The 113,160-nt window shown below is 39.5% G+C and overlaps 2 protein-coding genes, 1 long non-coding RNA gene and 1 pseudogene across 4 annotated transcripts; all 4 read left to right on the plus strand.

The window, feature by feature from the left end:
• The first annotated feature begins 2,008 nt into the window (after window positions 1–2,008).
• Window positions 2,009–8,203, plus strand: LOC121958968 (neurogenic differentiation factor 2 pseudogene; annotated as a pseudogene). Its single transcript, XR_015775048.1, has 3 exons — window positions 2,009–2,125; window positions 4,335–4,710; window positions 6,835–8,203. The product of XR_015775048.1 is annotated as a neurogenic differentiation factor 2 pseudogene (transcript).
• Window positions 8,204–35,875: 27,672 nt separating this feature from the next.
• med1 (mediator complex subunit 1) lies at window positions 35,876–49,037 on the plus strand. Its single transcript, XM_042507850.2, has 16 exons — window positions 35,876–36,055; window positions 38,066–38,172; window positions 39,109–39,187; window positions 39,521–39,575; window positions 40,328–40,460; window positions 40,641–40,669; window positions 40,796–40,867; window positions 41,029–41,103; window positions 41,315–41,478; window positions 41,571–41,682; window positions 41,906–42,030; window positions 42,124–42,251; window positions 42,710–42,911; window positions 43,014–43,109; window positions 43,271–43,376; window positions 44,492–49,037. Exons 1-16 carry the CDS (start codon window positions 35,935–35,937, stop codon window positions 48,372–48,374), a joined length of 5,487 nt encoding a protein of 1,828 aa, XP_042363784.1. The 5' UTR covers window positions 35,876–35,934; the 3' UTR covers window positions 48,375–49,037.
• Window positions 49,038–51,327: 2,290 nt separating this feature from the next.
• LOC148186322 (uncharacterized) lies at window positions 51,328–55,421 on the plus strand. Its single transcript, XR_015774930.1, has 3 exons — window positions 51,328–51,358; window positions 54,492–54,625; window positions 55,049–55,421. It is a non-coding gene; the product is annotated as an uncharacterized LOC148186322 (long non-coding RNA).
• A 12,796-nt stretch (window positions 55,422–68,217) lies between these two features.
• Window positions 68,218–108,271, plus strand: LOC121959261 (SH3 and cysteine-rich domain-containing protein 2-like). The gene is made up of 11 exons (XM_042508493.2): window positions 68,218–68,639; window positions 85,768–86,134; window positions 88,312–88,406; window positions 97,758–97,842; window positions 98,033–98,145; window positions 98,254–98,317; window positions 99,963–100,018; window positions 100,177–100,265; window positions 102,235–102,286; window positions 104,464–104,601; window positions 104,834–108,271. The coding sequence occupies exons 1-11, from the start codon at window positions 68,550–68,552 to the stop codon at window positions 104,930–104,932; spliced, it is 1,248 nt and encodes a 415-aa protein (XP_042364427.2). The 5' UTR covers window positions 68,218–68,549; the 3' UTR covers window positions 104,933–108,271.
• The last annotated feature ends 4,889 nt before the right edge of the window (window positions 108,272–113,160 follow it).

The raw sequence follows: 113,160 nt of genomic DNA on the forward strand, positions 1-113,160 counted from the left end.
GCAGTCAGTAAGCGTAGCCTGTGTGCATGTGTTGGTGATTGTGAGTGCTTAAGTTCAGGAGAGGCAGTTGAGGTAAGAGTGCACAAATTCATATGCAAATGTATAACAAACAAAGAGAGAGGAAGAGATGACGGTTGCTGCATGTAGGTAGGTTACCAGTGATGTACTGCTCTGATATAGGTTATCAAATTATATCTGCTTTTTAATTAATGTCAGTGTAATAGCAGATAAATATGATGGAGGTTCCTGACCATGTGTACACACAAATGACTGCTTCATAGTGTTGTACATTTATTTTGGAGGAGGATAGAGAGAGGAGTAAGTGGTGCAAGGGTGAAGAAAGGTAAGGAAGGGAAACAGAATGACAGGCAAGGAAGCACAAATTGTTTATTGTCTTTGTGGCTTGGTAAATACTTCCGTTTAGCTGTTATGCAGTCAGGTTGGAGAGGCAGCACACCATCCAGTAACCGGTGGGTCCCGTGTTTTGAGCCGCCCACAGGTTCACCCTGTACTGAAGTGAACTTGAAAAAGGCTCTGGATGTCTGCCAACTCCCGGGAGAGCTGCTGCTGACAGCAAACTCAGACCTGCTGTGGGAGGTCTTCAAATGAAAAGTAAAACTTCCACCTCAGAAAAAGGAAAACTTCCTGTCTGTGGCTCAGTTCACTTTAAGTTCAACTGTTGTCCTTGAAAAAAACAAATTCATAAGCATTTGGTACACTGTGTCTCAAATGAACCAAGGTATGATGTGAAGGGTGAATGAAAAAAAGAGGTTTACATATATTTAAACACACAATGTACCATGTTACAATCGATCACTCAAACAGCATTAGAATGTTAAGATCTGCAGAGAAATAATCTATAGGATTACAGTATTATCGCATCAATAGATAAAATTTAATCCATCAGTGTCACTATCAGTCATGTGGTGAGCAGTGTTCTCTGCCATGGTGTCTTTTTTCATTTCACCACTGGGAGGTGCCAACCGACTTACAACAGGCCCCTACGACTTCTGTAAACAGTGGTGGAAAAAGTATTGAGATATTTTACTTAAAGGGGAGCTGAAACCATTTTGGAAAGTCAAAACAATAAAACATGTTATTGTCATTGTCTAAGACAGTCCAATTATGTATAAACATGAATAACTCTCCACTAAATCCAAAAACCAGAGGGCTAAAACTCAAATTTATAATGTCAGAAACAGGGTTGTTGCACCACATTCTGGGCCCCATTAACATGTAGTCTCTGTGGGCCCCCCACCTCCCAATCTCTTAACTTTTTTTCCCTCCCACAAAGTTAGTTTGCTTTCATCCCCTTTCATTCTTTCTTTTCCTTTGTGGAACTGAAATTTCACTTAGGGAGGAACATGATTGTCTAGATTGGTGCTCCAGCAGCATAAGCAGTCACTCACTCACTTTAGCTATGTTTAGAGACAAATCGCGTTGGGTGGACTTGACTATTTTGCAAATTTTAAGGAGTTAGGGGGGGCTCAGGAAGCTTCCATTACTTATATGTAAAAAGTTCAAATTGGTTTATTCAGCCAATTATGATTAGTTATGGCATTAATTAGCTTGAAACAAAAAATTGCAACCAAAACCAAACTTTTCTTCCTAGGCTTTTCGAGAGCCCCCCTCCCATTGTGGCCCTGGGAAATCAGTCCTCTATAATAAAGAAATAAGTTCTAGACAACACTAACAGCAACCAGGTGAATGTTCTGAGTACATTTTCTGTTTCAGTAGTACAATATAGTGACACTGTTTTGGGTATAAAAAAGGGTCTATAAAATCAAGCTCCAATTCATTTTTTGGGGCAGTTCCAGACTTAAAACCTGATGACTGAGTTTCTTAAACCTTTCTTCTTGCCCTGCGTGTTTAAGATCTCTCCCTGCTGCGACACAGCTGAATCAAATGATCAGCTTGTCATCAAGCAGCTTCAGGAGTTCATAACAAGCATTTGAATCAGCTGTGTTGGAGTAGAGAACGAGTTGAAAAACATGCAAGTGGTAATCAGCTGTGTTGGAGTAGAGAACGAGTTGAAAAACATGCAAGTGGTATGAGGAGAGGTTTGGAAAATACTGCCCTGTAACATTACTAGTTTGAGACTTACTTCCCTGGTTTCTGGCTTTGAGTGAGTAACTCATGTTCACTAATATTGATTAAACTTCTCCTAGGTCATGGACATGACACAATGGAATTTTTCATTTAAGAGGTGCTCCCTTTTAAGTAAAAAGAGTATTAACAGAGAAATACTCTGCTACAAGTAGAAGTCCTTCATGCATGTGTCAAGTCATGGAGAACAGGACTGGTCTCACATGAAGACAACAGATGAGCTGCAGCAGGACAAATTTTAAAAGTTTAAGTGAAAAAAAATCAGGCATGTGAAAACAGGCAGACAGAGAAAGAGGCAACAGAACTCAAAACCAAAGATGAAGAGACGAAGAACAAAGGGACTTCACAGAAGTGAGAAAACACTAATTAGGGAAGTGGGAACAGGTGTGTTGACTTCAGGACTAGTTAGGGCAGGTGAAACTAATCAGGACGGGCAGACAAACAAAACACAAGGGCACAAAGTGAAGTGGTCTGAAATGAGAGATCTTAGTAACAAAATAACACACTAAACACGACTGAAGAAGTAATCAAACAAAGTAAAAAAAACAACATGGCATCAAGAGGAGATCAGGGTAGACAGAATGGCCCTTTTCAGAGTTATTACAATTAATATTGCATTAATATTTACATTGCTTTAATGTTGCATCTTAAAAAAAGTGTGTTAATTTCACATACTGTATGCACTGCTGGGCAGCTTAATCCATGCTGCTCACTCCTGCATATCGACTTCAGCAAACTTAATGACATCACTCTTAATCATTTTTCCCCCCATAGATGCACTAACCATTAATTACCACAAGGTGTCACCCACACTTAGTTTAACAATGCACACAAACTGAAGGTCCCTGCTTCTGTGTGAGCTCAACCCTACAATTCACTGATGATGTATAGAGCACATTATTATATCAAGGATACTTTTGAAACCCAATACTGAACCCTTATGACATATGGTAATGACACATGTAAATTTCACACTTGATTTTCACCTCAAATGTCATTTTAACATCAACATGTTCCTCTTTAAATGAAACCACTCAAATCCAATCTGAGTAAAACAATACAATAATCCAAACTGTCATCTAGGTTCTGATTTTGAAACATAGTTTTTGTCATTCATGCCAGTGTTAATAATACAGAATAATTAGTGTTATTGTCACTTTGCTGTGGGAGAAACTACATCATGGTTTGTAACATACAATATGATAAAGAAAACCTCAAAATGACTAAACAAAATCATCATAATTAGGTTTAATCATTATGTCACTGGGAAACTTGTGTTCAATTTTGACATAATATATGAAATTAAATTCTAACTTTTTTTGCTATTATTGTCTTCATAATTTTACTTAGAAAAGAACACATGCATCTCTGGAAATGTGTTTCATTGCAGTGTGGGAAAAAAAGATTAAAGAGGAATATTTATCCAATCAGAAGGTTTTTTTCCCCTAATAAAGTGAATTAGTCAAATGCAATGACTAACACAGGGGGACCATATTGGGTTGTGACCCTGATTGTAGACAACCATGAGCAGAAATACATTGAACTTTGGTTCAATGTACATTTTGGTGAACATTTTGGTTGTTTTACTGCAAATCCTAGGGAGCCAAAAAAAAAACATACTGCACCAACATTATGGTGATGATAAGCCTACCCCTTTCTGTATTCTTTTTTTTTTCATTCTTAGTTTCTCCCTCTCTCTCTTGTCCTGCCCCATCTTCTGGCCCCTCTGCGCAATCTGTGCCTCTGCCACCTTTGGCACCAGCCCGCCCACCGGCACCTGTGCCAAGCCTGGCAACCCAAACCAAGACGCTCTGCTTGGCTCAGTTCAATTGACTCGTTTAGGCAATTGCACCCTGACTCTGATCTTTATGGCGGGTCCCTTATTTATCGCAGGCCTTTGTGAGTGAAGGCAGTTTTCTGTCTTATGTTGTCTATTAGGTGTAATTTTTCTAATTGTGTTATTAAAATATACAATATCCCCATAGAGCTCATGTGGATTATTTGTCGTCATCCAACAAAATCATTAGTAATCTTTTAACAATCCAAAATTATTTGAATGATATCATTCTAAAATTGGTCATAATAGGACTGCTATAATTATTTCTTGTTTTTCTAAACCATATATATGAGATTAACCCCTTTTTCCCCCCAAATTGAGGCTAACAGAAGCTGTTTGAATCCAGTGCGTTTTTTGTGCCATTCACTCCTTATTCCATTTTCTCTTTCAGCTCTGTGACAGATGGCGAGTCCCTCTCCCCCAGGGGAAGCCAGTCTCTGTGAATGCGGCCGCATGTCAATCACCGGCTCTCATGTGATGGCTCTTGCCAATGACGTGCCAGCCATATGGGCCTGGCATCAGAGCTGGTATGTAACCCACCCAGTCCTGCCTCTGAGGTGCCACACGGATCCCTCCACGCGTTTGGGCTGGGGATAGCAGCAGCAGCAGACAGACAGAGCAGGAGAGAGGAGAGAGAGGTGTGAGAGCAAGAACACAGCGCGTCGCCTGCACAAGCATCCGTGCAGGGCGTGTGGATGTGATGCCCACCCGGAGAGAGATGGTGTAAACAAACCCGCTTTGCCCCGTCACTGAGCTCCAGCACGGAGGTAGGTTGCACGTTTCTAATCAAATATGAAGCCATCAGATCAAGATTTTGATTTTGTCTTTGTGTGTTAATGTCTTGTGAGGGATGAAGAGCGTTTATCTATAATATTTTCTCGCGTCTTTTTCTCGCATGCGACGTGATCAAGAGGCTTTTAATCTCTTCTTCGGGCTCTTTATCGCCGCTCTTATCGAAGATATTGATCTTTATTTTTGATAGATTATGTTTAAAATATAGAAATCAGCAAATCCATATTGATTCCGTAGCTATAGGCCGTTCTTGCACTTTTTTATTCATAATTTGCGCTGATTACGTTAGAAAATGCGCACCAGAGTGTGTTTTATTATATTTCATTATCAAAGAATAAAAGAAACCTTACGGTGTGTGTGTGTGTGTGTGTGTGTGTGTGTGTGTGTGTGTGTGTGTGTGTGTGTGTGTGTTCCCGCACGACGCGCGTCAGAGCACTGTGGGGGTAGAATTCTCCACAGAGATACACAGGCTAATTGACAAGGTATTGGTTGGCATTAATTACATTGTGCTTACAAGATTAAGGGGGGGAAATAAGCGTCCTTGGACTCCACGCGCACAGCTGAGCTCAGAATCCGTGAAGATTTCGGGAAATTGCAGCTTTTTATTAAACTTTGCTTTAATAAATAACTTGCCTAGGGTAATTTATTGGTCAGTGTGATATCATGAATATGCATCTATGAAGTGAGCTTTTAAAAGAATTATGATGATCAAATATCACATTTAAACCTCGTCTTTTGACATATTAAATGCAGCCTTGATTAAAATGACAGCTGCTTTTTTGATTATGGGGGGAAAACGCATCAATTAAATAAAAAGATAAACAGTCCAGATTATTATCTTAAGATCTCCCCATCGCCTTTTATCATGCATAGGCGGTCTAAAGTTCAGCAAAGCAAAATATTTTTTCTGGGGCCTGCATGGTCTCAAATAATGCCCAAATTGCGCTTCGTGAACCTGCATTCTCTACTCCTGTTTCAACATCGATGTTATTATTACTCTTCCTGAAATATCTGCTATGATTCATACAGAATTATGTTTATTTTTTCAACCTCATAAATCTTATCTTGTGCATTCTTTTGCATGAAGTCATTTTGTATAAAACCTGTTAATTCAGATACATAAAAATGCTGTCTGTGATCTGGTGTGGCCCGGCTGTGCTGGAATCCCTCCAGGTTGGTAATTTATAGGACGGAGGAGGGACCCGCACCCTAAATGCGTCCCTGAGGTCCCAGCTGGAGCAGGCCAGCGCCGCTCCCTGTGCCGGGCTGCTGGAGGGCTCACACCGAGGCAGCATGGAGGCCGAGGGTTGGCCCACGCTGTTGCTTAATGCCACTAAAATAATCGATTATACATATAAAATATTAAAGGCTATTCCATCTTTCTAGAGTCTTTATTATAAATAAAACGGTGGGGAAAAGATCGAAGGCCCCATTTTCTCAGAGGATATTAAATAGAATTATGTCAAAATTAACATGAAAACTGCAATTACAAAGCACAGACCGTTTCTTTTGTGTATGAACATTTACGGATACTTGCAGTGTATTTTACCTTGGGTAGTGGATGTATGATGGTACTGTGGGACAGTGGGTAAAGTGGGACTGTTAACATTTATCGTTTTTATCTTTATCTTTTATCCTGTAAATACTTCAATTACTAAAAATCGACACCGTGTCCATCATGAGAAAGTATGTGATTTAAAAAAAAAAGTTGTGTGGCTATAACATCACTTCCAGACACCATATCAAACAAACTTACATTGAAAGCAAAATGACATGGCATTCTGAGATAAATGATAAGGTTATTAAAAATGTATTTTTTGTGTTTCTTTCTTTCTTTTTTCTTCTTTTTTCATTATATTAGACATTTTAAGCTGTTTAGAATATCATTCTATGAACGACATTTAAATTAGAATAAAAAGGAGCAGAAGGTAAATTATCAGGAAGTGACCCACTTCACCAGTATTCACTCACTTCAGTGAACGGCCTTGTGTGAGCTCACTGAAAAAAGGTTCTCTTGTTTTGACAGCACACCTATGGGTGCATCATTATCAACAGGGTGCAAAACAGTCCAGATTTAGTGTCCACTGTGTCCCTTGCAGGTTGCTTGCCACGATGTTGAGCCGCCTGTTCAGTGAGGTCCTGCCGGACGTCCAGAGGCTCGCGGCTGACTGGGTGGAGGACACCGAGAACGACGACTGCAAGGACAAGGTCGAAGAGCACGAGCCCTGTCACCTCGGAGAGGACGACCTGGACGAGCCGCTGGAAGGCAGCAGTCGAGCTGAGTCCGAGATGGCCGGCGATGACGATGAGGATGATGAGGCCGAGGAAGAGGAATGCGACGACGAGAACAGCGGTGACAAACCCAAGAAGCGCGGCCCAAAGAAGCGCAAGATGACGGCGGCGCGCGTGGAGCGCTCCAAGGTGCGTCGGATGAAAGCGAACGCGCGAGAGCGCACGCGTATGCACGACTTGAATTCCGCGCTGGACAATCTGCGCAAAGTGGTGCCGTGCTACTCCAAAACGCAAAAACTCTCCAAGATAGAGACTCTGAGGCTGGCCAAGAATTATATACTAGCCCTTGGGGAGATTTTACGCAACGGGAAACGGCCAGATGTGGTGACCTACGTGCAGATGTTGTGTAAAGGCCTGTCCCAGCCCACTACAAACCTGGTGGCAGGCTGTCTGCAGCTCAACACCAGGAACTTCCTAACTGAACCGTGCTCAGATGGAGCCCGCTTCCACATGCCCAACTCTCCTTTCTCCGTCCACCCCTACTCCTACCGCTGCTCTCGCATCTCCAGCCCGCACTACCAGCCCGGTAGCGGCGCGCTTAACCTGCGGGGCCACTCCTACGGTTCTGGATATGAAGCTGTGTACCAGCCTGGCGGGACGTCTCCAGACTATAGCAGCCCGGACTACGAGGCCGCGCACAGCCCGCCCGTCTGCCTGAATGGCGGGCTGTCCGGGAGACAGCAGGAGACCTCAGAGACAGACAGGAACTATCATTACTCTATGCATTACTCTGGACTGACAACGTCTCGGGCCAGCCACAGCATACCTTTTGGGCCCTCGGGAGCGCGCAGTGGCGGTGCGCACTCGGAAAACATTCCACCTTTCCACGACGTGCACTTGCACCACGACAGAGCGCCACCGTATGAGGATCTCAATGCTTTTTTCCACAACTGAGTCCCTTACAATCACTGACCTTATAATGACAATCCTAACGTGTAATATTGTTTGGGAAACGAGAGAAGCTTCTGGAAGGATGAGAGATGGAAGCGGCGCAAAGAGTCCTCTGATTACCTTCTGTATTCTACTGATGTCATCCCTATACTGTTGTACATCCTATCAAAGTGTGTCCAGTAATATCCTGTATGCAGAATGAGTGCAATTGACATAAAAGATGTATAGGCCTAAACATGTTATGACACAAACAACAGAAATAAAAAAAAATGTTTTATAACTGTCTGACATGATCAAACAGCTCTTCTTCTGAACATCATGAGTGTGTGGACATGGAGGCCTGAGGCGGTGGCTCTGGCGTTTTTATTCAATAAATCTTAGTTGAAAAATAAATAAAAATAAAATATATATATATAGGCTAGGCTGAAAAAAACATACACCCAAAAATTTGTCTGAAATATTGTAATCAATGATTTTATTTTTTCAAATTATTGTGTTGTTATTTTGAATCAATAGGCTTTTAAAAATATTTTGAGGTTTTTTTTCTTATAAAACAGACACTAAAATCACTTTTTAAATGGTTTAGCTGTCAATATTATGCAGGCTTTAGTAATGATATGACTATGAATGAATGAATCTATGAATATATATAACAAAATATGCTTGGCTTGATATTATGACAAGATACAAGATCTTTTAATTCAATCTTAAATACCAAATAATGCACAAATGTAAAATTCTGAGATTCACCTCAATTTTAGCTTTACAAATTAAGAATTAATTGGCTTAGTTTAAATATATGGAAACAAAATTTTGTGCATGATCATGGATAACAGGTGGAGGCACATTGCACACAACACTATATGATTTTGAAAACTGATTTTGGGTGTGATTAGGTGTCTTGGCTTGTAGTGTTTAAAATATATGAGGAACGACGCAAAACATGAGATATTGCATATTGTCCAATTAACATCCATTCAAAACTGAAGTTATATTTGACAATAGACTGTTATCAAATAATCCAAGTAAACACTTGATTTTGAGCGGCTAAGATACAAAATCATGTAAAAGGAATTGACAGAATTAGCGGAGTGGCACATAAAAAAGTGGTAGTAATGCTCTCTTATCAAAGAATCTGACTATTTTTAGGCCACTTTATGTTTTATTCTAACACTTTAACTTGGAAATTCATGCAGCGCTGAACTTTGATGTGGCCTTAATTAGACGAACGATTCATAAGGATTTATCCTGCCTCATGCAAAAGATATGTTTCCTTTAATATCACCTGAAATTATTGAATTAGTGGGACTGAAATGCTGTGCATATCATTCAGATGGATTTGCAAAAGTGTTGGTAATGCACAACAAGCAACTATGAAAATAAATACATATGTATTATAACAAACTATGTTCATGTATAATATTTCCAGACCTGTTCAATGGCCTGCCGCAAGGTAATAGAGACAGTATGACTATTTTCCTTATTTTAACAGAAAGCATTTAATTTAACCCACTGATACATTTGACAAAAACACTGAATGTAGCAGCTGATCAGCACATCATGTGGTTTTCACTTGCAGTCAGTTCTCTTAGAGACTGCTGGTTAAAAGCAATGAAACATTTTTCATTTTGTTTTCTTAACTTTCAGCCGTACATTCAGCAGTGTGATAAAGACTTAGAATGAGAGCAAAAGGCCTCAGCTACACAGAGCAAGAGGGAAAATATACAGACACATCACACACCGCACACACAAAGTGCATTTTTAGATGTAAATGCTCAGCAGTGACCGTGGATGCGGGCTTACACATCAGCATGATTTGATCCAAACAAAGCACCTGCCAGACAATCCAGGTGAGTGAAAATAAAACAATCATCTTGTCAACAAGTCACATATTAATTCATAAAAATAAATAAGTGAATGCTTAATAAACCCCGTATTTTCTCTCATGACATTTCTTCTTATATTTAAAAATAAAGGCCTGTAAGCAAAAACTATTTCCCTGGCAGTTTGGAAAATATGAAATACAAGTTGTTCAAAATTGCAATGGATGTTCATTTTACACAACCCATATTTAAATTGAATATTTGACACTTTGAGTTTATAGAGGCTAGGTCACATCACTGGTGATTTCTCAGATCAATAGTGGGAGCAGGCTCCATCTTTGGACCGTTGCCCTGGGTCCCATATGTTGCTGCGGACGTCCAGGGGAAATCAGCAGCGGGCACTGCAGGGTGGAAACTGTACCATCCAGCACCGACCCCGGCAAAAAGGAACAGAGGAGATGTAAGCAGATTCTGCATGGCATGGAGTCACACTGCAAAAAAATCTCTTTTTATTACAGCCATAACATTTTTTTTTTTAAAAAAACATTCTTAATTTGATTTCATGGTTGCCTAAAAGGCCCATCTGACTCACCACATCAGTGAGAGAGTTGGGCAGGTGCAAAATCAGGTGAATCAATGGCCCGTTGGTTTGAAATGAAGAAGCCCAGCGATGGCATCATGGACACACACACTCATACACACCTCGCACCGTGGATTATACACACAGTCCAAATGGTTACTACCAACACCAATAATAAACAAACAGAGAAATAAACAAATTTGAAAGCCTGATGTAAGAATTGGAAAGGCTGCAAATCTGATGATAAACAAGGACAGAAAGATGCTGTTTTAATATATCAAGAGATTATATATTTTGTCACCTTACATTTTTTTCAAATATGTTTTTTTTTTATCATGAACAATAAATCCTTCAACAGTTTTTTTAAAGGTGAGTATAATAAAAAAAGGTAAAATAGGAGTCTTCCCTTTAAAAAGTTGTATTGTGAATATACTATTATCCAATTTAACAAACAATAATAATTTAGGGACAGTTAAAGATGTCTTTATACTACAAACTACGTATAGGATTTCCATTTTTTTAAAGGTGACGTACCATTTTGGTTATTGGGGGCATAGATAGGTGTAGGTTTTGTTTTAACCTTAAAAGAGACAAATGCAGAAATAATAAATTTTGAGCACTTAATTTGTTGCTTTCCAGTGAATTTTAAGCACCAATCTGTGCATTTTCTGCATTATGGTGTAAATAGCTTAAATCTTGTCAAAGTAAAAGTCCTCTGCTACTTTCATGTTTTTATTGGGTCAGACAAATGCACAATTTCTAAATACTGAGAGGGACATGTCCCCTTCATGTCCACTGAAACCAAGACCTATGTATAAAACAGTATGTAAACACTTTTGTTTACTACGATTTAAGTATTAAAAATTAACTGAGGTTTGCATTTCTTTCACAGATGGATTTTTTTTTAACTTTCTTTAAAATGACATCATAGTTTGATTAATAAATGCAAACGAAAAATCCACTTGTATGAGTGTTTGAGTGCAGTCATTTGAAAATTTAGACCTTGTGGTGTATTGTATAGGGTAAGAGTAGGTCCCCATACCATTTTTTCCATGCTGGAAGTGCTCTTTTTTTCTCCCAGCATCCCTCTGCTTCATGATTAGTCCACATCCCAGTCCCGTGTGAAGGACAGACCTCAGAGGACAAGGTGAGAGACACATTTCTGATTTGACTTTGCGCCCTAAACCTCTCAGTTCAATTTTTTTTTTTTTTTTTTAAGTGAGGAGGGGCGGCGGCTGGCAAAGGATTTGATGGCGGAGCGCGGTGCCAACTCGCTAAATGTCTGAGCACCAGTAAAGCCAGAGACCAGTAAAGCCCACCATCACCAACCCCGGTGCCAGCTGCGCCACGTGGCAGCCAGGCGGCCCCTGCCAAAGTGGCCCTTGTGGGAGGGACCCAGTATTTCTTTCCTAATTCACTCAGCATCTGTTCATTATTCTCCGCTGTTAAAGGAGGCAGAGTGTCCACGCGCGGCCTTGGACAAAAAGAGGACCTTTTTTCCCGCGGTCACGCACTTTTGCACGAGACTGCAGAGAAACTAATCGGATATTTCTACCGTGTTAAAGGGGGATTTTTATTGACTTCTGCTGCAGACTTTTAAAATAACCCGTTAAACTCACCTGTGGGTCCAGTCTCATTTGGAAAATTTAATTTTACCCCAAACCTAATTAAGAAATTAAATTAAAACATTATTATCTTCGCCTTTGTTATTATTCCCATTATTACCTCAGGAATAAGACGAAGCGAATATGAATGTTGCAGTGATTTAACCCAAGTTAAACCTGCCTGGATAAACGAGATATTTTATTAATTCCTTATTATGTTTACTCATATTTTTTTGCTCACCTCCCACTTGTGCGGAGATCATCGTAATGTAATGGTCATTGTGAAGATCTATGGCCAATTGGGCTTAACTGACGTAACTAAAGTCCATAAAATCAATTAATTGGGATCCTGTTCAAGCGTAATTGTCCGAATGAGTGTTTATAAAATACCCCGCAATTAGTGTAATTGAATAATCCCGCACAGAGCTCCGTTTCACTGCTTTAAAAACGACCAACTGATCCGATGAAATCGAAGAAAACACTGAAAACACAACACGAAATAGGCCCAGGCCCACTGCACACAAATCTCCATCTGGAGAGTTTTACTCCCATTTATCAGATTAGGTTAACATTTATCGGATTCATTATTCGGGATTAATCTGGGGAAAAAAATAGCCTATTTCACGGCACTAATCAGTGTCATAATCATAACGTAGAGGGGGTTTGTTGCGCGGGAGAGGAGAGTGACAGAGGTGGGAACCGGAAATAAACCCTGAAAATAGCAATTTGGATATTAAAGGATGATGACATTGTCCCATCAGTGTGTGTGTGTGTGTGTGTGTGTGTGTAGGTTTTGTTTCAACATGTGCGTGTGTGGGGGGTGGGGGTGGGGGGGTCTTTGGGCAGAACATTTTGAGTATCAAACACTTAATTTCCTGCATTCTGGTGAATTTTTATGCACCAGTTTATGTCTTTTAATCTATCAAAAATAAAAGCCCTCTGCTACTTTTATGTTGTTATTGAAGGAGATAAATGCGTGTTCTAAACACTGAGGTGCATGTGTTGCCTGTACTTCCCCGAAATCTACACATTTGTGTGTGTGTGTGTGTGTGTGTGTGACAGGAGAAAGCACTATGATGTATATGCAACATGTTTTATGTGTCACACACGCCCCCTTATTTCCACCAGTTGAAGAGAGGGCAACCAAAAACAAAAGCCACCATTTAGACAAGCTTGTCTAGGTGCATGCAAGGCTAAATTTGGGAGTCACCTCCACCGCAATGGGCATCGGGTGCCACTGCATCATGCTCACCCACCCTGCATGCACCCTCCCATCATCACCGTCACCCTGCCAGCCTGAGCACCACGCCCCGGCTCAGTGAGAAGAGATGAAGCTGGCATAGGGCGAAATTCCACTGCATGTGAACAATGGTAGTGTGTGTGTGTGTGTGTGTGTGTGTGTGTGTGTGTAAGATTATACACTCCCTCACTGCCCATCTCTGTGGCTCTTTGTGTTACAAGGGGATAAAAAGCACGCAGAAGGTGTAAAAGTATTAGACCTCACTGTGGGTTTTTTTGGACACACACACACTCAAACACAATGAAACCACTTGCAGACTCGCTGTCGAGTATAAAAGCACACATAAGCCCATGAGTGAGGATTTGTCATGTTTGATGTGTGTGTTTGCCCCACGTGTGTGTGTGCAGTGTACAGTCTGTGTTGTGCATGGTAGGGTATAGAGGTTGTTGTCACTCTGCACAGATGGTGGGAGTGTTTTTTATTTATTTTTTGTGTGTGTGTGGGGGGGTGAGTGTGAGGAAATGAGGAGGTGGGGAGGGGGGCAGAGGAAAAGGGGAAGGAGAGGCGAGGCAAGGAGGAGGGTTGCGTCTCTGATGCTGCCATGCCACGGTCACGCGGGCAGCAGTAATTGGCCTCCATATTGAGGGGTTTTGCGGTGCTGCGGGGTGGGCAAACTCCCAGCTGGACCTGTCAGATGGTATTCAATCCAGCTCATTGCCCTCGCTCCTCTGCTCCTTTCTCCTCTCTTTCCCTCTGTCTCCTCTTCTTCTCTGGCATGTTTGCCCCCCCTTTACCCCCCTCATCCTTAAAATCTCTGCTTCATCCCACACAAAAAACTTATTCCCTCTTTTCTTTCACCACTTATTTCTCTTCTCACACAGCACTTTTTTTTTTTACAATCCCAGCATATCACTTTTTTTCCTCACCTTTCTCTTCTCTTTACTTTCTTCTCGCCAATTTTTCTCACTCATGGCACATGGTCACTTTCTATCTAACACGTTCAACTTCTTAAAGTACATCACACCCTCGCCTGGCTCCGCCATCGCCGGTCACCCACATGCATACACATACACTTTCTCCACATAAACTCACCCGTACAATTGCTTCTCCCGAGACACACAGAACAGCTCCCACCCCTGCAATTGTGTCTCTCTGTGTGTCTGCCATCTTAAGTTTTGACTGAAGTCACACCGCAGACCAAAAACGGTTGTCTTTTTTTTAAAAATGCATAGTGTAGTGGAGACTTCTTTCCAGATGTGGATGGAGGTCAAGTTAGAGGTCAGGAAAAACAGTTAGATTTGTTGTCTTTTTTGTGCATGTTTAGGTAGTTTTAACATGTTATAACAGTGACTGATGCAAAGTGCTAAAAAGAGGGGTTGCATTTGTGAGCACGTATGGCTTTATGATGCTGTTATCATGCTTTTCTGATGAAACGGTGTGAAACAGTCGTCATATACTGTATTTGTTATGTACAGTAGGTTTCCAGGCTCACTGCCAACTGTGGTGTTATTGGGACATATGGATGGTAGTATGTATGGATGGGCTTATTCTCAAAGGTGAAGCACAGAGGTGATAGCTGTAAGGTTAGAGAGGCAGTTCGGTCTGTAGATTTAAATCTGCTCCCAGCTCAGTCAATCTGGAAGAGTGAACAAGTAAAATTTGGCATCTAACACCCCCATATTTGACCTCAGTTGCTCCTGCTCACTGTGCATAATAGAATGATAGATAAGATAAGATAAGATAAGATAAGATAAGATAAGGATACGATACGATACGATACGATACGATACGATACGATACGATACGATACGATATGATACGATACGATATGATACGATACGATATAATACGATACGATACAATGCAATACGATACAATAAGACAATTTATCCAGAAGGAAATTGGTGTGCAGTAGTTGTAATACAAAGTTGGAGCGCAGATACAAAGAGTGCATTACACAAGGACTAAAATAACAAATCAGAAAATAGAAATGTATGGCAAATATCAAATAAAAGATATTAAAAATATAAAAACTAAGTGATAGTAAGGTGCAAATAAGATGTGATCCAATATATATGATATTTACAATGGCAAAAATAGGTAGAATAAAGTATGATTGCTTATAAATACTTTTGTACAGCATGATTATTCAGAGTTAAATATCCACAATTTTAACAATGCAAGTGACAAAATTATTACTGGATGTGATTGGGCGATATGGAAAACATAACATATTACAATATGTTTAACCAAAAGCCCTGTTATTGATATTGCAAGGATATTGTTGGGTTGACTATTAGTGCTTTCACAAAATATTTACATTATGAGATTTTTGATAAATAATAATAAGTAATGTGAATATATGACAAAGTGGGTAAAATCAAATAACAAAACAGCTCAAACAGTCCGATCATAATTTTACTTTAATGTAGCCTTTAATACAAAAAAAAGTAACCCTTACAATATTCAAAATATAACACAATATTTAGACTCATGTCGTGAAATTAATATGGTATTGATTTATTTGCCAGCTATACTGGGTGTGCACTTAAAATATCCAGAAAGGCTTCAATTAATTTATACAGCGTAGGACTTTTCTCAAATTAATGTTTGCTGGTAATGATAAAAGTCACGATCAATAGAGATGATCATAGAGAGAGAGAGAAAGTGGGCCCTTATGAGTAATTGCTACTTCAGAAATATGCCTGCTTTCAAGTACATTTTTTTTAGTTTTATTAGAATGTGGGTCAATTAAAAAATGGTGCCATTTACAACATATCTCCTCAGAAAGGCAAACCCATCTCTGTCATGATTTCTTTGTTTTTTTTGTAAAATATAATGAATAGTAAAATTACGTGCTTCTTCTCCATAAACTATAAACAAACTATAAAACTACTTAATTAAATGAAGAATTTATTGCTTTTTTGATAAATTGTTAGATATGCAATTATGTTTGCTGAGTAATATGTATGTTGATGTTAAACCAGTGTCATGTCTCTATGTGTTCATGTGAGGAGATGAAGTGCGCGATAGTGGTGGGGCCATCGTCACTACCTTATACCACTGCTCAGGCATGTACTGTGAACACAGGAAGACAGGTATCAGCCAGGTGTGAGGATTTCGTTTAAAGTTCAGTGAAATAGACCCATGCTGGTCACTTTCCATATGTTTCCATAATGTCCTGCTCACACACAACAGATGTACCCACTGCAATGGAAACAACAATGAATGGAAGTAATAGTGAGTAAAAGTAAAAGAAGAGAAAAAATGAAAGGGGAAAAAGGTCAGTAAAACCTTTCAATTATTTGAATTGCCACAAAGTCAGTCTTTTTTTAAAATAACTATCTAAATATAAATGAAAATCTGTATAATAAAGGCAAACATAACAAATATAATAACTGACAGTTTTTCTGCAGCTATATAATGTGTCTCGTCCTTCCCGTGGAGATCCTGCCATCGTCTCTTTCTGCTAGTGTCTGCTGCTTTGAGGAATCAGCAGTGTGGGGTTGTAATGGACTAATGAACAGCTGTCACTGAATTTAAACACTCTCTCACACATCCAGAGACGACCACGGTGTCCCTCACACATGCAGATGCTCACAACACACACACACATATGCACAAATGCACATACACAGATGCATCTCTTTAGTCATTGGCCTTGACTTAACAGCCACCCACAGGCTTCGACTTTGTGTGGGTCTGACCTCTAAATGTGCATTTGACCATGTGTGTATTTTGTGCATGTGTGACATTTGTATAGTCACTGCTCAAAAAGTGTTGAATAATAACAATTTAAAAAAGCATTTAAAAAATAATAATAATAATAATAATCAGATTATAAATCTGCTCCAATGTTACTGTATATACGAGACTTATATTGTCCATTTGGGAAATGAGGGAAATTACATCATGTGCACTGATTTCAAATGCAATAACACAATCAAAAACAAAGGTCTCCCACAATGTCTTCACAAATGTACATGTTTTTGCGGTAAATTTACATGGGAAGCGAACACATGGCTTCCACATGAAAGTCTGGGATTTGTTGCATCCATCCGCTGCCCCTCCTGGCCTATAGGGACCTTCATGCTCCTCATGTTTTCACCAGCAGCATTCAAACCTGAGACCATCCAGCAGCGTATCATTTGGATGAAACAGACTCCATCCGGCTAGTTCTTAACTGGCGCAGCCCATCCACATATTATGCTACCATGGCAGGTGCCTGCTGGTGGTGTATTATAACCACTAATGGTTCTGTCCAGCCATGTTCTCAGCTGATGCTGTCCAGAGGCGTATACAGCCACAAAAAGTTGCTTTTAGCTTTGGGATCTTACGCCAAAATTACTGCAACAGCTGTGGTATTTGTTGACTTTGGAACGAGAACATGCAGTTCACACTGTCATGAGCACGAGCCTTCGGCCTTGATTAGATGCACTCTTCCTTCTGCGCAATGATATAGTTGGTGGGTGTATTGAAGTAGAAAGAAAATAGTTCCTCTGTTAAACTGCTCACAACAAGGTCAGATAATCATCTTGAGTAGCATTGCTGTTGAATTTTTCAAATGTTTTTTTATTTTTATTTTTTTATTTTGGCGTTTTGAACACAAAAAGCCGAGTGCCATCTAGTTTCATTATATTGGTGAGAAGGCAGACATCTCTACAGCTGATATCTCCAACACTTGCAAACTCACATCAAAACAATTAAGATTGACAACAACACTGCACGTAAGGGGGTAAATATGTATTTTTGATTTTGGGTTGAACTGACACGATTTTACAATACATTAACTCAAAGTCACAACTTGTTTATATAATGTTCTGCTCCATTTTCTTAGAAACAGATATACAAGAAATGTGTTGTATGTTAAGCCTTAGTTGGCAACAAATTATAAATTTCTCTCATTTTGATTACATAATCCTGCGTACAGATATAGGGCATTCTGAGGTGATGGCAGTTAATAATCACTCTTTTCCTGGTAATTATGAGTTTGCCAAAGCTTGATAATTTGAGCTGTGCTGTATTATGTAAAGTAGCAACAGACTAACAACGGGCAATCATGTTCTGATAATTAGCTGGTATTAACATAACTCTTTCATGCTGTTTATCAGAAGTCAAATATATGTCACTGCCTTTCCCATGGGTTAGTGCCCACTTTCTCCTCTCCTTCCTGTTCCTTTTACATCTCTCTTTCTCTGCTTCTCTCTCTTTCCCTCTTTTTGTCTTGCCAATCCATCTCACTTGACCTCTCTCTGGATCCTGAGAGGAAGTAAACAAAATGGAGTATGTGTCCCGGTGGCAGCCTTGAGGCGAAGTATTGACATAGCAGCCCACGCCTGCTTTCTCAGATTAAAAGAGATTATGAGAAGAGGAATGAAGAGAAGAGCTCTCACTTCCCATCAGCACATGAGGAAAGGAGAGGAAGGGAGGAGCATTATTCATTGAATTGAAGAGAGACTTGAGGGTCATATAGAGACATATTGGTATTGAACACATGCTCATGCATATGCATAGATGAATGCATCGATGTGTATGTGGACATAAATAGTAGCACAGGACTCAGCCGCGAGTGTTGTTTCTATTTCTAATGATCCTATAAAAAAACATGTTCACCTATGCTGCATTTTAGTGGTGCTGTACGATAAATTGAAATAAGTGTCACATGTCATAAGTCAACATTTTCTCACTAACGTAACTCAAATATAGCAGTTTGGTCAATGGCCCCACACTTCAAACTATGATGCTCTACATGGCCTTCTAGCATCAGTTTTGCATGTGTCAGTTTCTGCTGGTTTCATGCATTCAGTGTTTTTTCAAAATAAACCTCAGTGTTCACATGAGCTACTTGGTTAGGTTTAGGAAAAGGTTGTGGCTTCTGTGAATGAAAGTGTTACGTAAGTTAAGTACGTTATGTAAGTCAGCTTACATATGTAAGTTAAAATAAGTCAGCACTGACTTAGGATTTACACAAGAAACAAACAGCAGCCTCCTGGGTGAAAGTCCTGTGTTTGTTTTCCGTCCTTCCTGACCTCCTCCTTATGCAGACTTTGACGCTCTTTATTCTGCATTACCTGTCTTCCTCCTTTGCTCTTGTCTCACATACTACCATTATGTAGAGGGTCATAGTTTGACACTTAAGGCCACTGACTAAGCTGCCATATTTGCAACACGTTCTCATCCTAAGTCATCACACGTTGCTGCTTTCAGTGGACTTCCATGCCTACAAATTAAGGTTTAGGCATACTTCTGCATCTGCTTTTTATTTTTCAGGATGCAGCTACCGTGATATCACTACCATAATGTCAACAAATGTACATGGTGGGAAGGTATGACACGTGTTTTTTTTTTAGACAACACATGCACATGGTACCCAATGCCAGAACGTCAACAAACGCACATGCTGGCACAGATGGTGAGGATTAGGGGAAGGAGGAACATGGTAAGGTGTAGAAAACAACATCACATTCAGATGGGAAGCAAGTGACAGACTCCTGTATGGAAGTCCAGGGTTTGTTGGACCCAATCCCCTCCCAACCTATAGGCATGCTTTCGCTCTTAAATTAGGTCATCACCAGCAGCGTTTCAACTTGACGCCGTTCTGGAGTGTATCATGTGCACGTGACAGGTTCTGTCACAGACTCCATTCAGCCACATTCACACCTGATGCAGCACGTGTCATCCAGCCATCCGGCGGCAAAAAATAACAACGTGACTGGTTCTTTCTAGCCATGTTATCAACTGATGCCGTCCAGGGGTGAATCATGCGAATGCAAAATGTGCCTTTTGGCATCGAGATCGTACACCAAAAGCACTGTCAAAGCAGCTGTATTTGACAAGTTTGGAGTGAGAACAGGCTTGTATTTGACAAATTAGGAAAGGGAACAGGTTGCTTAAGTAAATGAATTGACCTTAACTCAAAAAGCTATTCAAAAACACCATTCACCACCACTAAAGGCGTAAACCTTTGGAAAAGGGTTACAAATATGTACTTAAAAATTACTGTTGTTTTTAGCAACATTACATAAACCAGAGTAAACCGTGTATTTTAGTGGACTATTTTTAGCTGCAGATTGGTACATCTTTGGTGCTTTAGTGAGTATTAATAGCAGAAGAAAAGCAACACCATCAGTCAGTGCCTTTTTTTATGGAAGCAAAGATGGAAAATAGGTGACGTGACTGAAAAGCAAGGGTGAATAGGAAGGACATTTGGGTGAATGAATAGGTCAAAACAGATCCTCACAGATGGCTCTACAATGACAAACGGCCAGCCATCGGCTTGATGTGTTAGGGCCACGCAGCATTGAAATGGGAGTGATAATAACTGATATCACTCATTTAATGGGCTGATAACAGTCAGAACATTTGACTTGTTATGCCAGCAGGTATAACATGGTGCATACATGGTGTATGTAGGACTGAATTAAACTACAATGGACATTTTATTTGTTATGAAGAAACATGTCGTAAAGCACAATGTTGTGGTGCATGTGTGCATTTTCAGTAGATTTTGGACAATGCCTCTCAATGCCAAGGAGGAAAAATTCATATCAAGCATTGGATACATAGACAGAAATTCATTGCTGGATTTGGCATTTCCATGGAATTTGTTGACCATGAGAAAAACAGAAAACATCAACCAGACTTATCTTTTAACATATCTTGTGATTAAGATAGAGAAGCACAGCAGCTGCCCCAGCAGCAGCCACATTTCAGCAGTGACACGGTTTGAAAAATGGAAACCAGTCAGCAAATGGGCAGCCATCACAGTCAAACATCAGAGCGAATGAGGAAGTGCATCAGCATCCACCAGGATGAATAAATCAACACTTTCCCCTGAATTAATCTCTCTCAAGTTGAAATTTTATTACAGATGAGCTTGGACATCTCCATGGAAACAGGAATTCCACCGCCATTCCCAAGTGGATTCACAACCATCGTGTACAGACTGACAGTGTGACACGCTGCACACACAGTACACCTGTGCAGACATACAAAAGGTACACACACATATATTCCCATCTTAATAAAACTGGACATTTAGTCATCTGTCTGTGCTGGAAAATTAAATGTCAGATTCTTTTTTCTTCTGTTCTACATAAATAACAGTTAAAGGACTGACAGCTCAAGTTTTGCAGTGTGCTTCTTCAGGTACACACACTTCTAGACACACAAACACAAAGAAACAGTCCACTTTGAGTCTGCTGTTTTCTTGGTCTTTCCAGTTGGCGGCGGCCAGACGCGGCAGAGTTGGCACAGCCAGAGTCGAAGTGCCAGGGGGAATGGAGCGCCACATGGCACGTTCATGGCAGGGCCAGCTGGGGGGGAGGGAGACAGTGAGGGTTTGTGTGTGTGTGTGTGTGTGTGTGTGTGTGTGTGTGTTTATGAATGTGTGTGTGTTGGATAGGGTGGTGGTGGAGGGGTGCTTTTGCATCTTAAATTCCACAACATCTGTTCAATAGGCAGCACCATATATACCACTGAAGCTGGTGTGTTTACAGGCAGCCACTGTAAATGGGGGTTGGTGTATGTGCTAATGTGCATGTGTGTGAGCATGTGTGCCGTCTGTGCATGCATAGGTGTTGTAGAAGAGAAGAGACAAGCGCGGGGTGGGGGGGGTTAGTTTACCACAACAACTGGGTTATGAGTAATTTCAGCATCATCCTGATACAGTCTTGATGCCTTATGAATTAGCTGTGTACTGGTGCATGGGGAGTCATCACTCTGATGTTGGAAGTCCATAGATAGACACTGAGTGGGCACCAAGCACCGGGGTAAAGGCTTCTCACCTCACTCAATGAGAAACTTAAGTCTGAAAATGGCTCTTCCTTCACACATGGAGACACAGGCGCGCTCGTGCAAACACACACGCTCGTGCAGCTAGTCCCCCTCCTCGTCATCCCTGCTGGCACTTTGGGGAAAAGTACCCCCTCCCACCCCCATTTATCTGCCCCCACTCCACCTCCCCCCACCCGTGGCAGCCGACGTCCCTCGCAGCGTGGCGTACCATCTGTTGCCCCCCCCCCCACCGCCCCACACCATTCCCCCAAACCTCCTCCGCCTTCCTGCGCCATCCTTCCATCCTACACCTCTCTAGACCAGCTCCACCAAACAGGAGCATTTTAAGTCTCACTTTTAATATAATTATGCATACATATATAGCATTTCAATATGCCATGTACACTATTCCATCTGTACAGGAAATTACAGTAAAAATGAAGCATGAGTGCACAATTCAGCGAACATGACGCTTCATGCAACCTCATGCAAACCTCTCTAGGCCAGCTCCACCAAACAGGGAGATTTTAAGCCTCACTTTTAATGTAATTATGAAAACATATATCGCAATTCAATGCACTACATTTCGCAAAATTCCAAGAGATTACAGTAAAAAATAGGTACACCATTTAACAACATACACGAAAAATGACACTACTTGCAAAGTACAGATGAAGTTGTACAGCAGGAGAGGACACATAGGGTCTGCTGATTGCTCTCATGAATGTTTAATCTGCAAGGCTCGAAAAAGGGATGAAGTCTGTAAAACCTCCTCCAACACCTCCAGGCTAAAAGTGAAGCCATGCCAAAAGCCTAATTAAATGTTTTTTAAACCTTCCCCCTTGGAGAGGACACAGAGTAGTTTCACCCCAAAGTGTGTCTGTGCCACTGAGAGGTTGGTTAATATGGACTGTGTGTATGAAGCCAGCTTCAGAAAGGCAGTTTGTGGTATTTGGTTATGTTAATGCATCATGAAAACTCTCTTAGTAATATGCTCTTTATCAACAAATTTCTGTTTTTTAAACAGAAACAAAATGAGTATTTTTATTTCTTTTTCTTTGCTGGATGCAAAACTCATTATTATTTATAACACAATTGTTTATGGGTTCTTTTGTGATTGCTTTTTTGCAAACAGATGATCTGCACACTGTATTAAAAGCTCCTAGTAATTTTTAATTGTGCAACACTTCATTCTAACTGAGATCTTCATCAGGCATTTTCAATTATCAACAGAAAGCAGAACACGCAATATAAAGACACAAGCACATTCATCTCTCAGGTGATTGTGATCTGCTTGATTGAGAGTCAGTTCACTCTCAGGTTGAAACAATCAGATTGGGCCAATCAGAGCAGAGCATCAGAAATGTAGTAAACACAATATGTCTATCTGCAGTTTCCATGTCGTGTCATGTTGGTGTAGGTTTATGAAGTTAAATGATACACTTTCACTATATTTTTACTGTAATTTTCTGTAATTTTGCAAAATGTTATATATTGAAGTCTTAGATATGCATAGTTCCATTAGATGTGAGTAATTTTTAAACCAGGAGCAAAATAAAGTGAGTATTTCTGTTTATTTGTCTTTGCTGGATGCAAAAGTAATTATTATTCATAACACAATTGTTTATGGCTTTGTTTTTGCTTGCTTTTTTAAAAAGGATTGCAGTAAACATAATATGTTAAATGCATGGACTCAAGCTTAGCTTTTTTTTTTAATGATTTATTTCATGATGATTTCCTAATACCCTTATAAATCCACATAAAATGTCAAATTGAGGACAAACTTTTCCATTCACTGCAGTAGAACTTCATTAAATCCATGTGTTGAGTAGGTTTATGCAGTTAAATGGTACACTTACACTTTGTTTTTACTGTAATTTCATTTAATTTCGCAAAATATAGTACATTGAAGTATTATATATGATGCAGAATTCCATTAAAAGCAAGTATTTTTTTTTTAACCAGGAGCAAAAATAAGTGCGTCTTTCCATTTCTTTTTGAAATGCTGAATGCAAAACGTATCATTATCCAGAACATTATGGGTTCTTTGGTGGTTACCTTTTTTAAAGGAACATAATAAACACAATATATTGAATGCATACATTTAAGCTTAACTTTTAATGATTTCTTACATAATAATATCCCTCTAAAGCCACATAAAATGTCAAATTGAGGACAAACTTGCCTGTTTTTTTAGCAGCTAATTCACCACAGTAGAACTTCTCAAAATCCATGCCTGAATATCGAGTGCAACAACTTGGTTGTGATTTCCACAGAGTCATAGACTGAACAATATGCCAAAAACACTGAAGTCTGCGGAAAGACGCTGGCAATCAGGCACGGGGTCATTCCAGTTGATTCAACTGATTAAAGCAACAAATTAAAATTTATACGCCACATTTGCCAAATTAAAAAAGTGGAGTGACTCCTGACCTTTGTGAACAGTGTTCCCTGTCTTTGACACATGGTTTGAAAAGAGCTGGAAATGTGGACTGGGAGAGCTGAGTTTCAAATGTGCATGTTTGGGCGTCAAATTTAGACTGACATATTGAATTGGCACTGAGCTGATATTGGCCTGGCATCAGATATTGCCTATCTACCTGCATTATATTGCAGACTCCTCTGTCTTCACAGTTTAACAATAATGACAATTTGTGCAAATCAATTGTATATCTGAAGTCCTTATTTGTGTTTTTATTATTGAACATACAGTTCCCACTGCCAAGCTACATCTCATTGGTTTTCCATGTTGTAAATGATTTTTGTTTTTTAAAATCATTCCAACAACAATACAAATCCTGGGAAACACTGAATCCTCGCCAGGTTTTTGGCATTAAATGATCAAATCGAAAATACAGCTAATGCTGGCATGAAATATTGGCTACTGGCAAGTTGAGTCTAAAAATAACGGTATTAGTCTTCAAAAACTCAAATCTGATGAGCCCCTTGTGTGTGTGGGTGGGGGGACGAGTGTGGACAGCAGAATGTATCTAAACAGAGGAAGATGGATAGACAGCGAAAGGGCCACTGCTGTTTGTCCATTCATCTCAGGTGTATGTGGAAGAGCTCAACAATGACAGCTCATCCATCAGCCACAGGGGTACTACTGAGCCTCCTGGAACAGAACCAAAAACCATCTTTATCCATCATGCATCACTTCTCCTCTTCTCTTCAGTCTCATGTTTTTGTCTACATGTTTTGTAGAATATTTAATCTCTTTGGGTAGCAGTGGTTTTGCTTGTGTGTGATGGGGAGGCAAAAAGTGAGAGCCCAAGGGAACAAAAAAGACAAAAGTGAAGGGTCAAGGAGTGAAACAGAGAGGAGAATGACAATAAGAGCGTGTGAAGAACGTGTGTGTGTATGTGTGTGTGTGTGTGTGTGAGGAAGGAAGGGAGCGAGAGCAAGGTAAGCAGCGACACAGCAGCTGTCGACCTAATTCCTTCTTAACGCAGTGCTTGTGCTCTGATTAAGAAAGCGATCTGGCCTTTAATTTCCTCCCGACACCGGCTAATGCTCTGTATCTCAATCGCCTTTCTTGGCCCTTCCTCTCAAGGCTGCTACACAACAGCCTGCATCAGCCTGCGTTTAGCCAATCAGCATGGTCTATGAAGTGTAGGAGACACATCACAAAATGAGAACTTTGCAAAAAATCTAAAATGATCATCCACGTAATTTTGTATTCTGCATGACATAACCTAATTTGAAGTCAAAGCTGAGATCTGAAATAGGCAAAATATTGCAATGCCATGACAAATTTAATCCTTGGTAACAAAAAGAGTGTTAAAAAGTGTGTTTGTGATATCATCTTAACCATCAAATGAAGGAAGGACACCTAATCTGATCTATGTGCAAACACAATCAGTGGGTGTCCTAAAGTGTGTGAGTAGACTCTTTCACTTTGGCATTAATAAAACTAAGCAAAACCTAAGACAGACCTTTGAATTTCAAAGTCATCACACAGATATCAGTGTCAGACCATTAGCTGGTACCCTCTTGCACCAATCCAGTTACACAGTCACATTAAATCATGGTGTGGGTGGAGAAAGATACAAAGTAATTTTAGACCAGACTCTTCCAGGCAGGACCTTTAGTTTATCAAATGCTTGCAAAAAGTAGTTGTTGTAGAGAGATGTTCTTATTGCATTTTTTCCCCTCCCAATACTGATGACGTCAACTTGCATGGTGGCCCACATCGAGGATTGAGCCCATACCATCACCATTAAAATTTAACAGCTGTTTGCTACTAATCTTGTATGGATACAAAAGGACTGGTCTCATCGTTGTAAGGCATGGCTTGATAAGAGTGCTGGTAGTGAAACTGGCAACAATATAGTGCTAACCTTTTAAACTAAAGGCTTGCATACTGTACACATTGCCTTTTTACCCATGGGAATTTCAAAATATATCCAGATTCTTGACATTTTGTTTTTGGCTAACACTATTTACCAGAAATCAATTATTTTTTCTGCTCTAAAACAGTTGTTGCCAGTTTCTGCACAGTGCAGCTTGCTGTGAGGGCTACTGCTTTAGAGCAATAAAGAACAATTGATTTCTGGGAAAACTGGTGTTTTAGCCACTTTCAAAAGTACCTTAAAGTTTATCCATAAATCCGGTCAGTGCATAGACTCACATACTTGCCGATCACCAGTCCAGAGGTATTGGAGGTATTTCTGATACTGGCATGACACAGATGTTGTTGTGTCTTTTGAAAGAGCGTGCATGCTGTACATGATTCTTCAAAAGATAATGCATGTCAGTATCAAAAATTTCCCAAACAAAAACAAGGTTAAAGGCACATTTGGGAAAATTTGTAAATTCATTACATGGGTTATGTGGTCACCAAAACTGCACAAATACGACAAAAAGTAACCACATATTTTGAAATGTATCTGCAAAGGGTGAAATGCACCCCACCTGCATTTACAAGCAAATAGCATCTCAGTGCTCCTTTATTATTTTGGATGTATTTAAATTAGGTAATATGTTCACATTTGGGGCAAAGTTGGCCCCTTTTTATGCAAATGAGACTTGCGGCAAAAGGGATCCAATTCACAAAAATCTGTGTTAACAGAAACACGCATTAACAGTAAAACTATTAGTGTATTCAGATAGCTGGTGTTAAACGAAGTGCAAACCATGGCTTCCTCTTTTACACTCTGAAGGTGTGTGTTTAAAAATAACAACAGCACTGACAGTATATTGAAGCCTAAATACAGTTTCTGTCTTTCACGTTTAAATTCCTTGCTTGAAGTTTTAAGGAATGCATCTTGTCAGAATCTGTAGCACGGTCTGAAAAATTCAATATTCTTATTCCTCTCTGCTATTGTTCTGCCTACTTTGTTCTTGGCATTCTTGGTTCTCAGCTGCCAAAATTTATAAGTGTTTGTACGCTGTAATATCATTAGCACAATATGTTTTGTGAACTGGAACTTAAGACGGGACTGATAACAACTGCAGTTCATGGTGCTATCTGCACAATACATTATTTGTGAATTTGCCCTATTGTGTATAACCAGCTCTTTTAACACTCCAAGAAATGCCGACATGTGACATTGAATTTAAACAGACTCGAGATGCCACAACTGAAGAGGAAACGCTTACCACACATAAAAAGTCGTTCAGCTCAGTTAGCCAAAATCCAAAGAGGTGTTAAACTTGTGTTTCTCACCACTGGAACTGAAGAGCATTGTTTGAAATGAAAGAAAATCTATGCAGCACACACACAGTCAAACAGAAAAATGTCTACATCTTAATGACGACTTTCATGAAATGCAAATTTGGGGCTAGAAACATACATGACACAGTGCAATTAGTGAAAAATGATAGGAAGGATTACTTGATCAGACTGTATCAATGCTACTCCCTAAAGAGCAAAGTGTAGTTGAGAGAGCTAAGGAGAGTTGAGGGGAAGGTTACTAATACATAGAAGGAGGAATAAAACAAGAAAAGGGACACACTCATGCAATACAACATTGTATTGCTTCATCACAGACAAGGAGGTTTTACTCTTTTCAGACACTTGAAGAAACTTGTAGTCCCTCAGGCCAATTGATGCAACAGATCACTTTCTCAATTTATGTTCTAGCACAGTTTTGCATCCTTATATGCATACTGAGGACAGAAAGTTCTCAGAGCATTACATGCCTCCAAGGAAGCAACAGATCATGACTTGGCCCGCAAAGATAAAATTGAAAGCCATGTCCAAGTCCACACAGGGCTGCCCATAAGGGGAAAGAAGGGGACAGCTTTCTGGGGCCTAGCCACTAGCAGGGGGGGCATGGGAACCAGCAATAATCATTTTCATCCTAAATATTATCAATATTAACCAAATCTTATTTTGCAGTGTGGTTTGTACATTGTTGTGGTAGGCCTGTGTCTTCAGGCATGGATGTATAATTGAACAGACCTGCCAACAACAGGCCCAGGGGCCCAAAATGTCAGGTTGGCTTCACCTGCAAAATGTCAATCAAACTACCATTTACAGACCAAAAGAGACTCAAAAACACCACAATGGGATGCAAAAACCACCTCAAAGAGACACAAAATGACCAAAAAAGACACAAAATCACAAAAAAGAGGCAGAACCAACAGAGAAACTGTTCGCCTTGCTCCCAAGTGGTGGGGCCTTTTGCATATATGTAGCTAGGAGCCTATTGTCTCATAATCCACCCGTGTCTTGAGGTATATGTTTCTTGTTGTAAGAGAGGGTTTCACATAAGTTGATATCAGATTAATTTCTCCTTTGTGTGGTGACATGAAATCAGCTGCTTGTCAGTCCTCCATCTATTTGAACACCTCTTTTCATGACAACATTGTGAGACAGGACACCTAAGTACACAAAGCAGCACCCCAAAAGTGACAGGCAAATTGCAATACACCAGAAAAAAATGAGAAGACAATGAAAATAAGACAATTTTGAGAGCAAAACCAAAAATCAATTGTAGAAAAGTCATTTGAATGTTTAATTCATTAAGCAATATTCTGAACAAGTGTAATGTATTATGCAATGAAAGGGGTAAAAACTGTTGTGATTATGGAGCAATAAAGGGAATAATGTGCACTCTCACTTAGCCAAGGAATTATTTTGTTTTGCTTATCCCTCTCAGACCCACCATAGACCAATTTTTGTCTCTGTCTGGGAGGGATAGGGCATCTTTAAGGGGAAATAACAGGTCATTACTGTATGCCACGTAGAATTGGTTTACATCATCTGAAAGCTGGGGACCTGAGGATTAATGTGAGCTCAGATTAATGCAGCTCAGCACTGTGTGTCAAGATTTTGTAGTCACAAATCTGTAAAAAAAAAAAAAAAAAAAACTTTGTGTGTTGGTGCCTATTCAAAGTTTGAAAGTTTGAGTGTACGTGGGCTTAGAACATTATGATGGAAGTATTTGATGGACAATCCCATGCCTTATTATGACTCATCGGTTGTTTCAGAAATTTTTGGTTTGATACCATCTGTAACACAGATTTGGTGCTATATTTAATCATGTTTTACCACTGAAGAACTGGTAAAAATAGGCAAAAATACCTCCAAAATACCACATTAAAACAAAAGGTGTATTTTATTGAGAGTAAAACTGGAACAGAGCGGTATTGACAGCTTACATGGTTATTGAATTTGACATTTTCCTTTGTTTTCCCTCAAAGTGGCAGAATAAACATTCAGCTTATACGCTGTAGACCAAGGATTTAAGAGACAAATATAAGAGTGGCAATAAAGCCACGGCAAACATGAGGTGTGTGTATGTTCAGCACACACATGCGCGCAGCATTCGGACAGCCATGTGGAGTGTATGCGTGAGAGGTGGCGTTGCTAGGAGCACCAGGTTGTGTGCAGACAGTGGTAACAGAGTAGAGACGGCAGCAGCAGCCTGGCAGTGGAGAAGAAAGGAGTGGAGCAATGCCAAGAAGATTCCCCCTGAGAGATGGTAGGAAGGGGAGAAAGAGACAGACAGACAGAGAGAGAGAGAAACACGGAGAGGGCACGCTGATAATCATCCACTGAGTGGTAGAGAACAATTTACCAGGACAAACATCTGATGGGTGATAGCCCTGTTCTCTGACTTGGATATAACTCTAAAACAGTCATTAAAAAGCCCCCAAAAAAGCCCACTTATTATGGCATGGATGTGAGGAAAACAGCAGGAGGGGGAAGATGGCTTACAAGGTTGACTGGAGGGACGAGAAAGAGAAAGAGAGAGATGGAGTCAATCTGTTGGGGCTCATGTTTGCCGTCCCTCCTCATGTCACCCATCCGTCACATAAACTGTTTGCCTATTTCCAACCATCCCCACGTCACTTCCTCACCTCCACGTGTCACCCTGCTGTGCCTCTCCCTTGTTTTCTATTTGTTGTCTTCTTTTTTCCAATTCCTCTCTTCCTCCCGTGCTCTTCCTTTCCTTATTTTGTCTTTAAATGGGGAGTCGTGTGAACAGGCTATGCAAATGAGATGGTTATTACCCCACTGCTCATCAAGCCGCGCAGAGGAGACATTAATAGGCTGATGAATATGCATGTGAATTTGTTAATTAAGTTAATTATTCTGCTGAAAATGCATTCGTCTTCCAAGGACATCTTCCCCAGGATTTCAACCTGCTCCACTCATTAGTCATGCGATATTTCATACACAGAGTGAGAAAGAGAGAGGGAGGCAGACAGTGGGAGGGAGGACGAAGGGGAGAGGAGACAATGCTGTTTTTGGAAAGTGGGTGCCATGAACAGTTGGGGTTGTAAAAGTATGGGGTAAAAATAATGTATCTTAATGTCATCAGTGCTCACAATGGGATGTGCAGTAACTACCCATAATAGCAAACTACATCCCAGTTTCCGGATATGGCACATTATTCCCAAAGAGTTTATACTTTTCCGAGTTTTCAGCATCTTTTTTTGTGGTTGCTTCTACCTCACTGGTTACTTCTCCCTAATTGCTTATTAAAACCCTCTTAAATGAACTTTTTGTGCCAACTTTCCAACACATTAATTAATTGTTGTAGCCAATTAAGTGCCGTTGTGCAAATGAGCCTCATCACAAATGGTCCTATAGGGCCGACCCCTCCTTTCTCTCTCCCTCTCCCTCTGTCTCTTGCACTTCCCTCCCTCTACCACCCTCCCAGCTAGTCTTCCCAGCTGCCCTTGCACTTCAAGGCACTCAGTGCCAAAGAAGCAGAAACTGTGTCCTGATAATGCTTCACTGTTTTCTGGACCGTTTCCAGCCTCAGGGCTCACTGATCTCAAAACTTGTATGATAGGTGAAAAGCAAAAAGGCTCAGTGTATTCTTTTTGTTTGGCACATTCACACAGAGATTCAGCTCAATAAAAAAACTGCATGTAAACCAACCAGCAAACCATATCTGTTATTTACATTGTCTGGTTGATTTGTCTGCTAGCCATGAATCATCGTCGAGGCATGTATGCATCAAATAGCCTGTTTTTGTTTATTCACATCAGGTAAAATGTGAGTTCACCTAGAGAGATGGTGAAAAAGGAGGGTAGTCGACTTCAAAGCGCTCAATAAGGTTGCCAAGCTGTTCACACGTCTCCATCCCCTGTGTTAAAACTGGAAACATGCAGAGGAAATCAAATACATGTGTTTATAGAGATGTTACACTTCCATCTCCTTCAACACCATACAATTTGACAATATAGGGAAGTTAGGAACAAAGGATGATCTGTTTTGTTTGTCGTATACATTTATGCACGGTATGTAGGCGTATATATATTCAGCATCACATCGTGTTCACATCTCGCTATATGTATGGATGTATTTATATATAAATTCACTGTTTTACATTTTACAACCAAGTGTCTTGTGTTGTGGAATTATTACTTCATCATTTTCATACAGCCTAAATTCATAAAGAAAAATAATTTTTAGAATGTATAACGTGAGAAAACCCTATATGCAAAGGCATAACGTAACAGTCAGCGTAATCATAGCATTCAAACAGCATATGGTGCAAAATATAATGGACAGATCGGCCTCATTTTGTTGAACTCTTTCCAAAGCTAGAGAGCACTAAGAATATCTAGGTAAAATAGTTGGAAAGATACCATTTTTGGTTAGTTTTATAATTCCTAAACTGCTTTCTTTTACGAGATGCTGTTGCATTTTTGAAATGATATTACAAGGCCTTAGCTATGGAGTCAACTTTGGGGTCTAGGCCCCATGCCACACAAAAATTTGAAAAGTCTTCTCCCACTATATATTATTTATCCAAAGTTAGACTTTACGAATACGCAATAAATAAAAGCTACTACTGTCCACATAATTACACATGCAGCGCAATATAAAGGACTGAAACTTTACTCAGACTTCACATGCTAATTTACAAATATTACATAACAAAGATATTAAAGGGGAAATGTGCCCATTTTCAAAATTCATACACGTTATTCCTTTGGTCTACGACAGTCCAAATATATAAGTAAAGATTAACAATGCCCTCCCAAATCCAAAAACTGGAGTGTGTAAAACTCAAATTTGTGATTTCATAGAGTATAAAGTCTGGAGCTGCTCCATAGACAGTTAATTAGTAAAAAGTTTTAAAATGTCATGACAGCCACCAGGGAAATGTTCTGAGTTTATGGGTTCATTTTCTGTTTCAAAACACAACAATAGATTAAAATTAATTTGCATAAAAAAAGAAAACAAACATTTTGTGGCTTCTATGATTCACTGTCTGTGGAGCAGCCTAATTACATCACGCGTTTGAGACTTATTTCTCTGGTTTCTTGCTTTAAGAGAGTAGCTCATGTTTGCAAATATTGATCGAACTTTCCTAGACCATTGAAACAACATATTGGGGTTTTTAAAGTAGGTGGTTTTCCCCTTTAACATTAGCTGAATACACCTGTGAGCTGTGTTTTGCTGTAGGGTACACTTGGAAAAACCACTCAGAACTGCAGGACACCATAAAACTAGAATAGAAGTGCAAGAAATAAATAAAAGTAGAAGTATAATTTGTTGAGTTTATTTATGACCATGATATGATTTGTTAATGATTATTTCAGACTGTGGTGTGTGGTTGCCTGCTATAGAATAGCTTTTTTTTTGTTTGTTTGTTTATATATTATTATCAATATATTGGGAGGGATATTTGAATACCGGAGGGATTGTGTCCCTCACAAAGTACTGTATAATATGAATAGAAAAGATAGAAAAGATATTTGTATTGCCCACTCACATAGAAATTTGTCTTTGGCTTCACATACACATAAAACTTCACAGACATTCACACACTTAAAAAACTTCCTTTTCCATGGGATTAGAATATATGAAATAAAATAATAAATAAGAAATAAGAGTGCCAATGATTGGGATGAAAGCGCTAACAGCTGACGCATATTTCAAATGTCATCATGAGAAAACCACAAATATCTAATAAAGTAATTTGTTTGGTAGAATGACAGCCTTGCAATTAGGATTACACAATTAATAGAAATACTATCTAAATCACAATGTGGCCAAGTTCAATATCTGCAAATTGCAAAGCTGTATTTTTTTAATAAAGGTAAAAATGTGTCACAGCATACCATAGTAATTGCACTGTGGTGAGATGCCCCGACCAACAAGTCATATTCCAGATGTAAGAAAACATGTTTGGTTGGTTGGTGCAGACCCCAGCAAAAATCACACCATCATTATCATCATTTTTATTTATTTATTTTCTGATGAAAATGAAATGCAACAGTTACCAATCCCTCTAAAATTGAGTGCGGTCACATGGACATGACGAACCTGTTTCTGAGGCTCATCCTGGTTATGATCATATACAGGATTTGATGTTCACATGAGCACAAAGAAATTGGGTTATTCATACTCCACATATACATCACAGTTTCTTTCATGGTACTCCAGTTAGCATATTTCTCATGAACGGAATATAATGTTTACATGCTCAAACATATAAACAGGATACTCCAAAAACGCAGTTATAATTGAGTTATTTATCTGATTGTTACTCATATTCCAATATCAGGATGTTAACAACATGAAGTGACACCTCTTTCAGAATAGGGGCTGAACTTTCTTTTCTTCTCTCCCCATGTCTGGCTCTGCCCACTCTACTGCCATTCGGACGTGGCACTGATACACCCACCAGGAGGATTAGGGAAGGTTTTGCAACTGTGCCAGCCTCGCTCCCTGTGCCACCCCTTCCCTCGGCACAGAAGGGGGTCCCGCTTGGCATGGCAAGGTGAACTAGCCTCTGATTGATGGGCATGGTTTCAGCCCGCTACTGTGCTCCCCAAGGCCCGTGCCTCCCTTTCCTTTCTCCTACTGCTGTCTTGGCAGCGGTGCCCACCTCCTCTTCCATGCCAGGCAGCCAGCTAAAGCTCCTGGTGGGCACATCAATTACATAGCGGCACCTCCCCTCTTTTCTCATGTCTATCTGTGGGTCTGTCTACTGTCTCAGACGATGCCAATCTGGTCCCTCTCCATCTCTGCTGCTGTCTATAGCTATCTCCTGTGTGTGTGTGTGTGTGTGTGTGTGTGTGTGGTTTTACACTCACAAATTTATCTTTGCATATGCACAAATGCACATGTATTCATGCACACACTCCTGCTCCCTCTCTCAGGCAGGTCATAATGGTTGGTGGGAAATCCTCCCCAGAGAGCACTCATTGCCACAGGCTCAGCTGTACAATAGGCTCAGGTGTGTGCATGTATGTGCATGTGTGTGTTTGCCTGTGCATGGCTGCTTCTTGCTGTTTAAAATTTCTTTATCTACTGCTTCATTATCTCTCGTGACTGCCGTGTAAAACGAGGGTAGGTCTATCAATAGTACAAATTGTGGAGAAAAAAAACAATCATCATGTTAAGAATCTGCATTCTTCTGTTTCTGGAAGTGATTAGCATGAATATTTCAACCTTCCTTTGGATTTTGGCGGCTAGTTGCTCTTGGCAAATCATGAATCATTTACTCACGGCGATCGTACGCCATCTGGAGTCTTCATCAGATCATTGTGTTTTATTTTAAGCAGTCAAGTCAAGGGATTTGATTCGGTTTTGATGGAATAAAGGCAAAGGCGTGCCTCTATTTAAATTGTATTGATAAATAATCAGAAATAGTTGTAGAAAGACAGCGACTTTGTAAATAATACTTTATTTTTCTACTTGCGGTGCCCGGCTAAATTTACGACAGAGATTTCGAGAATATTGTCATAATGATGGAGAATAATGTCACAATTTCAAGAAAGAAAATCGTAATATTATGAGGGGAGGGTCGTAAATTCAGTCAGCAGAGTAAAGTCGTAATATTGCGTCATTAAACTCGGATTTATAAGAGAGAAGTAAGTTATAATATTATGAGATTAAACTCGTAATATTATGAGAAAAATGACAAGTGATGTATGAATGCTCAAGACTATGAGATAAAATGTTGAAAATATTGAGAAATAAAGTGGAAGTGATAGAAGGGAGATCTTTCCATAATACCCAACTATCCGGTCATAATCTGACTTTTTTTCCTCGTAAATTTACGAGTTTACAAACTAAGCAGCTTTAGTATAATGGAATATATTATGAAGTAATTTTTTCAAAAGTGTAAAGTTAAGCACCAAAAAGTACAAGTATAGCCTACTTCAAATAACTTTGTTATACTTAAATTACATCTCTAAAATAATAATGTATACCAGAATATTTTCCCTGGGAAATCTCGTAATATTACACCTTCATTATCCCAAATTTACGAGTTTTCTTCCTCGTTGTAATATTACTACTTTTTCTCGTATTTACTACTTTATTCTCGAAATCGAACTGTTTTTCTTAAACATGGCCCTAATCCTCCGTGGTATAAATTAGTTGCTAAATAAGAAAATGAGTAATTCTAGAGCTAAAGACAAATACATGTGATCTGAACTAAAGTGAAAACAAACCATCAAAAAGAAAAGCGTTTTTCCCTCACCCGTTTACGAGTGAGATACGGTACGGAAGCCCGGATGGAGAATCTGAGAAACCGAAGCGGGGAAACTGAAACAGGTAGCAGGGCACAATGGCGGCGGGGCCTGGTGTTTCTCTGCAGAGCGGCAGCCCTGCGAGAGAACTTTCTCTCTCTGTTCAGCAAGGAGGGAGTCAGACTCATGGAGATCGGGTCAAATTAGAAGAGGTCACAGGTAAGAACGAGCTATAAGTTTGTTTATCTCCCCGATTTTGTTATTACAATCTCTCTTGCTGGCTAAGGCGAGTCAGGCTAACGACGGCTAACAGCTAATTTACCCTACTCTGTAACGGAAACCTTGTATTTTTGTGTATGTTTTAGACATATGAATTTGGTGAATTTACATATCATTGGTTAACTCAAACATTGGAAAAGCTACACTCGTGAAACACAAGTCAGTTGCTCTGGATATTGCATGTTTGGCAAAGTAACAGCTAGCTTTTCGTAAGTAGCAACGTTAGCTACTTGCTAATATCAACTTAGTGAAAGACTGTCGTTATGGACTACACAAAGGTTTCTGACAGGACACAAGTTTGCCTGGTTTTGACGAGTAAAATTAGCTTTGAGCAAAGAACGAAAGTCGGTTAATCAGCGCAATATGAAGAAAAATACCGTAGCAGTATAGCGTAGTAGTAGCCCATTATGACAGATCATAATAACACACGAGCGTCTGTTTAGTTGACACCGTTTGGCTTTTTACGTGGGTAGAAGTAAGTCTTGATGTTATGATAGTTTTTCGGGATGTCATGTGACTTGATTGATTAACGTCTTTATGTTTAGTTTTTTCGGGTTGTACTCCTGGTATGAAGTAGATTACCAAATATACCACAAATAATCACAGTTCACAGAAACATAATCTTAACATTAATGTGAGTTGATCTATTTGTGCTTAACTCAGACAAACGTTAGCCCTTTGTTTTGGTTTTGCTGTCATGCAAAGTAAACGTGAAGTAAATTGTCATGATTATTGCTGATCATAGTTACTCTTAAGTACTTACTTTAAAATATGACGTTTGGATTCACTGAACAGGGATTCACGCCAGCTAAAACTGATGCTGAAATACAACAGCCCTGCATTAAGTCCTACCTTCATGAAGGTCAATGTTCATATTTATTTAAACTGTTTTTTTAGATAGGTGGTGACTGAACTTGATGATCATTGTGAAGGATGTAGTTTGTGGTGTACCTAATATGTAAGCAACTGAATGTAGTTTTTACAGTTAAATGTACTAACCAAAACAGAACGTATTTATACATATATTATGTGCATATTTTACAAGATTGCTAGTTACTTGCTGTAGGGGGTCTGGGCAATATATCGATATCATATTGTAATGTTGTAAGTCTGCATTACAGTTAAGTCATGTTATTTTCTTTTTACTTGGCTTCATTCTCCCAGTCATTAGACTTAGACTTAGACACGTTTATTTATCCCACTTGTGGAAAATTAACTTGTCACAGCAGCCGTGTGTACAGAAAAAATATATAAAAATATCAATATATACAAAATATAAAATATACAAGAGTGCAAAAATAGGCATGTATCAAAGAAGAAGAAAAAATGTACAGGTTTTAAATACAAAAGTCAAAGATATACCAGAAAAAAAAATCAAAGATATACAGATTAAACAAGATGCATGTAAGAATGTGGTAGAATGAGGGAGCATTGTTGTTGTATTGTAATAAATAGTAATAAGGATAAGGATAATTAGGCAAAAAAGTGACATGTGCAAGATGCAACTGGCAGAAACTTTTGATTGTAGTGAGTCCAGGTTATTGTTGGCTCAGGCTGGTGTTGTATAGCCTGATGGCCGATGGAAGGAAGCACCTGCGGTAGCGTTCCTTCCTGATTATATCACATTACTGATGATTGTTATTTATCAGGTATATCCTTGTATAAATATGTTGTAAATGCTAGAATAGTAAACTTTACAATATTGATACTGAGGTATTTACAGCCCTACGTTGTATACGTCTTTATTTCTGTTTTTCATGATACAGTTTGAAAAGCAAAGTGAAATGAACATGCAGGGGAACCTACATTTAGCCATCATAGATCATCCCCAATGTATTTTTTTTTAAAAGAACTGAGAAGGGATCATAGTGGTGACGCTGTGAATATCTTAAAAATTTAGGAAAATCGATGTGTATAATGTGTTATCATGTATATTGCATCTCTTTTCAGAGGCAGAGAAGCAGAGTCGGATGGCTGCTCTTCTGGAGAAGCTTCACGCCAAACACAATGCTTCACGACCATGGCAGGAGACCTGCAAGGTTGTGCGTCAGGCCATGGTGAGACAGATACATATCTCTCTGCGAGAAAATAAACTGTTGGCATTCACGAGGCACCTCTGTAAACATGTGACAGGTTTCAATATTGAACATTGCCTGAGGGTCTGTATGCCCCTCAGATGGTCAAACCTGAACTGAAGAGGTAAAGCTTAACATACAGCTAGCAGCAGGAAAAACTGTCAGCAGGTTTGCAAGAACAAGCTGCTAAAGATAGCTTTCTTTCATTGTGAAAAGGAAACGGTTAATACTTGATGATAAGAAGTCACCTCCACACAGTCTGACTCAACCATTAGATAGTAAGAGTCATTTTTTCTCACGTCAGAGTTCAGTCAGATTTAACTCTGTACAAAGTGAAGGGAACACGGTCTATTCATGGCAGTTTATGAATTCAGTTTCCCCCCTTTTTTAAAGTTAAATAGGACAGACTCAAGCAGTTTTTACTGGCATCACACAGCAGGTACTTTAGGTAGATTGCCAACTGAAAGTAAAAGGTTATGTCATTTCTGATGGAGGAAACCTTTTTGTTTGTACCAGAAATAATGAATCCTTTCTGTTTCCATTTAGCTGAACTATCACAATCAAATAAGTATTTATTAAAGACCTTGAAAAATGCCATGAACACACATATTATATCCATAATAAGTCTTTCAAAAGTGTATTTGAAAACTCTCATCGGTGCCCACAAGAGGTACTCAATACCAACCTGCTTACATGAATAGCAATTAATCACGTAACTGCAAAAACTTTTTTATTCTTCTTAACTTAAATAACTCATCCGCTGAGCCTGTGAAACTGCATTAATGACATTTAAATCCCTGACCTTTAGTGCTGACTAAGCCAGTGAAAAACTCGAACATTAACAATCTTGTTGACAAAGCACTTATCTTTTCTCTGCTATTATTTGATTCCTCTGTTTTTCTTCACACTGCGTCCCAGGAGAAACGCGGTGTGATGAATGCTGCAGGTCACCAGCTCCTGCTCACCTGCTTGGAGACCCTGCAGAGAGCGCTGAAAGGTGAGGCCGTCAACTGACAGGACAGGAACACACGAGAGAGCAGGGCGACATATTTCATCAGAATGTGTTACTTTCCATCATTAGACAGGGAAGCATGACTGTATTTAGACTGACATTAAGTGTTGAACACTCTTGTCAAACCAATAATGTAAATGTATTTTCTTAAAGCTAAATGATATTCCTTTAATGCGACATGCTTCACTTGATCATTGCTTTAATTGTTATGCATGCAGGCATGTTATGTCTATAGACACTAGGAACATTAGGCAAGAATTTTATGACAGTTTCATTATGTCTTTAAAAATTCTCATTCTCCTCTGCTTTGTTTTTCAGTCTCATCTCTGCCCTCCATGACAGATCGCCTAGAGTCCATTGCTCGGCAAAACATGTAAGTTCTTTCCCTTTTGTTAATGTTTTTCATCCTCTCCCTTTGTCTATCCTATGAAACTATCGCCCTTTTTAGAGAGATGTCACGTAGGGTTGCTACGAAATCCCGTCTGTGTTTTTATACAGAACCAAACAATGGCAGCATCACGCTGCTCCAATGTGTGATTTTAGACAAAATGCTGGCATTCAGAAAGCGAAAGAGCCATGACAGGCATGACATGTAATACAACCTCATCAGCCTCTCGTCAGACCTTTAACAGACACGTCAGTGGTGCTTTTCTTAACAATAACAACTGTATAACATGCAACAACAGTCATTTACCTTCCCTGCTATCTGTTATCTGTTATCTGCTATCTGCTATACCTGTTGCAGCCCTACCCTGTTTGTAGATATTTTCAGCTCCTGTTATTTGAGTTAGCTGCTAACTTCTGCTAGCAGTTTTTTAAATCTCCTGGCGGTGGGTAGCACACATAACATGTCTTTAAAATCAGAGAGAGGTTGATGAAGGATGAGTGTCGTTCCAGTTGTTTTTTTTCTGAATTCAGCTAAAAATGGGAAAAAAATACCATACTGAGGTTCCAGAATGGCTGCGCGAGCTACTCATAAAACATTGCAAGTTGTTGTTATTTGTACTGTTTTCCTTTTAATTACCCATTTTGTGGACTCAGTCAACAAGGATAATTACCTGTTTGTTCAATATAATTAAACCTGCTCGATCTCTGTCACTTTCTGTTTTTGTCTTGTGTGCACAGGCTTGGTTCTCATCTCAGCCCATCAGGCACGGAGTGTTACATCACATCGGACATGTTTTATGTGGAGGTGCAGCTGGACACCACTGGCCAGCTAGTGGACGTCAAGGTGGCTCATCAGGGAGAAAACCCCACGGTCAGTTTACTGTAACGTCCATATGGCACTATGAATCTGAGTCGAGCTTAGTGTTAGTGAATCATAAATTTTTACTTGTGTATTTCAATTGAATGATCTTAATTCCATTCAAGCACCTTGGTAAATATGCTGTCCTCAAATGTGTAGTATATTATTCTTTTCTTGTTGTGTCGTTCACAGAGTTGTCCTGAGCTGATTCAACATCTAAGGTGAGCATAAACACATTGAACGTAGGGTTTTGAGCTTCTGTTTGCGCATTAATGCGGGCACCTGTGAGAAATACTTGTATTTGCTTGAAAGCTGTCTAAACAACCTCCTCCCCTGCTCCTCATCAGAGAGAAGAACTTTGAAGAGTTTTCCAAACATCTGAAGGGGCTGGTCGAGCTATACAAGCTCCCTGGGGACAAGTAAGTAGACTTGTAGGCTTTAAGGATTTCTGGTTGAAGCCAAACTAAACCCTGATTAAAGACTATTGTTTTAAAATATACAGATGTGACATGTCTTTATGATTAGCATGTTCTTGCATCAGTCCTATCTTAAATTAAATTACCTCATATCTGTGTTCCAGTAAGCTGAAAACCAAGATGTATATTGCGCTGCAGTCTTTGGAGCTTGATCTCACCAAGATGATGCACATGTTTAGGTAAGTTCACACACATTGATCATTCAGAATAGCTCAGGGGAGGAAGTTTTCAAAATTTTGAACAGCACAGTTGCTGATTTTGGAGGATGTACTATTAACAAAGTGTAACCAATTTAATGAATCAGTTCACCTACTAAAATATACGCCTGGTGTAAAAAGCCTTATTCTCTTTCTGTAATGTGATATCTCTGGATTGATGTGTGTTTTCTAGGTTAGCTACTAATGCAACTCCAGTGGAGACTATTCTTCATGGCAGTGTGGGTTTGCTGACAGCCAGAAGTGGCGGCCACCTTGTGTCTCTTCAGTGTTATGTGTCTCCTTATGACATATTTGAGGAGGGACCGGGCTCGCAGCTCAACTTACCAGACGGCAATGGTAAGTGTACATGCGACACTAGCCATTTGATCTGCTAAAGGAACTTTTGTGACCTCTGTCAACTGACATTGACTTTTGGATATTTTTTTCAGTTCCACGCTCTCTTGGTGTCGGTGTCTCTGTGACAATTGAGGGAACCTCCGCTGTCTACAAGCTCCCGATTGCTCCACTCATCACTGGATCCCACCCAGTGGACAACAAGGGGTAAGTGTGCCTCCCTTTATTAGGGAACTGATAAAATCCTGTAGTGAGCAACCTTAAATCTGTGTAAGAACTGTTGTCATGCAGATTTTTAAAAAATTATTTAACATGCTTAAATGCACCACTCTTTGACAGAACGAGGAAACTGTTTTTTTTAGTGTCTCAGTACGTAACTAGTAGAGAACAGAAAGAGGCAGCTGATTAATTTATTTTTGGCATATTTCAGGACACCGTCCTTTTCCACTGTGACCAACTCCAACTGTGTGGACCTGCCAGCTTGTTTCTTCCTCAAGATGAACCGCCCCATGCCTTTCTCACTGTCCTTTATTCAGAGGCTGGGAAATGCTACTTGTGTGTATTTTTAAGTCATAAGTATACACCTAAAGGACAATACTCGTTTTGTTTGATATTTTGGAGTTTAATCTCTCACCCTTTCTTTCACAGCGATCCCAGTGTTTGAGAGTTCTCCCAGCCTCTCACCTCTCTACCAGTTAATTGTCCAGAGCCAGCTCCAGCTCCTGGAGGAGGGCAGCTCCACGCCAACGCCCTCACACAACATGCACTTCTACTCTGTGAGCAGACACACACAATAATGCAACACACACCATTAATATGATCTCAGTTTTTTTACATACATCCACATTGTCTTTGTGTGTAATTATGGTCACCTATTGGATTTTAAGCCTGCCCTATAGTTTTTTTTTTACATAACTGCATTATTATAGAGCTAATCCTACACTTCTTATTACTATCACATGAAGTCTTTGTATACTGCCCTTCGTTCTGACTTTTTATTAAACGTTCTGATCAACAACATCTCTACCTCCCCCCGCCATCTGGAAAATATAAGTCTTGTGAATTGTAATTGTAATTGTACTCTGATGCTCATGAATGACAGCTACGTTTGTGCTTCGTAGAAAAATATTAAAAATAAATATACTCACACCTGATACACCAAATTTTACAATGTTAATCCACACAAATTACAGCTCATTAAAATAATAATAATGCTGTGTTCATGCTTTCACAGGTGTTGCCAGACCAGCAGCACTGTTACTTCCTGAATGGCGATGCCCCGGTGCAAGACGGTCGTTCTCTTCAAGGCGCACTGGTTACCAAGATTCCCTTCCGCCATCCAGCACAAGTGCCCCTCCTGTTGGATATCATCCGGCACCAGGCTGCGTATAACAACTTGATTGGGAGCTGTGTGAGACAAACTTCCATCAAAGAAGGTAAGTGTCTTCCCTCTGATTAACTGTTTTTGGTCAATCAGCATGTCTGATGCATTAAATTACATTTGAAAAGTGTTACATATTTGTTCTGTGTTCCCTCAGATGCTGCAGGCCTGCTGCAGTTTGAAGTATGTCCTCTTACTGACTCGAGTTTCAGCGTCTCCTTCCAGCATCCGGTCAATGAATCATTAGTCTGTGGTGAGCACTCACCTTTACAAAATCTCAGAAATCCAGTAAATTTTGATATTATGTCAACAGTATCTTCATATGATAGTGATACTAAAATTGTGGAATATGTTGCAAGATCAGTCTTTTGTTTATCTTAGTACTCTGTCTAACCTCCAACCTCCTTCTTCTAGTGGTCATGGAGGTGATTGACTCCAGACAGGTATCCTGCAAGCTATATAAAGGACTGTCCGATGCTCTGATCTGCACTGATGAATTCATCACCAAAGTGGTCCAGAGGTGAGTTTGTTAATTCCTCCTGAATGTTGATAGTGGTATGTGTTTTTTTAATGATAATGTTATTATTTTCCACAATATCAATATGAACCCTGTCGACAAACAATAGACTCAGCCATATAATACAAGACAACACAATACAACATTGTCCAGTAGAGTCTGGCTCCCCCTCCCCATCCTATATATAACTGTCTTAGGAGACTTAAGATTTTAGTCCCATCATCAGTCCATCAGTGATCACAATTTAATGTCCCAGAGGGGTTTCGTTCTAGAGGACATTGTCCTGTCATTAGTGTATTATAAGTTTCAGCAGGAGGATCTTCCAGGAAAGGCGTTTACGAATCTATGCAATCCTGGACATATTCTTTGAGGGTTTTTTCATGTTGAAAAACATTTGAACTGCTCAATACAACATTGTGACTGTAGGAGGTGTGTCTTTAATCCATTTCAGTAGAACTCATTTTCTCACCAAAAATAGCAATTTATCAAGCAGTGGAAGTGACATGCTGTCAGTGTGTAGGCTCAGCTAGACGAGGCCTGGTTCTTTCTTAATAATAATTTTGAATAATTTAGAAAAATATTACTCACTTTTTTGGCTATAAAGTTCCAAAACTGCAAGATTTTTTTGCATTGGCAGAAAAGATAGAAATAATTTCCTTGTTTTTTCTGACATTTACCCATAGATGTAATAGATTAGATTACATTTTATTTCAGATTCTTTGGGTTTTGTGTAACCTATGAAGAATTTTATATTGATGTTCTCTCAGTTTATTGGAAGTGAAAATTGTGCTAACACAAGTTACTGCTTCTTTCCAGTCATCTTCCATATATGCAATAACCAATGCCGTTTCCCATTTGGACTGAACATTGTCCATACATAGTGAATAGTAAATGTGTAAAAGGCAGAAATTAAATGATTCAGGCTTTTTTGATTCAGTAAAAATGATTCTATAGCATTGTATTTATGTACATCAGATGATGGGAAAGTTTGTGTATTAATTAATAATTAAAGAAATGCCCTTTCAGTAAATTAAACATTTATTGTAATTGATAAGATGTTATGAGATTTCTACCGTGTGTTTTTTTTTTCCTGCTAATTGTTTCCTTCCTCCCCGTAGATGTATGTCCATCCCTGTAACCATGAGGGCCATTCGGAGGAAAGCAGAGACCATCCAGGCAGACACTCCAGCCCTCTCACTAATTGCACAGACAGTGGAGATCATGGTGAAAAATAACCTGCCACCCTCCGGTAGTCCTACCTACAACATGGCAGCAGGTGATGGAACTAACCCCATGGGGCTGCCTGGGCTTACAGGGGGCAACACACCTACTGGAGGAGGACCCCCAGGAGGACCTAATTTTGCAGGTCCAATTACTTCTCTGTTCGGGGTTTCCCGAACAGAAAGGCAAGCCCAAGGAGGAGAGTGTCTAACCCCAGGAGGGGTGGCCGGCCAGCAACAGTTGCAGCAACAACAACAGCCAGGTCAAGGCCATTCAGACGACTATAACAAAGTCACCCAGAATCCCATACTGACCAGTCTACTACAGATAACTGGAAGTGTGGGATCTAGTCCTAGCTCCCAGAATGCACCACCACCCCACCAAACTCCACCCCCGACATCCTCACCAGCCAGCAACACCAAGAACCATCCTATGTTGATGAACTTGTTGAAAGACAACCCCACACAAGATTTTGCCTCGCTGTACGGTTCAAGTCCATTAGAGAGGCAGAATTCTTCATCTGGCTCCCCACGAACAGAGAGCATGGGTGGAACTTGCCCTGGAGGTAGCACAAAAGGAAAGAAGAAGCGCCCCAGGGGGACAGAAAAGGGTGGTGTTATGCCTGGAACTGCTGCAGGTGGTGGCGGTTTAGGCATGAAATCACAACAGGGATCTTCCATATCGCAACACCATCCGCACCATCAAGTCTCGCATGAGGATGATTTCCACCGTGAGCTCCTCTCTATGGATGTGGACGCGTCTCAGAATTCTATCTTTGATGTTAACCTGACTGGTGATGGCCTAGACACACCCCATAGCATCACTCCTGCACCTAGCCAATGTGGAACACCGCCCTCTGGCCCCAACATGCCTTACTCACAGTCTCATGTCCAGTCTCAACAACAGCAACCACCAGGTGCAGTGCCGCCCCGTATGGTCCGCCTCTCCAGCTCTGACAGCATCGGACCTGATATCACAGAAATCTTGTCTGATTTGCCCGAGCAGACAGGCAAAGGCAGCAGTGGGAGCCATGGGCAGCACACCTTGGGCAGTGGTGGGGAGGATGGAGGCCCCCTGGGGACGCCCATTCGTGACTCCTCCAGCTCAGGTCAGGGCAGCGCAGTGTTTGACTCAGCAGACATTTTCAACACCAACAGCAATGAGAATCCTTTCACTGATGCTGCTGACCTGATTGCTGAGGCAACTGCAACTGCCACCACGCCCACCAGCGATTCTTCCTCCACCAACTTCTTCCCCGACGCTGCTGACTTTAACCCTGACCTCCTGACCTCAGGCCATGGCTTCTCCCAGAACTACTTTGATGATAGTTCTCCAAGTGCAGATGGAGACATGGACCTGGTGAAGGGTTTTGGGGGAAGTAGCCAGCAAAATACCCCGTCAGGAACACCTCAAAATCCCACTCCACATGGGCAGAGCACCCCAGAGCCCTCATTGAAGGACCCTTTTGATATGGGGATGGTTTTTGGAGGCAATAGCGGTGGTGGTAAACCTCTTCTGGGTCAAGCTCCTGATTTAGGAGACACACATGGTGGAGGGTCCCAGAGCCCCCTCATAATGGGCCTCGCAGCGGCATGTGCTGAGTTTAAAACTGAACCCAAAGTTAAACAGCAACAGGGACTCATTCGACCAAAGGATGAAAATGGTGGGAGCGGAGGGAGCAGTTCTGGGATGGGGAGCAGTTCAACAGAGGGCAAACAGGTCAAACGTAGCAGGACCCCATCCAGTGAAGGAAAGTCTAAAGAGAAGCCCCCCAAACGCAAAAAGCTGGACCCTGATGGTAAGTCCCCATCTCACAGCTCAGGGGGACGGCCATACACACCTCCTAGTGGCGGCTCAGGCTCTGGGGGAAGCATAAGTGGAGGAGGCTCCAAGTCTCCTGGTAGTTCAGGGCGCTCGCAAACTCCTCCCGGTGGTGCCAATCCTTCAGCTCTCAAAATCACTATTCAGATCCCGAAAGGGACCATAACTGGGGGGAAGACGTCATCCCATAGTGGGTACACCTCCAGCAGCTCTGCCACAAGCAGCACAAGTGGAGCAGGAGGTACCAGTAGCAGCAAAAGCCATCACTCTCACTCATCATCTTCTGGGAAGATCAAGTCCAAAGAAGGCTCCACTACGCAAGGCAACAGCTCCAAGCCAGGGAGTGCAGGAATAGGGAGTGGAGGTGGGCCATCTCAGTCAAAAGGCTCTTCCCAAGGAATGGGTGTTGGCAAACCAGGATCCTCCCCAATCACCAAACACGGGCTGTCAGGGCCTGGAGGTAGTGGTAGTGGAATGGGGAGTGGTAATAAAATGAAGACTCAGGGGGGCAAGCCTTCTGGGTCGCTTATGAATCCCAACATAAAGCCCAACATCTCCCCTTCTCACTCCCGCTCCAGTAGCTCTGGAGACAAACTGTCCTCCCCTATGAAAATGCAGCAGTCCCAGGTTCCAGGAACACCTCCGTCTTCCAAGGCGAAATCGCCAATGGGCTCAGGAGGCAGCAGCTCTGGAGGGTCTAAGTCTTCTTCTGGTGGAGGCATGAGCTCCCAGAAGCCAATGGGTGGGAGCTCCTCTGGTTCAGCGTCTTCCTCCTCATCCTCCAGCTCCTCCTCATCCTCTGGTTCCATGACCTTCTCCGGAGGCTCCCAGTCTCAGTATGGAGGCGGTGGAGGTGGAAGTGGAGGCGGAGGAGGTTCAGGAGGTGGTAGTGGAGGCAGTGGTGGAGGGGGCGGAGGTGGAGGAAGTGGGGGCGGAGGAGGAAGTGGTGGAGGGGCTGGTCAGAACAATGCAAACAACCCCAACGCCAAAGGGAAGTCCCCAAGTCGGAACAAGAAACCCTCTCTTACTGCAGTCATAGACAAACTGAAGAGTGTAGGTGGAGGAGGAGTGGGCGAAGATGGTTGTGAGGTAGGGCCACCAGGGGCAGGGAGTGGTTCAGGATCTGCTCCTGGTAGTGGCGGTCCTGGAAATGTTCCCAGCAGTGGACCTTCAAGCATGGGTTCTTCCAAGCATGCCCCTAGTGGGGATTACAAGCGGGAAAAGTCTGATAAAGAGGCAAAAGCAAAGGTGTCTGTTTCAGGGGGAAACAGTGGGGATAAAAAACTGATGGACTCAAAATCAGGTGGGGGTAGTGCTACCGGACTGGCTAAAATAATCATTAGCAAACCTGATGGTGGGTCTCCAAGCATCAAGGCCAAGGTGACCCTTCAGAAAGCAGGGGAAGGATCTGGTGACTCTATGCGTCCCCAAATTTCTAGCCTTAAAGCTTCCCCCCTCTTCAGTGGCTCCACCCCCAAACATGACCGCTCCTCCCCGAGCCACAGCCGCTCGCCAGGATACACACCGCTCAACCACGATAGCGAGAGCGAGTCAGGCAGCAGCTCAGTGGCCGAGAAGTCCCACCAGAACAGCCCCAGCTCGGACGACGACCAGGCCATTCGCCCACTCCCTCCCCAGGACTACATGAGCTCCATCCCTCTCAGCTCAGGGGAGAAGCACAAAAAACACAAGAAGGAGAAGAAGAAGCAGAAAGAGAAGGAGCGAGAAAGGGACAGAGACCGAGAACGGGACAGGGACAAAGAGAAAAAGAAGTCATCTATGTCCATGGGGCCGTCCTCGCATCCAATAAAAGCAGACAGTTGGTCCCGGTCTCCCATCTCGGCCTCTGATTCATCTTTGTCCATGCTGGGTTCAGAGCGTCCATCCCGACCCAGTCCAATGTATATGAGAAATGAAGAAGATGACCTCATGGACTCCGCCCTCACTGGCAACCTTTAATCTTATCTTTCATGTTTTTAACTCATGCCTTTTAACATACAAATTTAACTTTTATTTATTTAACTCAAGCCACAAATTGGAACTGGATATAAGAATACCGTGGCTCTCCGAGTGGTCACTGTCCTGTTGAAACTGTATTTTAAAATCATGTTTTACTATTTCAGTATCAGTGTACAATATCTGGATACTGAGATGCCAGATATGGAAGTGTTTGCAACACTGTCATGCAAATCCACACCCAAAATATCACTTTCTTAAGATTAAGGAAATGGCTTTAAACAGTATATTTTCATAGAAATGTACATCTCTTTCCAGTTATGTCAGAAGGTTCTTTTCACATGTAATACACTTGCCGCTGTTCATGTTATTGTTGTTAAAAACTTGCCAGATTGCCACTAAATAAGAATGTCTGTTAAAAAAACAGTATTGTAAAGCAAGAAGGGTACAGTGCTCAGTTGCCTTGTTTTTCAGATACAACTGGGGATTTTTAGATTTTGATATATTTTGAACAGTTGATGTGTAAATTAGTATTGGAAAGGAAAAAAAAAGAAACTGCAGCTGATGGTGGTGATGATAATGATGGAGTAAGAGAGATGCCGGTAATTTCTTAACTGTAGAAGTTTTGGGAGTTTGAAATAAACATTTCACTTCTGGAAAAAAAAATCACTGTCACATTTTTTTATGTCCCTTGCAGTGCATTTCTTGTAATCTGTTTATTAATCTTTATTAACCATTTAAAATTATTTTTAATCATTTAACTTCTTTAACCCCTCACAACCTTGATTGTTAGTTTAATTGTGCTGTGTTGAGATGCCTTTCACAAGTTGTTTAACCCTTGAGACTTGAGCGTATGGGGTTTGGTTTTTGTTTGTTTTTTGGTTTTTTTTGTTTTTTTTTAAATGAAAATGGCAAAGAGCAACTTGGCAAGAAATATCCCAAAAACTGCAAGAAATTAGTAAAAGGTGCCAAGAAAATGACCCACAATTTAGTTTAAAAAACGAGGACAATTTAAAACTTCTGGGGAAAAATGTCCAAAAAAACAACATTTATAATTATTTTAATAGTACAGAAAAAAAATGTCTTTCTATCTATTCGTATATATGAATGGATAGTATTTATTTATTTTGGGGGGGTAATTTTTTTTTTAAGTATGTTTTTTTTTGTTGTTGTTTGTTTGTTTGTTTTTTTGCTCATTTACAGTTAATTTTTCTTGTTACTTTTTGTAAAAAACTAATTTTCTGCAAATTTTTGGGCCATGTCTTGCTAAGCTGCTCATTGCTTTCCACCCATGTTTTTGAACGTAGTCAAACCCATGTGGTGGTTTTAAAGTGTAACATGGGAAGAGATCTCACGTACTGTATGTATATTTATATATATATATATATATATATATATATATATATGTATATGTATGTATATATTTCTGGAGTTAACGGCTCAACCACAAAGCTACACTAGATGGCAGCAGTGTAACAGGCTGCTTAATCATGGTGCACTGAATCACATGGTGCTTTGTAATGAGTTACACACTCCCAGAGGTAATGCATAGGTTAAATGAAATTTCACGCCTTTGTTCACAGGAATTAGACAGGAAGATTTGTGAAATGCTGATGCAACTGGAGGGACAGAACAAAAGCAAACAGCCAAAGATGCACAAAACAAATCAGTCTGGATGGTCAAAAGGAATGTCGTCATCAAGTAAAATACAAAAAGTATTATTGAACAGTCTCGATGCATCAACAATAGGACATCATAAGACCAATACACTACAGAAACCTGGAAAATCCAGTATTGTTGATCTGGCAGGTTTATAATTACTGGTTTTGGTTGTAATGGTTGTTCCTTTTCAATACATATAAGCATGGAAGTGGAGGAAAAACGCCAGCATGCAGTTCAATCGTTGATCAATAGAATATGTTGCTTCATAGGCCAGAAAAAAAGAATGACATTTCAACCTTTGTCCTTTGTGTCCCGAGTGACACCATACGAAACCATACCAGACTCCAAGGCTCCCAGTCAGCTGGTCCTCTGACCCATCGCCTCGCTTTTCTCCAGCTTTGCTGACTGGGCTGTTTTTTTCCCCTGCTAAACTGCTTACCTGGCACAAATGAATGGTGTCTCTTTATATTAAAAATAATATTTATTATGGAGTCTTCTGAGAAACGTGACACTCAGCTCAAGTGGCACAAGTGCATCATGAAGCACTTTAATAGGAAGCAGCTTGCTTGGGGGCAGCTGCTTAGCACAGTAGTTGGTTGGATTCCCGATCCTGTCAGAGTCCCGAAGCGCCCAGCTGAAGGGCCCCCAAGGGAGCTCCTCTAACCCTTTGTACTGTATATGTACAAACTCGCCCTAAAGATGGATGCTGGAAAGTGTCATATTCAGCTAAATACTCAACAACATCACTGCAGGAGGTTGCTTGAATGTCACTGCCATTGTGGTTTAATCTGTCCTTGAAAGATTACATCACACGTCTTCCTGCTTTTGAGCTGCAGCTCAGTTAAGTGACTCAGCTTTTACAAAAAAATACTTATATCCTGTCCTTTGTGATTGGTATGAATTCAACTCTTCAGTTTCCATCACACTGACTTTCTTTCCTCATTGTTTTGGGTCTGTGGGTGTGTCTTTGTGTTCATGCTACTGGTTTGTGCTAATTAACCCCTTTCACTATGTGCTCCAATAACAGTTGAGCTAAAACCACAATGTCCCTCTTTCCTCATATACTCAAATATGCTTTGAGCTAGGTGTGTCTATGTTGAAAAACAAACCAAATTTTGAAGATGGTTAAAATTTAATAATTTTTTTTGCATCTTGTCCAGTATTCATGGATACATTACAGTGTGTTTTTAGCAGGTAAACACCAGGACGCAGGCACAGTTTGGCCAGTCAGGGCGACAGCACCTGAACTGTTAAAAGGCTCATGGAGCACAGGTGTGTCAGCTTCACTCCTGATCTGTGAGCACTCCTGTGCACAAGCTTCCCCGGTGAGCCAAACAGACTTAGTGTTTTAACTAGATATTTTATTGTTCAGGTAATGTAGGGGTGCAAAAGCATGCTGGGGTGCTGGATTTTAAATGAAATATTTAATTTGTTGTATTTTTTATTTCAAAATCACCGAATTATAAAATGTGGGTCTGCCAACAATTTGTGGTTTCCCTTTTTGTAAAGGGTCCTAAAAGTCCAGAGGTAGTGGCAAAGTACTTTAAATATCATTAACCCCTTAAGGACATTATAACTGCACAATAGACATTTATGAATAAATTCACTAAAAACTTGGCAGAACCTGTATTGACTATTTGTTTTTTTCTACCATACATTTTAAACAGATTTTGTTAATAGATTAATTATGATTTGTATTTATTTATACACATTTATTTTTTTATATTTATTTTGTTTGTTAATTTGTTTATTTTATTAAGTTCATCTTAATTTCATATTTTTATTATATTACATTGACTTATTTTTCTTTCTTTTTTTTTTTTAACCATGAATTCTATACAGATTCTTTTAATAGATTTGTTTTTATTTGAGCACGGAAGAACTTATCTGTTAGATTATATTATCTCTGTAAGTAGTTGGTTTCTGAACGGTGTAAGCACTGCAAAGACATGGTGCAACTTTGGTGCATTTAAATGATTGCATGAAGTAACATGGAAGCTCATATAGTAAATGAAATGTTTCAATTTTTAACCCTTGTGTTATTTTAACTTTCTGTGTATTCTATTTGTCCAAAGGGTCAAAAACGACCCACCTTCACTAAACCTGTATAATACAGCAACTTGATTAAATTCTAAATCCCAAATCTATTTTGCATGAAGAAACAACTTTATGAAAATCCAGAATTTCCCTCTTCATAGTTCAGAAAGACTGTTTTTTTTATTACAACATGCCTGTCACAATTGTTTAATTTTCTAAAGCAGAGGTTTATTATTATTACTGCAGGGGTGTAAACATATTTTTTAGCAAGCTCTATCACTTGTGTAGCCTAAGAAGGCAGAAGAACTGTGCAAAATGTAGTTTTGAATGCATTTTATTATAGGGAAACAATAACAGTCATTAGCAATATATTATATTATATTGTCCAATGAGGACAGTATGCAAGCTTGTGTGCATGGACTTTGCAGATGTATTTCTGCGTGTGTGTATGTGTTTGTGTGTGTGTTTTGTGGTATGAAAATGTGCTTTTATAACTGCTGGGTCAAAAATGACCCCTAAGACAAGATTGTACCCTGCTGGTGTACAGCTTTCATTGAAATATGAAAAAAAGCAATGTTTCACTTTTTCTCATGTTGGGGTCATTCAAGGAAAAGTCATCAAATTTCAAGTTGAAAAAAGATCATTTAGGGAATTATCTATGCTGTTAAACATAATTGGCGGGTAATTTTCGCCCCCTAATATGACATAAGGGTTAAGGTAATAGGACTTTCTCACTTAAGACATGTCTCTATAGGAAAGCACAGGTGGAAATGAGATAAATGATGGCTGAGTTCCATTTAGCTGCTTCAGTTTCAGTGTCCTGTTCTGTTGGCTCACTGTCACACTGTCATGGCTTAATGGGACACTTAAACAGAGTGGATCCATCGTTAATTTTATCAGCAGCCTCTGTGCTTTTCCCACTATGAACTGTCAACATGTCTGCTGTGAAACACACCGACATTCTTTCGTCGTGTTTTTTTTTTTAACCTCCGCTTTCAGATGCTACCAAGCACTTCATCACAATCAATGTACTCACTTCTGCCAGGCCTTTCCAACCAATTTGCCAAATGCCAGGAAAATAAAAGAAAGCCTGAGACTGCAAGCTCCTCTCCTCGTTTCTCCCTTCTGTAGCTCCTTGACTCTATTCCCTGTCAACCTTTTCAAACTGCTGAGCCACACATTTCTTCAGCACGGCTAATTTCTCCATTGTCGACCCTGCCACTCAAACTTTCTGCCTGGCTTTACGCTCAATCTTCCTGCTTGGAATATATCCATATTCCTTTTTTTTCCCCTCTCATCCTTTCATCCTGTGCGTACTCTTACATTGTTTCTCAAACGAAAACCTGAGGCCAACCGCAGGTCTCTGTGATGTTACGGAGCAGTTTAAGAAATGGATGACACACATATTGCTTTTACCTTTTAAACCTAATTTCCTCTATTTTAAGTCAAATTAATTTCATGGATAGCCACTTTCTTACAGCTGTTAAAGACGGAAACAGTTTCAAAGTCCTGAACATTTTAAAAATTTCTCAACTGTTGTTGTTTATTTTATTGTTTATTTCAGCTTCAACATAGGCCCATTCTTAGCCATGCTAGCAACATGACTGCGAATTGCTATGTCAGTCCATCCTCCACTTTGGTCCAAACTAAAATATCACGACAACTACTAAATGAATTGCCATGAAACTTTGTACAGACATTTGTGGTTCTCAGAAGATAAACCCTTAAGACTTCGGTGACCTCCTGACCTTTCCCCCAGTGCTGCCAGCAGGTTGAACATTTTTGCTTCAGGATGAAATATCTTGAGAACTATTGAGTGGATTCCCCTGGAATTTGTTACAGATACTCAGTGTCCCTCCAGAAGAAATTTCATTGAGATGTCTGTAAATCACAGGAAGTGTCATGGTATGACCAGGGCCCCACGTCTAACGCTGTATCCAGTTTGCTTTATCCAGCCATGGAGTTAAATGCTAAATAGTAAATGTTGGCATGCTAACTAATAACAGCCGGTGAATTTAGGAGAGATCATGGTGGACAGAAAAAAGTTGAGTTTTCAGCCTGGATTTGAAAATATCAACAGAGCTTGCTTCCTTTTATGGGCATCAAGAGATTATTTCAGAAAAGGCGGCCTTTAACCTTTAAAAGTTCTTATTAAACCCTTAACACCTGGATGCGCTGCATTCAGACACCTTTAACATTGCAAAAAATATATTATTTTATTGAAAATATATTCAGTGGGGGTGGGATTATTATATATTATTTAATAAAGTAGGGAAACATTCAAAATCAAATTTATCTCTTTACCTCTTTCTAAGCACAATTTTCTACTGTTTTTTTTCTTATTTTCAGGTAATTTCCTTGTAACTTTTTGCTAATTTGTGGTAATTTTTTTTCCTCATTGCCTCCTTCCCATGTGCTCAGGTTTCAAAGGGTGGATTGGATTGGAAAAATTGTGAAGTAACCAGCATCAATAGAAATGTAAAGGGCATGAAGGATTATATGGGGAGATACGGCTGGAGATACATGAGGGAGCCATTCCATTTAAAGCCCTATAGGTAAGGAGGATTTTAAATCAGCTCTTGTGTGAAGTGGTAGCCAATGCAGAGACATCACTACTGGTGTTATGATCCATCTTCTTAGATCTTGTTAGAATCTGGTCGCTGCGATCTGAACCAATTGGAGACCTTTTGTTGCTGATATAGGTAGGCCAGACAAAAGAGCACCACACTCTTGTGAAAAAAGAATTTGGCAGCAGAGATAATATGCTAGAAAAATTTCATGAGCAGCTGATCCTCTTTGGTCACATCTTGTAGTAGTCAAAGGTTCAATATCAATTGAAATCCCATCATTAATGAAAAATATCAACTTGTTTTCATCCAGATATTCCTCTCTGCTCATTTGCTCCACTTTATTCAATAGTTTCTCCTCTCGTGTGTCCTCTTATTTGCCCTCTTCTCCGTCTTTTTCTGCTTTTTCAGATGTCTCTCTCTACGTTGGCAGCTCCAGTTTTTTCCACAAGTCACTTTAAAAGTCCCATGTTGTAAAGAGTCAGATTTCCATGTCTTATTTATTATAAAGCAGGTCTAGGTGTTATATGAATAGAGGGATGACATTTTTCTTTCTCAAGAAGTTAGCTTTGCCTCGTCAAAAAGCCTATGGGATTTTTCTATTGGATTTTGGATCATTGCATAGCTATTTGGGAAACAAACATTTATGATACTGATTTTGTTCAGCAAAATAATCTTCACAGATGGGCTTTTGAAGCCTTAATTTAATTGCAACTGTTAGGCTTTAAACGAACGTAACTATGGTACAAGCCTGTAAATGTTTGGTGCTGCTCGATGTGATGATGTTCTGTAGTCTCATTAAGCCACATAAAACCTTCAAAATCTGTGAGTGGGGTATTTATTAACGTATTTTAAATATCTTATACTTGTGTTAACAACAGACAGGCCTCTAACCAAAAACCTCTTCAAAAACCCAGTGACTTTGAGACGAGGTAAGTCATTTCCAGGTTTAGGACTTATTGCTGGGGTTCTCTATACTATAAAAGAATCAAAACACTCAATCCAGAGAAACACACACAGCTCATATTCAGAAACTGTGTCTTTTAATGAGCCATCAGGACCCCCTTGAAGTTGTGTTATCACATCTATAATATACAAAAGTAGGAGGTGCCATTACAGTTCAGTTACAGTTCCATCCAGATATGGAAGAAACACTGACCAATCAGAGCGGACTGGGCTTTTTCTGAAGGGGCACTTAAAGAGACAGGCGCTAAAACAGAGTGTTTCAGATGAGGGTGAATACAGGTATGTTCAGACCAACAGTATGAGAAAAATGTGGGGTTTTTTTTTACATGAAAGCGTGTAAAAATGTTCTAGTTAAAACCCAAAATATAATTATGAACCTAGAAATTAGCATGACATGGGAACTTTAAACTCTTTTTTTTCTGTCCTCGTGTGTTGAAGAATTAAAAGTTGGCAATAATAAGATCTAGCCATGCTCATATGTTTCAGTAGATAGAGTGTGGTAAAATCTTTTTCACTAATTGTGGTGCACAGATTTACTACATTTCAGAGATACAAAGATGCAGACAGTAAGCTGAGTTCAGTAAATTGCCATCTCCCCCTTCAGCACATAAGGAAAGGCTGCAGCTCATGACTGTCGATGAGCCGTATAGCATGGAAATAACCTCCCAGCTTATCCTGTAGATAAGCAAGCAGGGGGAGGCAGTCATTTGCCAGTTAGTTAAGCTTTATAGCAGCACACAGTTAGCTTTGGGAGGCAAAGGAGGGAGAGAAGGGAGGTGAAAAGAAGAGGAAGTAAGAATAAAAGCAAAGGAAGGCAGGAGGAGAAGAGAGAGTAGATGTATTTCAAGCCCGAGAGAGCTACATCCTTAACTAAGGATATTATTATGACGAGAAACTCCAGCTATATACACTCTCTGGAATAAGGCAGCAGCTTACAGCATGAAGCCAGTGCAACATTTCATCTTTGCTGTCTGAGCACATTGAGTCTTAAATTTAATATCAACTACTGAACAATGATAGAAATTCAGTGGTGACAGTGTGTCGCTAATTTGTATTTCTGTGCGTGTGTTCATGTAGATCACCATCAAGCACAGAATAATAACCGTTCTGACAAGTAAAAGCCACCACAGCTGAATGGACTGAAATTTAATTTAACACACAAGTTCTTGCTACTGAATCATGAAAATTGTGGATTAATTTGTTGATGTTGAATTTATTCCTCAGAGGGAAATAATTGCTTTTGTAAGTGCATGGGTATTTTCATTTTTATATTAGAGTATTAAAATCATTCTTGTTTGAACTGAGAAAAAAAAATCACGTTATTTCTTCACGTGCTTTGTGGGAACTGTTCATGGTTTTGTGGCTTTGCAGATCTTGTTTAAAATGCTGCGCTGAGGCAACTTTCCCTAACTGTATCAAGCTTTAGAGTTATGCTGAGGCAAACTGAAGTAAGTGGCTGTAAAACTGTATTGCTTGCGAAACATCAGCAAAACTGAAGGAAGTGAAGGTACACCTCAGTTCATGGCTGTGGCTTGTCAACACAAAGCATTTCACTGTACTTTCCCACTGCGAACTTTTGCAAGACTTATTTAAAAAAATGAAAAATGTACCCCCAACATGTGGTGTGAACACTGTGATGCGTGGTTGCTAATGTTATGGCATTGCTAATGTAAAATGTTGTCAATTTTTAAAGTTTTTTTCCTACTTTTCTGGCGCATAAGTCTTCAGCACCATGGAGAGCTCCACAATGTTCACTGTAAGCTAGGATCAAAATATAGGGGGGAGCGGGGATAGTTGTAACACTATCAACTTCTCAAACCAGGAACAAGCTACAAATAACCTGATTCACTCTGCACATGCTCAGTTTAGTCCTTATTCCTTAAGTTAGAAATTATCACCCTGTGGAAAACATAGCCAAATTTATGAGGAAAACAAAACTATTTTGAGGTAAGATATTTTTAAACTTAAATTCATCAAACTTAAATCCTGTTTATTATGGGTCTTTGTAGATATCTTTCATGAAAGTTGTTAGAGCTAATGTTTTAGCTGTTAGCTGAACTAGCTTCATGTCCAAAGTAAGTATAGGCAATACCAAACTTTATAAAAACTGGATATTTTATTATGGACAATTATACAAATGCAATACGATAAAATATTAAATTAAATTATATGCTATAAGATACAATATGATGTGAAACAATACAATACGATACAGATCATTTCTTAAATGGGTATGTGATTATTTATTAACTGGTAATTTACATATCTTTTTTATTCGCTATCTACTATTTTTTATTTCCTATAAATACTTTTTTTAAAGGCATTGATACCAAATGAGAAACTTGAATGTGAATACTGAAGTATCAATTTTGCATTAACTCCTGCCCCTAGTCCAAAGTAAAATTTCAAATCACAAGATAGATATCCCCTCAGCTGTAGAAATATGGTGTTCCTCTTTACCACATGCACCATCTAAACCAGAAGTAATTGTGGGCAGTAATTTAAACTAACTGGGTATTGTATCTGTGCTAGAGTGAGTCATTTGGCCTGTGTCCTTCACTCGTTTCTCCTGTCAGTGGCTGTTTTTCTGTACAGTTATATGTCTGTAAGGCTATCTGTAGCACTCATTAAAAGGAAATGGAAATCTATTGTCCCTATAATCCCCGTGGGGCCGTGGCGTGAGTCAGCAAATGGCAGAGCCAACCTCTTTTGGCATGTCCAACATAAACCCCAATGTCATTCTGGCCACCCGCCCATCCTCTCTGCACCCCTCTCTCTCTTTCTCCCTCACACAGAATCACTGCTGCTGATAATCTATCTTTTTCCGATGTCTCTCTTTGGAAAAATATCACAGTATTACTCCTGTAGACACTTACAGAGATGTACTGTGAGTGTGCTGCTCCACTGTGGGTTTACAGAGACTTTATTGTTTTTTTATGGCATGAAGTCTCTAAAGAGTCTATTGTTGTACTTCTAAGAGAATTTAAGTTCTGCTGTCACAAATGTTTAGTATCTTAAAATGTAGCATTATAATGCTAAAATTGATTTAAAAGACATATCAATGCGCCTCAATCTTTCTTGCATTAGAGTCACATTCTCTGTGAGATGCAAATGTGACAAAACTATTGTTTTAGCCTTTATTTGCTGATTTTTATCTAGCTTTGTATTATAACAATGTGTGTATGTGTAAATGAATGGTGGTAAACTTCCCTCCATCGTATTAGCACCCAGATCTCACAGCTCAAATTTTTGCTTCTTTTAAGGCTGTTGCTTTAACTACACATTCAGCTTCCATATTGTCGTATGCGTGCCACGTGAATTTGAGTTTCCACACACACACACACACACACACGCACACACGCAAACACACACACAGGGCAAGAGTAGTAGGTTTGGTTAGGGTAAAAATGTCAAGACCCTCTTTCTAACTATAAAGCTACCTACGACTATTATAAAGATTATAACTATAGGCCCAATAGGCCCATTGTTTTTTAAACAATCGTAAGACTTTTCTGTTTGCACTCACTTCAGTCTCTCAGTAGATATTTTAATTTCACAACCTTGACCCTAAAATAAGGTCCTGGTCTTCAGCCATTAAAGTAGTAAAGACCAGACAAAACATCCTGCCAGAAGGACTGAATTTCAAACTGGTTCTCACAAGGACAGAAAGCAGCAGTGCATGTGCTCATTGGCATGCAGTAGTCTTAGTTTTACCTCAAAGCATTTACCAAAATGATGACAAGCAGCCACACGCATCGTCAGACACCAATAGTCTGTGAAAAGACACCACTTGGCACAGCAGATCTGCCTCTGGAGCTAAATATAGCTATCACATTTGCTGAGTAAATTATTTTGACTTCAGCTCTACAAGTGAATCTGGCTTTCTGTCTCATATGTGTCAAAGTCTGCACAATCTTTATCTGTGGTGAAAAAAATGTAGCAGAGTAACACAAAATGAAAACACTCAAGAACAAGAACTGCAGAATTTCACTGAAAGGTCCACGATGTAGGATTTAGGGACGTCTATTGGCAGAAATTAAATAATATTTATAGCTACGTTTTCATTAGTTCATAATCACCTGAAAATAAAATTCTTGTTTTCATTACCTCAGAACAAGCCATTTTTATCTAAATATGAAGTGGGTCCTCTTTTGTCATACTGTTCTACAGTAGCCCAGAAATGACAAACCAAATGCTGGCTCTAGATAGGGCTAATCATGTTTTTTTGTCAATTACACTCCTACACGTTTGGCACACAGGAGACGTTTCACCCTCAGATAGCAGGTGGCTGAGTGTCATCTGCTAGAACAGCCACTGAGAGCAATCTGGGGTTCAGTATCGTGCCCATGGATGATTCAACATGTGGATTGGAAGACCTGGGTCAAACCACCTGATCCCACCCGTTCTCATTCCAAAGTTGTCAAATACTGTCGCTTTAACAGTGCCATTGGCATACGATCCTGACATCAAGCCACCTTTCGCATATGCATGATACGCCCCTGGAAGGCATCAGCTGAGAACACAACCTTTTGGCTTTTTAATGCATAATAGTGAATATGCACTGACCAGGTTAATAGGAACAGTGGAAGAAATCAGAGAAATTTTGCCGATATTCAACGTGGTTGAATATCGGCAAAGTTTCCCTTTTTTTCATTTCTTTCTGTCTCAATTGCCAGGCGATGTGATGGTTAACTTTTACACTGTGATCTATACTTATGGCTTTAGCCTTTATCATAATCTTTCTAAACCTATTTTAGTAGTTAAGTGAGGCTGATGTCCTCGATATGTCCTACAAACACATACTGTAGACCCTTCTGTCTGCATCTCTTTGAAATCACTTTATCATTACCCTCCAAATTAGATAATATTTTGTCAGGGAGTGCAGTCAGTTACAGTGTGAGCTCCATGCTACCTCTGACAGCTTGACGGATCAGCAAAGGGTCAATTGACTTTTCATTGCTTCCATGGTGCTAAGAGGTCATGGTCATTTCCCATATTCCTGTGAGACCACGTTGAACTATCCAGAGTTAGTGTAGCACTAAACTGATGAGGTTAAAGACCCAGATAAACTCTTTATTCAGTGATTGCATTCCAATAAATTTCTTTTCACCCTCTGTTATATGTGCTAGAGGCTCTCAGTACCCACATTTTCCTGTTATAATACTGAGTTGGCCCTAACAACTGATTTTCAAGATCTTGGAGCTTTTGAGCTGCAAAATCAGCCATGTCACTGCGGACAGTCGCCACGTGTTATCTTGTGGTGTGCAGCAGGTTTTAGGATGCAAATCCTTTGCCTCCTGACTGAGCCTCAGAGCTGTCAGAGCCATTGCGATTTGAACTTTTTGACTGGAGTCTTGACTAATCTGTATGCGATCCTCTAGTTTTAGCTGGTTTGTAATGGAAATGCGAACAAAGCCATTTATTTAAGGTGCGCAGTGTGGTGTATATGTACTTGGAGAGCTGTCATCCTCTGAAAGAAAACGTTGATATAATGTTCCTTTTTTTTGTCTTTGCACAATGTGATGTGATAGAAAATAATGTTGGACTCAGTAGGTTTCAAGGGCAACACAAATCTAGAGATTAGTGAGAATCTGAATATGCAGGGAAAAAAGGAGAAAAACTGCTTATCCATGTCTCATGGCGACAAAAAACCTTCAAGTCACTCAGCCTTGCTTGAAGCTGTGAGCCCACTAGGTGAAAAAAACCCATGTTATTTTAAAGATTATTTTCTATAAAAATGAGAAAGCTTAATTTAAAGTCTTTGATGTAATGAACATGCACAGATCCCAGCTGTATCTGGGTCAAACGTTAACCTACTAATTCCTGATAGGAGACAAATCTCTTTCATGATGTAACAAGCAAACGTTTGCTCATGTGCGAAGCTGCCTTGTTTTTTATTTATCACTTTGAAGAGTTTTTCACGGTGAGCCCGCTCCTCGTGGAATACATGGCCCACTTTTCTCTGTGTAGATCTGTTTGTGTGGTGGATCAATGTTGCTTTTTTAAAAAAAAACTTTAGACATCCATGTGTTTCTCTATTTTCATGACAAGACAGACATTTTACACAGTGTCAGACTCCAATAACGACCTGAAAACTGAGTCCCCATTGTACAGCTTATGTCAGACTCTTTCCACCAGGTAAGCTGTGAATTATGAAATATATAAAGGTGTGAGATATTACAAAAATAACTGCACAAACAAGGCCTTCAGGTTGTCAGGAAAATAAGATGTGAGGAGAGTTTGGTACAAGAGAGTCATGAGTGAAGAAAAATGATAGAAATCCTGATGTCTATTGAATTATCACATTTGAGAGCCAAAAAATGGGTGTAGGTTCTGGCGAATATGTGCATGTGCACAGTTATTATGTCCACACTTTTGCTAGCTGCTCTGTAGTATGCTTGCTACTGATGTTAGCAGTTGTGTCAGTACAGCTGGAGATATTGCTCAGAGAGAGAGATCAGCGAAATTCAACTGGTCATGTAACACCAACTCAACATAAAATGGTTAAGTTACTGAGAATTAGCTCACTGTCTCAAAACAATCATCACGTCCTGCATTGATAGCGTAGTCATTGTTGGAGATACATCAGGATGATGTTAGCATTTATGCTAAAGAAGATATGTGGTCAATTGCATCCTCAAACCACTTTAGCATGTGGTTTAAGTGATTGAGTCAGAAATGCGTCTTGGTGGCTGTTTAGACCTGTATTTAGCGCTATCCATTAGTGATCAGCTCACTCGAGACGCTCATGATGCCAGATCTAAAAAGGGTTAAAATGACTGCAAAAAGATGCAAAGCAACTGCATAGAAACACAAAAGGACACAACATTACCTTAAACTTGCGCAAAATGATTAAAAAGACACAAAATTCCTTTTTTAAAAAAACTACAAATAGATGCATAATGACAACAAAAAGACTATGTAAGGAAAGGTGGTGGGGCCTTTTGCATATCTGTGCCCGCAGCCCCACTGTCTCATAATATGCCCATGAGGAAAGATATAACTTGGTGCCAAAAGAACGTAGTGAAATGATTGTGAATTAATCTGTTTTTTAATCAGCTGTAATCCTCAAATTAAAGGATTTTTTATTATAAGATTTTTTTTTTTTTTAATACAGTAGAAAGTAACATCAGATATTCCTACAGACAGCATGTTATGTATTATTTATAAAGCAGAACAGGCATCACAAGACCACAAGGAACAGCACATGTCTCTGCAGTAAAACCTACAAAATGCTGTGAACACACAAGAAAAGGTGTTAGTGTTTCTTTTGAACAACAGCTGCTGGCATCTGTGAGATAAATCAAAAGATTCAGTCTCATATGTGTTTGTTTTCTGAGGCAAGAGTAAACAGCGGTGGCAGGTGAAGCAATCACAACCCAGACTTTAACCTCATTATGAGAAAATAAAATGATTATAACTTAATAACAACAACAAATGAAATTGTCTGACCTTAACCTGATTACACCCAAATGATTCTGACCTGATTATAGTGAGAAAACATATTACGTGCTGCCTCGCACACTAAATAACATGCATCATTACGTGCTCAGTGAGCAGTCAAAATGAAAATAATGTGGTTAACCAATCTCTGAATACAAGACATACTTTCCCTTATGTGGTGAAGTATTTATAATGTGCATAAACTATATATGGGACACATTAATTAAGAGACATTTTCTATCAGGAGAGACTTTGCATTGCTGTCTTATGTCAGGTTAGCAATGCAAGTAAAAGTATAGAGTATTATAATGTAGATTCCCACATATGTAGCCTATCTCACAAGGCGTGTTAACATGTTATTTATGACATCCTTTACAGACACGCCCACTTTATGCCAATCCCATACAGATATGTGCAAAAAAACATGCACATTTTTGCATTCAGTATAAATGTGTTATTTTCGCCTATTCTAAAAATAGCATATTTGAATATTTCTGCATTCTGGGGTCCCTCAACAGCCTTGGAGTTGCATAAATGGGGTATGACTGGAAAGCTCAATGTTATTCATGTGTGATGATGTTAGCTCCTATAGAAGCTGTTCCATTGTGGTGAGACTATTTTTTAAAAACTTGATCTCATTACATAAAATGACCTATTGTGACCTCTAGGATAATCAAAACCTAATGAAACATTACAGCCACCAAACCAGAGATTTTGGGCATTCAGAGGATGGACGGCTGTCCTGATAATGTCTTTTGTGGGAAATATAATCTCAGCCTTAATAAGGTCAGAAACTTTTTTTGACCTCTGCAACACACTAAAAAGGTGGTATACCTGGCTGCAATCAAATTTCCCATAGGGAACAATAAATTAAACCTGAACTCCAATTGCAATAAAAAAATGTATTTGTTTCTCAAAAAGACATTTTTTGTGATCAATTACTTACCATAGATATCTGATGTATCTAATATGATACAAAATGATTTCCATATATGCAAAATATTTGAGCTAATTTCCTCACTTTTGCAGTCAGGGTGCATTGAGTGAGGAAAGTGAGGAGGATTATGATTTATTTCAGTAATTCAATCCTTTATGTTAAAAAAACACCTGTCCATCTTTCCATTCATCCTTTATATCCTCTAATACAGTGGTTCCCAACTTGTAGATCGCAGTCCAAAAGTTGGTCGCAGGTCCTTTCTGAATGGACCATAAGTGACTCATCAATATGTCAAGTTTATTAAAACACACACTTTATTTTAAGAGTACAGGGAATCCACTTGAAGTAACGTTTCTGTATATTTTTGCAATATGTTTTATTTCTGGACCGGTTGGGAACCACTGCTCTAATAAATAGTTTGACTTGTTCTATGAGCCAAAGTTTCCACAATTACTGTACTTTTTTCAGTCTCAGTATATGAAAATAAGCACATTCTGAATTACCATTATTTATTCACTATTATAACCTTTATTCCCATGGTTATTACCTTTACTTTTACCATTAAATTGCATTCTCTTTTACTTCTAAGATGTTGTTTCTCCTTCTGAGACCAATAACATATTTAGCTTGATAAGGTCAGCAGCTGACTAATGCATTTATTACATCTTAATGTGACTCAGATGAATTCAAAGATGTAATTTTGTTTAATAAATCTATTGGGCACCATGCAGGAAAGATCCTTGAGCCCTGGGTTAGATGTGTGCATACTGCATTAACTTTCCTGCTCTTCCCTTTGAAATTAGGGATAAGATGATGGAGAGATAACATTTGCATTAACAAGGTCATTTCCCAGTATAATGCTCTAATTATGCCCAACATGTCCTTCTCAGTGGAGTGCATATAATGAAGAAGAATTAAGCATTTGGATTGTGCTGCAGCATGAGAGCAACCAAAGTAACATGAGGGATGTTTAATTTTTTATAATAGTTTAATGATTATCATAACAGTGAAACATACAGTATCATCAGTTTATATGCAGTCAGATCATAGATTTCAGCATCACCAGTGCTTCCTCTGTTATTACTGTGGAGAAGTATTTGTACTGAATTGCGGCCAAGCAGCACCGCATGGGAACCTGTCAGATTCCAGATAAACCACGAACCAAGCAGAGCCACACCAAAGCCTCCCAAAGTAAAATCTCTGGCCACCCGGCGCTGAGAAACAGCTGACGTCAGCTGTCTCAGCAGACCGCCTGCTGTGATATGGCTCCTTTTCCACTGGAAATAGATGAGAAACAAAGTTGGCATAGATGACGACTGATAACGGGCGAATGAGAGGAAGCGTGTAGACTTACGGATTTTAAAAATGACAGAGGAGAAGAGGCTAGATAGAGTAGCAAGAGAGTGGCTGTTGATAAAGAGGAGGCATTGACAGTATGTGCTAATTTGAGTGCATGGGGAGACTAAACAGAGTCATATCAGGTCATGTGCCATCCAGAAATGGGACCCTAATCCCCCTCGCTTGCTCCTTGCAGCTCAACTTTACACACATACAGTACAAATACACACACTCTCACAGAAATGCATGATCCTGCACTGCAGATGGTATGCAGTGAATGATGCAACATAGATTTTAGGCGTGTAAATGCAGTAAGACAGCTGATTTTTGTTCAAGTTTGTGAGTCATGCCCTTCAAACAGAGTGGTGTCAAATGTACAGGATGTCTTTGCTTGAGCGTGTGTGCGTCTGTGTGTGTATAAGAGACAGAGAGTGAGTGAGTGAGTGGATGGTGGGTAGCGTATCGTAACTAGAGCGAAAAAAAAGTTCCCCCGAGCAGTTAATAAAAGATGATGCTGCAAAATGGATACCAGCTTGAGCTCCGACATGACATGAGAGAAAAGGATATGACTGTTTTTCCTCTTTTTATCCGTCTTCCATGTGTTTTGTTTTGAAAGATTGATGTTGTTCTTGATGTTTTTCAGCTGGCCAACAGTTATGAAACTTGCATGCATAATACACAAATAGCCACTGGGCATCAAGATCCAACAAAAAATTTAAAAACCCACAGATAATCACTCAAACCTTGTGTGGTAGCTGCCTGACTGGGGAGATTTACATAAGATGAACACAAATCAGATCTAGGACATGCAAAGAAAAACTGTATAATTTGTAGTTCTTCAAAGCCCTATAATATAGTGTATAATACAGTATCTATATGTATTTTTATATATACAGTAAGGTCACACCCTGATCCTAGCTTAGTCTCTGGCACACACACATACAATTACACTGAGAGGCCCTTGAGAAGTCCTTATCAGCTCTATTGTGCATTTATGATATAATAATATGCTCTTTCATTTACATAATTACCTGCTGCATCACACAATATTGTTTCACTGATGGGGAATAGCAGGAGCTTGTCAACCTGTTCAAGGCCAGCCATGATTGTTTCAGACAACTGCCACTAAAAAAAAAAAAAAAAACTGGGACATGGTGTACAGACCTGAGCTGCGTCTGAAAGAATATTTGCTCAACAGAAGAAAATTGATGATGTGCATGCATTTTTACTTGTGTCAATGCAATTATGATATGCTGATTGTAGATATAAAATACAGATGCTCAGGGATGAACTTTTTTTTGAATATCCCTTGCCATCGGCTGAATTATAATGGGCGTTCCCTTATCCACGTTTCTGGCTTTTTTTTTTTTAAATCATGCCACAGCTGTCCTGTTAAAGTCACACATATGCTCGCTCGAGAAGCAGAAAATGAAAATAGAAATCTTTGTTCTAAGTTGTTTCTATATTTAGCCCAAAGTGGTGAAATTCACATACTGCACACAGGCTGTTAATACAACAACTCTAACTGAGTGATTAAGAATAAACATGAATAGTCCCTCTCACACACAGAGGCAGGCAGGCAGAGAGGAGCTGTCCTTGGTGCTGAATCAGCCGCCCGTGCTTGGCTGCTGGTGCTCTGTGTAAACTGTTGTGTCTGTCTGGTCGACTGTGGCTCTCAAGGATTGTGTTACACACCAACATTGTTAGCTTCTGATTTTTTACAGTGTGCTTTTAGCTACTTTTAGGTTAATTTCAGCATCAGAATGGAAGCTAAAATTAGTAGCAGGAGCTATTTGTTCTGAACATTTGATTTACTAATGGATGGATAATGGGCCTACCAGGCAGATGCCCGGGGCCCAAAGTGTCAGGGGTCCCACTGGCCTTCACTTGCAAAGTGTAACTCAAATTAACACAAACTGACCTGGAAGATACTCAAAATGATCACAAAGAAATACAGTAGAACTATAACAAGACACAAAATAACTACAAAAAGGGACAAAACAAACACAGAGACTTTAAAAAAGGCAAAAAGAAACCCAAAACAACAACAAAGAGACAAAACAAAACAAAACAAAAAAAAACAAACCCAAAAGGACACAATATGACCAGAAAGACTCATTATTACCTGAAAGTGACAGATACACAAAATTACCCCCCATTTAATCCACCCCTGCATTTACTGCCCTGTGCTAGATAGAGATCATATTTTTTGAGTGTTTTTTTTTTTTTTTTTTTTAGAATTAGGCTACTATTACAGATTTATGTAGGTAAACAGGTACAGGAACAGCATGTTCCCTTGAGGGATTATGAGTTGTTTTTTTCCCCATTAGAGCAAGAGAAGATTGTGTCAAGACAGTGCATGTATTTTAAATGTAGACTAAAAATCTTTTTAGTCTGGCTTTTATGTTGTGTCTTACTATCAACATTTTCTGGTTTTTACATATTCTATTTTTGAAGATCCATTTTTTTTGCACATTTCATATGTTGTTCTTATTTTTGTTTCTTCAGTCAAACCGTAAAGCACTTCGAATTGCTTTTGATTTGTGCTGTATAATAAAATTTGATTGATTGATTTGATGTATTTGTAAAGTTCATCCTGGGCATTAGTGGCCTTTTGATTTCAAGCTGGTATGATTTAATGCAAGATGTGAAGCTGAATTGTGTTATTTTACAGGCTACTATGAATTAAAGATGTAAACAACAGCGTTTTCAAAGCTGCACTACACAAGCTAGATGTTATAGAAATCAATCTTCAATCTTGTACCGCCCACTTCTCACCTCTCAGCCAATCAGAGCGCGTTCCACCGGCTCTGGGGCGTAGTTTGAGACGTCTGGACCAATCAGAGCGAGCCGGACACTCGTCACGGCGAAATCAAAGTTGTTGTAAAAGCGCGTGTGTGCACCGGTGGACGAGAGAGGCTCGAGGCAGCGGAGGGAAGTGGACAGATATAACTGCAGCGGATACTGGATATTTTTTCCCACCGAATAAATCACTGTTGGTGTTTTCTACACCAATTCAGAGCGTTAAACTGAAAATACTGAGCAGTTTACCGACGGAGTACAGTTTTACACCGACAAAAGATGACTTGACAGTTAAAACCAGGTCTACCTCTTCGGACTGTAGCGATGTTTAAACCTCTGCGTGCATAGTTTCCTACCATTTCCCTGCCAGCGTGGACTTATCAGTTTGTTTCGGGTTTGCTGTGAAAGGAGGATTTCTGAGACGACATGACGGAAATCAGCGAAAAGGAGAATGAGCCACAAAACCGGGACCTTCACCGACCACAGGCTACCGTACCCAGCCAGCCTGAATCAAAGGTAACAACACACCTGTGTAATTAATGTGTATTCCTCCACTTTGAAACATTAGAAAAACGAATAATTGGTGGTTGAAAGTAAAGCTGGGGTGTTTTCTTTTAAAAACATTGGAGAGAAGTCAACAAGCAACTTAACAAGACGTGGCTCAAAAGTCATATATATATATATATATATATATATATATATATATATATATATATATATATATATATTGCAATTTGTGAGACAGTTTTTGCCAAGTTGGTCATTACCTTTACTCCCATGTTTCTCAGAAAGAGATCAAACCAATTTTCAAGGGTCAAAACGCTTTGTGAAAGGCTCCTGAATGCATCACAAGAAAACTGATGTCAGGTTTTAAAGGGTTAACTGTATGGTCCGACTTAAAATTCAGATTGTTTGCATGTAAATGTTCACTTAAGTTGTTTTGTGTATTACGAGGCTAATTCCGAAGCGGCTGCAGGTGTTACATAATAACTGTAAGCCGCTTTAATGCTTGTAACTGACCTCAGAGTTAGCAGAGGCCAGAGATTACACGAAAGTGTGCGTGCAGTTTGTGTGTGTACTTTTGTGTGTACAGGCTTACGAATGCACGACATTCATTAGGAAAATAAGAGCATCTTTTCTTTAACTGCAGTGATGAAAAGAACATCTATTATTGAAGAAAATGAGTTGCAGGTAGAGGCAAGAAAGATGCTTTGGGACTACGTTCTTTGGCCCAATTTAAAGGAAGCCATTCATAATATTGTGTATATCATGCAATGGACGTTTAGAGGTGCAGTATCTAAGCAGAGGAATTAGGAGCCTGTGCCTTTGGGTGCCTTGCATCCCCTCTATTGGAGCACCAAAGGGACCCTTACAAGACACAGGATGGCAAACATGGAAGAGGCATGGACTGGTTAACCTGCTTTGTGGCTACTGGTCCCCTGCTAACGTCACATTCCTCCCCTTCCCTGTGTAGTGTACATTTTTTATGCTTTCTCCTGCCCCCCAGATCACATTTGTTGCAGGGGGGATTTAGGTAAACACACTAATTAAGGAGTTTGCAACACATAAACATCTTGAGTTCATCACGCAATCATTTTCTCAGATCACAAGACATGAAACTGTGGTCTCTAATGGATTGTCAGAGATGGGAAAAACAGCATCTGAAATATCTGGCATAATTCAGGAATATTGTAAAGTCTTTGGTAAATATTGTTAATTGTTTCTGTCCTCTTAGATTTTGATTTGATAGTGTTGCTCTCAGAATTGTTCTTTCTCTTTCTGTTTGCAACTTTTTATTAGGAATGGGTATCACCAGAGGCCCCACAATACAATATTATGACAATACTTTGTACTGCAATAACATATTGTGATCTAATATGATTTATTACCTTTTTTCAACTGCAAATTTTTACTACAGCCAAAAGAATCCAGTGGACTGAAAAGACAGTTTATTTAACTATAAGCTACTACAAGCTTGTTTTTGTATATACAGTATTAACAATTTATTTAAGAAAAATATAGATACTTTGCATGCATGTATGGGCACAGTATTGCTGTACAAAATGTTGCAATACTATGCTTTATCCATGCATGACACACCTTAAAGGGATGCTTTTAACCAGCTTTGTGTCATAACAATGTGGGTGCATGTGTATTGTGTTTATTGTCCAGTGAGGCGCAGTGCATTCTCGTAGTTGTAGGTTTTCTACCTCTTGAGCAAAAGCAAATGCTAAAGCCCTTTCTCTGTGTTTTCTCTAGTTGTGTAGCACCAATTTCAAAGTATTTGTGTCTTACTACTGCATAGACAACGAAGTTTTATGAAAAGCAGTGAAATACTTCTTTAAGGCATTTTTCATGTTACAAGTGGTGAATTTTCCCCAAACATGTTTTCACTTGAATTAGCACAAACGATTGAAGAGAAATTCAGAGAAGTACAATAACCTCTGTTCAATTTTAAAATATTTCTTAAAAGGAGACGGACTTGTTCTTGCTATTTGATCTTTCTTGACAAAAATTGGAGCTGACTTCAAACCGAGAAAGTAAATCCTCACTTTGTGACTTGACCTAAATCTCCTGCATCCCATTTATTTTTTAACATTTTGCAAACAAGGTTCAAGAGCACCCTTAATTGCAGCAGCAATCACAACAACAAATCCCATTAAGGCTGGCTTTTGTTGGTCATCACTACAGGGACCAGGAACAAGCCTGGCAGTAAGGGCCCTCTTGTTGTTTCTATTTGACTACAGACAAACACAATGGATGGTGGGCGTTGAGGTGCTGCGTGGATTTACGAGCCAATCAGCCAGCAGATGTTTGCTGTGTCTTGCTGGGGGCTTGGTCATAATTCACACAAATGGTCGTCCAGACAAAAAACAGAACAGGGAGAAAGCAATCCTCTGAGCTGCGTCAGCCGTGTAGCTTCTGTGTTTGCCAAGCCCCTGCTGGCAGCCGTGCCCGCTCCACATCCCGAAGAAGAAGAATGAATAGGAAGGAAAGATTAAATGTACGTTACAACTGCGGGGTCTCTTTTAGAGTAGTCTGCTCAGGGGTATCTCTGGAGTTTCACATGCTTCTTTCTGTCACTGTCTATCTTCTCACTTCTGCATATTGCTGTATTCATTTCATGACAATTCCCACCCTTTGCTTTCCCTCTTCTGCCTCCATGTCTATCTCTTTCTCAGTTCCCCTTACCGCCTCTCTCTGCAGTCTTTCTCATCTCCTCATCAGCTCTCTCTCCTTCATCTCTCACTCTCCACTCCCTCTCTGTCTCCCAACCGTCCCTCGTCTCTGAGTATTTATTACAATGATAAGTGGGCCTACCAGCTTTCTAGAGTGCTTCTAATAGATGCTGTGACAGAGAATGAATAGTTATTCCACCTCCTACACCTACGGGCAAGGTGATGACTCCAAAACTATTATTATTCCTTTCTAATCACTTGGAGTGCACGCCATTCAAGTGTCTCACATTTAGTGAGGAACGGTAAAGTGGATGACGAGGAAAGTTAGGAGTGAAGAAAGACTAGCACAGGTTAAAGAAATGGTTGTACAATTTGAAATTTACACATATTCACTTTCTTTCCAAGAGTTAGATGAGAGGATTGAAGATTGTTTGAACATTGTACAGTACATAGAATCTTAAAACTGGTCCCTTTCAATCATCACTTATGAGGCACTAGAAGTGTGTGGCGATATATTTATCTGCAGAGACTCTGCCCTCTGTCTGTATATTCTTATTATATTTTGCTATGTAAGCATGTTTATGGACTGTAACCTTTAAGGAATGGTGTATAACCCCAAGCCAATAACAATGCACAGGTGCATTTTTTTTTAAAGGTAGTGAGCAGGTAGTAGCACACACCCAAGAAAAAGCTATAAATATGAGGGACACAGTGCAGAAAAATCACAAATATTGTGAGATGAAATGTCCTGTGGATGAAGCTTGTTTAAAAAAGAGAGTGAATCTGGGGTTGACTTTCAGTTTTGCTGGCGCGCACTGAAAGAGATGATGGGGATAAAGAGAGAAGCAGAGTTTGTGGCTTTTCTGTTGGACAGGTAGGTGACAGTGGCTAGCCTACTTAGCTTGCTAAATTATACACTTTTCCATTACAACAATTTAAAAGGGGATTGGCAAACTTCCCTTGAGCGTTTTTGTGAGTCCATGAACACACAGACTTTTGTTTCTGCCTCAGCAGCAGGTTGAGCTTGAGTCACGAGTTAGGTAACTGATCTATCGATCTGGTCAGAGCTGATCAAATCGATGAGAGGAGCAGCTGTCGCAGAGTGAGTAAAAGCAAACTTTTACACCCAGTGCAATGAACTGAAGTTTTACTTTCCCAGGGCCTGTGTTCTGCTGCTTTGTCTGTGCTGAGTACACTCTGTGCTCCGAGAGTGCAGTGCAGTGCATAACTGAACAGTATATAAATATTCCACTAGTGCTCCTAATGAACAGTCCAGCTTCAAAAATATAATATCAGTTTGTGACGGCATGTTTTGGTCATGGTTGCCCACCACAATGAATGTGTGTGAAACCCCGATGAAAACGCCACAATGATTTAAACAATCAGCTCCGACTGACCACTCAATGAGTATGTGTGTGTGTATGTGTGTGTAGCAATAGCAACCCACTGTCCAGCACACTGTGAGGAGAGAGAGTGACTTCATGTCAAAAGCCACGGGGACGTAAATGAGACAGACTTGGGCTGGGCAGGGATGGAGAGCTGTTGTCAGAGAGTACCACAGCAGGTGAATACAATGTCTAAGTAACAATCTGTAAGTGACTTCTAGGGCTGGGCGATATGGCCAAAAAATAAGTTTTGCTTTTATTTTAGCAATAAAAATGAAAGGGAGATGCAGTTTACCTTTTATTTGGGGTTAAAGTGCAAGCTGCAAACTTGTCTTTAAAAGTGGACCATAGTTTCAGGGGAGTGGGAGCTGTTTGTGTAGTATTTGGACTAAAGGTCGCAGTAATTTCACAAAACATATTTATATGAATTTAATTATATCATATCTTTAGTCTTTAATCAGTTTGCATCAGCTTTGCACTGGGTCGCTTTCCTGTCATACTGGACACAATGTGGAAAATGATTCCACTTATGTCGGCTGCTTGTTACTGGGTGTCTGCATGTCTCTGTTTGAGATGTTGAAATAAATCGGTCGTGCTGCTGCATTTAGTTGCAACAGCCACAAAACAAACTTTGCAGCAGACTGTTTGTTCGAGATTGGACGCCGAAAATCTGAACCAATTCCAACAACTGACGAGACTGAGCCTTTTTTTGGAACGTACTCTTTACTGTCATTCACGCTCACTGTCGTGTTGTCACGTATGTGTGTATCTCTAGGGGGTAAGCACGGGAGGAGGTCACAGCCCACTGTAACTATGGAAGCCCAAAGGGAGCAGCGGAGAAGAAAGATTTTGCATTTTAAAAAATTGTCCTTAACCAGAAATTTGAGTAATAGATAAAACTGATTTATTGCCCAGCCCTACTGACTTCGCCAGCTGACTTTGCTGAAAGCTGATTGACATTCCTTGCTTTCTTAAATCAACCACTGGTGGCTTGACAAGCTGAAGTGCACGTGACACCATCAGCTGTCCTGATTTGAGCTGAGACAGGCCAGGTCACACCACTACAACTTTCCCTGTGACGTTAAAAAACGGTTTCATGTTGTCGCCAATATTTGGTCTGCACTGGGTTTTGCAGGTTTTATGCTGAGCAAAGCTACCAAGCTGCAGGCTGTGGCTTAATATTTACCGTACAGACGTAATAGTGATATTGATCTTATCGTCTGCCTCTCAGCCTGCAAGAATATTTTTCCAAATGTCAAACTATTCCTTTATACATTACAGTGTTTAGTAGTGAAGAAAATGAGGGCTGTGCTCAGAATCAGCCGCTACATAAATTTTAATATTCACCAAAGACCGTGGGTGTAAATGCTGATAATGCAAGGTGGTGCTGTGCCCCGGTCCGCAGGGCCTTCACACAGCCCATCGCGTTCTCAGCCAACACAAAGACATTTTTATGAGGTGAAATGATGGCAAAGGTTTCTCTCTGACTTTGCCCTTCACACTCACTTTCTCAGAGCTCTCCTCTTCCTGCCGTTCTTCTCACTTATTTCCTTATCAGCCCTTTTTCTCTGCTCGCAACCTCTAATTAATTTCCTCCCATTTAGAGTATGCATTTCCTTTCTCTGTTCTATTGACTGTAGCGCTTTTAAATGAAACCCAAAACCTTGTCTCTTTCCTTCAGCACTTCACCTCCCTTCATCTTTCTCTCTTCATGTCTCCCATTCCTCCTTCCTTTCTTATATTGTTTTCTCTCGCCATAGCTCTGCGTGTCGGGCTGGTGATGGTTGCCTGAGTGCTTGAGAGGATAAAGGTAATTTAAGAGTAGGACAGTCAGCCAGAGGTCCTTCCAGGAATGAGAAAAAAGAAAGAGCAGAAAAGTGAAGTGTGAGTGTGAGGAGGAAAGCAAGAACAAGGAGATAAGAAACGGCAAAAAAGAAGAGAATGCCAAATAAAGAGCAGAGAAGAAGAGGCAAGTGACAGTGAACAGACTCGTCTCTTCATTTGTCTCAGCATTATGCAGTATTTGGGTGGCTCGTCCGGTCAGTTAACCCTTTAAAATATGAGTAAAATGGCTTGATTTCTTTCAAAAACAGAAAAAGAAGTTACAAGTTAAGAGTTTCAATAAATTTACCTGAAGTATGACAAGAAGAAAGGTACAAAATAAACAAAGAAAAAAATAACAAAACTAATGAAAATTTAAATATATAGATAAAATAGTTACTGTTATTATTGTTGCTGTTGTTTTTATATAATTATAGTTTCCTGGATATTTTCCTCTTTAAATCATTATTAACATCAATAATTAATCCCTCTCTTTTTAAAACTAATTTTTTGGTCATTTTCCTCATATCTTTTTCTAGTATCTTGCAATTTGTGAGACGTCTTTTGCCAAGATGCTTATTGCCTTTTTACCCATGTTTTTCAAAAGAAACATATACCAATTTGCTCAAGTTTTAAACATTTAAATGTATGTGAAAGGGCACTAAATGCCGCAAAAGAAAACCGATGTTCCAATTTTTAAAGGGTTAAAGCAAATTACAGTGTAGATTCTTAGTTGATTATGAATGAAAATTACCTTTCAGAAGTGTGCAAACATGAAAACAATCAGATTTATTTTTATAGTTGATGAAATTACTCATTAAACACAAATGTGTAGGTGCAAATTGGAAACTGATCCTGTTTTTTGTAATTAGTTTTGACAGTGGTGACATTTAATTTCCTCGGTTAACTTCTGCGTTCCTGCGTCAGAAGTTAACTAAACAGCTTTAATGAGCTTTTCTGATGTGAACCAGCAGGCGTCTGTGCCATTCACGTGATTTTTCTGTGCATAGATGACATTTGTGAACAAAGCATGTTGCCTGCCTCCTTGTGTGTGTTTCTTCCGTATCGCTGTTAGCAGGAGGACGCATCAGTCACTTGTGACAGCCTATGATATGTTTGTGTTTCTCCTGCCAGAATGATTGACTTGTACCGCTGACCTTTGAGACAAACTATAGTCTGCCCCGAAAACAGATGAAGGGTTACAGAGAATCTAGGGAGACAGGTAGAGACAGATATTCAAGACAGAAAACACACAGAATATGACATCAGTACGGTCTTATCCATGAAGATGCAAACCAACTTTTCCAGTGTTGACCCAGCACTGTGTTGATTAACGGTGAAGTCATCGAATTACTGTCCTTGATTGAGTTCTCAAATGCTGCTGATCCAGCAGAGTCCCATGTGCAGTGTCAGGATAAGAGCGGAGTCAGTTGGGAATAAGTATGGACTTTATTTAGTCCTTTGTTTAGTATTGACCTTAGGTTGCTGCTTTAGAGACGGTCGACTTATGAGGTTATTTTGTCTCCTAAAGGCAAAGCTGTTTGATGTAATGGAGTGGAAAAAATAAAGTTTTATATTGATAGCTTTGATCTTCAGCTCTGAATGGCCGACTCACCTTGACATTTTTTTTTGTAAAAGTACATGTTTAACTGCATTGAATATTTAATGCATCAACAAAGGAACATTCATAAAGAGTTTTTGCGTTGCTTAGCAACTATGATATGATGTTATTATCAGCTATTCAAGTACATACTGCTGGGAAGTTTCTGGCATTGAAATCATTTAAGGTTACAAAAATAAAGAAACTGGACTTTCTCTCCATTTTGGTTTATCAACTCAATAATTCATCCCTGATTTTTTTCATTTACATTTGTCCCTCACATGTATGAACTGAAGACGTACCGAAAAGATGATAAAGGAGGCTATGCCTTTAATACAAGTATAATGACTTTGTCCTGCATCCTGTTCATCTCATAGTTTCTTTCTAATCTTTTATTTGAATTCACCCTCAAAGGTTTATGAAGAAAGGCTGCACCTGTCATTTATTTTTTCTTGATTTTCTAATCTAATTAATTGATTATTCAAAAGATTTTTTTTTTATTTCTCAATTAACATAGCAATGAATCTATCCAAAAATATTAGAAATTGTCTCATTAATATTTGAATAATTTCATTCCATCATCTTCTCTATTATCTTCTTAAAAACTATGATAATAGCAGGATATTTTTAATGAGTATAATTTCCACATCGCAATGTTACGGACTGTGTCTTCAGCTGTTTTGTTAGTGTTGCTACTTTTGTCACAATTAGATCTGTTATTGTTCAGAGACAGTAGTTCAGATATGAAGACTATTTGTGAAGCACTGAGACTTCCAGAGGTCAGGGAAGTAAGCAGGAGTTGTCAGCTTAGACGCTGTGAAGCCTGTCTGTCATGTCAGCTCTATGACAGAGAGCCACGGGAGGCAGCCCACCTCTAATTGGCTGGGAGCCAAAGGAGGGATGTGTTGTCATCCCTGGGAGGAAGACGGGACAGTTAGTCTTGGATGTGGAAAGCTAAGTGAGTGGCTGATGCAGAGTTAGGAGTGTTAGGCTTCTGTTTTGTGTTGCCGTTGGTACGGCCTACAGGAACCTGTGTTCAGGGCGAAATAAAGAGGCAGCAAGAAAACTTACTAACTTCCCACTGCCTGCTCATTGATGGACGTAACATTATTATTATAGACCCTATTTTTCAGATGCCTGATCAGAAAAAATACTGGATCCCAAACTCAAAAGCATTGTTTGACACATTGTAGTGATACATCAGTTTAACCACTGTAACACAGCAGCCCTTTCCCTAAAGCGGAGAATCAGTGTAGTTTCTTCAGTACTTGACTGATAACTTTAAATGCCTATAATATGAATTTCTTTATTCCCTTTTTTTAAGCGAATGTGTTTTTTGTATCAGTGTGTCAAGGAAATAACTGAAATGATTCAGACTATAACAGGACTCTTGCTCGCTCTGTATCTCCACCAGTATCTCCTCCTTTTCCTCAATCCAAGAGAACCAAGACTTGCTCATGTTCTCGACTCCCTCGAGCCCCCCCCACATGACGTCTACCCGGTTTTTAGCTTCTTGTTTGGTATTGAAGAAAGCATAGCCATTCTTCATTATTTGCATGAGCCAAGATTAAAAACATATGATAATGTTAAACATGTTTTTGATTTTGTTGGAATGACAAAACATAAAAAAGACTGACTTAAAACAGCTCGAACTGCTCGAACCAATCTTAAAACCAAACAGATCACTGAGGCTAAACTCTCGTGACTTTGCTTTGTATCAAGCCAACATCAAATGCCTTAGAGTACTGACTCATTTAGATGTACAATAATGGAGGGAAAAAACAGGATAGTCACTTGTCTTACTGCATAGTAGTTGATATAAGGCTGACAGGGTGGCTGAAATTAAAAACTGACATCTTTTAGTAATCAGTGCTTGAATTCCCAAGGAGTTCATTTACAAGATCACCATTTAATCTGTGTGTGCTGAATAGCCTGAGTTTGTAATCAGAGGGTAGCCAAATTGCTATAAACACGCCATTGAGTGTTGTTCTTTCACCACTGTGTGAAAATCAAAGAGCCATTGTGGCAGTCACCTAATGCTAACTGCAAAAGCTCCTTGTGCAGTTAAGCCTTTTAAACGGCTGGATTTGGAAATGCAAGCTTCTTTTGCTGCACACTCGGGCAGGCAGCTTGTGAGATGGCGAAGTCTTCGCTCGCAAGAACCTCATGGATCACTAAGAAACAGCCCTTCAAACAACAGCCAGATTTTTGGGAGCCACACACAGAGCTGTGAATGTGACAATGAGAGGCGGAGAGGAGAATAATTTCTCTTGATTTACACCTTTTTCTTTCACCTGGGTTATTTATATACAGTGTAATAGCTCATAGAGACACCTCTGGTTCTTAGCTTGTCCTTTAGTCTCTGAATTTGTAATTGCCTCAATCAATAATCTCTTGAGTAAAGTTTTGACATGACAGTAATGTGGTAAGTACTACAGTGGAAATCAAGGGAGCCATATGTCTGATCAGATGAGCCTCCCAAGTGGCTTAAAACTGTTTAGGCCATTACTTCTGAATGTGATTTTACTAACAGCTTCACCTTGCATAAGTGCTTTTTGGATGGTGTCAGTTTCCCCCAAACTCCCTCAGTTCTGCAGCGTTGTTGGAAGTTTTCATTTTGTTCCATGACCAGCAATGCAGCTTGTGCAGTGAGGCGTTAAAACTTTCCACTCGCACTAAAGGTCGTTTCAGTAGGTGCAGCTGGAGCAATGCCTAATGAGGTCTCCTTTAATTTAAAGCTCGGGTCACTGCAAGAAGAACACCAAACTCAATCAGGCTCCTGTGTGTCCACTGATGCTTTTTAATATCATGAGCAGCTAGAGATGTCCAGTGAAAAACACTGCAGTGCAGTGTCAGAAACGGGTGCATTACATTATCATCTAAACTGCTCAGTAAGTAACACAACTAACAAGCATTAAGAAACTTGCGGGAGTAGATTTATAATGATACAATATTATATTGATTATTTGTACAATGTTATGATACGCTTCTGTTGCAAAGTCTGCCATGATACAATTTCGATTTGATTCAATAGTCTGCAAATGATATGATATGAGTAAATATCTGAATTGTATTTACTTTCTGGACGGAAAAGGTAACACAGGCATGCTGCATATTGTTTAAAATAAGACGACAGTATGTATTAGTGTTCTTCGCTTTGCATCAGTGATATTGGATCATTGGTCATTGAATTTATTTATCAATCCAGATTGCTGTATCATTACACCCCTCAGAAATAACATACAAAACACTGTACATATTACATTGATATTGTAGGAATTAGAGTAATGAATCTGGATCATACAGTATATTTGATCCATTCATTTGTCATCACTCGTGTTATAATAGGCTGATTCTGCTTTCAGCAATAAAACAGTAGAGTCTAACTGTAACAGTGTAATTACACTGCTGTGTAATGGTTATGCAGAAGGATACAAAGGCATACTGCTCATAGATGTCACTGGTGTTAGACCAAGGGTAAAATAAGCATTTCTTAACCAAACCAGGCTTGTAATGTAATAATGCTTCGGACTGAAAGCATTTTTATGAATTTCATGTATCTGCACCAAGAATTGATTCCTGACAAGATGACACCATCAGATAAGATGTGCCAAATGTTTGGCCGCTGAAAATACTGGCAGACGTGTAGTGACAAGACAGTTATTGTTTTATTATTATTAATTATTATTATTATTATCAGTAGAAGTAGTAGTAGTAGTAGTAGTCATCCCATAAAGAAAACTGTCATTTTTGTCCAACAATACATTATAGATGGTTTGATGTCATGAATACTGGCACCAGCAGTATATTTCAGTTTCTGACGTCACGACTTCATGTAAATGACTTGCCTTGTCGTAAACATGAGCTCCCAAGTTCCACTGAAATGAAGCAACTATGACCTCTGCCATTCTGTCGTATCTGTGACCAAGCAAATGTCAACATTCATCTTTTATATACTCTACAAACTGCTCTTATTTGTGCATTGTCTGTAGGTACCCTTTTTTTTTTGGTCAAAGCTGTTTTGTCATTGTTGGTCTGTTATGTTTTAATTTTGGTTTTTTTTAGATGTTTATGGCTCATCAAGCTAGCCAATTTGCTAGTTGTCTGAGGCTTATGCGTGTTAATTTGTTGTTGGACTGACTTGTGCCTGGTTCAGACTACACAATATCAACTCGATTATGGCCTACCGTGGTTGTTGTAGGCTGTTTGCTTGGCTCAGGAGCATCAGTGGAATATTAAGTGTGTCATGGTAGACAACAACCAACATCCTGTCTTGTTCCTCTGCACCTCCGTCCTAATGACATAGTGTGTGTAGTCAAAGACGGTGAGCTTTGTCTGGTCATGGACCAACATGAAGTCTGTTATGTCTCTGCTAAATCACGGTAAGATTTTATGACTGTAGGCGCTAATCCTCTTTTCTGAAACAGTGAACACTGTAACAGACAAAAATACATGCAGTCTGAACCAGTATGTTTACTGTTTTGTTTCTATTGGTGTAAACTCTCCAAGACTTGATGTCTTTTATTTGAAAAGTTAATTTTTTTTTCTCTCTTTTCTGAAATTAGATCCCTGTCATCTAATTTGTTATTTGTAGGTACTGTTTCACAAGCGCTTCCATTAAAAAACTCTATCAATCTTTTATTGAAAGAGTTTTTAGATCACTGCATAGCCATGCCCCTACATACATAGCACAAGCAGGAGACCATGTTTACAGATTGATCCAAAGATGGAGGACATTGTGTTCAGGTTACGGTCTAATCCTCTTTCCTTAAGATTGCAGTCAAGAGGTTAAGAGTGTTTGTAGACACAACCACAGACAAAACCTTATTACTGAAGCACTATACTTACAGATGTGTCCGAAATATTAGCTTATTCTTCTTTTCTCTGATGTTTTTCACCTGTGTTGTAAAAAGAAAAGGAGGTGTGGAAAAGCCTGGAGGTTGGGACTGTGTCGTGGTGGCGACAGGATGACTTTTTCGCCTTTTTCTGGCATCTTGTGTGAACACCCCCCCCCCTTAATCATTAATTTATCCAGGCATTCCTCACAACAGCCTATTTATAGAAACCTTCACCAAACATCTCTGTGCTCATTTTCAAACGGCCAAAGAACAAGGCTGAGACGCCTGCTCTGTCTCCACTGTACCATTTGTCTGTCAGAGGGGTGATAGAGAAAGGCGCTGGTGCATTGGGCTTTCAGAGACAAGGGGGGAGGGGATGATGGCAGTGTTATATTCTGCCTCTGTTCTTTCTTTCACCTATTTTTTCCCAAACTCTCTTTGACTGCCCTCATACATTTTTTTATTCTTTGCTTCATCTTCTTCCTCAAACACCAGTCTGCTCTAGTACACCACACTTGCACTGTGATGAGCTAATTGCCGTCAGTAGTTCAGAGTGTGATGGGTCTCCAGTTCTGTGATCCATAAATAGACTTTTCAAAACCTTACAGAGAGACACAAGAGTGCCATGGAGAAATATAGAGATTTGCATTCATTAGAGCCCTGCCTTTGATTTCTGTTCTGTTTTCAGCAGAGGATGTTATAGGAAAACACACCGGCAGCTATACTAACACACATTATAACATAAAGGCAAACATATATAATTAGAGTAAGCATAAAGGATAGGAGATAATCAAGATAAGGATGCATGTGGTGCCCTGCAGCTCCCAAATTTCAAAAGCTCAGGCAGCTGCAGTAATATTTTAATTGCGTGTCATTTTACTTATATCTGATTTATTATCAGTGCATGGTATAACTGGATTTAGGTGCTAGATGGTTAGATGGTTTAGTGCTGCTGAGAACAATCGTGGCTGAATGTGTTAAAGACCTCAGGTTAAACCCGGTTTTAGAATCAGAATAACTCTAAGAGGCGTTGTAGGCTACTAACCATACTGAAATTTGCTTATACAAGCTTAACAGGATGCGTTGACAATTTCCAAACAGATTCAGGTTTTCCCATAAATGACTTTATTTGTGCAACACGGCTGTAGCATCCTATTTGTGGTGCATCCCCACAACATCAGTATCTGGCACCAAATATAGATTTTCTAGTTTTGCCGCATTTCTCTTTTTCTCTCTCTGTCTCTCTGTTCTCGTTTGCGCTGCAGAGCGTCCTATGTGCACAGATGGAGCAGCACAGCGCCAAGCGCAGTGAACATGAAACTTAAGCAATCGTTAATTCACATAGTTTTAGTGTTGTATATCGTTTAACCAACCTACTTTAGATAAAATGGGCTGCATTCACATGCAGATCATGCAAAGTGTGGTCCTGCACTAGCTCCAACCAGTGTAACCACAGCAGAAGAAGGTTTGCTTTCCTTCGCCTCTGCAGCTGCTCATGTAATCCATCAGTCATATCTGGTCAGCGCTGATCAATCCAAACACTAACTGATCAATTGTTAGCTGCATTTAGCTGCTGAACCAGAGTCTGCTGGCACAGTCTCTCGTTCTTAGGCTTGGGTTGTGTATGCCTGTCCGATAAATCCTGGCCACTGAATAGTGAAAAACAGTTTACAGGTCATAACATTTATCATTTGTTTTGGAAGAAGTAACAAATTTTGCTGTACCCCTACTTTAATTGGAAGCAAGGGGCTAACCAAAACCTTAAAAAACATCCCCAGACACAGCACACAAATGGCCAATGATGTCCTCATATTTCTGGATTATTGTACTTCAGCTTGGCCTAACGCCGAACTGTGAAAGTGCCCAGTTGTTGGCAAGCTGCAAGAACTACATTGCATCTTTATACATTTTGGTTATAAAACACCTATTTCTTTGACTGTGCTTTAGTTTAACCTTTATGGGACAGGATAGATGGGATAGTGTAAATACTGAATCCACTGAATAAAGGATCCACTGATGAACTGTGTAAAATCACACATTAATGTTATTTAACAGTTTAACAGTTATTTATTGCTTTCATCAGTGCAGGTCTGTTGACGATGTAGATTTTAATGGAAGTTAAACTGAGTGTATACTGAAGCAATGGTTCATGTCGATATGAAAGTCCAATTTTCGTGATTACTCAACCCTGAAAAACTACTTAAAACTACATTTGGCATTAAGGTAGCTTTCATTCTTATATCTTGTTTATTTCTTTGTTTCTTTAATCTTCATAAAAGCTTGGGGAGTTCAATTAAGTTATTGATTATCAGTCATGTGTTGCCTAGTTTGTGCCTAAGGAAACTGTTCTTATCCCCGTGGAACTGGAGCAAAGAAAGGGCTTTACCTCAGGGAAGATTAACAAAGTCAGACAAGTTAAAAATCTAATACTGAGGAACATCCATTACAGAATAGGCCACCAGTCGAGCCAAGAAAAGGCCATTAAGGAAAACATGGACTCAGCTCCCTGCAGAAAACATTTACGAGAGGCACTTGCTAATGGGTCAACAGAGAAGACTCTTTCATCACTCAAACTAATTGGCATCTTTGAATCTGTGGCTTAAGGAAGAAAAAGAGGAACCGGCTCAATGTTATTGATGAGATTTGCTGTGAAGAAGTGTGATGGGCCATGTGGTGGCTTCAAAAGGTACAATAGGTGTGATGAGGACACTACCTTCACACCTTTTTTCATTTTTGTAGAGGCAAAATGTTGGACTTTATGCTACATCACTACAAACAAGAGTATTTGTATTTGTAGTATTTTGCAGTTTCTGAATAAATTGCAGATGTGAATGCTCAATGTTAAAGAGCTGGTGCTTCAATGCAGTTTTAGCTCTCAAAGTTGAATAATATCACTAATGTTGGCTTAAATGGGTAAAAAGAAGGTAAATTTGTAGGAATAATTGGAAAACTAGGTTTTGGCTTAATTAGTATTAATTTGTATTGTGAAATCTTTCAGACTTTATTGGCTGATGCTTAACTGACTTGCTGTCATTAATTGTTGACTAACACCAATAGTTAATAAAAACTGAGTAATATTTTAAGGTTGTTGAATAGTTGATGTTACATTGAACAACTGGCTTAAATTGAGTATGTTAATGCCACAACATAAACAAATATCAGAATTGAATAAACTCTGAAGAACTTTGAAGTTGGAGGCAGGACTCTGGTTATCGACCCACATGCAGCTAATGAGCTTTCTGTAAATTGAGGAGGTGCTCTTCAGTCTCAGGGACCTATTACATCCTTGCCCTCATTCTCCAGGCCATTCTCTTGATGTATGAGTTCATGCAGTTATTATTTTCATATATTGGATCCCATCACTCCTAAGTCCAGCATAATTGTTTGTCATTCTCAGTTCCTCTTTGTTGTAGCCAAAAGCACTCTGGGAAGTGGACGCCGGCAGAGTCAAAGATGAACACAGTGTTTGCTGGGCATCACTGCATCAAATGCAAAGGTGCAGGCCACTCAATAAAACTAATCAAACGTGAATTTTAAGGGGTATTGACGCGCTTTGATTCACGAGGGATGGCAAATTTGTGAACTAAGGAAAAAGGGGGGGAGAAAAGCTGAAGATAGGAGATCAGAAGCCAGCCTGGCAGGGCAAGGGCAGTCAGAGGGTACAGCTAACAGTCTGTTTGGTTAACAGACTGATTTCTCAAACATTGCACATCACCTCGAGCTGGAGACTTCTTTTTTTGTTATTTCATAGGCCACTTCTGTTGGTCCTGCTTTAAAATTTCACCCATTGTTGTATACTTGTATAATGCCACAATTAAACAGGGTGTCTACATGCCCTTAAAAAGTCTTTAAAATGTATAAATATAAGGCTTTAAAGTCAAAGGTTCTGTGTGTAGAATTTAGGGGGATATAATGGCAGAAATTGAATATACTACAATAAGTATGTTTTCTTTAGTGCATAAGTCCCTGAAAATAAGAATTGTTGTGTTTTTCATTAGCTTAGAATGAGCCATTTATATCTATATAAGGAGCAGGTCCTTATCTACAAAGTCCGCCATGTTGAACCACATTCATTTTTAATGTGCAACTGCCTTATTCAGTGTGTTTACTTGTTTTAATAATTCGTTTTGAAGAGGAAGAGACCTTTGGGGACAATTCGGCTCTTAGTAACAACCCTTTTGAATAATGAACATGAACACATTTAGTACATAGAGGTTGCAGCTTGTTGTAATCTGCAATCCTCACTGCAAGATGCCGCCAGATTTTATACACTGCTCCTTCAAATAATCCTAAATTTGAACTCAAGGTCTCAATTGACACAAATACATACTCTTCTATGTAAAAGTCCACATTTCTGATGTTGCAAATCTCAAACAACTGAACCTGTTAACTAACTACAGCTTGTCCATAAATCAGCCTTAAATTTTGTTTGACTATATCTTGAACAGATGTTAATCATTGAATAAGTGTCTGATGCATGTAGAAACCCTGTTAAAGCCCTTGACCAAGTATTTTCCTATAACATTAAATTGTTATAATTAGATAGGCAACACCCACATTAAAGGTGGAAGACTGTGGGTAAGGCTTAATCACATTTAATTGACAGTGGTCTGGAAAAATAGCCAAACAATAGTGTTTTGGGGCCTTTAAGACTTTTGTGTGCTTATTGTGGTTTGTGCTCACTTCCCCAGATGGTGGATGTGTTTTGGTGTTTTCAGTTAACATTCAGTCCTCTGAAACAGAAACACATTTCTCTTAAACTGGTTGTAATTTTACATTCTTTAAGGTCTTTTTTTCCCCCTGTTTTTGTTTGTCTTTCAGTTACAGCGGTTGAAGCGCTCTCTGTCCTTCAAATCAGTCATGCGCAGCAAAAGTATGGACAACTTTTTTCAACGCAATAACGGCGAGTCCCGCACTCCCTCAGCCCTCATCACCTCACCTCCACCCCCGCTCTCTCGTTCCCCCATCCCCGAGTCCCCCCTGGGCTACGAGCGCTCTCCGTCCCACTCCCCATCTACCAGTCCGAACCCCTCATTGTCCTCACACTCACCTTCCGTCAGTCCCTCGCTGTCCGTGACCTCTAAATCCCAGCCAAAGTCTCAGGCCCAGCCGGTCAAGACCCACTGTTTCCAGGAGCACGTCTTCCGTCGGCCTACCAGCTGCCAGCGATGCAAACACATGATCCAAGGTAGGTCAGTTGCGGCAGCTACTTTAAAAGCATTTTTGTTGCTTTCATCACTACCTCGTGGTGCACAACATACATTAATAGATAAATAAATAACCAGATGATAAATGATTTCAAAAGAGTTTAGACATTCTACTGTACCTAGCTGAATCAAGGTGCTCCTCATTAATGTGAAAAGATATTAGTTAAAAAAAAAGACTTTAAAAAAAAAAAGACTTGGTGTAACATCAGATTACAAGGGAGCGGCAGATATTTAAAATAATGAAACAAATTTTGTCAGTGGTTTTCCAAGAACCAAAAATCAATACTCAGGATCATCCTCAAATCTTACTGTGGATCATTTAGAATGGCCCTATTTCTTCTGCAGCAGCAAAATGTCCCAATTAAAATTATTGACAAGCTCTGTGGTCCAATCTTGTTTTCATGCCTCCTCTGGGAGTTATATTTCCTTTTCTTACAACTGGTTTGCTGACGTTTCTCAGGCATACCTTTCATGTAAGTCCGCTGTATTACCTGAATACTCAGTTATTAAATGTTAAAATTGGGATGGCTAGAAAAGCAGAATTCACATTTATTAGTATGTGCAGCTAAGCGTGGGCCAGTCCAGAGCCGAACTGAAGACTTTAGTAATCAGCTTTTATAATCAGAAAATGAACATGTCAGCTCACAGCTTAGAGATATTTATAAGCATTAAGTGTATACGTCCCAGTTTAGCGTACACATCAGCAGGTTTAAGTCCTCTGGCTGTCTGCAGATTGTGATGTTTGTTTACAGGCCGGGGACACATTTGTGAACCCTAAACACTTCAAAACTGTTCAGCCATTTGACCAGTGTGAGGAACACATTGATAAGTCACAATTCAGGGCCAGGATTTACAGTACTTTCATTGTTGTGGCCCCTTGCGGTTTACATGAAACTTCTTGTCGAAATGATCACCATTGTGGACTTTTTATACAGAAAATGAATCTCTAGATGACAATGTGTTAATTGTGTGTGAAGTGTGTCTGCCTGTCATTTGCTTCATTAGCTAATGCACAACTTATTATGCTCTAGGAAGGTGCTGCACAAATACATTTAACATGCTCTACCTCGCCTTGGGAGGCCAGTCGACTGTAAACATTTTGCAAACAGATCACAAGGCATGCAAGTGTCACAGCTATATTTAGACAGTGTAGTTAATACTCGCGATCTCACATGTGAGGCACCCAAGTTTTTGCTCAAAGAAACAATAGTAATTAAAATTCAGAATTCAGTTACAAAGCATCTCTAAAGAGTCATTTTAATTGTTTGAAGTGCCAAAAAGGAAAACTGACACAAAGCTACAGAATGTGGCTTTTGAATACCATTAATGAAAAACTGTCAAAAATGCAACCTTTGCGGGGCGGCCTCCAGCTCACCTGGTAGAGCATGTGCCCCATAGAGGCTGAGGCCTTGCCAGCAGTCTCAGTTCGATTTCGACTTGTGGCTCTTTGCTGTATGTAATCCCCCCTCTCTCTCCTGCTTTTCATTTCTATCAGCTGCCCTGTCAGTAAAGGCAAAAATCTCCCCAAAAATAATCTTAGACAAAATGTAGCCTTTGCAGTAATTGGATGTTTTTACTCATTAAGTGTGCAAAAGATAAAACAACTCTGGACAGATAACACTGTGTGGCAACAAGCGGTCTACGCAGGGTTCGTACACGGTGCTTTAGGCACTTGAAGTACTTGAAATAGCAGTCCTGGAATACCTAAAAACCAGCAGTTTTTTAACTTCTTTAAAAAAGTACTTGAATATAATTAAGAGGAAACGGAATGATGAATTATTTTAGATTAATGTGTTTAAATTTTTTTTGCCAGTTGCTTGCCTAAATAATTTAACCAGTTGGTAATATGTTCATTTGAGGCCCTGGTATCATGTATGCTCCATTTAAAAAATGTACAAAATTCTTTTGTCACAGATTGTTTTGGAGAAAAATTGAATCCCTGAAAATAACAATGAGTTTTTGGAAAAGTACTTGAGTGACTTGAAATTAACTTGCCCCTTTCTGTAATAACCCTGTCTACGTTATTTCTGCTATTACCTTCACCTCCCCTGATGTTGCCGTTTGTAGAGGCCTTAATCTGTTGACAATAGCAGATGTATTGACAGCTCTCCTCAGTCTGTTAAGATGTGTTCAAGTGAACTGTTTGGTGTCCATGCAGGGAACTCCAAGCAGGGGCTGCGCTGTAAAGCCTGTAAGCTGGCAACTCACCTCTGGTGCTCATCAGAGCTCTCCCAGCAGCCCTGTAATGGCAAGGTAAGAACACCTCAGGCTGACATTTCATTAAAGGGATACTTTGCAGATTTTTAACCAGTTTTGCATCATAACAATGTGTGTAGTAAATGAACTGTGGTAAACTTTGTTTAATCTTACCAGTTGATCAGTATTCTGTCACTACATTGCCTACCTTAAAATGTCTTGTGAACAGGAAGTGGACCATACTGTTTCCTGTATTGCAAAAACAGAGAAAAAAAATACTGAGATTAAATTGTAAAACTAAATAGTGCTGGTCAAGTAAGAAGCAAGATTCTTTGACTGCACTGTTTCTCATCTATAATGTTTTTTAGAAACATATGTTAGTGTAACTGTAACCCAAGATTGTTCAGTTACCAGCCGACCGTTATATTGTATACCCACCAACCGAAACTATTACTGGTCTGGTGCAGCACAGTGAATTCTGGTAGGTTTTCTACATCATTGAGCAAAAGTGAATGCTACAGCCTCTTTTCTCTGTTCTTTTTTTCTGTTCACATAGCACCAATTTCAGAAGTGTTTGTGTCTTTCTACTGCATAGGCAGCCTAGCTTAATAGAAAAGACCATTTTTCCAGGAATTAAATACTTGTTTAACACCCATCACCATGCACTATTCACCTTTTAAAAGAACAGTTACACCTCATTGCCCACATAAAATAAAAAATACAGTAACATGAAGTTTCTCTACAAATGTCTGGCAGTGATATGACACCCAGAGATATGAGGTCATCTAGTGTTAACAGGGGTGTGAAACTCTCCCAAAAGTAGCTGGATTTGCTGCCTGGTCAGTGAACAAGCAGAGAAATACTGAATGTGTAATCAACATAATATCATTTTATTGTTATCAGTACTAATGATATTTGATTTTTTTACCTGTCTTTTTTTTTCTCATGATAGTGAAATTTCTAGTTGCCTTCTTTTTAAAGGGACATTTTAAGCGTCATGTTTCATTTTATTTTCTCATTCTTATGACATGACTTGTGAAGGGACATTTCTCATCAGCATAAAATGCTTAATCTGTGGTCAGGGTCACTTTGTATTAATTAATGATATTAAAGTCAGTTATCTCCCAGCATTGATGGACAAAAAGGTTTCTCAGATAATTGTGGTGTTATATTTTGTTTTTTTGTTTGTAAATGCGCTGGAAATGGATGAGTTTCTGTAGGCCAGAGACTAACCCAAAGTGCATTGTGTCAGCAGAATTAAACAGCATCTGGATGCTGTAATTGTCTCTGTCAGTCTGTTGGCATAGCCTTTAGTCCTGGTAATATGCTTAGCCTCAAAGCCCCCGCCTTGTTAAAAGAGGATAAAGGCCTTTACAAACCAACAGAGACAAAAAGGAAGATTTTATAAATGGGATCTGGACTGACCAGAGTTTTTCAAGGTAGACTAAGAAACTGGGAAACATGCGAAAGGGTAACTGTGGGATCAAATTATTTCCCAACTATAAATGCCATTAGAGAAACAAATGCTAAGGAGAATGACACTGATAAAGTATCAGTGGCCAGGTCCCAACATTTTTTCACTCAGCCTTTTTGTCCTTCCTCCCGCATGTGCTGCTCTTCTCACATAACGCCCTCTTCTCTTCCTCTCTCTTGACGGGGTGCTACATTTCCTTCCTCCCCTCTCAACTCTGTTGGAAAATCAATATCTCCCTGTACCAGCTGGTCTGGCTAATTCAGTGTGAAAATCAGTGTGTTTGAGGCGCACACAATCCCTCGAGGATATGACACGGCAGGCTCTCGCCAAGCCTTCGGCAGTGTCCTTTTCGATCACTGCACACTCGTCAAAGCAAGGATTAGGCATTTTACGGAAACTGGATGGAGTTCGAGGCCTCTACATATATAACTACGTCACTTTAAGGTCCGGGGTTCACTGACTCTCAACCGAAGTATGTCATCCAATGCTCTTGTGTGTAAAATGGTTCCTTATGGAATTTTACTCGTTACTTCTTGTTATTGTATTTGAAGTGCTGCAATTGCTCAGGTGATTTCTTCTCTGTATGATTTTGTCATCACCCATATTTTAATAAAATGTAGAAAAAACTAGAATGTTTGAGGCAATAATGTCCTGCTGATAAATAAATGGAAAAATAGATGGACAACATAATGGTACGAATAAATGTCCTAGGAGTGGTAGGAAAACTTGAATTTGTGAGGAGAAATGTCAGTCAGAGTCTTGGGATGACTTGAGGCCAGATAGAGCAGCGATGTGGTTGCTGCAGGGCGAAGAGAGCAGAGAGTTCATTAAACAGGAGCAGGCCACCTTAGTGTGAGACTAATCATGACTACAGTATATCTGGTTTAAGTATGTAAGCAAGTATAAGTCTGTATACCCCTTTTCCACCAAAATTAGCCCATGCATGCAGGTTTTAAAACATGGGTAAACCCACTTAAAATAGGCTTTAGACTCCTTTCCCATTGCCAGTAGAGCATAGCTATGTATGCGGCTCTGCATCAGACGAATATGCCTTTCTGTGTGAATTTTTTGCTCTTGTTGTTTTTAGTGTGTTACATCTGTGGTAGAAAGCAGCGTGAATGGAAGGCTTTGAAAGCTTTATGGTGGTTACTTCTCTTTGTATATTGCTTACTTATTCAGCCTCTCTTTCAAGATTGGTGCAGATGGTGCATTTTGATCGATGTTTTAGGCCTGTCATTGCATCTCGTTGGTTGAGGAGTTCAAATTAGCACGTTCATCCAGGTATTGTGTTTTTATCAAAGCCAATCAGAGCTCAGACTGTTTTTTTTTTTTAGCCAGGCTATTGCATGGTTAAATCTGTGAGTTTTATTTTATAGAATACAAAAAAGTCCCCTCACAGTTTTTAGTTTCACAGTTTTTGAGATTCTCACTTGCATTTCTAGAGAATTCTCCATTAAAGTTGATTTTGTCATAAAACACAGATTATTGTCAATCACCCCTAAAACTCCATAAATATATTTTCTTTTCTCCTTTTTTTTTTAACAAGTGCAAAAAGTCAAAGATCATAATATATAAAAAAGTCAAAATGAGCTTCACCTTGATCAGCTGCATAATTAAATTGCTGCTTACGGGTGAATGCATAGATAATAAAAAGCTATAAAGTTGATAATATTAAAACACCATGAAGGGGGCTATTGCACATAATGAGAATTTTCACTTTTGATACTTTCTTACTTTTACTTAAATAAAAAGTTAATGCAGGCCATTTACCTGTAACATAGTACTTGTGTTGTGTGGTATTGTTACTTTTCCTTGAGTAGAGGATCCGAGCACTTCTTCCACCACTGGTCATTCACAACAAACAATAAAAACAACACAAAGGAGGCACAACTTACACAAGCTAGAGTTTATGTAAAGTAGTGTAATTAAAAATGACAGAGGGATATCGATGGCTGCAGTTCCTCTGGCTCGCTCTCAGCCCATTTGCTGAGTGCACCCATATATGACCGATTGCTTTAAAATATCTCCAGAATCAAGCAGCTGAAAATTGCTTTGGAATCCAGACAACATTTTGCTAATCAATGACAATTAAACTTAAAGATGTATTACCGTTTGATTAAAGATATAGGCCTGCTGAGCACCGCACAAAATAATTGGTTCTGTGGGAAAGGTGCACACTCACACCCATCCTCACCCAACTTTTTGAGTCTCCTTCAGAGTCCAGTCGCGCTTTCTGAGCTGCTCTCTTAAACTGCTCTACAGTCACCACTGCTGATATGTAGAGTGTTTGATTATTGGATGTGAAGGGGATGTTTCAAAGTTTCTATCGCTGAAGAAATTGTTTGTCTACCTCCACTTCTGAGCAGCTCATTTGTTTCAAATTGGAGCGCTGGCACAGAGGATGAGGCCAAGTGCCACTCATTAATTAACATAATTTCACAGCGAGTGAAGAATTTGCTTGAGGTCTTTTATTGTGTTTGTTTTCTGCGAAGCACTCTGTGACAAATGGATTATAACGAGGATAATGAAAACAATATTCGGAACAAAAGAAACGCAAACTCCAAGACACTTGGCCACAGCTGCATGTCTCTGTGTCTGTTCACTAAAGCTGTAACAACGTGTCAGTTAACCCTTTGATACCTTAGCAAATTGGCTTGATTTCTTTCAAAAACATGAGGAGAGGGTGGCCAGAAACAAGAAACAGCTGAAAAAAAATAGCAAGAATTTTTTAAAATTTTTTTTTAAATTACAAGAAATTCTGCACGGAAAAAAGTAAAAATAAACAAAAAAAAAGTAACAAGAAAATGTGAAGGAAGTGCTAAAAAAAATCTTTTTTTCTGTAACTTTAAATATATAATTAAGAGTATAATAAACATATGGGGGGAATGACAAAAACTTGAGAGGCAGATAAAATAAATTTTCAATGAAGATAAGAACAAAACAAATAAGAACATCAATGAAAACTTTTTTTAAGTTTCCTCAAGTAGTGCAAAAAAAAAAAAACGGCAAGTTCACTGTCAGATATCAATGACAATATTTTTTGATTGTCTGAGGTAATGCATAAAAAACAAAACACCAACAATAACATGTATATGTATTACACTGCAGCCCTGTTTATTTGCTGTGCTTCTGGCTTTATATTTTATTGCTGATCAAAAAGAGTTTGTAGGTTAGGCTGCGAGTGTTTCTGTCTCAACTTCAGTCTGGTACTTTCAGAGAAACTTAACTCTTTTCACAAATAATTGTATTAATTTTGTTAAATTTACACTGCTGATTAAAGTTACAGACAGACAGAACTAAATAAAACAAACAAACCAAAAATCATTGGCCTACATTTCATTTGGTATAAAATTTAAAAAAGCCTTTTGTTTTCTAGTTTGAAGAATGTTACAAGATTGAGGCTGATATGTGTCTTGTTATGCGTCTCAGATGAATCATGTTGACTTTATCTCCGTCATGAAAATTAAAACAATGCAAACAGTGATAAAAATATAGATATCCATGTTAGTCACCCCATTTTCATCCCGCCACAATAAATGCTGCCATTGTGGGTATTCCATTTAACAACGCTGATCCTGTTTTTAATGCATTATTAATGTTATTAATGTATCATGTATCAGTTTGTCAATAAAACATCTTTATGCTTAAAAAAAAAAAAAGAAGCAGGACTGATAACGTTGGCTGCCTAACTTGCACATTAACATTTGTCATTTTATTATCAGCTGTTAGCTAGATTTACCATAGCATAACAAAGGGCTAAAGTGGCTGTCGGCTGATGGCTAATAATAAAACGGTTAACGCTGATGTGTGCCTCCAGCCAGGTTAACGTTTGTAATAAATGTTTAATACTTGAATGACGTTGAAACGGGAGCTTTACTAACCTCTTAAAAAACCCTTCATAAATTCAGTTTTTTTGACAAACTTAATAAGGAATATGTGCAGTAATATAACTGCAGGAAATATTGTCGGACTTTTAAGCCGCACAACTACAAACTATAGTTCCTCTTGACAGGAAACTTAATTTCAGCCTCTGAAATAATCAGTAAAGTTTTGTGCATAAATGTGCACAGTGTCTCTTTTAATAGGATGCTGAACAGCAGCTCCCCTCTCTGTTCATATTTTTCTCAGCAATAAAGTATTATTTAACCTTCCTGCTATCCATCCACACGACCCTGTGTGTCTATCAAGCAGAGTGTGTTTTGAACCTGCCTGTGTAGGCACCTGCCTGTGTAGTTATTTGAATAACCTGCCCTTTTATAGCTTCAAAATACTTAGCCGTTCTGACTGAAGACCAGGTTTTTGATGGTCAGCCGCACCAGTTGTTCTGCTGCCTCAAAATAGCATCCCACCAACAATGCCCCAATTTGCTATTTACACAACATGGGCTTTGGCTGTGAAAATGACAGCTGCATCAGTCTGAAACTAGCAATGACTGCTGTATTACACTGTGTGCCATTATGCGCCAGGTGTAAGATGGGGCTCGTCATCTTGGTCTTTTTTTAAAATTTTTTCATAGATTTATGGAAAATTCATATAACATACGGTTAAACAGGTCATCTAGAGGATAACTGGCAAATTAATTCATAATACAGAAGTAAATTAAAAGAAAAAAATCATAATTTGTAGCCCTCTGGTACACATATTATGTGAGCACCTGTGTGTGTGTTTTTTTTAATAAATAAAAAGCAAGATATCATGAGTTTTTAATTTGTACGGTTGTCTACCATATATTATGTGAACACTTGTGTGTTTCCACGAGTAAAAATAATTTTTGAATTCATCAGGGTGTCAGAAATATTAATCTTATAATTGCATCGTCAGTTAAAGATAGAAACAACTCATGAAATCACTGTTCAGTTATGTTTTTGTGTAGAGTTTCATGCAGTTATTTTAGTGTCGAGGTGAAGTTTGTGCTCTGTGAGCAAAGAGATAAGAAGAGATTCTGGGCAAATTTTAGTCTGTCAGTCCTGAACAGCCATCTCACTTCCTCCAAACCTTAAAGCGATGTTTCACTTTTGGGTGACTTCTGTACTTTTTCAGAAGGTCTACACTCACAATATCTGTCAAATTGCCATGGCAGTCATTTTGATTTGTTTCCTTTTATGTACATATTTTTCTTCACTTTCACATTCAGACACTTTTTGGCACAAGCATGCAAAATGTTAAAAACCTCACATGATGCCTTCCTTTAAGTCATTGACAGTCAGTGGGGAGATCATTTTTATTTTTTATAACACAGTGTATGCGTGTGAACTACATTTTTTATTTTAAGATAATGAAAATAACTCTTGGATGAGAAAGTGACACGGTTAACATGGAGCAAAATACATAATAGTGTTTTATTTTGACACAATGCAGGCAGTTCAGCCCCTGAATGTATCACAGGTTGGCAGAAAAATAACTTAAAGATGTTTTTCCTATGACATGTTATTTTCAGCATGTATCACGTACTGTAAAACAGATAAAAAAGACTTGAAACAAAGCTGAGATACTATCTTTATCGACCGTTTCTATTTGGAGAACACCGAAGCTTCATCACAGCCTCTGTCAAAAACAAGACTTTGTAATTTTATCTCTTGGACTGATGAGTCATGTACTGTAGCTAAACATATTTCTCTCTAAATAAAGAAGCATAGTCAGATATCAAAGATGTACAGTAACAGATCTGCAATTTGACAGAGACAGACCTTTGTGGTGCCTCAATACGCAGACCACATGGATAATTTAGCTTGAAGGCAGACAGGAAAAAAAAAGTTTAGTCATACTACATTAGGCACACAGCCGTGCTGGGGCACATCTCTCCAGAAGCTCCCTGTTACTGTAAAACTAATGGTGAGTGTATTATTGCCACCATCAGTAGTAATGCAGTCATAGATCACTTTAGCTGATCTACGCTGCAGGTGTCAGGATAGAAAACTATGTCAATTTAGCATTTTTTCTTTCTTACAATTTGCATATATATCACATGATTAAAGGGCTGGCTCCAAACTGTCAGGTTTATGTTTTCTATCAATTTGTGTTTATTAAGGGAAACATTATTGACCCACACCTGCCTATTTATCATTACTTTTCTTCTTCCTCCTACTGTCTATAAACTGAAAGGCTCAGATAAGTTTTCTGCATTAATAATTTACGGTCAATGCCTTGTGTGACATTTATTTGTAGAGGAAGTGTTTGGTAAGTGGACCTGCTTTCTAGTCTTTCGACCACTCAAAGTGCTTTTACACTACATGTCACCTACACCCATTCACACACTGGTGGCAGAGGCTACCGTACAAGGTGCCACCTGCTACTCAGTAACCATTTACACACACTCACACACCGATGGAGCAGCCATCAGGAGCAATTTGGGGTTCAGTATCTTGCTCAATGATACTTCCACATGTTGACTGCAGGAGCGAGGAATCAAACAGCCAATCTTCCGATTAACCCACTTTACCTCCTGAGCCTCAGTTGTCCAACTGCCGGAAAGATGACCTTTTCACCAAACTAGGCTGTCAGTGCAGCAGACAGATGAAAATACATTTGAAATTTGTGCTGCATGACTCAGAGAAAATAGATAAAAGGGGCTGCTGCAATTTCTTTTGCTCAAGAGGTATAAAACCAACAGCTACCAAAATTTCCTGCACCGCACTGCACCAATAAGCGCTCCCACTGATGGGTGGTGTAATGTAAGATGCTCAGTTTTGCCGTTTGATCACAGTTTGGTCTGAAAAAGACAGTTTCTCCGTCTCTGTCCATTTCTATATTGTTTGTGTTGTTTAAGTGTAATCCTGCGCATTTTAGCAGGGAGATCTGGGCGCTGCCAAGATGGAGAGAAGTTTAATATAGTCCATATGAGCATACTACTCACATTGTTATGGTACAAAGCTGGTTGGAAAAAAGGCAAAGCATTCCTTTAAGTGCAGCAACAATTAAAGTCATAGAGGTAAAGATCGAGAACCCCAGTTTATACCAAGGTCAGCATTGATTTTTGTGGATATATCTTTGTGTATAATTATTTTGGAGGGCATTTTTGTATTAATAGGATAGCAGACAGTAGAAAGTTGACAGAAAATGAGAGAAGAGAGGTGGGCGCAAAGTTCAACCATGACCTCAATCTTAATTTACAGTATTTTGCAGTATTATTTTGAGTGTAAATTAACAGTAAAGTGGCTACTGAGTTTTTTCAATGTATACTGTAATTTTACAACAACATCACAGTGCTTTTTCTATAATTTACTATCAAAATGTCACTAGCCTGCTTTGAAAATCATGAAACTAGCCAGTCTTATTGTAAACTTTCAGTCAAAACAGTAACATTTTACAGTGATGCTTCATCCATAGATAATACTTACTATTTAATTATCTATTTAGCTTAAAAGGTAGGAGAATTTTATCAACCCCTATAGAAACAACCACATCTGGAAACACATGATTTTCACTGGACAGGAAGGGTATGAAAATAGTGATCTGAAAAGTGATTAAAGCTGTCAAATCAATGCAGTGAAGTAAAAAGTGAAACTGCATAAAACAGAAATATTTAAATAAAGTTCCAGAACGTATTTTTTTTACTTTATGACCGTACTTGAGTAAGGGGTTTTAGTTACATTCCATCACTGTATGTTTGAGTCTTAAATATATCAGATATCTCTTACCTTCAGAAAAATAACATAAAAACATAATCCGGGTACCACCGCCTTTTCCCAAAAAGGAATTTCTGTAGTGCAAAATATTATCTGTTGGATATTTCAGTGCATGTGTACTCAGCTTTCATCTCACACACTGTAGTCCCACCTCTCCTTGATAAAACCACACAGGTATTGTCTTACAGCAAAATATCACATATGCCCTTTGTTTTTTGCTTTTTTGTTTTTGTTTTTTCGCCTCAAGTAATGTTTCTCCTCCCTCTGTTCTCCCTCTTCTGTATCCCCATCTCTCTGCCGGCTTGCCAGACAGGAGCGTTCAAGAGAAACTTCAGCTCTCCTATGTTAACCACTGACACGCTGGGTGTGGTCAGAGAGGCTCCTGCTGCCCAGGGTGAGTGATTGACACACTGGCTGATTTCAGAGCACCAAACAAATAACATCTCAGGATGACTAATCACCGTGTCTGACGCCTTCGATCCTTGATGCCTGACAGGCCACTGTGTGTGTGTGTAGGGGCATGTGTGTGTCAGTGTAGTGTCAGCTTTAAAACTGCGCATGTGTTGCTCTGTGTCTGTGCGTAGAGGCAGATAATGGCATTGTTGACCCTGTGTATGAGGCGCTGCGCTATGGGACGTCGCTGGCTCAGATGAGTCGCTCCAGCTTCAGCAGCATCTCAGAGTCACCCTGTCACGAGGTATAAAAACACACATAAAACCCGAGTCATTCATACAAATTCATGCTGACGTTAATCATACCAAGAATATTGCTGACTCTGCTGGCTGCAAATTCTTCTTTATTATAGGCAGAAAAACTGCAAGACAAACTAGAAAACCAGCCAATAGCTGAAGAGGAGCACATCCCAGGAAGTAAGTCCTTTTCCTGTTTAACTTTTTTTTTTAAAAATAGTGCAAACCATCGTCATAGTCACAGGTTTAAATGATCTTTAATATTTCAATTTTAAGAATGCACACAACACACAATTCAGTTAAAATGCAGGACACACACTTGGCATTTACACTGAACGATTTAAGAGCGGCAATTCCAGGGATCTCACAGAAACTTGCATGATCAAACATGACTTTATAAAAAAAAGAAAACTAAAAACAACATGAAGGTGGCCTGTATCTAACAACACAACTGGTTGCACTTGTGTGTGCTATGTATTGCACTGAGGATGGAATCAGCATGGTTGATATATTTTGCAGGACAAAGCTGAAAATAAAGTTGTAGTGCGTAGAAACGAACAACTGAACAAAACTCCCTTTAACACCCACTAAAATCTCGCTTTTTTTTTTGGCTTCAGTTGGCAGTGATGTAAATATGACACTTTGGTGGACGTGCACATTTTTGCAAATGACAGGTTGCCACAAACTACTGTCCGTCTCTATCCAAGCAGTGCTCGAACAAAAATGCTAACTACTGTTACTATTCTTACACAACAGAAGTAATCACCATTTGATTCACACTTCGCTTCATACTTCTCTTGTTCACTAACCCTGTTTTCCTAAGTGTCTGGGACACTGAACATGACACATCGGTTAAAAAAAAAACAAAACAAAGGCATACATCTACCACAAAATTGTGTGCACAACACTGGTCTACTGGCAATGGGAAAGGAGTCCAAAGGCTATTTAGGAGTATTTTCCTGTGTTTAAAAACCTGCGTATCGCTGCTGTCAGGCGCAAACTTCCTCTCTCCACAGTTGCTATTTTTCAGGAGTTAATAAGGGGTTTACTTACAATACAAATGGTAAACCCACTGATAGACGTAAAGGGGGACTAACAGAATTAATTTATGAAAAAATGGAAATAGCAAAATTTGGAGATATGAGGTTTGTTCCCAACAACAACTATATGCACATGCATTGCTAGTGCAAGCTACTGCTACAAGCTAACATCAACAACATTCGGTAGGTGACACTTCCCGGTCACCTCGCACTCATCGGCTATTGCAAATTTCTGCTAAATATTCGGTTGCTGTTCCTTTCATGCTATAATACCACCAAAAACAATGCAACGGTCCTGTAATTAGACAGTTTATCAGCTGAGTGTTCAAATTATACTGAATGTTGCTTTGAAGGGATTATTTAACATTTGGTTGCTGGAAATTTACAACAAAAAAACCTTTTGGAGGGACACATCTTATTTGTAATGTATATGAAGTATAAATGTTGAGATTCTTTGCACAGTGTGGCCCCTGTGCTGCATAATGTCAGAGTGAGATAAGGTGGAGGTGGTGTGTGTTCCCGCCGCAGTTCTTTAACCTCTCTGTCTTTAGTCCCAGGAGATGGGATCATCTCTGTTTGTACTGCTGCCACTTTGCAGTAAATGACCTTGTCTTCTGTCTTCCTTCTGTTTGCTGCAAAGTGACAAGAACTGTCTGTGCATCCCTCCCTTTTTTTTTTCGTCTTGCACCCACTCGTTCCCTCTTTCTCTGTTTTTACACGACCCTTATTTCTTTCACACGTATTGTCTTTTCGTCTCCTTTTCTTTCCCCTCTCTGTCTCTCCAGTGCTCACCCCTCCTGAAAGCGAGAAGGCTGATTCAGAAGACAGGGTCAGCCTGAAGGTGTGTAGTCAGCACTCCGCTCTTCTTTCAGCCTATTTTTCTTGGTGAAGATGCACTCTGTCAACCCCCCTCAAACTCTTCACTGAGTTTCACATGAGAAAACGTTCAGATAACCATCTTTCTTTCTCTCTTTATCTTTTGATGCTCCTTTTCATCAGACTCCTAAGAAAGTAGAGGTCCACTCCATCCACACCTATGTGGCTCTCTACAAGTTTCTGCCTCAGGAGAAGAATGACCTGGAGCTACAGTGAGTTTAATGTCTTTACATACTGTACCACTGTGTACATGAGAGTAATCAGATGAAAGGGGAGGTAGTGTGTACCTGGCCAAAATTTACTGACATTCACACACCATCTGCCTCCTCAGCAGGATGATCGTAGAGGGGTTGCAGGGCTCGGATTGGGAGGGGGGAGCGTGCTGGGAAGGACAAACAGCTGCGTTGAATGTGTAACATAAAAAAAGAGTCTTTGTATGTTAGTAGGTGTGGTTTGACACCCACCACTAATCTGGAGGACACGTCTGTGCAAGAAGACAGCACACGAGGCATTTTGTCACATGGACAGTCCAGTTTACTCAGAAAAATAACTGTTTTGGTGACATGTAGAGTACTTAAACACAAAACATGAAAAAATAAATAAGAAAACAGGGATTTAGTATCACTATCTAAAAAAATGGTGTATATGCGAGACTCAAATTTAAAATGTAATTGAAATCTACTATAAAAACAGTCTAAATACTACTTGAATTAGCTGCATACAACGTTTAGAGCATATCTATGATTCAAAGTCTGTTTTAGGTTGTCTGTATGTGGTTCTCAACGTGGAGGAGGTTGAACAGTTAGCAGTTGATAGGGGTGTAAATAACAAGTTTCAGCACTCTTCAATATGCTGATATCACAAAGTCTGCCACAATATGATACAGATCCAATTCAGTGGCCTGAAATCAATATGAGACACTTTAAACAAATATCCTCATTGTCTTTTTCTTGGCTGCTTAGCATTATCTGCCTGGCCTGAAGCGGCTAGCATCATTTGAATGTTTAGGAAGGAGGTGTGCTTGGACAGAAGTGATGACACAGGCGTGCCATAAGCTGACAATGTATCAATGTTTATTACTTTGCATCAATGAAATTGGATAGTTTATCATGTAATCTATATATCAGTCCAGACTGATGTATCATTAAAATCCAAGCAACTAATGGTGCTTACAATGCGAACGGTGCTAACAGCAACAGTGCTGACAGAGCCAATGATGCCATCCGAGTACCATGGGTTTGAAAGGGATTATCAGCAGAAACCAACATATGAGTGCAGTGCAGAGTGGCAGGAATTAGCTAGTTAGTAGAAACACACGCAGGGACTCACGTGCATTAACATGCACATGCAGCTGGACCGTCTATCACAACAGAATCTCAAATTACATCACAAACAGAGGGAGCGTGACATTTTTTAAATTAATTTATTGTTTATTTTTACGACAGCGCACAATTGAAAGTAATTGCACCAGAGTTAACTAGCAGCTAATTTGCTAATTTAATAGGTAAACAAAGAAAAACAAACAGAAGAGCAAGTACACTCTGTAAAACATGACATATACATAAAAGCTCATAAATATAAATATTTCACGATATAACAAACAGACAATACCTTAAAGACCATTGATCTGAACTTAACGTCACATGAACCAACACAAAAATAAAAGTCCATCAGGACGCCCCACTGTATATTCATATGGCAAATAGTTCTTTACTGCTTTATTAATCCTCTAAATGTTGTACACCTTTAAAGGGGTGCTCATTTTGACATTTATTGTTACAGTTTTTCACTAACTTCTTGTGATGTGACTGTTGAAGGACGCTTTTTTTAGGAAAATACGCTCAGCTGTATGTGCTTTCGTTAGCTTAGATGACTCACACAACTTGTACGTCTCTTCACTTTATAGGAAGCTATAGTCAGCAGCTACTTAGCTTAGCTTGTGTGGCTCCAGCATGCAACTCCCCAAAAAGTTTTTGTTTGGATAAAACAAACAAAATACAGAGGTGGATTAGGCAAGCTGATTCCCCCTGCTTCCAGTTTTCACGCTAAGCTAATGTTTGCTGGCCGTAGCTTCTTATTTAGCATACAGACGTCCGACTCAGCAAGTGAGTGAATAAGTGTATTTCTAAAATGTGGTAATAAATGTTTAAAAAGTCTCATAGAGCACTTTTTTTCTTTCAGGCCTGGTGACAGAGTTCAAGTCACAGATGACTCCAACGAGGACTGGTGGAAGGTAGTCTATGAAAAAAATGATATTATATAATTATATCATATTCTATTCTAATGCACTGAACTGAATAAAATATTATCACTACAAATCTCCAGATAGCCTTTGAATAGAAGTACCAGTCACATATAGACTTCAGTTAGACGGTGGTACAACCAGTTGAAGTTCTTTCATTGAAAGCAGAGCTGTTCAGAGTAAGAAAGAGCAGGCGGATGTATTTGAAGGACAGCAGGTGTGGGTGTTCGCAGAGCTGGTTATCATGAAGAGGAAAAGAGGAAGAGGACAGATTGCAGTCATTGTTTAATGAGGCAGCTGAAGATCTTAACCTTCACCTGCCGAAGGACAGACAGGTCTTTACATAAACTGAACACCAGGGAAAAGTACCGGGATATCAACTTTAATAAAATTGTAGCAGAGGAACCATATAAGCCAAAGAGCTATGAAAGACTTGATTCAAACATAACTGGACCCAGAGAGAGGTTTTTCTGCACAACAGAAGTTACAGTTGTTCAGTCTGATTATGTGACTCAACCAAACTTCTTCTCAAACTGTGATGACTGTGATTTAAATGTAGTACGATATTAAAAGGAGCAGTGTGTAGGATTTAGTGGAGTGTAGCAGTGTGGATGCAGAATACAAGTGTGAACTCCTGCTAAGGGTTCCTTTAGTATTCATCGTTCAGGAGGTTTCCAGAGCCGAATTATCCACAAAGGTCTTTTCCTATCCAAAGGAAAACAAACTGGCTAATTAAAATAAAGAAAAAAAACAGTTTCAGGTTACAAATCATTGTTTTTTCTGACGCAGCCCAACACCTGCTAATGATTGCTCACGTGTTTTCTCTGATAACTTAAGATCCAGACGTTCAGGAGGCTTCTACTGCAAGTCCAATCATTCGCAGAGGTCTCTTTCTCTTCAAATCAAATGATCCAAATGAGTAAAATAAAGAATAAAGCAGTTTCACATGAAAAAGTAGTGTTTCTCTCAAACTGTTTGGCTCGTTGTTTTCTCTGATAACTTAAGTTCAGGAGCTTTTTGCCAGGATAATTATTCTCAGAGGTCTCTTCCTCTCCAAAACAAATGGACCTGGTGTTTTAAAGTACTTAAAACACTGAATAAAGCAGTTTTAAGTTGAAAAATAAATATCTTTGTGCTTACCACAGTGGCTGCCGCGAAGTGGCCCTATCTAGAGCCAGTATTTGGTTTGTCCATTTTGGGCTTCTGTAGAAATGGCAGTGCAATATGGCGATCTTTGTAGACAAGGACCCGCTCTCTATGTAGATTTAAATGGCTCATTCTTAGTTAACGAAAACACAATTTTCAGATGACTATATACGAAAAAAACCACGAATTATAATAATTCCATTTCTGCCAATATATTGAACTAAATCCTGCACACTGGACCTTAATACCAAAGACTTGATGTTTTATCTATGAAAATGTATTGGGAGTAATTTACACTCATGCAAACCCATCCCATTACAGAAAACTGACACTTCAACCCACCCTCCTGCCTTTTTACTGTAAACACACCGCTGCTAAATGTGGAGGAATCAACATCTGGACACGAACAAAATAGCTAACTGAGCACCCAGGGACTTCGCTCGCCTCTGTGCCAGAGTCTCTGAAGAGAATAGCGGGGGATTAGGGCTCGACACATACAGATGCTTTTTGCTCGAGCACTGACGTGGCTGATTAGGGAACAAAAACATTCTTTTTATTTCTATTTCTCAGCTAATTGTGCTGGTTTATTTAAATTCCAATGTGTTACTGTGATAGAAATGTGATGCCTATTTAGGCAACCAGCCAAGTAAACAGAAGTGAAAACACAAAGAGTCTAATTTCGTATGCTCAGCCAAGGACTGTCAAGGACTGGAGTGGAAGCTGCCTCGTTGGTTTGCTGTTTGTGTTGAGACGTAAGCAGGAGGATGAGTGAAATACAATATTACAGTAGTTTCTTTTTTGTCAACAAAGTGGCCAATTGTGGCTTATTACAAGAGAAGTCAGCATCATTGATTTTTGTACTACAAGCAATTAAGGACTGTATTTTCCAATTTTAGCTGCAGCAGAGCAGAAAATATCTATTTATAACTCTGTGTGTGTGTGTGTGTGTGTGTGTGTGTGTGTGTGTGTGTGTGTGTGTGTGTGTGTGTGTGTGTGTGTCCATGTTTGGGTGTGTTTACCAGGGGAAAAGCAGAGACAAAGTGGGATTGTTCCCAGCCAACTTTGTGCAGCGGGTCCGCCCTGGTGAGCGGGTGTGGAAGGTCACTGATGGTTTCCATGGCAACCGAGACAAAGGCCAGATGACTGTGAAAGAGGCCCAGGTGAACACACACAATCTCTCTCTCTCTTACACACACACATGCAGGATACATTATTAAATGTATGCAAATGCATGCAGAAAACTGCTGAGATTACAGAGGACAGAGTGTTATGGCTTCCAATGCAGCTCACTTTCCGCCACAAACTCTCTCACATTACTGAATGTCACTCGCTCCTCCCCTTGCTCCATGCCCCTCTCTCCCCCTCCCTCCCTCACCCGATCTCGCTCTGCAGATCTGTGTTGGGAAGAACGAGGAGATTGACGGTTTCCTCCGGCTGAGCAGCGGGAAGAAGCGCGGCTTAGTCCCTGTGAAGTGTCTGCTAGAAATATGATGGCGGCGTACTTCTCCTTGACCCGCAGTTTGATAGAGAAGTTCACTATGACAGAGGAATACTCAGGAGTGTTTACCCAACACCTCACTGACCACCAGCTACCCACCTCCACCCCTCCAAAAAAAAAGTGGCAGTGAATTAGCAGCTTGAATGGATCACAACCCACAACTTTGCTTTTTGCTGCAGAAGCTTTTAAGACTAAAAGGAGGCGGTGGTGGTGGGGGCGAGGTGGGTGGGGGCTCCTTCAGAGTTCTTTAAAGCTACTTTTCTTGTAGCACAACTTTACTTTGTGTGCTTTTAAACACGCTCACAATCGAAATGTAGCATCATGTTGAAGAGGGGATCGTGTGCAGAAAGTCTGGCTACCTCATTAGCCATTTCCATTGGTCATCTGGAAAAACAGGAGAACTAAGTTACCATGATGTCAAGGCATGTCCAAGCCTTGTGAGTCTTCATTTAACTGTTTGTGTAGAGAAAACAAGACGTAAGAGATTGTGAATGATTGTAGCTGTTTGTTGTAGTGGCTTGTGCAAACACTTTTTGGTTGTTTCAAACCCTTAAACAGATTTAGTCGATCCAGCTGAGGGTTTGATGATCCAGTTTTGTACGTGCAGAGTTTCAGCTCACGACGTGCACATCTGCTGTTGTAATATGGATTCATGACTTGAGCGTGTCTCCTGCTCCGACTAAAACATGATTCAGGTATTACATTGTGTGTTATTTAAAAAAGCAAGTGCTGTGTCTCAAATCAGATACTACCATTAGTACATTCACATTAAGTCCAGTGTGTACAATATGTACTGTGTCGTGTGCGTGACTTTTTGACAGTGTCTCAAATAAAACGTCTTTTGCGTACTTAACAAGAATGATGACAACAGTTGAAAGTTTTTCTTCTTCTGCTTGGCAAGGTTGTAACGGGGTGGAGAATTAACATTTGATGATTGTCACTCGCTAAAATATATGCTTGCGATTTCTGCTTTTTGCTCATTTGTCTTCTTCTACATTTATTTTATTGTATTGAAAATCAACATGTGTTATGAATGTCTGGCTCCATCACTAGCTGCTAATGGTAGCGGTCGCATTTTGCCAATAATTACAACTTGTCAAGCATCTCATGACAAATCTTATACTAAAATTTTCTACAGTGAAGAGGATAACTTAACAAATTAAATGTCACAATATTTTTGACCAAATATCTTGATGTCGATATTAAGACAATATTGTAGGGTTGACTGTTGGTGCTTTCACAAAATATTAACACAATGCGATTTTTGATAAATTATCATTTACAACCATCACAATATACCATCCAAGTATCACTTGAAATGTTAAAAATTGAATTGTCACTGAGTTTGAGTGAGAGACTGAATAAGTAACCGCAGTAACATTTTCACTGGCTTCCATGCTGCTTTCTACTGTTTACTCACTTGTTTTCAGGTCCATCCGGAACGTCAAACATTACATACCAGAAAAGAAAAAAACAAAATGTTCAATGTTCAGAAAATCACATCACTTTATTGTAATAAAGCCTATAAAACCATAAAAGGACAACACTTAAGATATTACAACACCAAAAATCCAAGACGCCATCTAATCTCACATCAAAATATTGATATAATATTAATATATTGCTCAGCTCTACTTACACCTATAGAATCTATACGTCACAACAGATGTCATATCAATACCTGGTGATAAAATGTGCAGCTGTTAGCTAGCAAGCAAGCGACGTTGGGGTTGGGTTATCATTTGCGATACCAAATGTTACAGTATTAACCCAATAAACAAACCAATGGATTATATCCAACAACAGTATAGCAGAAGTGAAAAGTGAAAAAAGTGCTTTTGTGCTCACTGTGAAAGTTGGGAGTCACTTTCAAAAGTCTGAAATGTGAACGTGTCTCCGTAGGCAACATGACTATTGAGGGTATGATGTGTCCAACGTTCCACAATCAAGTTTTTGACCGTCATGAGTGTCCCTTGTGGGTATTCATAGTGCACTGCATTTTGCCATATTTCGCAGTGTGAACGCACTTAAAATAGCAAGTACAAGTACAGATTTATCTGATTTGAGACACAGCGAAAATTCTCTGCTACATCTTGGTCAAATGAAAGTCATAACACACACAGTGGGATTTTTCTGTATTTCAAACTGCTCTCCAGTGATTAGATTACTGTACATTTGTGCTCTTCACAGCTCTGATGTGACAAATGCTTTGCGTGCACCTCTGGGGGTTTTTTTTTTTCTCTGTATGCCCTTCAATGACACTCCTGCTACACACACTAACACATATATTTTTGTAGCTCTCTTTGTCCCATGTAACTCTAAAATCACTCACTCGAATCCTGTCATTATATCGCCAGCGTTGTTTATATGTATGTAAGGTCCTGTAATATTCGCTGTCATATCCAGTCGTGTACTACAACATGAGGACTTTCTGATGCTTTTCTTGCATGGAAGAGCAGAGCAAAGAAATACCGTAATTCAGGAGGATGGATAAAAAACCAAACTCAGTGTTATTTGTCAAAAAAAAGACGAAAACGTTTAGTCTCTCGTGTTCCAAACTTCAGCTGTCAAAAATGTGCTGATTTTTTGATGAATGTTTCTCTCAGCACACTTGATTACTTATAAGTAACTCTGAGGAACTGTTGTTGTTTCTGTTATTTGAGATGATAAAAGGAAAAATCACTGCACACCATTTGATTAATTGCTCTGTCATAAACCATAAGGCAGTGACAAACTGCCTTTGTTGCAGCAATAATTGTACATAAAGATATGACAGTATTTGTATATAGCCTTATAAAGATACTGTATATACTGGCTCTGAATAGCGCTCCGACCAGGAGGTTTGCAGCTATCGAGGAGTTAACCAAGGGCATTAACCTCACAGTTATAAATTACAGGATATCATTATTTATTGTCCCACTTACAGTACCAATGTATGCATCTCTTTGCTCAATTAACACCAAGCCCTGTCAGCACAAATCTTTTCAAATACTATGCACAACAGTTCTAGTCACTAACTTTATTTTGTACTCAGCTTATTTCCAGCGTAGCCACACATGTCTGTATAATATATCTGTGCTTTTGCAAAGATTTGAATTTGGACTTTTACAAACTGTCCCGTCTTGGATCGGTCTGCACCATGCATATCCTAAACATTACCTTCACTGGCTAGAACCACGATTGGCTCAGGATCAGTATTTCCCAGGTGAACTCTCTTTCTCACCGTAATGCACACACTACCAGGCTAGTTCTTTGCATGGCTAGCTGCCCTTGGGTCTTCACATCTCTCAATAAAGTCAGATGAACTGTAACCTGTGTGCTCTTTTTTTTTTTTTTTTTTCATAGAAATAATGCATACTTTGTTCGTCACCTCTGTTCTTTGTGTCTCTCCGTCAAACTGTTCTTACCTTTATAAGTGCTGGATTTACTTTAAAGACAATGGTGGAACAAGTATTCAAATCATTAACTGTACTTAAGAAAAGTAGCAACACCACACTATGAAAATACTTAAATACAAGTAAAAGTGCTGTGTTAAGTTCACTTAAAAGGGCACTTGCTGATATTCGGCCAGCTTTCTATTAAAACAAAGTATGTAGTATGTGTGGATGAACTATCTCTCTCTTTCTCTTTCTCTCTTTCTCAAAGTCCGACCGATATCCTATCATATGTTAATACTAGTCCACTGATCTATTATAAATCAAGATTGTGCTACTGTGATACCTATTTCCCTCATGATTTGTTTTCAATAACATATTTTAACACCCTGTTTAGCTGTTATGGGGAAAGTTTGTGAACAGGAAGTACTGAAGATAAGATAAGATAATCCTTTATTTGTCCCACACACAATGGGGAAATTTGTATTGAGCATGAAGAATGATATAAATAGTAAAAAAAAGCAAGGTGCAGTGGTAAAAAAAAATGAGGTGCAATAGTAAAAAACAAGGTGCAAACTCAACAGTTAACAAAATCTGACATCAATTGCACATGGAAAAAAATTGCACTTGTGGAAAATTGCACTTTAGTATAACACAGAGGCCAAAAATTGTTTGCCATTAAATATCTGTAACTTAAATACTTGATAAATTGTAAATGGTTTTGTTTCTAGAGCCAGCCTCAAGCGGCCATTAGAGGAACTAAGGTTTTTAGCACTTCAGTGTTGGCCTTATTTTTCAGCCCGGGAGGTTGTTGCTCCTTAACAAAAGTTGAATGAAACCTACCCCAGATTCACTCGCATTGCCTCTCTATACTGGAAACCTGGATGCTCACTATGACTGTGACTATGAACTATCATCTGTCCAGATTTAAACGACACTAATCAGACGGTGACCCTGGCATTAATTAGTAACGCTGTCAGCCACAGTTTGTCATGAGTTGATGTGATAAATGACAGGAGGACTGGGCGTCGTATTTCACTGTGTTTAATCAGATATGAACCTAAACACTGACCTCACAATGAAGGCCACTTTTTTATTTTTTTAAGGTTATTACCTCTGACTGAGCAACTGACAAATGACCAGTGCCACAACCACATCATATTAATAAAACCAGAGAGTGTGCTCATTTTTAACAAGAGTCTGCAGATATGCCAGTGGCTCTGTGAGGCTCCAATTGTGCTGCATTCATTTGCTCCTCGAGTGGTCTCATATCCTGAATTGGAAAGTCATTGTATCAATTTTTTGTGTGTAGCATGAGCTTTTATGGACACAACAAAAAAGATGATTTGTATTTTATTGCCCAGAGTTTAACGGCCCAGTGAAGATTCATGTTGCTATCCAAAGAAGGTGAAAGTTAAAAGCTTTAAATTACAAAGGGATTTTGTCCCAGACTTGTTGCTGTACCAGTGCATTCCCTAAAACCACTCAAATATTGCCTCACTTTTTTTTAAAAATAACTTTTCTAACTACTCTAGGTCACTCTAGTAACTGTTGCAACCTGATATGACATAAACAAAAATGTATATGTACAAGGTACAAGGTAGATTTATTTGTTGAACATTTTTCATTAAGAAACAGTGACTGAAAATGTGCTCGACCAAACTGTTGAGCAGGACCTTAAAGGGCTAAGGTTGAAATGGATGTCTGTGCCAAAATTCATACAAATCCATCCAATAGTTATCGAGATATTTCAGTTTAAACCAACGTGGTGAACCAGCAGACTGACTTGCCTCCCATGGAGCTGCTAGTGTGCCTAAAAACGTTAGAGATAAACATTAAATAGTCATTTTTTTCGTCTTCTACCCACTTTCGCCTCCTATCCACCCAAAAAGCACTAATTTAAAGCTGAAAGTCTGCAATTTGACCTCATATTCAATGTGTAATTTCACACCTAAATTCATAAGCTATTGAATCCAAACAGAAAATGTCTCCCTTCATGGCCACAGACGTTCGCTGAGCTCTTTCATTTGACTTGACAGTGCAGAGCCCGAGCGGACTTCTTGTTCTTAATGACCATAAATAATATGATTAACTCCCAATAAAATTAATTGGCAACGGAGGAGCTGTTGGCAGGCCATAGACTAAGCTGGCAAAGAGAGTGTTGTGTGTCTGTGCGTGTGTGTGTGTTGTGTGTCCCTGCTGTGGTGTGAGGAACATTTCTCAAATCATGACCCAGTTCTGTTATCAAATTGGATCAAATGTGATTTTCGTCTCTGTAGAGAGACAGAGAGAGACAGAAGTGTGTGCAACTGGCAGTACATCAAGCTACACTTACATTTCATAAAATTGCTGACTTTGGTGCTCAAGATGGCATGGTGCTCTCCAGTTACTGTACCACTGAGCTCCCTCTCCGTCTTTCTTCATGGCAAAGAGCAGAGGCTGAAATCCTTCTTTCGAATTCTCTTTCTGCGGCTCAAACGGCAGCGATAAGCAGAGCTTGTACGGCTGAGTGTCTGTCTCTCCCCTAGCAAATCATTTTCACTCCTCTTTCACGCTACATCCATCAACATTACGACAAGACACTGAACTGTTTAGTTTGGGGCAACAAATCCTAACCGAGAGTATCAAAGAGGCGGGTCCTAAGCATATCACGCCTGCTCCAGAAAATGAAGTAAAGTGGCTCATTAAATGTGTGATTTGTTACACAATCATCCTATAATGCTCACACACGTCTTCGGATCTTTTAAAACTGAGCAGCAGCTGCTGGACAGACTCGCAGTAGGGGTGATGATTGCAGCTCGAGGGCGTTAACAAGGAGCAGGAATATAGCAACAATGCAAATTCTGGAAGAAAATCCGTGCTCAAAATAGCACTTGATTATATAGGCGGGATGAGGAAAGCACTGTCAGGGAGAAGTAAAGCTTTCTGCAGCTTGGCAGGTGAAAAAAACATGTTTCAGACCCCCTGCATCAAACACAGGCAAATAAAAATAATCCCTCACCACCTCATACTGCCTGTTTAATTCAGTTTACATGAGAAGATATTACACACAAATATATACAAGGCTTGAAACATGAAAATCTTGCTTCAGTTTATGTAGTACAAACTGTAATGTCATACTTTGTGGACACCTCCTGGAATCTTTGTAAATATACTTGTTGCAATGTCAATAATGCCGCTCTTTCAGATGGCTCAAATTATCATGTGAACATGTAGAGAGTTGATATCTAGCATCTAGTCGAGGGCTAGAAAATCTGCATGCTGCTCTTTAGCCTCTCTCTAGTGGCTCCCTGTGGCTTTGACAAAAATTGTCTAAATTAATAAAAGATATTCTTTAAACATTTTAGTTTTCATGTATTGTCGTTGTTGGCCTAAACTGATTCTTGCAGTTGTAAATATGTGTTGCTATACACAGAATATTTTTAGCTATGATTTCCAAATCCCCCAAAATATAGAGTTTAAATACAGACTGGTTCGGTTTCACAAGTAACAAAATATATAATAATTAACCCACTGCAGAGCCACCTTGTGGTAAAACTAGAGATGATAATGTAATACTGTCAAAGTATATGCAATATTTTGCTGTGAGCTTTGATTGAGGAAAAGCACATTTGGTTTGAAATAAGCAAAGTTTTTATGTTTATTTCAAATAACAATTGATTGAGTAATCCATTGTTTATTTGACCGCGCTCACTATTTGGAACCCTGGGTAAACAATACGCTCAGTAAGACATATTTATGATGTTGATGGGCTAATCTAAACTCAGGGGGCCATGTTGACTTCATCACAAGGCTCAAATACGTTTTGCGTCTCCAGACTCCAGACAAAGATTTTTTCTTCTTTTTTTCTCACACTTTGCCAAGAAACCCAGAGGGCCGGATTGGACCCTTTGGCATGCTGGTTCTGGCCCGAGAGCCGTATGTTTGACACCCCTAGTGTAAGTTTAAAATAGCTTGAATCACCATTTGTTTTGTTTCTTTTAAGTTGTCATTTTTAATCAGAAACACTCTAACCCTAACCCTAACCCTAACCTATAAAAATAATGGATTAAACTAACTCACATTTGAGTTGCCAAACCAGAGGAATTATTAATATTCATGTATTCAGATGACTCGGCTGATTCAGAGACTGTCAACACTTCATGCACCAGCCGCAGTCTTTGATGAGCATGCTTGAATTCTTGCGTAATTTTTTTCCTCCTCCCTCTCTCATGTTGTCACCATCCTCAGGTTCCAGTCATGTTTACATTCTTCCAGACCCCTGGCCAACTGGACCATTAAAAATGTAGAAGGTACAAGGAGATGGCATGTTTAATGCATGGTCTCATCTCCTGCCTCTGAGGCTTACCTTCCGCTTTCTCAGGATGCCGCGTGCACAAACACACTCTCGCTGACAGGCATGAGCACCACATGGCAGAGTCCAGAGGTAAAAGACAGCACACTGAGTTCTAGGACTTTGAGTCTGAATAGTGAAAAGTCAGCGCATATCCTCAGAGTCGATCTTAGAGGTTAAGCAGGACGGAGAAAACAGGCCCAGGGGTTGACACATGAAAGCTGTCTTTGAAGCACGCTACACTGGGAATGGTAGATTTGAGGAATCGCATATGCTTCTTTGCTTCTATAGAATGAGTATTTTAGGGGAGGCCCAGGGTGTTTTACTGTTTATTCTCTCTCTCTCTCTCTCTAACTCACACACACACACACACACAGACAATAAAAAAAGATCAAGAGAGTTTTTTTCATGAGGATGGATTAGTTTCAAACCATCGTCCTCTGAACAGTTTCCAAAATCATCTATCATAAAAAAGCAGAGCCTTATAGATAAAACATTTATGAAAAGAGCGGCA

Source organism: Plectropomus leopardus, chromosome 19 (assembly GCF_026936395.1).
Source record: "Plectropomus leopardus strain MGB_pleo_1.0 chromosome 19, ASM2693639v1, whole genome shotgun sequence".
Classification (NCBI taxonomy): Eukaryota; Metazoa; Chordata; class Actinopteri; order Perciformes; family Serranidae; genus Plectropomus; species Plectropomus leopardus.

What these genes read in the sequence shown, in the direction of transcription:
- med1 (XM_042507850.2), top strand. Translation starts at nt 35,935, where the DNA reads ATGGCGGCGGGGCCTGGTGTTTCTCTGCAGAGCGGCAGCCCTGCGAGA. An exon ending in CAAATTAGAAGAGGTCACAG is followed by an intron (nt 36,056 to 38,065) that starts GTAAGAACGAGC and finishes ATCTCTTTTCAG; the next exon opens with AGGCAGAGAAGCAGAGTCGG. An exon ending in AAGATGATGCACATGTTTAG is followed by an intron (nt 41,104 to 41,314) that starts GTAAGTTCACAC and finishes TGTGTTTTCTAG; the next exon opens with GTTAGCTACTAATGCAACTC.
- LOC121959261 (XM_042508493.2), top strand. Translation starts at nt 68,550, where the DNA reads ATGACGGAAATCAGCGAAAAGGAGAATGAGCCACAAAACCGGGACCTT. An exon ending in CCAGCCAGCCTGAATCAAAG is followed by an intron (nt 68,640 to 85,767) that starts GTAACAACACAC and finishes TTTGTCTTTCAG; the next exon opens with TTACAGCGGTTGAAGCGCTC. An exon ending in CAGAGTCACCCTGTCACGAG is followed by an intron (nt 98,146 to 98,253) that starts GTATAAAAACAC and finishes TCTTTATTATAG; the next exon opens with GCAGAAAAACTGCAAGACAA.